The sequence below is a fragment of the Diplotaxodon limnothrissa genome, linkage group LG23 (assembly GCF_057381915.1).
Source record: "Diplotaxodon limnothrissa isolate DT_005_m linkage group LG23, D_limnothrissa_male_GT1.1, whole genome shotgun sequence".
NCBI lineage: Eukaryota > Metazoa > Chordata > Actinopteri > Cichliformes > Cichlidae > Diplotaxodon > Diplotaxodon limnothrissa.
The window spans coordinates 18,058,268-18,202,446 of record NC_140617.1 but is presented as its reverse complement, the minus strand read 5'-3'; the positions used below and the strand labels follow the sequence as shown (position 1 = coordinate 18,202,446).

The window sequence follows — 144,179 nt, the reverse complement described above, 5'->3', positions numbered from 1 at the left end:
CACATCAAGATGCTGATCTGACATCATGAGTAGTGCACAGCTGTACCTCAGACTGCCCACAACAAAAGGCCACCCTGGAATGTGCAGTTTTTTGCGCTATTGGGGGTCTGGGGACCCAGAACCGGTCAGTATCTGGTGTGACCACCATTTGCCTCATGCAGTGCAACACATCGTCGCATGGAGTCTATCAGATTGTCAATTGTGGCCTGTGGAATGTTGGTCCACTCCACTTCAATGGCTGTGCGAGGTTGTTGGATATTCGTGGGAACTGGTACACGCTGTCGTATACGCCAGTCAAGCACATCCCGAACATGCTCAATGGGTGACATGTCCGGTGAGTATGCTGGCCATGCAAAAACTGGGACATTCTCAGCTGCCATCTGCCCTGAACAATGTGAACCATGATTCATCCGTGAAGCACACACCTCTCCAACGTGCCAGACGCCATCGAATGTGAGCATTTGCCCACACAAGTCTGTTACGGCGACGAGCTGGAGTCAGGTCAAGACCCCGATGAGGACGACGGGCATGCAGTTGAGCGTCCCTGAGACGGTTTCTGACAGTTTGTGCAGAAATTGTTTGGTTGTGCAAACCAATTGTTCCAGCAGCTGTCTGGGTGGCTGGTCTCAGACGATCTTGGAGGTGAACCTGCTGGATGTGGAGGTCCTGGGCTGGTGTGGTTACACGAGGTCTGCGGTTGTGAGGCCGGTTGGATGTGCTGCCATATTCTCTGAAACGCCTGTGGAGACGGCTTATGGTTGAGAAATGAACATTCAATGCACGGGCGACAGATCTGGTTGACATTCCTGCTGTCAGCATGCCAATTGCACGCTCCCTCATTGCTTGTGGCATCTGTGGCATTTTGCTGTGAGACAAAACTGCACATTCCAGGGTGGCCTTTTGTTGTGGGCAGTCTGAGGTACACCTGTGCACTACTCATGATGTCAGATCAGCATCCTGATGTGGCACACCTGTGAGGTGGGATGGATTATCTCAATATAGCAGATGTGCCCACTACCACACATTTGGACTGATTTGTGACCACTGTTTGGGAGGGATGGTTATATTGTGTATCTGCAATGAATTTTAGGTCTCTACGTCCATCCCATGGGGAATGGGAGCAGTAACAAAGGTGTTGCGTTTATATTTTTGTTGAGTGTAAAAACAAAGAATTTCCATATATACAGTGGGGCAAAAAAGTATTTAGTCAGCCACCGATTGTGCAAGTTCCCCCACTTAAAATGATGACAGAGGTCAGTAATTTGCACCAGAGGTACACTTCAACTGTGAGAGACAGAATGTGAAAAAAAAATCCATGAATTCACATGGTAGGATTTGTAAAGAATTTATTCGTAAATTAGGGTGGAAAATAAGTATTTGGTCACCTCAAACAAGGAAAATCTCTGGCTCTCACAGACCTGTAACGTCTTCTGTAAGAAGCTTTTCTGTCCCCCACTCGTTACCTGTATGAATGGCACCTGTTTGAACTCATCATCTGTATAAAAGACACCTGTCCACAGCCTCAAACAGTCAGACTCCAAACTCCGCCATGGCCAAGACCAAAGAGCTTTCGAAGGACACCAGGAAAAGTATTGTAGACCTGCACCAGACTGGGAAGAGTGAATCTACAATAGGCAAGCAGCTTGGTGTGAAAAAATCAACTGTGGGAGCAATCATCAGAAAATGGAAGACATACAAGACCACTGATAATCTCCCTGGATCTGGGGCTCCACGCAAGATCTCATCCCGTGGGGTCAAAATGATCATGAGAACGGTGAGCAAAGATCCCAGAACCACACGGGGGGACCTGGTGAATGACCTGCAGAGAGCTGGGACCAAAGTAACAAAGGTCACCATCAGTAACACACTACAACGGCAGGGAATCAAATCCCGCAGTGCCAGACGTGTTCCGCTGCTGAAGCCAGTGCATGTCCAGGCCCGTCTGAAGTTTGCCAGAGAGCACATGGATGATACAGCAGAGGATTGGGAGAATGTCATGTGGTCAGATGAAACCAAAGTAGAACTTTTTGGTATAAACTCAACTCGTCGTGTTTGGAGGAAGAAGAATACTGAGTTGCATCCCAAGAACACCATACCTACTGTGAAGCATGGGGGTGGAAACATCATGCTATGGGGCTGTTTTTCTGCCAAGGGGACAGGACGACTGATCCGTGTTAAGGACAGAATGAATGGGGCCATGTATCGTGAGATTTTGAGCCAAAACCTCCTTCCATCAGTGAGAACTTTGAAGATGAAACGAGGCTGGGTCTTCCAACATGACAATGATCCAAAACACACCGCCCGGGCAACAAAGGAGTGGCTCCGTAAGATGCATTTGAAAGTCCTGGAGTGGCCTAGCCAGTCTCCAGACCTCAACCCCATAGAAAATCTGTGGCGGGAGTTGAAAGTCCGTGTTGCTCTGCGACAGCCCCAAAACATCACTGCTCTCGAGAAGATCTGCATGGAGGAATGGGCCAAAATACCAGCTACTGTGTGTGCAAACCTGGTAAAGACCTATAGTAAATGTTTGACCTCTGTTATTGCCAACAAAGGTTATGTCTGTGAAGGTTCTCAGTCATCCAGGTCATCGTAGTCAAAGGAGCTTGCAAAGAAAAGCGTCTGGACTTCTTTAAGTTGCTTGAAGACGTTTCACCTCTCATCCGAGAAGCTTCTTCAGTTCTAGTTTTCTCCAAGCATGACATCCCGGTGTATTTCAGACCCAGCAACACGCTCAGACAGAAACTGGTTCACCCGAAAGACAAAACGCCAAAACACAAACTTAACAATGTGGTGTATGCTGTACAGTGCAGCGAGGAATGCTCAGACCTCTACATTGGAGAGACCAAACAGCCACTTCACAAGCGCATGGCACAACACAGAAGAGCCACCTCCACAGGACAAGACTCAGCAGTCCATCTGCATCTTAAGGATAAAGGACACTCTTTCGAGGATGCCAATGTTCACATTTTGGACAGAGAGGACAGATGGTTTGAAAGAGGAGTGAAAGAAGCCATCTATGTCCACTGTGAGCGACCATCTTTGAACAGAGGCGGGGGTTTACAACACCAACTCTCTGCCATCTATAATCCAGTTTTGAGATCCCTTCCCAGACGCCTTAACGCCCACTCACATCCTGGGCCATCTGACCTCAGGAATTCGCATGATAAGGTGGGGCCAGGTTTCACAATGAACACACCCGAAACTCTGGCTGATTGGGACCCACGCCCAGTTTCACACCTTGGCTCAGGCGATTAGAGGATCATCAGGGGGTCCTTTTGTCCCTCTGTGGGGGGTTACTCCCACTAGGTTTATATCTGGGACTCTCCACCATTTGACCTTAGAACTGAAAAATATCAAATTATATCCAAATTATATCAATCACGGTAGCCAAGTTTATATAGGTTCTCCTCGTGTATCGTGTGGAGTATGTGATTATGGGAATTAGGTGAATTATGTGGGATCAATAAGATGTTGAGCAGGGGTAGGAATTAATAAGTATGTTCATACTTCTTCCTACTCCTTTTCAGACCAAACATTGTTACATTATGTCAGACGATTTTGTTTTATTTCATTATATATTTTTTGTTTATCTGAACACATACGTGTGGGTGTGTGTATATCTACATATATATTCGTATCTGTAAATGAAAATATATGTAGTGTGTATATATTGTTTTTTGTTTTATATGTCTGAAACAAATAAAGATACAATACAATACAATACAATACAATACAATACAACTGAAGAAGCTTCTCGGATGAGAGGTGAAACGTCTTCAAGCAACTTAAAGAAGTCCAGACGCTTTTCTTTGCAAACAACAAAGGTTATGTTACAAAGTATTGAGTTGTATTTTTATTATTGACCAAATACTTATTTTCCACCCTGATTTACGAATAAATTCTTTACAAATCCTACCATGTGGATTCATGGATTTTTTTTTTCACATTCTGTCTCTCACAGTTGAAGTGTACCTCTTGTGCAAATTACTGACCTCTGTCATCATTTTAAGTGGGGGAACTTGCACAATCGGTGGCTGACTAAATACTTTTTTCCCCCACTGTATATATGGAAATTCTTTGTTTTTTACACTCAACAATATATATATATATATATATATATATATATATATATATATATATATATATATATTCCGATAGAACAGTGGCAGTATAATGTCCTTGTAAGGGGATATCAGGGGATATTTTGTGCTTTGGTCTAGACAACTGAAAATGTGATGTCCACATATGTGGACGCCAGGTCCTAGGAGGTTAAGATTTAAAAATGTAGTGGTATGGCGAGTAACCTTCAATATCAGTAATAAATCACACAACAATAGTACATTCATGTAGTTGTATAAAGCATGATAATATATTAAGTATTCCAAAGTATTCAGAATACGTTACTCTCATTGAGTAACGTAACAGAATATGTTACAAAATATATATTTGGGGCATGTATTCTGTAATCTGTAGTGGAATACATTTTAAAAGTAACCTTCCCAACACTAATGATGACATACTAAGATCAGGTATAATGAAAACCATACGTGCTAAGTATCAGCATTCATAGCGCTTTTAATGAACTAACTGATCATTGCCCTTCTTAGGTGTTTCTCACAGCTGTTCCTTTACCCTCCTTCACAGCTGGAGCAGGGTTAACTACACCAACAGACATCCCTGATACTGCTACTACTGCACTACTTCCTACTGATGTTCCTGATGATTCTACTACTGCACAAAATATAACTACTGAACAAAGCATTACTACTGTAACTCCAGGGGATATCACTACTATAACAACAGTTCCTAACAATACCACTTCATCTAATACTTCTAATTTGAGCACCACAACACAAGATACAGTTCTAACCACTGACCTGGAAACACCAGATTATCCAGAAACTCCTCCTACTAGTGCCAGTCCTGTTCTTACAACTACAGATTTTACCAGGCCTGATACGACTGATACTGCTACTACTGCACTACTTCCTACTGATGTTCCTGATGATTCTACTACTGCACAAAATATAACTACTGAACAAAGCATTACTACTGTAACTCCAGGGGATATCACTACTATAACAACAGTTCCTAACAATACCACTTCATCTAATACTTCTAATTTGAGTACCACAACACAAGATACAGTTCCAACCACTGACCTGGAAACACCAGAGTATCCAGAAACTCCTCCTACTAGTGCCAGTCCTGTTCTTACAACTACAGATTTTACCAGGCCTGATACGACTGATACTGCTACTACCGCACTACTTCCTACTGATGTTCCTGATGATTCTACTACTGCACAAAATATAACTACTGAACAAAGCATTGCTACTGTAACTCCAGGGGATATCACTACTATAACAACAGTTCCTAACAATACCACTTCATCTAATACTTCTAATTTGAGTACCACAACACAAGATACAGTTCCAACCACTGACCTGGAAACACCAGATTATCCAGAAACTCCTCCTACTAGTGCCAGTCCTGTTCTTACAACTACAGATTTTACCAGGCCTGATACGACTGTTAGTCAGATAGCTGATACTACCTCCAACCCCATGACTGATCAAATGAGTACTACTCACTATTCTCCCATGACTACTATTACAAGTGATACTAATACAACTACTCCTTACACAAACACCACTGCTACTTTCTACCCAACCAGTGATGCAAATATTGCTACTTACAGTACTCCTACTACAATTGGTACGAATGCTATGAGCCCATACACTGACAGTACTTTACCTCCTAATCCTACAACAATTCCTTCAGCAAACACCACTCATTATGATTCAACTACTATACCTATTGCTACTGCTAATACTACTACGACCACTATATCCCCAACTACGTTTACCCCTCCTACCACCACTGTCCTGAAATGTGATAATGGAGGGAAACCAGAGAACGGTGTCTGCATCTGTCCTGATGAATGGACTGGAGTAACATGCTCAGAAGGTAAGAAGTTTTACCGACTAGAGTCTGATGGGTCAAAAACATTCAGATGAGAACGAAAGAGAGAATGCCAGAGATCAAAAACTATAATTTGCTCAAAATGTCTAATGTACCAGCTGTAAGGATTTCTACAACCTGAAATCAAGTTTAGCATGCATTATTTAAAAGTCCTTTTTTTTCTTTTGTGATTAAAAACAAATAAAATTCCTAGTATTCTAAAAAAACAAACGGAAAAAATATTTAATTTTTTAACAAACTTTTCGTAGAAAACTTCTGCAAAGAGCAGCAGTTAGGAGGCTTCAGGTTCCCTCGTACACCCATCGGCTGGTTTGCGTATTCTGAGGAAAAATGTGAAGTAGGAACGAGTGGTAGTAAGTCATCCACATCTTCCCCTCAGTCCAACATCACTCCATCACGTAGACTCTAGTGTATTGATGTTTATCTTTCTATCACCATTTCCATTCAGCTGGTAAATCTAAATCTTCAGCCAGATGTTTGTCCATGAATGGATCACCAGGTTTCAGCCCTCCACAGATCTTCCAGTGTGACCTGACGCTCAGCGACATACAAAAAAATGTAAGAACAGCAGTTTTTTTTTCTTCTGAAGAAAGATTGAAAGTGTCATATGGCTGAAGTTTGAGTATTTCTCTGTGAGGTAATCCTGTAGAAATGCAGCTCTGAGGTAACATGCAGATGATTCCAGATTCAGTAAAGAACCAGATGAGTAAAATCATGTCTTTCTTACCTCAGCTTACAAGTCCAGCTGATTTAGAGACACTGGCGACCAGCACTCAGATTCTGACATCAAAAGCAGAAGAGCTGACGGCTGAAAATGTTACAGCTGCGGCTGAGATTGTCAACACACTGCTGCTGTCTGCAAACGCCACAGAGGTACAAACATTCAGCAAATCGTAAGGGGCAAAAAAAGAAAGTAAGATGTTAATCTCAGTTCATATTTGTGTCTGTGCAGAGTGTCAGAGTGTCAGCAGTAGCAACAGTCAGTCAGCTGCTGAACGCCACTATACCAGATGATACCAAGGAAAACAACGCAACTCTGGGGTAAACTAAATATGTAAATAAACAAATAAATAAGCTCATCAGCAGTGAAGCTAAGACTGTTAAAAACTGCTGTAAAGGTGGCACTATGGGAAAGATCATTAAAATATTCATCATGAAACTACAGCCATGCTAGCAGTGCTGAGGTTAAACTGAAATACAAAGGAGCTTTGACCAAAGTGCTAACATCAGCTGTATTTATTTCCCTAAAGTTCTGTCAACCAGATTTAACTCATATTCAGTGATAATTCACTTTTTTCTATATTAGATGAACAACCAGTCTAAGCAGCTACATTATAAAGAAATATTTCACTGTGACACTGGCAAAAAGCTGATTTTAAGCAATGTTTGCCATGTTCACCATCCTAGTTTGATTGGCTATTTTGTAATTCCTCTGAAGTGTGATGCATTTTAGCATATAAACAGGAACTGGCAGTTGTCAAAGTTGTTCTGTTTTAGAGACAAAATATCCAACTCACAGATGAATAATAATTGATTCAGGAATTTAAGAGCAGTTTTAAGAGTGTCAGCAGTCTTAGTCTTTCCTGTTCCAATTCAAACTGTAAAGACCTCCAATTGTAAATATTCTCATTAGACCTTAAATATCTGTACTATTCAGGTGAGTTTCCTTTTGAGATGAAAGTAATAAAGGTAAAGTTGAAGCTCTAAACTGACACTTATAGTTCAGGGGGAGTGCCAAAAATGGACTGGTACAACTGAATATTAGAAACTACAAATCTGATTAAGACAAACAATGTTTTGTGTTTCTGCGTTTGTTTGTGTTATTATTATTTGTTGTTGGGTTGTTTTTTGTTTTGTTTTTTTTTGGGGGGGGGGGGGGGGGGGGGTTTAATGTCCAGGCTTACGGTGACTCTGGACCAGCTCTCAGTGAACCTCAGCCTCAGTCAAAATACATCTCAATCTCAAGTGGTTCAGCCGAACTTGGTGGTCCAGTCGGCACAGATCCCTGCTGCAGACACTCACGGAGTCCAGTTCACCTCTCTCAGAGGTCAGTAAGAAACTGTGTCGAACAGCAGTGATCATCCCGTGGACTGGTTTTTATTAAATTATAAAGCATTCTAAAGCAAATACCTGCAGGTTTAATCAAATATTGTAACTGACAGATCTAAAAGCAAAGATTTGAACACCGGAGAGAACAGATTGGCTTCTACTTTGTAGTTTATTAACCAGGTTATGATTTCTACTTCACTTGAGCTTTCAGCAGTTGAACTCTTGAGTGAACTCTCAAGGTTGACATGTTTGCCCAGTTGATGGTTCTAAAGTCCAGCTGTGGTGATTTCTTATCTTCTGTATAAAGCAACTTTATTTGTGTCCTTTGATGGTTTTACCATTGAAACTGGCTGCTGTTGTTGTGCTCTGTGTCCTGTTCACTATTTAGTCTTTTTACTGCTGTATTTTCAACACGTGTGATGGACTCATGTTTACCGTGACTGAAAACACAAAATAGTTTTGAGACCTCAAAGCTTGTGGGAGGATTATAAACCTGAACTCAACTTAATGATGTGAATAACTTGGCCTCACTCTCTAAATTTGCATGTAATAATGTATTTTTTCAGACTCAAAACACAGAAAACAACAATAAAAGAAAACTGATAAAGTCCTCAGAAACTTAAGTTAAGAATCTACCCGAGATTCTGTCTGCTTTTGTCAAATAGTATCACTTTGATCCAGTAAATTTGCCATTGAATAAATATGATCTGAACTCTTCTGTGGGACAGCTCCCAAGAATATTTTTATGGCTGAAGTCCTTGGCTGGTGGTTCTTTATTGCTCTGCTGAAAAATAAAAAAAGCAATAAAATTGTCAAATACATCAAGATTTAAAAAGTAGTGCTCAGTTCAATTCTTCGAGACTATTTCAAAGTTACAAAGAGATACTAGAAGCAAGTTACTTTCTCCAGTCAGATAAAATAAAATGAAATGATCTTGTTTTCAAAAAATGGTGTTGTAAAGAAATTATCTTAAATTTGTTCTTAACTTTCATTTTAATCTGAACTTTAACTTTAAAATTGAAGAACCGACAGTAAATTTGTACATTTTTAATGTGTTCACTGACATGCAGTCATCTTGTCACTACAGGGATTTCTGGGAATTTTTTGCCCAACAGAATTCATCTGAACACAAACGCAACACAGGTCGTGATGGAAAACAGTTTCATAGCTGATGCCCTCATTTACATACGATTCCTGCCAGGTGAGTCTGTCTTTTTAAAGCTGAAAAATCCTCTAATTTTAACAAGTTCTTACTAATAGCAGTGGATTCTTTTCTCTCATGTTAGGCGAAGATGTCAGAAGTCGTCAGACAGACTTGAACGTCTCTCTGGGTTTTGTTCTCTATCAGAATGATCGTTTCTTTCGTTCAAAACTCTACATGAAGCGACGGGCCACCATAAGGGTCCTGTCAGCCAGCGTCAGAGGGCAGGAACCCAACATGGTGCCACAACATGTGGAGATGTTGTTCAGACCAAGAGTAAGAAATCCAGTATCTTCATTCATATATAAATCTAATGACTGATGTCTGCTGGTTATAATTTAATATCTTCAGCACAGCTGCAGTTCTTCCTGCTGCTAATGGGGTAAAATTGGTCACAAAAGCTAACTTGTCCAGTCACACTATTGTTCTGTATATTTTTGAGAACGGGTTTTGTTTTCTTGTTTTCGTGTGAGGAATGGATTTAAATGCTTTAAGTTGTAGGTACTGCAGAAAAAGTTTGCATGTTATGCATGTTAGTTCTGTATGGAGTGGAAGGATTTTTGCCAGGATATTATTATAAAAAATATGTTGTAGATGTGTTACCTTTAACAATCTGTATGTTAAAATACAATGATGTCATGTTAATATCAAATATACAATATCAGAATTGATTCAAAGCAAACACAAATACTGTAAGAAAAATATCAATGGTGTTAACAAAACAAAAGAAAAGCAAACAAACTGCATTAAAAATATGCGTTAAGTCTAAGTTATCTAAATTAAAGGGCTGTCTGTGCGCTGCTGTTTCAGAACATCAGTGGAACGTCTCTGTACGACTTCTCCTGCGTTTTCTGGAACTACAGTCAGAAGGACTGGAGCACCAGTGGCTGCTCTAAAGGAAACACTTCAGATGGACTAATTAAATGTTTCTGTAACCACACCACCAACTTTGCTGCTCTCTGGGTGAGTATCACAAATCTGCAGACTGAAAGATGAAGCCACAGTTTGTTGATTCTTCATCAACCATTGCAACAATACAGATATTTAGTGAGACTTTTGATCATATCTGTGTTTCAGTCATTCAGAGAGAACTACGAGTATGCAGAAGCTCTGGGTGCAATCTCCATCGTGGGACTCTCTCTTTCTTTTCTGGGTTTGATTGTGACGATCATTTATAACGTTAAAGAAATGTAAGACTAGACCACCCCACCTCCGTTTTTATGTGTCATTTGACAAAAAAGTGTAGTTATCTAACAGGTTAAAATGTATTTGACTGCAACTAACATGCAGCAAACATGTTAGAAACAGAAGTGTTAGCTACAGAGTCAAAATTGGTCAAAAAAATTGGTATGACAAAAACTGAGCCATAAATCTAGATATTTCAATGACTTCCCTACTCTTCTCTCAGTGCTTTGTTTACTTTATTTAATTTTATTGTAATTGAGAAAATTTTAATTACCCTCTTGCTTTTATCCAGAAAAGGAATCCTTTAGTTCTTAAAAATTTTAAATTATTTTTAAATTATTTCTAGAACTTTTCTCCACATTTTTACAATGTAATATTTTAATAGTTTTAAGATCCTTCTACTACTACCCTAATGGTCGTGTGGGCATCTTCCAATCATACCTTCTCAAAGTAGATAAATTAGATTTCTGGTCTGGATGCTGAAGTTAAACAGAAGGACAAATTGCTCCTGGGTTCTCCTTGATGTGAAACCAACACAGTTTGTTGTCCTGTGAAAAATAATTGGAAAATAACACCATCATTCAATCACCACTAGGTTCCAGAGGATACCCAAGGTCTGACCAAATGTCCTTGGATTATATCTCCTCTTTAACTTAAATCAAAGAAGGAAAAAAAACAAAACAGAGTGAGTTTGAAAGTATTTGCAAAGAAGAATTTCAGAAAATCTCTCAATTGGGTGAGCAAAGCCTGTGGATTCATAATTACACAAACAAACTAAAGACTGTAACTTCCGCCAAAAGTGCGAACAAACAAAACGAAGGAGGTCTGAATTATATATAAAATAAAAACAAATTTTAAAAAAACATAATATTTTGGAATGAAAGAAAACAGAGAAAAGGTCATAATAATAATAATAATAATAATAATAATAATAATAATAATAATAATAATAATAATAATAATAACATTTAAAGAAATAACATGAATGCAATTTATTGTTTTGAGAAAAGTCAAAATTTTTAAGGAGATTTTTGCTTTGTATGACAAAAATAGCAATTAATTTTTGCAACATCACAATCTTGTTTTCAGCCTTTTATTAATTGATTATTTTTTATGTCATATTTAAAATTACATTCACGTGTATTTCTATTTTTTTTTTACAGTTTTCCTGTAAGACTTCATATTATCATTTGTCACTTTTTCATTTTCATCTGTAGTTTTCAGAATGAACAGAAGAAAAGCCTGATATCTCGGCTGTGCATCTACTTCAGCCTGCTGGCCTTTATCATCACCTTTGTCTCTGGAGTCCAAAACTCCAGCAGACAAATTGACATTGAGGTGCAGACTGACGATCGGACCAATGAAATCCTTGACTCGGATGAACGCATAGAACCAGACCGCGGTTCGTGTACGGCTGTAGCGGCTCTGCTGCACTTCCTCCTGATGGCCACCTTCATGTGGAACAGCGTGAACGGTACTCAGATCCTGATTCAGAAAATACGCCGCAGTCTACCACCTCACTGGACTCTGCTGGGCATGGCTCTGGGATGGGGTAAGACATTTATAAAGTCGGGACTTAAATCTGACAAGCTGTTTATTCTTGAAGACCCTTCAATCTGTCCCAATTAATTAATTATTGTGTTAGGAGTGCCAGCCTTGTTCATGGGCATCACACTGGGGGTGACCTACAGAGTGGACAATCCTCTGAGATACAGACAGGAGGAATTGTGAGTAATCACACAAACCACATTTATCTACTTTAGACTGACCTGTACTTCAATATGAACAAAAGTCACATTTTTACCAATATTACAGTGTTGTTGTTGCTGTTGTTGTATGATGCTACTCACAGAGATTCAGTTTGATACAACCATTCTTTTCGATGCGCCTATACAGCTTTTGTAATTTATTTTTTTTATCTTTACAAACTTTATTATAATTCCTCTTAGTTTTGATTAAAGTTTAGACAAAGTTATTTATTCATATTATTTGTATAATTCCTTTTCATGTCACTGAAGTTGCTGGCTGGCAGCGCTGGATAAGAACAAACACTTCAGCTTTGAGAAACCTTTGTTTTGGGGTTTCCTCCTTCCAGTCGGCCTGATCTTGATCTACAACATCGTCCTGCTGGTTTATGTGTCCATTAAAGCAACCAGGAAGTCCTGCTTCAGGAAGAGTTTCCTTGAATGCTTCACTCTGGCTGTGTTACTGGGTGTGTCCTGGGTTTTTGGGTATCTGGTCCTCGTCACTTCAGGAACAATGAACCTGGTCTTCAGCATTTTGTTCTGCCTCTGCACAACCACACAGGTAAGACTCTACCTTCTGATTTTATAACTTCAACTGAGAGATTAAATCAAAAGGTTCTTCAGCGGTTATACAATCAGCGTATCGTATTATTTTATTATTGTTATTTATCACAAAAGTTTTTGAGTGATTTATTTTTAACAACACAAAAGCACGGCATTTTTACAGGGGTGTGTACACTTTTTATGTCCACTGAAAGTCTTTGTGTTTTGCTTCAAGGAAAATTTTTGATTTTTGATTTTAATAATCTTCTCAGCAGCATATTAAACATATCAGGTCCCCATAAGGAGAATCATGTGCTAACGGCTGTCTAAATGACTGCTGTCTGCTTCCACTTGTCTTTGCACTAGGATGATGTCGGTGTAAATGTGCAGACATATTCGTTCTGTTCCCACTAGTGCTGTCAGCGTTAATCTTGTTAAAATGACATTAACGCCATAACGTGGCAAATCTCCGTTAACGAGTTACCGCGGATCGGCCCGTGCGTGGGGCTGGACAGCGTCAACACGTTAACGAGCTAACCAAGCTAACGCACTAGTTCCCACCAATGTAATTGAGCATTGCGTGGCACATCCGACATACTGTTTTACTTTTGTCCATGACGCGCTTACCATCAGGGTCATACTTCACATGAAAACCAAAATAGTTCCAAACGCCAGATCTGAATGAGGGTGGGGGAGGTTCAATTTCGGCTAGTGATGAGGCAGTTGCCATGTTGCAACGAGCTTAACTTCTGTCTGGCTAGCCTGCGCTGCGCTCAGTGGATCTGCGCTCGACAGTGCAACCTAGGCGGAGTAGTAGTAGCGGAGCGCTCAACACAGACAGCATCGTCAGAAGAAAAGTTGATAAAATAAATTAAAAATATATATGTATGTATATATATATATATATATATATATATATATATATATATATATGTATGTATATATATTTTCCCTCTCTATGTTTTCAGGGCCTTCAGATTTTTATCATCACAGCCACAACGCCGACCTTCAGAGCCACCATGTCCCGATCAGTGCAGTACCTTTCCTCAGCCAGCATCTCGTTTAACAATGTGAAGTACCGTCTATGGAAGAACTGGCACAAGAACCACTCGGAGAAATACAGGGGAAAATGAGGTCATAACAAGCAGCTGACCCATGACTTGGGGATGATTTTAAAAGCATCTGTATTCAATTATTTTTAATGTGAACATAAACTAAATAACTGCATCACAGTCAATCAAAAATCAGAGTCATGATCACATCAACAATAAACCTCCAGAAATCTCCTCAAACTCATTCAAATCTGTGGAATAAGCAGAATTAGACTATTTTGTTTGTTTTGTTCATGAACAAGTTTTCCCTGAAATTTTTCTGGGTAGGGACAAAAAGCAGATCTGCTGAAGGAGCTCAATTTCCCAGGATGCACAGAGGATGCTCCAGGATGTTTGGGCTACTTTGCTGCAGGCAGACTTTCTTTGACCAGACAGAAACCAAACACTAGCACAGTCACGTGTTCAGGAACAGACTGCAGGTATGAAGACTGGTTTTTATTGTTATTTTAAGCATCAGCATTGCTCTCCAAGTAGCATCGTGTATCAGTCTGAAGTGATTCATGTTGGTAACAGTGTCTACACTAGCCTTGTAAAAAACTAAAGTGACCCAGGTGGAAAAAAGCAGTGACTATTCCTATCTGGTCTGAACTGGTCTTTTAAAGGCAAAAACGGGTTTTAAATGGTCAGTAATATCAGATTGCTTAATGGAGTAATTCACTCTTAGTAAATGATGATTATTTACAAAAAACACAAATTTTATCATCTGTGTCTGGAATAATTGTTAATTATCTGACAATTTGTTGTTTTTAATCTTTTGTCGGCTGCTTTGATTGATGTCATCTTACAGATGGTGGATTTAGTGCATTAAATGAGGTCTTACACAGTGTAATCTAAGAAAGCTAATGCAAAAATGCAACTTTTGTTTATATGAGTGTCAACTGAGGAAGTTTCAATGTGATATTAATTCATTAAATTCAATACCTGTTTTCATTGAAAATGTGGACATTATGCATTTTTAAGGTTGTATTTTTTTTTCTTAGAACAGGCTTTTGTTGTGCTCTACGTTACCTTCCTCAGACACAGCCGAAATAATGTCTGGCTCAAAACAGCCTTTATCCAAACACAACGATTTGCTTAGATTAAAAACCATCTCAAACAAAGGATCACAAAAGTCCCATCACAGGCCTTCAGGGTAGCTTTTATCAACACATACTGTCACATGAAGACAGAAACTCTCACCGATAATAAAAATATCCAAGACCATGAAACCAGAAACACAGGATGGAAAACCTGAAAGCCATCATTAGAAGAACCATCAACAGCAATCGCAAAAGCTAAAGAAAACAAATCAAAACAAGAATCCAAAAATTCAACAAAACAGAAATCAGAAGATTACAAAAATAAAAACAAGAAATCAAAGAAAAATCATTTCAACCAAAACCTGAAGATTAAATTGATCCAAAAAACTGGAAAAAAAAAAAGAATATCTTCAACTTTCATACCCGTAATATCAGCTCTATGTTGAAACCTCTGCTGCCACACCTCTACTGAGCATGTGCAGAGAATGTTTCAGCACTCAGCTTGTTTGTGATTGAAGGAAGTGAGAGCTTCCTGTGACCGTCAGGCTGCGGGCTGGGCCTTTGTTGTAATCAGGGCTGATTCCGTTTGAGGCCTTTGGGGGGAAAATGTTATTTTAATAAATTTTTAACTGATCAAAACATATAAAATATGTTCCTTTTTTAATGGATTTTGCAGCAGTTTGAAAATTTCAGTGATGATCTGAGAGGTTTATTTTTTATTTGTTGGTCTCTTTCTGTGTTTTTGGATCCCACGCGCATTAAATGGACTGTGGTCACATGATATTATTCCTGGGGGGGGGGGCATTTTTTTTGCCCTTTGTCCATGGAGTGAAAAATGATGATTTTATTCATGATGCTTGATGATTTTTTTTTTTTTTAATATGATGCTATACTGAGTAACTGTATTGAATTTGAGTATAACTATCCTATAATTTCTGAGGAATGTTACAGCACGTAAAGTAGGTGGAAGAGAGGAAGAATGTGTTGAAAGTTTCACATCAACTATCAGGATGTTTTTTAATGATATTTTAAATATAATGTGATTATATTGCATTGACTGTATTGAATTTGAGCATAACTGACCTTAAACTTGTCAGGAATTTTGCTGCGGATTGAGATGAATGAAGATTCACATTGCTAACCAAACTGAAAAGAATAATGAATTAACACTAGGAAAAACAGTTGTCCTTGAGCTTCATTTTTCCTGCAGAAAAGACCTCCAAATCGTTTGTGCGTGCGTGCGTGCGTGCGTGCGTGCGTGCGTGCGTGCATGCATGTGTGCCTGCGTGCTTGCATGTGTGTGAGATGTCCGTGGACGCATGGGTGTGCTCGTGCATTTTTTTTGTGATCAACAACAAAGAAGAAGTGCTACCGTAAAGCTTAGTGCAGAAATGTGTGGAAAATTTATGTGGCGGAAATAAGGCGGCTTGCTTTATCGTGGCTCACAAATGACAGCTCACTTCACGGCGGTAACATATCAAGGCTTGCTTTGCGTTAGCGGGCTGAAGAAATCCTAAAACTGCAGTGAGTTGCAAATTGTTTGTGGGTCTCTGCCTTCAGTGACTAAAAGTAGGTTGTACTGTGTTAAGAACTGACATTTGAAGGATATCCCATTTCTTTGCAATGGAAATACACTGGTGTATGGGAGGGAAATGTAGACTTTTTCTAATACAATTTCTGTATTTATAGTGATGTTTCATATACTGATAGAGATGATATTCTTTTTCCTTTTTTTTAAACAGAAAAACACATTTTTGAAGAAATGTCTCGATGCATTTGGCATACCTGAACACTCTAAAGCGGAAACAGATACTCAGAATAAGGAAGAAAAACCCAACTCAGACTTTTCCGTTTTAACAGTGTTTACTCAGCACTGACCAAAGATTAATCCTGTCACTGTTCCCTGGGGTACAGTGACAGGCAAAACAGAAACTGTTAAACTGCTTGAGAGAGTTGACCACCAAAAGTGATTTGCCAATCTCAAGGTGAGGCGACATTAAAATAAAAGAAAAAAGTCTGCAGAGCCATAGTAGTATCTGCAGTAAAGATCTTTTCATACATTGTATACATTGTACCATAGGCAAAGTTGCCTCCATTTTTATAATTATTTTTATCAATATTTTGTACATTTCAAGGACTCTATTTTTGGAGTGTATTTTTATGTATCTATTGTATTATACATACATATTAAAAGTGAATCTCTGTCCAAAAAATGCACTCAGTTTACTTCTTACTCACTATGATCATCATTCATTATTCTCCCCCAGTAATTAAGGTTAGGATATGTATTTTTTCTATTCCAATCCATTCTTCTTTTGCAGCATTTAAATAACCTTTATCAAATTTGATGGTTTTGTTACAGACTTTAAAAAAAAGTGTTTTGCTTTTCTTTCACAAATATGGGGACTGTGTTAAAATGTACAAAACAATGATGTCATGTTTTGTGACGAGGACCCAGGTAGAGAGAGACTTGATGAATTTAAGAATCTTATGATTTAATAAAGAAATTTGCAGACTTGCACAGAGATGGTAAAATTCTAATGACTGATAACGGAAACGAAGACAACAGACGATGAGGACAGGGAGGAACAGGGGTTTAAATGCACCAAGGAGACAGTCAGACGGAACTCGGGACAACTGGAGACATTTAAGGATGCAGGGACTCACAGAGACAGGGAAGAAGTCTCGTCGTGACGAGTAAAGTTTATCTTGCCTGGCTGGGCAGCTCTCTGGGTGCTCAGCACCCCCAAAGCTCTGATCTTAGAATCGCCCCTGATTTCAGTTCAGTGGAGCTAAAAGGAGTTCTGGCAAAGTTTGGAGGAACATAAAGAGCATCCACGGTATGTGTTGGATCATGTTGTACAATACAGCAGACCAAAATTAACACAGATGAAAAAGCAGAACAGCAGAGTAAACCTTTTTTGGTCTGAGATTAAATTTTCTTTCTTTTTTTTACACTCAGCTCTCTACACTCTAGCGAAGCTCTCAATTTACCGGTCGATCTACGTCCCTACCCTCATCTATGGTCACGAGCTGTGGCTAGTGACCGAAAGAACAAGATTGCGCATGCAAGCAGTGGAAAATGGGCTTCCTCCGAAGGGTGGCTGGCGTCTCCCTTAGAGATAGGGTGAGAAGTTCGGCCATTCGGGAGGGGCTCAGAATAGAGCCGCTGCTCCTCCACATCAAAAGGAGCCAGTTGAGGTGGTTCGGGCATCTGACAAGGATGCTTCCTGGGGGCCTCCTGGGTGAGGTTTTCCGGGCATGTCCCACCGGGAGGAGGCCCCAGGGCAGACCCAGGACACTCTCGGCAAGCCTGGGAACGCCTTGGTGTTCCCCTGGACAAGCTGGAAGAGGTGGCTGGGGAGAGGGAGGTCTGGGCTTCTCTGCTTGGGCTGCTGCCCCCGCGACCCCGCCCTGGATAAGCGGAAAAAAATGGATGGATGGATGGATTAAATATTATTGGATAATTTTCGTATTGGTATATCATTACTCTATAATATTATAACTCTGTAATATCGAGCATGCTCAATAATCCAGGTAAGGAAATTCCAAAAGGTTGATTCTGCTCATCTGGACGTGGTGTTTTCAGTGCAAGAAACGTTTTGTCACTCATCCAAGTGACTTCTTCAGTCTCAGCTGACTGCAGGTTTCCATAATCTTATAAACAGTACATTTGCACAATGACTGAAACTAGCACAGCTGACGAAAAATGGGCTATGAGGTCAGTTGCTTAATTATTAATATGCAAACTGTCATGACCATTGATCAATGGCCATTAATCAGTGGCTATGAGTACCATTCACAGAGAGTTGGGGAATGGCTGCAATCACAGCATTGTAAGATGGTGAAAGATGTAACGTTGGGCCCCCTCCTTGATTCAGAGATGGTTTTTCCCTTTTCACGTAAATGATCTCCTTGACTCCGCGCTCAAACCAGCGTTCCTCCCTGTCCAGGATGTGTACATCCTCATCATTGAAACAGTGTCCACTGGCCTGTAGGTGTAAATAGACTGTGGAGCCCTGGCCTGATGAGTTAGCACAACACAGAAGAGTTAACTCATCAGGCCAGCACTCTGCGGTCTATTTACACCTGCTAGCCAGACGCTAAAGGGGGACTTAAAAAATTCCAGAACTGTTCAGCCTCCTCTCTACACCACTATGAATGTGATAGTTATAGCCTCCTCTTTCCCTTTCTTTGTGTACATGTGAGTTTAAATGGCAGTCAAACTTCCTAGTGGGTTAGCCTGGAGGTATGTCTTCCTCGCGTGTGCCAAGTGGCAGGTGGACACATCTGTTTCACATCCACTCATCACCTCCTGGAGCACAAGAGCCAGTTCTCCACTCACCTGTTGCCAAACTGTTACAACTGATACTGTGGTAACAAGTCTAGTTCAGTTGATTACTCTTTGTGAAATAATTTCATACCTGCTTTGTATTTTTTGTTTGTTTGTTTTTCCATCTGCTTACATTCATCCATTACTACAGCTTGCTGATCCTAGTTTCTGGAAGAAGTCCTTCCTGTGGAAAACCTAAATGTTACTTAGGCTGCCACTGCCCTGTCAATCACAGACTCTCAGATTCTGACTCTCTGTCTACTTTAACTATGTATGAAAGCTCTCAGCACAGAGAACAGTGCCACATGATTCACATACCAGTAGTACCAGCTTATTCTTGCCTGTTCCAGAAAGGAGTAATAGTGTCCACACTCTTAAGTGCTTGAGCTCGTAGCTAAACATGTGCAACATTTTGATCCAGATAGCTGAGATCAAGGCCCTGAAGATTACTTCTGTGAACTACCACAATTTAGTGGAGTTGCCACATGCATCCAAAGAATGAAAGTTAAAGTTGGTCATAAAACCTGTTTGAATGCACTTTACAACTGTAAGTATCAGACCTGACAAGTGTCGGCTCCACCAGGCACTAAAAGAAAAATCCTATTGTCCTGCTGATAAGACCACATCAGTGGTTGCAGCACTCAGTTAAAACTCTGCATTCTTCTGCTGAAGTAAATCATTAATAAATAGACAATGCAACCAACAGGAAATATAAAATAAAATAAATATCAGATAAAAAAAAAAAGAAACCATAAACTTTGGCATTGGAAAGATGCCCGCAGCAGTTAAATGAACCTCTGAACGGCTTTGATGTTCATTATTATTTTATCGGTGGCTCCTGTTGAAGCACTGGAACTGGGTGTTTTCACACAGACTCCCAAAGCAACAGGATCTTTAAAACCTTTAACAAACTGGACTGTGACGACTCAGGAAACCTGATCTGCAGCTGCTCATCATCATGGACAGCTGGGTTTGGTGTGTTTTCACTCTGGGTAACAAAAACTGAGCTTCTCAATTTCTGACATTTATTATAACTATCAATATTTCGTAATAGTTGTTATGACTGATGGGGTAAGATAAGATAAGATAAGATAAGATAGAACTTTATTAATCCCTCGGGTGGGTTCCTCTGGGAAATTCGATTTCCAAAAAAGCACAGCACCGACAGAAGTTACAGAGTTACAGAATATTATATATATATATATATACACACACACACACACACACACACACACACACACACACACACACACACACACACATATATAAATACAGAGACAATATAAATAAAATATACGAAGGGGATAAATAGAATAAATAGGAATAAAAAATAAAAATACAAGTGAATTGCACATTTCAAGTATTGAGGTCTATTGCACTGTTGACTATTTACAAAAGTATTGCACAAAAGGTATTGCACAGTGAGGTGAAGAGGCACTACAGCTTAGTTGTTCCCCCCTCCTTTGTCCTCCTGTTTCCCCTCCCTCTCCCCTCCAGAGAGGAGTTAAACAGTCTGATGGCGTGTGGGACAAAGGAGTTTTTAAGTCTGTTAGTTCTTGTCTTGGGGAGAAGCAACCTGTCACTGAACAGACTCTTCTGGTTGTTAATGGCCGTGTGCAGAGGATGCCTGGCATTGTCCATAATGTCCATCAGTTTCTTTAATGTCCTTTTCTCTGCCACTGTCACCAGAGTGTCCAGCTTCATGCCGACCACAGAGCTAGCCCTCCTGATCAGTTTCTCCAGCCTGGATGAGTCCTTCTTTGCTGTGCTGCTCCCCCAGCACACAACAGCATAGAAAAGTACTCCAGCAACCACTGACTGGTAAAACATCCTCAGGAGCTTCCTGCAGATGTTAAAAGACCTCAGCCTCCTGAGGAAGTACAGTCGGCTTTGTGCGTTTTTATACAGGTGCTCTGTGTTGCATGACCAGTCCAGTTTATTGTCCACCCACAGCCCGAGGTACTTGTATTGTCATCATCCCACTGGGTTGGCCGGCAGGCAAGTTTGTGAACATTACAACTTGAGAAATATGTCACCTAGGATTTTCAAATTGATACAATAGGTGGATCTGGTGGCTGCCACACCTCTACTGAGCATGTGCAGAGAAAGTTTCAGGACTCAGCTTGTTTGTGATTGGAGGAAGTGAGAGCTTCCTGTGACCGTCAGGCTGTGGGCTGGGCCTTCGTTGTAATCAAAGGTGATTCTGAGGCCTTTGGGGGAAAATGTCATTTTAATAACTTTTCACTGATCCAAACATATAAAATATCTTCCTTTGTATTTAATTTTGCAACAGTTAGAAGATTTCAGTGATGATATGAGAGGTTTCATTTGTATTTGTTGGCTTTTATTTTCACTTTTTAATAAAGAAATCTTTATTGAAATTATTTTTGTCGACAGTGTTGCTACCTCGAGCCGTGTCACCAGAAAGTATGAAAACATTTTCATGAAATCATCTTCAGGTCATTTCAATCCATCATCACTGTCACGCTGCTCATTGTTCTGTTGATTTTCAGGTTGTGTGTTTGTTTTTCTCCTGCTCTGCTCCGTGTGCGTTTTTCTTTGTTTGTTGCGAATTACCATCAATGAAAACTGAGTTTGGACCCGCCATACAGCCTAGCCTCGACAATCTCAGCCTTGGTCTTAAATCACACTGAAATCATGTCAGCAGAGTTTCTGTTGGGCTCAAATTTAAACATTTTTGAATGGTGAGCCTCACCAGCACATAAAACAGCAAATGCCACTGAAAAACAGTCTAAAGGTTTCGAGAATTTGCCCTTTAAAACTGATCCTCAACATCATCTAAATGTCTTTGTTTTCTTCTTCTTCTTCTTCTTCTTCTTCTTCTTATTATTATTATTATTATTATCATTGCTATTGTTGTTATTATTGTTATTATTATTATTAAATGTGTGGTTGACTTGTATCTATTAATCCTTTACATGTGTATTTATTTAGTATTTATTATGAATATAAAGGTACAACGGTTGAAATTATATGAGCTGGGTTTTCTGATAAATTGGCTCCTTATAGTGGACATAAGTGGGAACTACAATCTACAGTCGTAGTTAAAAATGGCAAAAACACAAAAAAATTTCTAGCTCTTTAAAACTCAATATTGTCACTATAACTTATTCTATTGTTCTTTTACTGCTCTTATTTTTCACTTTTCCTTATTTTACATTGACCACGTTTGTGTTATTGTTTTGATAGTTGCGTCAGCGTTGAGTCAGAGGTTGTGTACGTCATCACACCGCGCTGCAGGCACGCTTTGCCGGTGCGGATCTGGTGTTGTTCTGTGTGGACTTTGCGTGTGTTTAGGGGAAAATGTCGGTGTTTCACGACGAAGTGGAGATCGAGGACTTTGAATACGACGAGGATACGGAGACGTATTACTTCCCGTGTCCCTGCGGAGACCGCTTCGCCATCACCAAAGTAAGTTCAGCTCACGGCTAACAGCTACAAACCAAACTTCAGTTTGAAATCTCCTGTTTTTACATCTTCATATAGTGGGTGATTTACACGGAGGACATAACAGAGTTTCCCACTCCCTTCATCATCGATACAGTCTTCTTCTGGATTCGGCAGGGATTTATTGATGGCACGTTGATATATGTCCGTTTTTTTTTAAAGAAGTATTTCAACCTTCCTTTCGGATTTGCCACAGAGGTGGGACGTAAAATCTCTCATTATTTGACTGAAGTTTGGTTTGGTGTTAAGATAAACTTTTATTAGTCCCACACGTGGGAAATGTGTTTGGTCACGACAAAAAAGTGGACAGTACAAAGTTAAGAGCAGCAAAAATTAAGAAAAACACAAGAATAGAAAATAATAAACCAGCACCATACTTTATTCTCAGCAGTGAAACTACGTCAGTGAACGGAACCAAACTCCATTTAAAAGTCTTCAAATTTAAGAGAGTAAAAACGTTCAAACAAATCAAAGCCTACTGAGTAATTATCAGTCATTTCTTGTGACATCATGAAACTTTGTTTTACATGGTTTAAGGTAGAAAAGACGGTATTTTAAGTAGTTTTTTTTTCTGAAATAGTAGAAACTTGTAGCTGAAGTGAACTTTAGCTCTCTTAAATTCAGGAACAAGATGACAGTTCACCATATCAAGACTTCCTTCATGTTAGCAGGCTGAAGAAATCCTAAAACTGCAGTGAGTTGCAGCTTATTTGTGGGTCTCTGCCTTCAGTGACTAAGAGTTGGCTCTTCTGTGTTGAGATCTGACATTTGAAGGATATTTAATTTCTTTGCAGGTAGAATACACGGGTGTACAGGAGGGAAATTTAGACTTTTTCTAATGGAGTTTGGGTGTTTTTAGTGATATGTCATATACTGATGGAGATGATCTTCTTTTTCTTTTCTTTTTGAAACATTAAAACAAAGAAACATAGTTTGGAAGAAATGCATGTATGGATGCATCTGGCATACCTGAACACTCTAAAACTGAAACAGATACTCAGAATAAGCAAGAAGAAACTCAGACTTTATCAGTTTTGATAGTGTTTGCCTGCTCAGCACCATCCAAAGGTTCATCCAGGAAAGTCCGACTTCATGACGAGTTCTTTCTTTGTAATTCACGAAGCATCCCAAACTTGCGACTAGGGCTGCCACGATTTGTCGACTAGTCACGATTACGTCGACTATCAAAATCGTCGACGACTGATTTAATAGTCGACGTGTCGTTTGAAGCTTTGTAAGATCGCAAAAGACGCAGGAATAATAGCAGGATTTAAGAGTGTAATAACGGACTGAAACAGAAGATGGCAGCACAGCATGTACAAGGATGCCAGCTGCCGTTAAACCCCGAAGAAGAAGAAGCAGCTGTGTCCCAGAATTCATAGCGCGGCCCAGCTTAGTTTCCAACAATGGCGGTAGCTAGTTAGTTTTAATATTACTCTTATTATTCTTTCTGGGTCACAAAATAAACGTTTAACATATTTTCAGGCGAGAATGTAGCTGTGTAAACCTCAAATATCGGCTCAGTTTATCAGGACACCACATATTTTCAAAAGCGCTCCGACGTTTTCGGAGACGTCTGTTACCCACTAGCTCGATAGCTAGCCGGGGGCTAGGTCACTAGCGCCGTGAGAACACCGGACTCCCGGCAAATTGTTTTCAAACCCACCGCCGTCTTTCGCGACTCAGGTTAAATATATATGAGTCACTTAGATAAATTAAAAATGTTGTTGTTTGGCTTTTTTTTTTTTTTTTTTTTGTATTTTATTTGTTCCTGAGTAAATCGGTTTGGCTGAGATTAAAGTTATAGTTTTTACACAGCTGAATAAACGTCAAGCAGACAGCTGATTATCAGAAGTGTGAGATGCTGGAGAATATACTCCGGTGTCCTGTTATATTTTAGATAGCAAGGAGTTTATTAAACTTTACCGAAACAATCTGCAAATTTCATTAAAATTGAATAAACTATCATCTTGTCTTTATTTTTAGTTAGCACCTTAAAAGCTTAAAGCTGTAAGCTAATGATAGTTATATAAGAGCAGATGCTGCTGGTCAGAATCAGAATCAGAATCAGAATACTTTATTGATCCCTGGGGGAAATTATTTTTTGTTACAGTGCTCCATTTTAAACCAACATTAAGACAAGACAGACAATACGCTAACTAAGAATAGTACAATATATACATATATATACATACATACATACATAAGTCACTTATAAATAAATATTTGGAAAAGAAACATGTGTAGTTGTAGCAGCAAACAGTGTGTTAAGTGGATGCGTTGTACAGGGAGATGGCCACAGGCAGGAATGATTTCCTGTGTCGTTCAGTGGTGCTTTTCGGTAATCTCAGTCTCTCACTGAACGAGCTCCTGTGACTGACCAACATGTCATGGAGTGGGTGGGAGGTGTTATCCAACATTGTCTTTATCTTGGACAGCATCCGCCTCTCCGACACCACCTTGAGGGAGTCCAGCTCCATCCCCACAACATTGCTGGCCTTACGGATCAGTTTATTAAGTCTGTTGGCATCTGCGACCCTGGTGCAATAAGCTGTAGTTTTACGTCCAGTGGATGATGATCTGATTAGTCGACTAATCGCATAAATAATCGGTGACTAGTCGACTATCAAAATAATTGTTTGTGGCAGCCCTACTTGCGACTGCAGTCAGGTCTTGCAGTTTTTACACTGTCCCTACACTTTGTCTCTCTGAACTCTGTTCAATTCCTCAGACCTTGCGGCTTTGCTGCGGTGCTCTCAGGGGAGAGTTTATTCTTACAGGCAGCATTTGTGTTGGGTGGCCTGTGGTACTTTTAATCCTGCAATTGTTTGATCAGGTAATGCGTTTTCTCCAAAGGGTGGCTGGCCTTTCCCTCAGAGATGGGGTGAGAAGGCCAGTCAGTTTGAGGGTGTCAGGTAAAGATGTTACTCCTGCACATTAAAAGGAGGCAGCTGAGGTGTTAAGATCACGACCTACTGGGAGAACCCAGAACTACTGGAGATAGCTGAGAGAGGCCTGCTGCCCCCAAGACCCAGCCCCAGAAAAGCGACAGAAAACGAATGGCAACATGTCGTAGATGGAGAAGAGTGACCGTACAATCTTGATGATTTCTTTTATGTGACAGGTGCACAGATTTCAGATCAGCCTGGCTACAGTGCTGAAGAGAAACCTAGGGTTGTTCTTATTTTCTTCAATCAGTGATGAATAGTAAGATGTTCTGGCTTTGCGGAGGGCTTTCTTATAAAGCAACAGGCTTTATAAAGGCTAAATGATGATCTTTTAAAATTGTGACATGCCATTTCCTCTCCAGCCTATGAGTTATCTGCTTTAGGCTACGTGTTTGAGTTATACCACAGAGTCAAGTACTTCGGGTTTGAGGCCTTATGTTTCACAGTAGCTACAGTATCCGGAGTCGTACATAGTGAGGAGGTAAAATTATTAACAATGGCCTGTATTTGTATAGCACTTTTCTAGTCCCTAAGGACCCCAAAGCACTTTACACAACCTGTCATCCACCCATTCACACACACATTCACACACTGGTGATGGTAAGCTACATTGTAGCCACAGCCACCCTGGGGTGCACTGACAGAGGCGAGGCTGCCGGATACTGGCGCCACCGGGCCCTCTGACCACCACCAGTAGGCAACGGGTGAAATGTCTTGCCACTTCAAGCTCTGTTGGAGTAGCATTCAGATAGCTGCTCTGCTCTGTGCTGGTACAGGGCATTGAAGATGATAACAGTGGGTGGATTATATTCTTAAACTTAGTTACAGCGCTTTCAGAAAGACATCTACTGTGATAAAGTCTACTCTCCACTGCTGTTTAATCAATTATTGTAAATGTAATCAGGAAATGATCAGACAGGAGAGGGTTTTCAGGAAACACTGTTAAATGTTCAGTTTCTATGCCATATGTTAAAACAAGGTCTAGAGTGTGATTAAAGTGGTGGGTGGGTTCTTTTACATTTTGAGAGAAACCAATTGAGTCTAATAACAGATTAAATGCCATGTTGAGGCTGTCATTCTTAGCATCTACATGGATGTTAAAATCACCCACAATAATTATTTTATCTGAGCTGAGAACTAAATCAGATAAAAAGTCTGAGAAATCAGACAGAAACTCTGTGTAAGGCCCAGGTGGACGATATATGATAACAAGTAAGACTGGTTTCTGAGTTTCACAGCTGGGGTGGACAATGTTAAGCATCAGGCTTTCAAATGAATTAAGTCTGTCTTGGTCTTTCGTTGATTAATAGGCTGGTGTGAAAAATTGCTGCCACACCGCCCCCTCGGCCTGTGCTTCGAGATTTCTGGTAGTTAGAATGACTCGGGGGTGTTGATTCATTTAAACTAACATAATCATCCTGCTGCAACCAGGTTTCTGTAAGGCAGAGTAAATCGATTTGTTGATCAATTATTAAGTCATGTACTAACAGAGACTTGGAGGAGAGAGACCTAATATTTAATAATCCACATTTCACTGTTTTACTCTTTGGTTCAGATGTGGATACTGTACTGTTCCTTCTTTCTGATTTTTTTTTTATGTTTAAGGTGTTTGTTGCTGGTTTCTTGTTTGTTTTTCATTTGTTTGGGAGCTGACACAGTCTCTATTGAGATGGGGTTTTTTGGAGGTAACAGGAGGAGAGAAGCTGCAGACTGCAACTTTTTATTAATACATTAATACATTTGGCCAGAATTCTCAAAATGACAGCTTCTCCATCCAAAGTGGGATGGATGTCATCTCTCCTAACAAGACCAGGTTTCCTTCAGAGAGTTTCCCAGTTATCTATGAAGCCCACATTGTTTTTTGGACACCACTCCGATAGCAATTTAAGGACAACATGCGGCTAAACATGTCACTCGTGGACTGATTGGGGAAGAGAGAGGAATAAACCACAAAAACATTCAAACCTTGACAGAAACCTGAAGATTTTATTTGTTTTTATTTTGAAGGAGGACCTGGAGAACGGGGAGGAGGTGGCGACATGTCCAAGCTGCTCGCTCATCGTTAAAGTCATCTACGATAAGGTATCTGTGACTTCCTCTTATCAGTTCATCCATAAAGGGCTCAACGATCAGTTATTTAAAAAGTTTCTTGTAAAGTGACGAAAAGCAGCAAATTCTCACTTTAGAGAAGCTGGAAATCACTTTGTTTTATTATTTAAAGTACCTTCAGTGTTTATTTGATCTAAAATGTTTCCTGTGATAACACCAGAATTTCTCATTATTTGATCAGGACAGTTTTATATCGATCAGTTAAAACTTTCAAATAAAAAAACATGATAGAAAAGAAAAGATGCAACGCAGCATCACAAAAACCTCTGAAAAGTACTTTTACATTACTTTTTTGTGTTGGGGACATTAAACCATCATGCTTTTATTCTGCAAATCATTGGTGAATTGTTCATGTAAATTATTGATTTTTTTTTAAAAAGTACAACTTTAAATTTAAGACAGATGGATAGTACGGGGCGTCACTACCTGTCAATGAATGACAGGCTTTTTTGTATGTGTGTGTTTCAGGATCTTTTCCAGGTTGGAGAAATCATTGAAGCGCCGTCACACGCCAAACTGGAGGTCGTTCAATCCTGAACCCTCTCACCTTTGACCTCACAGAGACCCCAGTTTAACCATTTCCCGTCTCGACGCTGTGTCCAGGTGGTGCTGGGAAACGCCAGACTTTCACTGCCTCCTGTATTTCCTCCAGATGTATCTTGAATGAAATCACACTTGATCCAGATGAAATTTTTTTGAAGACGCAAGGTTGCGGCGTTCATGTGTTTGATGGACTTCCTGCGGATTATGTGGGAGGATGAGCGTGGAGCCGAGCCATTTGCTGTGAACAGATGAAGGTTGCGCTTTAAAAAAAACAAAGCGTTGGTTCCTGCCTCAACCTCGCCACTCTTAATGCACATTCAGTCTTTCACTTTAAAGCTCAGGAGAACGAAGGAAGCTTCATTTTAGGACTGGCAGGTTTCTTTAGAGCTTTTATTTTGTAGTTTTGAGATATTTTAATATATATTTATATAAAACCTCCACATACAGAGAACCCAGACACCCTCTATAGGACAAACTGTGTGATGACACAATTACTGAATCAGTAATGTTTCAATCGATCAGCTGACGTGTGCTGATTGGCTCCATGGCATCTCCGTGGGATTAATAAAGTTTTTACTTAAACTTTTTGTTTGTTTGTGGATAATATGACCTTTGAACACAGAATTAAAAAGTCTTTGTTAGCACAATAAAAGTTTCACTCTGCAGTCGATATCTCTGAAAACTTTCAGAGAAAAAGCATGTGTGCGTCTTCCATAAAGCCCCTCCCCCCTCCGTTAGGTGAGAGTTTGATTCAAAGCAACATTCAAATTTTCAAACTCCAGATTTTTTAATGATCATGAAAATTCTTTTCTTATTACATCTGTGATAGGATGGTCTGACTTTTTTTTTTTTAAAAGACAATATAAAAGTAAATTAATATTAATTATATTGATATTTCAGTTATTGATTTCATCAATTTAATTTGATTTCAGTAAGCTTGGTGATTGTCGGTTAATGATTGAGGTGACTGGTTAGTAAAGATCGTGGTGGAAAGTGTGACTGCATGATCAGAGAGTCAAACATCTTCTCGTCTGGAGACTGAATTGCTCTTTTCATAGCAGGAAGCTGTTTCAGCATCAGTAGACACCGTTTTTACTCTTCACACCCTTTACAATCAAAATGCTTTTAGATAGTTGAATACAATACACAATCCAGCAGAGGGCAGCAACACCTAAGCGCTCTCTCTCCCTAACATGAGCAGAGGATAGAATAGAATAGAATTAGAATTCAACTTTATTGTCATTGCACATGCACAGGTACAGGGCAACGAAATGCAGTTTGCATCCATCCAGAAGTGCTTTAGTGATATAGATATATTACAATATATATTAGCAATAATATAGATATGTGAGTATATTACAGAAATGGGTCTATTATGGTATGTTATAATGTACACGGTATGAAGTATGTTGTGAATATTCTATAACTATAAGTATGTACAGGCTGTAGTGAGTACAAGCTATGTACAGGATATGAACAGGATATAAATATGAAAAACTATACAGAATATGAAATAAATAACTTTACAGAATCTGGGATATACAGCTATACAGAAATGGGAACTATGCAAGTTGTAAACAGTTGTAGGATTAAAGATTATCGAATGTACAGAATGATTATTTACACAGAGCTATACAGTAGTGCAGTTAAGATAAGTGAGGGTGTAGATAGTTTCTACAGAGGCTATATAAAGTGCTAGTGGTTGTGAGTGGTGGTTCAGTCCATGTTATTATTGTGTTTGAGGGTACAGTTGTCCATTGTGGGTGTGTGTATGTTCAGTCCATGAGTTTAACGTGGGTCAGATGTCAGGAGGCAGAGTTCAGGAGTCTGACAGCTGTGGGGAAGAAGCTGTTCCGGTACCTGGTGGTCTTAGTCCGGAGGCTCCTGTGGCGCCTCCCAGAGGGCAGGAGGGTGAAGAGTCCATGTGATGGGTGACTGGGGTCTTTGATGATTTTCCCAGCCCTTTTCAGACACCGCTTCCTGTAGATGTCTTTTATGGCAGGAAGTGGTGCTCCGGCGATGCGCTGGGCAGTTTTTACGACCCTCTGCAACGCCTTCCGGTCCGAGGCAGAGCAGTTCCCGTACCAGACTGTTATACAGTTGGTCAGGATGCTCTCGATGGTGCAGCGATAGAAGTTCACCAGGATGTCTGAGGACAGGTGGTTCTTCCTCAGAGTCCTCAAGAAGAAGAGGCGCTGGTGAGCCTTCTTGACCAGCTTGGAGCAGTTGGTCGTCCAGGTGAGATCCTCGGAGATGTGGACTCCCAGGAACTTGAAGCTGCTCACACGCTCCACAGCCGTCCCCTTAATGTGGATGGGTGGATGTGGGTCAGCATTCCTCCTGTAGTCCACGATGAGCTCCTTGGTCTTCTCGGTGTTAAGCAGCAGGTTGTTTCTGTCGCACCACTCAGCCAGACGATCCACCTCCTCCCTGTAGGCGGCCTCATCGTTGTCACTGATGAGGCCAATCACCGTGGTGTCATCTGCAAACTTAATGATGGTGTTGGAACCATCAGCAGGTCTGCAGTCGTGGGTGAAGAGGGAGTAGAGGAAAGGGCTCATCACACAGCCTTGTGGTACACCGGTGTTCATTGTGATGGTAGATGAGCAGCGGTTATCCAGCCGGACATGTTGGGGGCGGTTGGTCAGGAAGTCCAGTAACCATTTGCAGATGAGGGAACTGATACCCAGGTCTGTCAGTTTCCTGATGAGTTGTGAGGGGTGGATTGTATTGAATGCTGAACTGAAGTCTATAAACAGCATTCTGGCGTAGGTGTTGTTGTTGTCCAGGTGTGAGAGGACAGAGTGCATTGCGATGGAGACTGCATCCTCTGTGCTTCTGTTCCGGCGGTATGCGAATTGGTGGGGGTCCAGGGTGGGGGGGAGACAGGATTTGAAGTGTGCTAGGACCAGTCGCTCTAAGCACTTAGTGATGATGGGGGTGAGTGCTACTGGGCGGTAATCATTGAGGCAAGATGGGTTGGAGTTTTTGGGTATCGGGACGATGGAGGTGGATTTGAAGCAGGCCGGTACCACAGCGTGGGCCAAGGACAGATTGAATATGTCTGTGAGCACTCCTGCAAGCTCCCCAGAACACGCTCTGAGAACACGCCCGGGGATGCCATCAGGGCCTGCAGCCTTGTGGACATTGTGGACATTGTGGATCCCTAACAACCAGCTGCTCCTAATACATCTAAGTGCTCTGTTTTATTTACATAACCCAGCATTCAGTGAAGTTCTCTGAAGGTTGTGATGCTCAAAACGAGTGTGTGAGACACTCAAACGTTTGTGTTGGAATTGCATCGAGGTTTCTGAGATAATCTCACAGCTATCTCCATCGGCACTCTAATCTGTAGTGAGAGTTGTTAACAAATAGGTCACCTGTAAAAATGGATGCAGGTTATTTCACATTTTTATTCTTGTCTCCAAAGTTTTCTTGGAAGTTTCTGGCTACATGAAATGCCAATACCAGCTCACACAGGTTAGAGTGAGCATGAAATCATTTAATACAGCAAATAATATTTTCTGTTGAAAGTAACAAAAAGAAATAAGGGACAGGATTTAGAGCTGAACTTTTCTGCCCATTTTATTTTTTATTGACGTGTTTTTACAGCACAAGGCTATACTCTGTCTGCTGATATGAGTCAGCGTAGCTCACCCAGCAGCCTGTTTCTCTCTTGTCTAAAATCATAAAAGAGTAGGCCAACATTTGTTTAAGTGCACTTTGAATCTCCATGTTTAAATGGATAGCCTATACTGGTCTTCACAATCCACAGCAACGATAACAGCGAGACACTGGGTATTTTCTTTTATACATGTTCTGTCCTTGCTTCTAAGAAATAGAAGCGATAGTATTAAAAAAAATGAAATCAGTAATTTAAGGCCCAGTCTGAATTACTGTGGTCTGTCCGGCATGGGAATCCTGACGCCATATCTGCTGAGGAGTATGGGATGTCAAACGCTAGCAATTATTTTTGGAGTTACTGTATTAAACGCAAGAGGCTCAGACAGTTTGATGTATTTACTTTTTCTAACAGGAAACATGCCTACATTGTTCTGATATTTTATTTTTTGCAAATAAAGTTTTTTCTCTGACAGAATGCATAGTTTATTTTAACTATTATAAGTCAACCTACTTTTTTGCTTTTGAGAGTGTGATCGTCCTAAAAAAATTTCCAGTACTGGTTTATGTACCTTTTCACGGTAAAGAAAGGGGCTGGTTGACGGTGGATGACTTTTAGAAACCTTTATTTATATCTTTAAAATGATAATGTGTCACAGTTGGATCTTGGAGATGATGTAAATAATTGAGTGAAGATGAGGCTAAATGACTTTTAAGACTCTAAATAAGAAACCAGACATAATCTGTATTCAGGAAACTTGGCTAAAACCGACTTTAGATTTTGTAATCAGAGGATATAGTGGTGAACACAGAGGCAGAAGTGAGGTTCATGGAGGAGGTTGTGAAACTTTTTTTTTTATATAGCAAAAGGAAAACAGAATATATAGTTGTTGAAGTTTGGAATAAGAACAGCATCAAAATTGTACATTTTTAAAACCCATGCAAAAGGCTTTCACCTGAATGAATGGAGAACCTTGATATCCATTTAAATAGAAAAGCATGTTGGTGTGGCGGTTTTAATGCACACAGTTCGTTATGGGGTACTAATAATGACCACAATGAAACAGTAATTCAAAAATTAATGGACAATGGAAATTTTATTTGTTTAAATGTTGGAAGGGATACAAGAGTTAACATGAAAACAGGTATGAAATCAGTAACTGATCACACAATCTGGCAGGTAGTTAAAGATAAAACACTAGGAATTGACCACTATCATATAATAACTGAAAAAATGTGGGTATTGAAAAGTCTGACGCAGGTGGTTTTCAGAAATGGTGTTTCGGTAGTGAAGATTGGGAAGCATTTAGGCTTCTTACAAACCAGGAATTGGATGAAATTAATTGGAATACGGAAGTTGATCATTTAAATTTCACTATGTTGTGATATTTTACAGGACAAGTATGGACAATGATAAGAAGAATGGGTGGGATTAAAACAGAATATGGGTATCCAGTCTTAGGTGATGGTGAAGTTACAGCAGTAAAAGATGAAGAAAAAGCAGATGTGACGGCTAAAACTTTCGTTAAAAGACATAGTTCAGATAATATTTATGTAGAATGAAAAAGAAAGGATAGTGTCAGAGAATAGAGAGTTATTAGAACATGAAGAGGATGTAAATCAGCGGTCCCCAACCCCCGGGCCTCGGACCGGTACCGGTCCGTGAGTCGTTTGGTACCGGGCCGCGAGAGTTGAGGCTCAGGTGTAAAATGTATAGTTTTCAGGGTTTTTTATCGGTTTTCAGCGTTATTTTGTTATCGTTTTTATCGGTTTTCCTTGGTCTTTTCACTTGTGTTATGAATAAATTTTCTTTTTTTCGGTACCGGTACTAGTTTTATTTTGTTGTATTTATCCGCGACACCTTAAAGGCCGGTCCATGAAAATATTGTCGGGCATAAACCGGTCCGTGGCACAAAAAAGGTTGGGGACCACTGATGTACAGTAAATGATTTACTAAATGCACCTTTTTCAAAATCAGAGTTAAATCGAGACTTCAGAAATCAACACCAGGGAAAGATGACATCGGTTATATAATTATGAGTGATCTTAGTGAGTCATTTAAAGTCATATTATTGGAGCTTTACAATAAAGTTTGGGAAGATAGGAAATTACCACAAAGCTTGAAAGAAGCAATAATACTACCGATATGGAAGCCAGGCAAAGATGATACAAAACCAGAACATTATAGACCAATTGGTCTAACTTCCAATGTATGCAAAATAATGGAGAAAATAATTAATGAAAGACTGATGTACTATATAGAAAAAGGGTGTAATGAAAAAGGCAATGGTTTTATAAAATCCAAAGGAAAACTGGAGAAATGAGAAGGAGACAGGAGGAAGAAAAGAGAAGAAACAATCATTTTATGGCTCAGATTTGGGCACACTGGTCTAAACAGCACACAGTTCATTTTAAGGGAAATACTGTAATGAGAAATGTGAGCACTGTGGGGATGATGAGACAGTAGAGCATGTTATATTACACTGTCAGTATTAGAAAGAAAGAAGACAACTAATTCAAAACCTAAACCTCATCCTAAATTATGATCAAATCTGAATCGTAGGGGCTAAAGACTTTTTAAATGTGATAGACTCTTTCAGTCTCACCCAGCATGTATTGGATCCAACACATGTACAGGGCCATACGTTGGACCTTGTCTTCTGGATTACCAATTTCTAATTTGGAAATATGTGATGCGATTTTCTCTGACCATTGTGCTTAACATACTTTTATCCCACTGCCATTTTAAATCAATCCCAAACACGCTGTTATAGTGTTTTTAAACTATCGGCTATAGAACAGTTCTCCATTGCCTTTCAAAAATGGTCGGGTTCTTCCCTTGGCGACGACACCGAGCAGATCGAATCTAACTTTATTAGTAAATGCAAGGCTAGTCTTGATGAGATTGCCCCGTTTAAACTAGCGTGACCAACAACTAAATCTGACCCGCAGATAAACGAGACAACCCGATCAGCTAGATGACAGTGCAGGAAGGCTGAACGAAAAGGGGAAAAAGACAGGTTACGTTTAAGGTTATGTTTATTTTCTACTGCTGAGAGAGAGTCTATATAGATATCAGGACATTGTGAAAGCTGAAAAATCTAACTCGCAAACACTATTGAGAACAACTCTAATAAGCCCCGAACTCTCTTTTCAATTATTGATTTGGCCCTGAAAACCTCTCCCGCCTCTCATATGTATAGCTCTGCTGAAACTTGCAAGAGATTCTTGCAGTTCTTTATTAATAGGATAGAAATACTTCGACCCGTGCCTATTCTGTCCCTGTACGATGTCTTAACAACATATACCTGCTCTACTGCTTTTGACCCGTTTGAGCCTGTATGTTTTAACCAAGTGGAAGATCTTTGTAATAGTATAAAGATATCATCCTGCCCCACAGATGGAGTCCCAACACATTTTCTAAAAAAGATTATTAAGGTTGTCGACTCCGAAATGGTAACTATTTTTAATAGTAGTCTTAGCTCTGGAGTGGTACCAACTGGTTTCAAACATGCTGTAGTACAGCCAGTAAACTTTAAAAACCTAACCTTGACTCCTCTGTTCGTGCTCATTTCAGACCTATTTCCAAGCTTCCGTTTCTGTCAAAAGTTTTGGAAAGAATTGTATTTGAGCAGTTACAATCCTTTCTAAATAGTCATAATATTCTAGAGAAATTCCAGTGGGGCTTCAAATCCTACCACAGTACAGAAACTGCTAAAAATTCTTAATGATATTTTATTAATCACCGATTCAGGTGAGTCAGCTGTGCTTCTGCTTTTAGACTTAAGTGCAGCCTTTGATACCATCGACCACAGCATTATGATCAGACTATTGGAGCAATGTGGTATCAAAGGTATTGTCATGGTCGGCTGTGTGGCAGGCAGGCAGGAGTGGTGGACCCAAAATGCAGGATTCTCAGGACACGAGGTTTAAACAGAAAATGCAGCTTTATTGCTGGAGCAGAACATCAAGATAAAATAAAACTCACAAAAGCAAACAAAACTCTAAACAGAGATGCAGGAGGACTGGAAATCCTAAACACGCAGCAAGTGAGGGTGAACAGACGTTAACGACACGACGCTGACACAAAGACACACTGGGCTTAAATACACTGAGGGAGTCATCAAGGAATTAGAGACAGAAGGGGGACACAGCTGGGAGAAATAAGACCTAACGAGACAGGGGAGAGGTAAAACTGAACACACTGACATGAGACATGAACTTTCAGAATAAAACAGGAAACTTAACAGACACAGAGAACCAGACAGGACACTGAACTTGACAGGCAGACTCATGAGCAGACACAATAACACCATGGACAGACAGAGGGAACACAGAGAAGTGGGAGCAGGCAGGCAAGGAACAGAAACCTAACAAATGGCAAAAATCACAACAGAATACACATTTGGAATGAACAAAAGCATAAGGAAACACAAAACACTGAGTCCTCAGACTCAGGACCATGACAGGTATCCCTTTTGGAATGGCTTAGGTCCTACCTCTCCGAGAGGACTTTTTCTGTGAGCCTTGATGATTTTACTTCCTCCACAGCTCCATTTACCTGTGGTGTCCCGTAGGGTTCCGTATTAGGCCCAATTCTCTTTTCAATCTATATGCTACCCTTAGGCCTAATTTTTAAGAAGCATAACATCTGTTTTCACTCTTATGCTGACGACACCCAGATCTATTTTCGGCTTAATAGAAACACCTCAAAATTCAAATTCAAATTTTATTTGTCACGTACACAGTCATACACAGTACGATATGCAGTGAAATGCTTAGACAACTGCTCGTAACCTAAAGGGAAAAAAAAGAAGAAAAAAAAAGGAAAAGGCTATGAATAAGATAGGAAATAAATATGAAAAATTAAAAAGGGTAAATTTAACTAGGAAGGAATAAAATATAAATTAAGGTTAAAAATGAAATAACTGTACAACACAAATTAGAATGAAGGGTAAATTTAACTGGGAAAGAATAAGATAAAATATATAAATTAAAGTTGGAAAATAAAATAACTGTACAACAAAATACACAATACACAGTATAGAACTATATAAGAATGTATGAAGAAATATAAATAAATAAATATATACACAATAACAGCAGCTGTACAAGTATTAACTGGAAACGAAGAATATAGTGACCAGTGTTGTGCAATCCACATTATGTCTTGTGCAGTGCAAATATGCTTAAAGTGATTTAAGTGATGAAGTGAAAACAATGTCCAGAATGTCCAGTGTGTGTGTAAGAACTATATGTGTGGGTCAGTACTGTGTGGTGGTGTGATTGAGAGACCGTATCGCCTGCGGGAAGAAACTCCTCCTCAGTCTCTCTGTGTTGGTCTTCAGGGAGCGGAATCGCTTTCCTGACCTCAACAGAGAGAACAGTCTGTTGTTGGGATGGCTGAGGTCCTTCACGATCTTCCATACCTCCACTCCCATGGAATCATTATTCAAATGCCTCGACGAAGTTAAAACCTGGATGGTCTCAAATTTTCTTACCTTTAATGAGGACAACACTAAAATAATTATTTCTGGACCAAGCTATAACTCTAATGCCCCAGATTTAGATTTATGTAACTTAGCATCTGTTGTTAAAACACATGTAAAAAACCTGGGGGTTTTCTTGAATAACAAACTCACATTTAAGAAACAAGTTAGTTTAATTGTTCAGCAGTCTGTTTTTAAACTAAGGCTCCTATCTAAGGTGATTGTTTTTATCCCTTAAAAACTTGGAACGAGCAATCCATGTGTTCATCCTTTCGCAACTGGACTACTGTAATTGGCTATATGTTGGTGTCAGTCAGTCCAGTCTGGCACGGCTCCAACTTGTACAAAACACTGCAGCCCACCTTTTGACCCGTGTGAAGAGACACCGACATCTTACCCCGGTGCTTGCCTCTCTTCATTGGCTTCCAGTGCGTTTTAGAATTAATATTAAAATCTTACTTTTGACTTACAAAGTGCTAAATGGCCAGCACCAGACTATTTGTTTGACCTTTTGCAGCTTTATACGCCCTCTAGAGCTCTTCGATCAAGTGATCATTTGCGCCTTACCTTACACAAGTCTAGAATGGTTCATAGATGGGGATCGGGCATTTGCGGTTGTGGCACTGAAAATGTGGAACGATTTACCTCTCATATTAGAAAGCCCCCAACTGTCACTCTTTTTAAATCCCATCTTAAAACATGTTTTTTCTCTTTGGCTTTCTATACTGCATGAGAGTTACCTTTTTTTTTTTTCTCGAATTTTCTTATTTGCTTATTGATGTTAATTTTATTGTTTATTTATTATGTTGTAAAGCACTTTGGTCAACTCTTGTTATTAAATGTGCTTTATAAATAAATGAATAAATACATTAAATAGAATTAATGTATTTATTACCACGATAAGGTATTGAATCGCTACCTTATCGTGGTGGAGGGGTTTGTGTGTCACAGGGATCCCAGGGGCTATGTTGTCTGGGGGCTTTTGCCCCCTGGTAGGGTCTCCCATGGCAAATTGGCCCTGGGTGAGGGACCAGACAAAGAGCGATTCATAAGACCCTTATGAAAAGGAAACCGAGGGAACAGTTTACCCTGCCCGGGATAGGGTTACCGGGGCCTCGCCCTGGAGCCAGGCCCGGGGAGGGTGCCCGAGGGCGAGCGTCTGGTGGCCGGGCCTTAGTCCATGGGGCCCGGCCGGGCACAGCCCGAAGAGGAGACATGGGCCCATCCTCCCGCAGGCCCACCACCCGCAGGAGGCGCCATAGGGGTCGGGTGCATTGTGTGCCGGGTGGCGGCCAGGAGCGGAGGCCCTGGCGGACTGACCCCCGGCTGCCAAGACTGGCAATAGGGACATGGAATGTCACCTCTCTGGTGGGGAAGGAGCCTGAGTTAGTGCGTGAGGTTGAGAGGTACCGGCTAGATATAGTCGGGCTCACCTCTACACATGGCTTGGGCTCTGGAACCAGTCTCCTGGAGAGGGGCTGGACTCTGTCTCAGTCTGGAGTTGCCCTTGGTGAGAGGCGGCGGGCTGGGGTGGGTATCCTAATATCCCCTCGGCTTGCTGCCGGTACGTTGGGGTTTTTCCTGGTGGACGAGAGGGTTTGTTCCCTGCGCCTTAGGGTCGGGGAACGGGTCCTGACTGTCATCTGCGCTTATGCGCCGAGTGGCAGTTCAGAGTACCCAGCCTTCTTAGAGTCCCTGGGGGGGGGGGGGGGGGGGGGGGGGGGGGGGGGGTGCTGGAGGGTGCTCCACCTGGAGACTCTGTTGTCCTGCTGGGAGACTTCAATGCTCACGTGGGTAACGACAGCGAGACCTGGAGGGGCGTGATTGGGAGGAACGGCCTCCCTGATCTGAACCCGAGCGGTGCTCTGTTATTGGACTTCTGTGCTAATCACAGTTTGGCCATAACGAACACCCTGTTCGAACATAAGAGTGTCCATAAGTGCACGTGGCACCAGGACGCTCTAGGCCGTAGGTCGATGATCGATTTTGTAATCGTATCAGCAGACCTGTGACCATATGTTCTGGACACTCGGGTAAAGAGAGGGGCTGAGCTGTCAACTGATCACCACCTGGTGGTGAGTTGGATCAGGTGGCGGGGGAAGACGCTGGACAGACCTGGTGCACCTAAACGCGTAGTGAGGGTGTGCTGGGAACGTCTAGCAGAGGCCCCAGTCCGCGAGATCTTCAACGCACACCTCCGGCAGAGCTTCAACAGCATTCCGAGGGAGACTGGGGACATTGAGTCCGAATGGACCATGTTCAGCGTCTCCATTGCCGAAGCTGCTGCATTGAGCTGCGGCCGCAAGGTGGTTGGTGCCTGCCGTGGTGGTAATCCCCGAACCAAATGGTGGACACCAGAGGTGAAGGGAGCCACTAGGCTGAAGAAGGAGTCCTATCGGGCTTGGTTAGCCTGTGGGACTCCGGAGGCAGCCGACAGGTATCGACAGGCCAAGCGGAATGCGGCTCGGGCAGTGGCTGAAGCAAAAACTCGGGTGTGGGAGGAGTTCGGAGAGGCCATGGAAAAAGACTTTCGGACTGCCTCGAAGAGATTCTGGCAAACCGTCAGACGTCTCAGGAGGGGAAAGCGGTGCTCTACCTGCACTGTGTATAGTGCTGGCGGAGCGCTGCTGACGTCGACTGAGAAAATTGTCAGGCGGTGGAAGGAATACTTCGAGGACCTCCTTAATCCCACTGACACGTCTTCCGAGGAGGAAGCAGAGTCTGGGGATGAGGGGAATGACCCGCCAATTTCCGGGGGCGAGGTCACTGAGGCAGTTAAACAACTCCTTGGTGGCAGAGCCCCTGGTGTTGATGAGATCCGCCCCGAGTTCCTGAAGGCTCTGTACGTTGTAGGGCTGTCCTGGTTGACACGCCTCTGCAATGTTGCGTGGAGATCAGGGGCAGTACCTGTGGACTGGCAGACCGGGGTGGTGGTCCCCATCTTTAAGAAAGGGGACCGGAGGGTGTGTTCCAACTACAGGGGGATCACACTCCTCAGCCTCCCTGGGAAAGTCTATGCCAGGGTGCTGGAAAGGAGAGTTCGTCCGTTAGTCGAACCTCGGATACAGGAGGAACAATGCGGTTTTACGTCCTGGTCGCGGAACACTGGACCAGCTCTTTATCCTCTCCAGGATACTTGAGGGTGCATGGGAGTTTGCCCAACCAGTCTACATGTGTTTTGTGGACTTGGAGAAGGCATTCGACCGTGTCCCTCGGGGTGTCCTGTGGGAGGTGTTGCGGGAATATGGGGTGTCTGGCCCATTGCTACGGGCCATTCGATCCCTATACAACCGTTGCAAGAGCTTGGTTCGCATTGCCGGCAATAAGTCGGACTCGTTCCCGGTGGGTGATGGGCTCCGCCAGGGCTGCCCTTTGTCTCCGGTTCTGTTCATAATTTTTATGGACAGGATTTCTAGGCGCAGCCAAGTGGCGGAGGGCTTTCGCTTTGGTGGCCTCAGAATCTCATCTCTGATTTTTGCAGATGATGTGGTTCTGTTGGCTTCATCGGGTGAGGGCCTCCAGCTCGCACTGGAACGGTTCGCAGCCGAGTGTGAAGCAGCGGGAATGAGGATCAGCACCTCCAAATCTGAGGCCATGGTTCTCAGCCGGAAAAGGGTGGAGTGCCCACTCCGGGTCGGGGATGAGTTCCCACCCCAAGTGGAGGAGTTCAAGTATCTCGGGGTCTTGTGATGGGAGAAGGGAGCCGGAGATCGACAGACGGATTGGGGCTGCAGCTGCAGTAATGCGGACGCTGCACCGGTCCGTCGTGGTGAAGAGGGAGCTGAGTGTAAAAGCGAAGCTCTCAATTTACCGGTCGATCTACGTCCCTACCCTCACCTTGGTATTCCCCCGGATAAGCTGGAGGAGGTGGCTGGGGAGAGGGAGGTCTGGGCCTCTTTGCTTAGGCTGCTGCCCCCGCGACCCGGCCCCGGACAAAGCGGATGAGGATGGATGGATGGATGGATGGATGGAGTAAACTTTTAAGGAGTAAAAGTTATCAGGCACTATTTAGTTTTCTTAGGCAAACATATTTTTATGATAGACGGAAGTGTTATTTTCCGTGGAGATGGCACAGAGTGCAGTTGTTTGGCTGTGGTAAGTATTTGCCTTTGTTTTGTTAAACACTGGTGAACAGGGATTTTATGTGGTTACATATAGAGATTGACAGACCACGTGACTTTCGTGCATTGCATGCCGGGAACTAGTGGCAAAACAATCCAAGTACTGCATCAAATGCAAGCATTTGCAGCACCGCAAAACGTTCATTCTTCGGTTCCAATAAATTCTTGCTTTTTCTTTGCCCCCCAAAAAGGAATGTACAAAACGAAGGAGAACAATGCCGATCCGTACAAAGACAGACTTGATGAAAAGTCAAAGAAAAGATACGAGGAAAAAAATCAAACCAGTTAAAGGGTTAGACCTTTACGAGCACACAGAGGGACAAAATACGTTAGTGCTGCCCAATTTTCACCACGCTCATATTTATAATTATACGCTTCTTGGAGTGAGTGCATACACTCGTGAAGTTTAGTAACTTCAGGTCACTGCAACAAGCCCCAGTTTACCGACGGATGGGTACAGGACCTTGAAATGCACCGTGTAGAACGAAAGACCATCGTACATATCATACGTTTACCAGTCTCACAAATCGTCTTCATAAATACACATTCGTTAAACGTTTATTAATAGGACCTTTGAGCTCAACGGTAATTAATTAGTAGTGGAAATAATTTCTGGTATGCATTACAGAAATGTAGCAGTGACAATAATATTGTCTGCTGTAATCGTACTGGGCAATTGGTGATACAAAAAAACTGTTTTACCCTGTGAATAAAAGTATATGTTTTTGTAAATGTACCATGGTAATAACAGACGCGAAACACAATATTGTGTCAGGACAATTTACTATTTATGCACAATAAACAAAGGAGCATAGCGCGACAATTTCTGTTCAGCGCCAGACTTGCTTGTACCCTATATCACCAATTATGTTATGAAAAATGACGTATTAACTACAACAAAAGACTGACCTTTGTGGAAATGCTTGGAGCAGACTAACCTGTGAGCTGGAGTGTCCTGAGACGTTATATTTTGTCTTCGAATGGCTGCAATCCAGGCCACCCGTCGCCTCTTTGTTACTTCGGAAACATGGCTCGAACAATTTCTCTTCAACGACGTAATCCAATAACAACCGATCTGTTTACCCGTCGGCTTTCCGTGGCTGTCATGCGACCGGCTATTGCAGTTAATAATACAACAGCTTCTTGCCATTTTTTGTGTTTCTTTTTATCGCTGTATAACTGATTTCAATTGAAAGCCTGCGTGCGCTAGTACCTCTTGCCACGAGTTCCCAGAATACTTTGTAGTTTTACCCCTGAATGACGTCACATTTTCAATCTCTATAGGGCTTTGGAGTGCATTGTGGGATCGCGGCGCCATGTCAGAAGGCCACAAATCAAAACAAACACACTTTGTTAGAAGCGGGACTGCCAGAACCTTGCTTAAAATCAACGCAAAAGACAAAGGGCTGTATCGCGACCGATTGCGCCCAGACGCCAAGAGATGGTACTTGGAAAAAAATAGCGTGCATCGGTAATGTGGACCCGTATGAAATAAGGCAGTGGAGTGGAAACCCAGACAGCCTACCACCGTTGTCCTATCCCGATATCTTCGCTTACCCTGTCTGTGGAGTCAGCGCATACACGGCGAATCATTTTCGGAATTATAAATTCCTGGAGACACATCTAGTTCACAAACGGTTGGGTACAAGATTTGGCCGTTTTTAAGCCTCCACGTTGTGAGTACGTTGACCATATGACCAAGATACAGCCAGGTTGCCAGCTGTGCGTTGCCATGTAAATAGTTTGCATTTCATGTCTATGTACTTGCTAAGTACAGGTGAACAGATCTTGAATAAAAAAAATAAACATACTTTTCTGTTTCATATTTCATATGCTGGTTTGCCTGCAATAATGCCAAATAATAAGCTACTCCGTCAACATGACGTGATTCGATAGCATCACACATTACGATGTTTTATCTAATTATCTATGACCTCAGCGCATTCTAAATACACTAAAAGCCTATTAAGAGAGATATGAATTTATTTAGAACTCACCGGAACGAAAATGCTGCGAGCAAACCAACAAAAAATTGGGGATGGCAGAGAACTCGATATCCGCTCATCTGACCGCTGCAATCCAAGCCTGACATCTTTGTTTAGTAATATCGGATACATGAAATCCCTCCCGTTGCCTCCAGGAGGGGAAACGATTAAAAGTGAGCCCATTTTAGAGCTTCTTGCCTTCCCTATCGTGTGATCTAACGTTGCAACTGACAACACAGCACGTACGAACCATAGTTGACGCTTCCATGTACTTTCTTTGGCCTACTGTCACGATCACACTCCCCAAGCGTACTCTACGAACCGGGTCTAGGTACCCTTGCCCCTGGAGGGGGGAACTGTACCCAGACCCAGGTGGTGTTACCCTTTTCCCTGCGGTGGGGAGAGGCAGACCGCCCCGACTCCGTAGCAGCAGGGAGGCCCCGCACTCCAGACTGCAGTCGGACGGCCAACTCCTCCTAGCCCCCCCGCTCCAGCAGGCCGCAGAGAATGGGGGTGAGAGAAGACTCCAAACCTCCCTCCACCCGCTCATTGTAGTGTTGATGCATGTGTGTTCTAAGGTGCAATTAAAACCCAGGAGGGCATGGAGCTACCTGCCAGAGAGCAGCAGGTAAGCGCATAGTCCCTCCTGCTAGCCCTCAATGTCTACGTGTATTTAAAATTGAGAGGTGGGTAACGACGCCAGGGGTGAGGTGTACACCCTGATGGTAATCAGAATCAGAAAGGGTTTTATTGCCAAATGTTGAGCAGGTTTACAACATTAGGAAATTGCTGCGGTGCTTCAGTGCAAACATACTGTCATAAATTGCACTTAAATAGACATGAAAAAATAAAAGTAAGAATAAGAATTAAAAGTGCTACGTAGAAAGATATATGCATGAGATATACATGAGATATATACATGAGAATAAGAATTAAAAGTGCTACGTAGTAAGATATATACATGAGTGCAGGTGGTGATCAGTGCCAAAACATGGAATGATGCAGTGAACACAGCGTAGGGTCATGTGTTAGTGGTGGGAACAGTCATACGGTTATTGTTCATGTGTCCAACAGCAGAGGGGAAGAAACTGTTCTTATGGCGAGAGGTTCTGGTGCGAATGGACAGGAGCCTCCTGCCTGAGGGGAGCAGGTCAAACAGACTGTGTCCAGGGTGAGAAGGGTCAGCTGTGATCCGAGCTGCACGCCGCAGTGTCCTGGAGGTGTACAGGTCCTGCAGAGATGGGAGTCTACAGCCAATCACCTTCTCAGCAGAGCGCACAACACACTGTAGTCTCTGTTTGTCCCTGATAGTGGCTCCAGCGTACCACTCGATGATTGCGGTGTAGAATTGCATCATCGTCCGTGTTGGCAGGTTGAATTTCTTCAGCTGCCTCAGGAAGTACATCCTCTGCTGGGCTTTCTTGATGACGGAGGTGATGGTGGGCTCCCACTTCAGGTCCTGAGTGATGGTGGTACCCAGGAAGCGGAATGAGTCCACAGAGGTGATGGGGGTGTCAGTCAGGATGATGGGGGGGAGTGGGGCTGTGTGCTTCCTGAAGTCCACAATAATCTCCACTGTCTTCTGGGCATTCAGCACCAGGTTGTTGTGGCTGCACCAAGACACCAGACGTTCAACCTCCCTCCTGTAGGCAGACTCATCCCCGTCCAAGATGAGCCCAATAACGGTGGTGTCATCTGCAAACTTGATTAGCTTGACAGACTGGTGGGTGGAGGTGCAGCAGTTGGTGTACAGGGAGAAGAGCAGAGGAGAAAGAACACAGCCCTGAGGGGAGCCGGTGCTGATGGTCCGAGAGTCCGAGACATTCTTTCCCAGCCTCACATGCTGCTTCCTGTCCGTCAGGAAGTCAGTGATCCACCGGCAGATGGGATCAGGCACATTCATCTGGGAAAGCTTGCCTCGGAGATGGTCTGGAAGGATGGTGTTGAAGGCAGAGCTGAAGTCCACAAACAGGATCCTGGCGTAGGTTCCTGGGGAGTCCAGATGCTGCAGGATGAAGTGTAGGGCCATGTTGATGGCGTCATCTACAGACCTGTTGGCTCTGTATGCAAACTGCAGGAGGTCCAGGAAGGGGGCCGTGAGGGTCTTGAGATGGGAGAGAACTAGGCGCTCAAATGACTTCATGACCACAGATGTCAGAGCCACGGGTCTGTAGTCATCTAGTCCAGTGATCCTAGGTTTCTTGAGGACAGGGATTATGGTAGAGGACTTGAAGCAGGCAGGCACATGACATGCCTGCAGTGAGGAGTTGAAAATGCCAGAAAACACTGGGGCCAGCTCGTTTGCACAGTGTCTGAGGGTGGCAGGAGACACACCGTCTGGGCCGGGAGCTTTTCGAGCATTCAGACTCTTAAACTGCTTCCTCACATCTGCTTCATGAATATAAAGAGTTGTGGTGGGAGGAGGTGGTGTGAAATCCTCTTTTGTGTGGGGTGAGGAGGGGGGTGTTGTAGGTGAACAGTTTGAAGGTGGTGATGGCTTAATTTGGAATGGTAATTTGGTAGTAATTTGGTGGTAATTTGGACTCCGTGTATCGTGCCCACCCCCAAGATCCTATATGTATGTGTAATGAGAGTGTGAGTAATGTGAATGTCTAAGTTGTGGGATAAAATTGAGGCAGAGGCAGCCAGAAGGGGACAGAGCAGCCTCCTCTGCACCCTGGTGACATACCCCTACTCCAAGGCCCTGCATGTGTGGGTGGTTGTGGTGGAGCGTGAAGAGGGAGGCAGCTGGAGATGGGGAGGGAAGGAAGGGAGGGGCAGGTGACCCCTCCCTGGGGCCAGCTCCCCCGCTGACCCCAGTAGGCACTCCCATACTCCGCGACCCGTCAGGGAAAGGGGGGCCAGGCCCATCCAGACCGGGGCCCAGTGCAGCAGCACCACCCGGCCCCACAGAGCCCGGGACAGTCCACCCAACCCCACCACAGAGAAAACTGCACCCACCCCACCATCCACTCATCTTCCAGACTACATGAGACAATAGACGCCCAGGCTGAGATCTTCCTCCACCTCTCCTGTATCTCCCCCTCCTGCAGAGAGTTCCTGAGGAGAGGAAAGCTCCTGCAAGGTGTGACATCTCCCCCACCAGTTGACGAGCCCCCCAGGTGGCTCGACGCACCGGTGGCACCCTGCACCAGGGATGGGCCCCCATGCACCCACCCGCCCACAACCCCGGCAACACACCAACCAGGACCCAAGGCCCTGAGGCCCGGCCAGGGCCCCAGCCCAGAGACGGAGCGCCCCCAGAACCTCGCGCCCATCCCGGACCCACCCAGGGGCAGCCAGGCTACCAGGTCAGTAACCCACGTCCGTCAGCACAGACCCTCCCCTAGCCCCGCTGCATGCAGCCACGAGTAAACAGTCACCCGAGAGCCAAAAGAGCCCCCAACCGGACATGACCGCTACCCCGGGTTGAGCCCCCCAAGGAAGATGCCTCCGGGGAACCCCCCGACGCCCTAAGCCTGTCCCTACCCCCACACCAATCACAACAGTGAAGACGGGACCAAACTATGACCCCCCACCCCCACTAGGTGATGGAGCTGATCAAAGGAGCCCAGAGCAATTGATCTGATGTGGTGGCAGAGGCTGTATCAAGACTAATGTAATCTAATAGATAATTTCTATATTGGTTAGAATTAAGATTGTTTTTATTTTTCCAGTTCATGAGGACTGTTTTCTTGGCTATGCATAGGGCAGTGAAAACCATATCTGAAGTGACATTATCTAAGCTGCCCAACAAACACACTAAGGGGGAAGTTGGAATGTTACATTTCAGACACTTTGATAAGTCTTCACATATCTTGCGCCAAAACTTCTGCACTGGTGGACAGAACCAAAGAGCGTGAATGTAATTGTCTGGTGTATTGCCTTGACAGTGTGAGCAGTTGTTGGAAGATGTAAAGCCCATCTTGAACATTGCACAGCATGCTTGACGTGAGTGATGTGAACAAAGGACAGACAAAAAAAAAATGCAACAAATTATCCAGCGTTATCAAAGTTTTATTATTAAAAGTAACAATAACAAAAAAGGGTGTCTATGCTTCGCTAATGTTCTCAGAAAACATGACTTGATTATTATTAATGTAGGATTTTTTGCTGTTTCCACTGTTAAACTTAGTTTACTGTTTGTTTTAGTTTTTTTAATCTGAAGGCTTTGTGCCAGTGTGGTGCAGTCACACTCACAAAAAAAAGTAATGAGCTGTTATTTTCACTGCTGTGAGCAAAATGTGAAAAATTATTTTATCCTATTGTATTTTATTCATGTGTCAGTGAATCAATAAAGGTTTGAAATATTAATTGAAAGTTCATTCTAATGATTCAAATTTCATTTTGTAGGTGAGGGAGAATTAGAATGGCAACAGACAAATTGTTTGACAGCGCGTAAGAACCAGTCTCCCCACTCCTCTTTCAAACCATCTGGAGTGAGAGGAGTGAAAGAAGCCATCTATGTCCACTGTGAGCGACCATCTTTGAACAGAGGCGGGGGTTTACGACACCAACTCTCTGCCATCTATAATCCAGTTTTGAGATCCCTTCCCAGACGCCTTAACGCCCACTCACATCCTGGGCCATCTGACCTCAGGAATTCGCATGATAAGGTGGGGCCAGGTTTCACAATGAACACACCCGAAACTCTGGCTGATTGGGACCCACGCCCAGTTTCACACCTTGGCTCAGGCGATTAGAGGATCATCAGGGGGTCCTTTTGTCCCTCTGTGGGGGGTCACTCCCACTAGGTTTATATCTGGGACTCTCCACCATTTGACCTTAGAACTGAAGAAGCTTCTCGGATGAGAGGTGAAACGTCTTCAAGCAACTTAAAGAAGTCCAGACGCTTTTCTTTGCAAGCTCCTTTGACTACGATGACCTGGATGACTGAGAACCTTCACAGACAAGCTCAAAGCTGTTGAACACAAACACCAAATTACTGTCGTGCCATGACTTCAAGAGGACAGACATGAAATGTCATTACTTTGGCATTAAGCTCTGTATAGTGAGGCTCACAGACTGACTGAGGACTGTGGTAAAGGGAAGGCTGTTGTCATAAACTCTGTTAAAATCATTATCTTTTCTGTCTTAGTTTGGGACAGTCTAATGTGTCTCATTTCCCTCCACCCAAAAGAAGGAAAGGTATGCTACAATCATGTTAGTTTCATTAAAAACAAGTCATAATGCATTTTTCGTCTTTCAAACACCTTTCAAATGTCTGCCTTGTTTTGCAGATGAGGACTCCCTGGGAGATGTTTCACATTTTGAATCTGCAAATAAAGCCAAGCATCTCCCCTTAAAGAAGCCAGCTGGTGCAATTTTGAGGCTTGAGGACACCGTTTACAAAGATGCTGATGTGAATGGCTGGGATAACTTCTACCTTCCAAAGACTGTAAACATGCAAGTTGTTGTCATGGTGGAGGGCATCTCATGTCCATGTGACCAGCTCATTCTGATGACCTTTGAGGACCAACAGGTGTACGCCTATGATGAAGAGGAGCTTCATCTGGTGGCTTCAAGCTTCAAGCAGCTATTCGATGAGGGAATGGAGTATCCAGCATCCAAAACCTACTACAAGGGGGAGGCTTTTAAAAATATGGTGAGAAATTATATTTGTTTGCTGGCAATAAACAAGCTTTCATGGTTGATTATCCGCATTACTCTTTAAACTTTCTTGTCTTTGGTTTCTTGTCTGTGTTTAGACCAAGAAGGACTGGGAACAAGTGTGGAAGAGCCCTGCGGGGAGGAAGTTGGATGAAGAGCATAAAAACTTGTGGCAACAAGAAAGCCCAGATTACTGGACCTCATGAAACGCAATCAGATACTTAAAGGCTGTTGATTTTGTTTTATTTAACCCTGTCATGATTAGGGGTTCCTACAGAGAACAGCAACTCAGCTTTAGATTGTGATGCCCTTCAGGACAGTGGAGCATTTACAATCTGAGTCATGTGAGTCAGTGCTGATGAAGGACTGCCAAAAACCCGTATACGTTCCAAAATGGAGAAGAAAAACTAAACCAGAAAACAGAAGAACTTAAAATTTTCCTGGGATATGGTCATGTCACATGTCAGACATCCATGATCAAGAATGTGCTGGTCATCACAGGCAGGACTTTATCCTAGAAAGTCCACAGGTCACAGGTCAGGAGCTGGTTCATTTCTCCGAAGAGTATTAGAATAAGTTCAAATGTGAGAAAACAGATTTACAGCATCAAAACTTTTTTTTTTTTATTTTGCACTTTCCACGCAATATGTAACTTTCTGTTATTTTCTTTTGGACTCAAATTCATGGAGTCCAACTGAGTGGACATGTTTGCAATTCCATGAAAAATAAGTTCATAAACAATATTGCAGTTGCATTGTTTTTTCCATGCCAGAAGATGAATAAAAACTTTCAGGAAAACAAAATCTTGACTGAGGTTCTTATATTTCATTCATGAAAATGTGCTCTGCTGTACACTGCTGGCTAGTAAGACAAAAATGTAATGTATTATGGGATACACCCAGTCAAACTGTTATTATTATTATTATTATTATTTTAAAACTAAAGTAGACCCTCTTTCAGTTCTAGTTTTACCTATCAGGACTTGATAATAAATATTCTGGCCCTTAGTAGTTCTTCAAATTAGTAAATCCAACATGAATTACTACGCATTACGTTTTACATCTGTCATTAATTATTCAACAAAAAATAAGCCAAAGCAGTGTGTGAAAAACTAAGCACACCTAAGAGTGTAAATCATATGCACCTTATTCAATGATCATCAGTAATGGTGACTCCCTCTATAAAAGCAGGTATGGAGCATTCTAGTTAACAGAATCCCTGAAAATTCACTAGAAAAAGGTCAGACTGTGCAAACCTCAGAAACTGCAAAACACTGAAGAGCTACATCTCAGCATGTTAAAAGTTAAAGTTCATGAAACTGGCATTGGACAAACGATTGAAAACAAGTATGAAAATATTACAAAGGGTTGTTATGGCCCCTGACCTTGGAAGAAGTGAGCCAGCCTTCTTTCAAGCAGATTCGAGTGTGGCAACCCACACAGACAACTGGCTGTTTGAACCTATGGTTACCTCCAGTGAAAGTCTATTGGACCAGCGACTGATTGGGCACACCTGCATCTTTAAAAGGCTGAAGAACATTTATTCAGGGGCTGCTGTTTTGGACTGACTGTGCAGATTGCCCTGTATGCTTCTGTCTGTGAGCTTTTTGCGAAACCTTGTCTAAACTGATATTCTCAAGAAATATTAGTTGTGCTACAGCCCGTGAGGCTAATTTTGATTTGTTTTAAGTTGTTTTTGTCTATTAGTCATTTGTAGTAAATGCCACTGTTATTTTTCAGTTCTCTGAGTTTGCAAGACGCGGGCTAGAACAGATGGGTTAAATTATCTTCAATCAGCATCGTCTACAGTACACCCTCCACCCCTAGTTTACTCAATGCTGCAATAGGAGAACACATACCATTCAGTTCTAGTGCAGGCCACTAGTGGTACAACTTTAGCATGTTTATATGGCAGACACGCAACTTGCGTCTACGATTAGGGGTACAGATTACATAATCATTTTCTCTTATTTTATCACGGACCTCAAAAGGCCCATCATACTTTGCAGACAAGGCTGACCCTGAAACAGGTAAGAGAGCAAGCACTTGGTCATCTACTTGAAAATCTCTCTTAACAGAAGTTTTATCATAATTGTATTTCATATTCCGCTGTGGAGTTGCGAGTTGTTTTTTACCCAGAGTGTTGGCCTGACTTAAATTTTCACGAAAGCTTTGCACATACTTTGTCACATTTGTTTTGGTGCTCTCTTCAGGAATCAAAAATTTCTCTTTCTGAACTTTGAGTGGCCCCCCCGAGGTGTGTGGCCAAATACTAGTTCAGCTGGACTAAAAGAGTGACTCCTGAACAGCTTCACGAACAGCAAACCGCACAACTCCTTTCATCTTCTAGGCAGTACTTGCGTAACATTGCCTTTGGGGCCTGATGCCATTGTTCCAATGCACCTTGGGACGCTCGATGGTAAGGTAGAGGACAACAAAGAAGCCAGTTAGAGTGCTTTGACTAAAGAGGAGGGCCTTTCCTGTCTATTTAAAAAATGGTGAGTAGCATCATTTGAGCAGTTTCCCTTTTCATTTTGTTTTTAAATGTATATCTTCATATTGAATTTCGACATTACGGTTTCTGTTGTCACTGAGATGTGTAATTTTCTAAGGTGTCGTTTTATTTGTAATTTCTTCAGGCAGATGAAGTGAAGAAAAGAAATATACATATTTACAGAGACATAAACACAGAACTAAACACTCAGAAATCCATGAAAAACAAAAACTTTTCCATCATTTAATAATTTATTGCTTAATTACTTTGCGTAGTATAAATAGCCATAAGGGAGCTTTTTATCAGTAGCTCCCTTATGGCTACTGATAAAAAGTAGCCATAAGGGAGCTGTAAAACTTATGAAATACAGTTAAAAGTCCAACATTTATGGAGCGATAACATCCAAAGCAGGTTCCTGTCCCTTGAATATATATTTAAAAAAAAAAAGTTTTGGGGAAAAATGTATCTACTCAACAGTAATGGTTTGTGAGAATGACATTTATGACTCAGTAAATATTTGGATTCGTGGGGATAATAACAGCTTAAGCTTTTCTTGCCTGTAGATTGTTCATCTAACTGGACATGAGGATGAAGAGGGCAAAAAATCCACATTACAACAACTCATCTTGTACGTGAGGGATGATGCCAAATCCTACCAAATGTTTCTCCTCCGCAATCTGCATCTCTCAGGCAGGTCAGGGCTCAGTCAAGCACTATGGAGTCTCCATGTCCACTTCCAATAAGGATACTAGGAGAATCATGGTTGTTGTCTCATGCTGTCATGAATGGGATGAATATGTAGCTGGCGCAGAGATGACATATTTTCCCAAGAAAAAGAAAAGCAATGTCAAAACTGATGGAACCATTAGACTACCAGAGAATGTGAAGTGTCGAGCATTTACAGTAGCCTCATGGATGGATGGATAAGAAATGCCTCCTTCTAAGTCATGTGCCACTTTGTTTTCTTTGGAAATAACTGAAAATGAGGGATGGCCCTACGGCAACTGTGCTGAAGCTGAAAGTTTGAGAAACTTGCTCAAAAAGGAGGCACGTGTTAGCTGTCCATGACTCAGGTGTTTGTCTCTGAGAACAAGGAGGTAGCAAAAAATTGACTATCCTGAAAAATTTACTGAAAAAAGGTGATTTTAAATGGGATACGGTTTTCTGCACACCACAAATAGTGGAGAGAAAGTGAATGTTTACATTTAAGTGACTCCTCTCCTTTGTTATAGTTCTAAAGATGGTCATTACTGCAACTTTGCAGACCTTGAATATTCCTGTTGTTATGTGGTTACAAAATTTATGAGATCAGAGCTTGAATATATTTGGCTTTATTGTTGTAGCTATTAGGGGTTATTTGCCGCAGTGAGAACAGAGATAAGAATGCATTGATAGAAAAACTTAGAAATATAAACTTAGATCATACTATGCTATGATTTTTTTTATTTTTCTTTTAGCCTCATATAAAGAAGGGAGTCTTCACTTAAGTGTATCCCAGATATATTTGGAGGGCCTAAGTTTTATTTCTAATGTACATGTATATATGAATAGTTCTTTGTTCATTTTTGTATTTCCATATTAATGGAAATTAAGTTTGTTGTTAAGGTGCTTTTATTTTGGAGTAAGAGGTCAAGAGGAAGAAGAGAGAGGGGGCCGCAAGGAGAGAGAGAGAGAGAGAGAGGGGGCCGCAAGGAGAGAAAGAGAGAAGGAAGAGTGGAGCCATGAGGGACCCGAGTGAGATGGAAGAGCGTGTGGCTTGATGCGGCTAGCATCAACTAGGACACTTGTGAGGGATGGTGAGGATTACACATCAAGCGTATACGGTCAAGGAACATTGCAAGGAAGAATGTGAGTTAGTGCAGCTCGGACTACCCTTGTAGTTCTTCCCAGAAAACGATCCATCCATCTTCTTAAAGTAGTGAAGCATATCATAAAGTACTTTAGGACTTTAGCTTACTAAATTTTGATACTGCAAGTGACAGTTGGATTTAATGATTTCATTTGGGATTTTTTCACGCCACTCAGTAAACATTTTTGGTTCAACTTGAAGAGCTTGTTGCATTGCAGTGTTTCCTATTTCCAGCTAATAAATAGTTATTTGCGTGGTAATCGTTGGAAAAGGTGGGACGCTGAAGTTACCAGTGAAGAGTTAAACTACAAGGAATTTTCTGAATACTAGGGGAACAGGAACTGTTAACAAGCAGGTAAAAAAGCAAAATGAACTTGGGGAGTACCTGGCTATTTCAAAGGGTTGAAGACGGGGTCGCTACATAAATGGAGCCACTGCTGAGATTACCAGTCTGTTGGCAAAAATGGAAAGACCCTGCAGTGAAGGCAGTAGTTATCGTAAACTTAGAATGTTTTCAGGCACAGTACCAAGTCTGGTTGGAAAAGATACATTTGAATAGTGGGTTGAACCAGCACATCTAATGGTGGAGGAGAGTTACAGTTCAGCTAAAGAAAAGAGGCGCAGAATCACAGAGTCTTAAGGGTCCAGCCTTAGCTGTGGTGAAAGCCGTGAGGACAGCTGACCCTGATGTTAGCCCAGAACAATGTCTAGAAGCTGTTGAAAAAGCTTTTGGCAGTGCTGAGATGGCTGGGGATTTGTATTTTGCTTTTCGGTTACTACAACAGCAACTGCAGGAAAGTGTCCAACTCTCTGAAGCAATTAGAGCAATCACTGAGCAATGTAGTGAGTTATGGCGGTATTGAAGCCCGCCGTGCTGATAGAGCCAGAGTAGAGCAGCTCATTAGGGGTGCAGTGTACTCCGACATGATGTTAGTGCAACTCAAGTTAAGAGATAGGAAAGAAACAGCTCTACAAAACGGGGTGGGTTAAGTGGGGAGGAGCATGAAGCATCTCGAGCTAAATTGCATCTGGTAACACATAAAGCCCAAGCACAAAAAGAACAGGATAACAAGAGATCAAGATTCAGAATCTGAAAACTGAGATTAGAGAACTGAAGTCTATGGTTTCATCTGTGGTAAGCAAGCCATGCCAAGCAGTAAGAGAAGTCAGAGCCTGTCCCCAAAAATTAAAGCTGTGTAGAAAGTTCAGCAGATGGCGAAGTTGCAGCACTAAGAAAGATAAGATAAGAAGAAACAATTTGCAATCTGCATCTCTCAAGCAGGTCAGGGCTCAGTCAAGCACTATGGAGTCTCCATGTCCACTTCTAATAAGGATGCTAGGAGAATCATGGTTGCTTTCTCATGCTGTTGTGAATGGGATCAATACTGGTGCAGTAATGACACATTTACCAAACATAAAGATAAAAGCCATGACAAGAGAAAAAAATGTCATGGAACCATTGGACTACCAGAGAATGTAAAGTGTCGAGCATTTAGCCTCCTTGTAAGTCATGTACCACTTTGTTTTCTTTGGAAACAACAGAAAATCAGGAATGGCCCTATGGCAACTGTGCTGAAGCTGAAGGTTTGAGAAACTTGCTCAAAAAGGAGGCCCAAGTTAAAGACAGAATGGAACTACAAACGCCTGAGTCATGGACAGCTTCTTTGTTATGGCTAGCATGTTGGCAGGCATGTCAAGCTCCTGCATATAACTGATATCTTCTATAGTGTTACAACAACCTCTGAGAAAGTGTCTAGGTTTGAAGAGCTTTCGTGTCCTCTGCTTTTATTGAAGATCAATAAAGAGCTTTGTTCATGTATGCCATGGCAAGTTTATGTTCGTTGCTAAAATGCTGCTGTAATAAAGACTTTGCCTTTCTGAATCTTGCTTCTGAAGTCATGTGTAGGCAACTCCTCACAAGTTCTGTTGGTTGTCCTTTTGTGTATCATTTCAAATAATAAGGCCAATCTCCATGGTTTTTATTTCTGCTTTCAATGTTGTGTTCAAATGATTTAACAAAAGTCTGATACTGGAGTGGATCTCCAAAAACTGGGATCTCCTTTAGGTAATGAAGAACGACCGTGCTGTTGGATTAATAAAGAAGTGAATTCATTTTGCTTACTCATGACAGATAAGATGTTACATTCTTCATGACTAGAAACTTGAGAAGGCACATTTATTTCCATGTCAATTCCTCTAATACTCTCCCTTCCTATGTTTGAAACGCTGTCACCTGGTTGTATTTTGTCTTGTTAATTCAAACTACTTTGGGGATTTTGAGATGTTATGTTGAGCGTTTCTGAAAGTAACCATCTCCGTTGATGAAACAGTCTTAGCAGAAACAGGCACATCTGAAGTAGCAGCAGTAGGCATATTCTCAGCTTCATTGCCTTTTTCCATAAAAGGTCTTCCAGTTTCAAGAAGCCACTTTTTTACATCTTCAACAAATTCATCATTACATTTTGTTATGCATCCAAACCAGTCAATATTAGTGTCTTATGCATCTTTAGGAATAAATAAAACGAATACATAATTAACTACGTTTTTCCAAGTTCAGCTGCACAGCTTTTGCATTGCCATAGTTTTACTCAAATTCTTTAATATCACGTGTTAACGAGATATTTTCGCTCTTTCTGTAAAGTTTCCATTTTATGAGCAAGTGCTTTAAGCCCTCAGTCTTGCAGATCTTTTTTTCTTCCAGTTCATGATCGGCTTCTTTTATTTCACTCATTGTCACTTTCTCACATGCATCAAACACAGCATTACATGTCACACAGCCTGAAATACGGATCACAGGTGATGCTTTTCTTCCGTGCAAACCAATGCGCAGGATCCACAGCCTCACAAGCTGTCAAAATCAGAGCAGCTTCCTCCAGCTTGTCAAGTCAAGCGCACGTACGCAATGCAAACCAAATCAATGTTCCTAATGGACAAGGGGTGACAGAAGCTGTGTTGGAAACATTCAATAATACACAGAGTGAATCCGCGTGTCCTACCGCTCCTGATGTGTGCGTTGCGTTCCTCCGTGCTACTGTGGCGGGGCAGCTTCTAATAACTCCTTTGAGAACAACGTCCGACCATGTGAAAGCTTCGTCACTCCAAAGCGTGTATCCACAAATCCTCTTCATTGTTCTGATGCATGCGAAAAAACGACTTTTCTGTTGACTAAATGTTGCGACTTCCATCCACAAATAAAGCCGTGGCCGGCTGAGTTGGGGTTTGTACTATGACGCACCTCCAATGAACCATACTGAGTCCCACTGTGTTTTGCATATTTATTTTGAAATAAAAAGTTAAAAAAACTTTCGCTTTCAATTTTTTATTTTTCAAATAAAAAAAATAGCGCATTTATCGTTTGATAGTACTGAACAACACGTTCTAACTCCCAACTCGTCAAACGTGTGACACATGGTCAGGCTCCCTCTGATTCACTTATGGACGCGCAGGGTACCCCTCTCGCGTCGGGAATTGACGTGAAGGGTCCTCCGATTGAAGAGATTGCCGCGGAAGTGCCTGTTGTCGGTATATTTAGACATTTTCTAAATCACATTGTAGTGACGTATACTGAACACAATAAATTGTATAATGTAAACAACTACCTAAAAAACAGGTAGAACGATACTTTTGTATCGTTTATTGCATTTACGGAGGGAGTGATGTATGCTGGGTAATGGCACAGCTAGCTATTGGGTGACTTTATTCACCCGCTTCGGCTGTTATCAGTCCATACAATGGGCGTTATTAGCACAAATCAGTCCCATGGATATGGGCCATCTCCTGCTAGATTGTTCAGAAGGTTGTTCTCATCCATCCAGATGGAGGATCACTAACAGGAGCGTGGAAGACTCCAGAATCCACTCTGGCTGGAATCCGGTGGATATGCAGTGTGTACAGGTAAGACCATTTAAACGGACAGCATTTATAGAATGACTATTAAAAGTCAGCGAGTGTCAGTAATATTAATGTATTATTAACTAAGTAATATTAACTTAGTAATACACAGAGTGCTAATATAACAGCTTTAAGATGCATTTGTAGATATTATTACGTGTTTTACCGTCTTTATGGTGCTATCTTAAAGTTACTGTGTAAAGCTGTTACTGTTTAAACGATGTTAGCACAGAAATATTAGCTTCTGTCATGACTGATGAAGTTACTAGTTAATAAAGTTTTCAGTAAAGTTTTTAATCGCAGCCACAGATTGACAGCAAATATCTCGATTAGCTTCAGTGCATCTATAATAAATATGTGCAAGTTTCAGTGCTTCGTTTAAACTGTATGATACTTATACTGACCCAGGGTCTACGGTGGCCCCTAGAGACAAAGCACGTACAAACTCCAAAACACATGCAAATTCCAAAACACATGCAAACTCCAAAACACTTGCAAACTAAAGAACACATGCAAACTCCAAAACACATACAAAATCCAAAACACTTGCAAAACCCAAAACACTTGCAAACTAAAAAACACATGCAAATTCCAAAACACGTACAAATTCCAAAACACTTGCAAAACCCAAAACACTTGCAAACTAAAAAACACATGCAAATTCCAAAACACGTACAAATTCCAAAACACTTGCAAACTAAAAAACACATGCAAATTCCAAAACACGTACAAACTCCAAAACACTTGCAAACTAAAAAACACATGCAAATTCCAAAACACTTGCAAAATCCAAAACACTTGCAAACTAAAAAACACATGCAAATTCCAAAACACGTACAAAATCCAAAACACTTGCAAACTAAAAAACACATGCAAATTCCAAAACACGTACAAACTCCAAAACACTTGCAAAATCCAAAACACTTGCAAACTAAAAAACACATGCAAATTCCAAAACACGTACAAATTCCAAAACACGTACAAATTCCAAAACACTTGCAAACTCAAAAACACATGCAAATTCCAAAACACAACGGAAGTGCTCCAGGACGCTAGGGGCAGTGTTGAGCTCGATTTGCAAAATAAACGACAAGTTTGTCTGTATGGGACGGTCTAGTCTCCGTCGCGCTTCCCAGGTTGCCTAGCAACCGCGATACTAACCGCTGGAAACGTGTCATACAACTTGGTTTGACAGAAATGAGGGAGAACATATTTTGCTCATTTGTTTGTTTGTTTCTACATGGGCGCCCCTGGGCGCCTCCTGGGTGAGGTGTTCCAGGCATGTGCCACCGGGAGGAGGCCCCGGGGCAGACCCAGGACACGCTGGAGAGATTATATCTCTCGGCTGGCCTGGGAACGCCTTGGTATTCCCCCGGATAAGCTGGAGGAGGTGGCTGGGGAGAGGGAGGTCTGGGCCTCTTTGCTTAGGCTGCTGCCCCCGCGACCCGGCCCCGGACAAAGCGGATGAAGATGGATGGATGGATGGATGGATGGATGTTTCTACATGAGCTTTGTGTGATTTGATAAGTATCTGAGGCTGAGACCACAGGACAGCAAAACATGATTTTTGGGCTTCATTTCTGTACTGAACAGTCATTTCAAGATTAATTAGTAAATAAGAATTAGCTAACGTTGTTCATGAGACTAAAGTCATCTCACTTTGGTAATGTAAATATAATATGGCCAATATTAAAGTTATTATTACATTAATCATTATTAGTTATTACAGCAGTGAACTCGAGCTTCAGTAAAGATTCAAGTTGCAGTTATTTATATTACCTATCACCTTAAATTTTCAGTCAAAGACAAGTATCTTTGACAGTGTATATATAGATGTATTATATATAAGAGACAAATATTGGTCTTTTATTATGTTGGCATTACTAAATTTGGCTCAATGCTTACATATGTGTAAAAAAAAAAAAAAAAGTTTCTGATAGAATGAAGAGTAGAGTTGGAGGTCTCGAGACCGGTCTTGGTCTCGAGACCGGTCTCGAGACCACTTTTACGTGGTCTTGGTCTTATCTTGGTCTCGATGGACTTTTGTCTTGGTCTCGGTCTTGGTCTCGCTGTTTCGGTCTTGCGTTCTCAAATCGACATAGTGTTCGGGAGATTTGGAGTCAACCATCAGCAGAGCGGGGGGGTGCTTACTGGGCTTAATCCCGGGTCATTTTTTCAGAAGCATGGGGTCTTTTGGAGTGTAATTTGTTAGTTAGATGCCTGACTGACAACTGTATAAAACAAAAACAACGCACGAAGCACAGAGCGCACCGTCGTAAATTCTCCCTAATTTTGGTATGATCTGAACTCGGGCACTAGGCGACTGAGCACAGCACCCATGTGAGCGAGGGGGGAGAAGCTGCTGCCTGCGAGTTTGCTGCAGACAGAGGAGAGCTTAAGTTTGACCAGGTACCAAAAGCAAATCATTCGTACTGAACTAATAATGTAAATATGACTGTGTATCACAAAAGATTGATATCAAACTGATCACTTGGTTGCATTACTTGCTCTTCGAGTGAATCAACAAATGGATAAATAAAAAGCCAAACAGCAATGCTGATTTTTTTAGAGAGTCTTAGCTTACATTTCATATTTTCAGTTGTTACCCTCCACGGCTAAACAAACTCTCTAAATCGGTTTCAATTGTGTACTGATGAACACAACAATGGACATAAGGAGCTTCTTTCAAAGAAAAAACTCAGATGTTATTTTATATATTATGCTTTGGATGTTGTTCAGTATATCTATGCAAAACAAGAGGAATTTCAATACACAGCAGTATATTCACAGTTGAAACCAGATATTTACATACACTTTAGGGAGAAAAACATAATACAATTTTTTACTGTTAAACATCAATTTAGAGTAAACTTTTGTTTTAGATACATAAATGTTGAAATATCTTTTGAATTAGTTAAATGTCAGAATAAAAAGAGGGAGCTGTCTATTTTAATCACTTTCATCAAATTTAGGAGTACATATACACTAAGTTTATTGTTAATTAATAAGAAAACTCCAGACGATTCCATTCTGAGCTGAAGAAGCTTCTGATAGGTTAGTAGAGTCCATGTGAGTAAATTGGTGGCACACCTGTGGATGCATATAAGGCAAAACACAGAGCCTGTTTCTTTGAAATGGGAAAATCAAGAGATGTCAACCAAAACACCAGGAAAAGAATTGTGGAGCTCCATAAGTGTGGCTCAATTTTGAATACAATTTGGTGCCATTTGCAATTAAGAAATACAGACAATTTCTCTCTTTACTCTTAAAGTTAATAAATATGTTTTTTTATATTTATCAATCTAAAAAAATAAACATTTAGTCTGATTTGATGTTACAATTAAAAAAAGTGTTTGTGTTTTTATCTGAAGAGTACATCAATATCTGGTTTCAACTGTATATTTGATGATGTTGGTGTTTGGCTTGATGAGAGGCAGAGAGAGGGAGGGAGAGGCAGAGAGAGGGAGGGAGAGGCAGAGAGAGAATGACGACAGAACTCATCAGAACATGTATCTCGTACCTAGTGTTTCTTTTTAGATACCATTTGTTACTTTTCAAATTCTATATTTATTAAGTTATGCAGACTTGTTTGCACAACAAGGCTAAATAATTATATAAACTTTTCTCAATCTAAATATTGTACTTTGGTAGAATTAAAAAATAAGTGTAGTGCAGGTCTATGATGATTTTTAGTGCTACTATAATCTAGTTCTGATTCTGGTTCTGTCTTGGTTACTGTTGTAGTCCTGTTTTAATTCCGGATCAGTTCTGGGCCTGGTTGAATTGGGGTTTAGTCCCTGTGTCTTGATACAGGCCCGACTTTGTTCTGCCTTGCTGCTTAATTAAAAAACTAGTTTAAGGTGTGTGTGCGTGTGTGTGCGTGCGTGTGTGTGTGTGTGTGTGTGTGTGTGTGTGTGTGTGTGTGTATGAAGTCATTCTTTTTTTTTTTTTTTTTTTTTATTGAACAAAACTCAGACCATAATAATCTTTCAGTCATTTCTACCCTCACTTAATTTCCTTTCGCTGCTCAGCTCTCACAAAGTGGCTCAGTTATGCTCCAATCACTCCATATTGTGGCCAATCACATGCGAGGATATAGGATAATATCATTATGTGAAAAACAGAGAGGGTGAGAGACGCGACAGTCAAGTGGAGCATCCGTCTGTCCTCTCAGTAAGTGAGTGAGAGTAGACAGCGGTGAGGAGGGCTGTGCGAAAGCAAAAACTCATAAATATGCCTGACACCCGTAAACGAAGCAGCATCTGGCTGCAGTTTAAAGACTTTTTTTGTCTCGGTCTCAGTCTTGCTCTTGGTCTCGTCTTGGTCTCGTCTCGACTTGGTCTTGTCTTGGTCTCGATACCCTCTGGTCTTGGTCTTGTCTTGATCTCGGATTAGGCGGTCTTGACTACAAGTCTAATGAAGAGTAGACCGATACATGAAATATTCCTTTATTGGGTGAAAAAAATCATACCATTTCATAACTGCTTTAACACTAGATTCACTAAACCTGCGCAAATTTGCATAACTTCCCTCAACTCACCACCTACTAGAATTACTGGGGCAGATTCTGATGGAGGAGAGGTTTCATTTGTCCAGCAGGCCACTGATACCTCCTCAGAAGAATCTGTAAAGGAGACGGAACAAGAACCCAACATGCCTCCACGGAAGAGGCCCTGTGGTACTGGGAAGCCCAGCCAGAGCCACACGGCAAAAGACGGCACTGTGTGGGTAGAGGAGGACATTGGAATGCCCAGTGCAGTAGCAAATCGCTCGTGCTTCACTGTGCAAGCTGGACCCACAGAGTCTGCTAAGGTTTGTCACTGCCATATTACATATGATATTTATATAAACCCATTTAGAATGAGGTTCATGTAAATTGACCATTCTCTATTTGTTTATCTTCTGACAGCGTAAGATTACAAGTGTGCTCCAAAGCTTCCTTTGCCTGTTAGACGTGGGAATGCTGCAGACCACGTCCACGTGTACAGTCCACAGAACAAAGCCGGACTGGAATTTGTCAGTTCATGAACTAATGGCATTCATTTCAATCCTGTTTGTAAGAGCAATCATGTGTCCTGTTGGTGCCATTGTGGACTGCTGGTCAGAAAGATTTCTGATGCTAGTAATCAAATAGACAATGCCCTGAGATTCATTTCAATTATGCAACACCTTCGATTTGATGACAAGGACACGCGGGCAGAACGAGTGAAAACAGATAAATTTGCGGCCATCTCCGACATCTGGACACGCTTCAACAAGAACTGTGCTAAGAGTTTCACTCCAGGAGAACACATGACCATAAATGAACAGCTGTTCCCTACCAAGGTTCGTTGTCCATTCACGCAGTATATTGCAACCAAGCCAGACAAATTTGGGACCAAGTTCTGGATGGCCACGGATTTGGACGCCAAATATGTCTGCAGTGCATCTCCTTACTTGGGAAAAGACCCCAGTTGTCAGAAGGGAGAGAGGCTGGCAGAGAACGTGGTCATGAAACTGAGGGAGCCGTTTTTGGATAATGGGAGAAACGTCACAACAGACAATTTCTTTACTTCACTGTCACTGTCGCACCGACTGCTGCAGTGCAAAACGACGTTACGGGGCACGGTGAATAAAGTCCGGCGTGAACTAAGAGCAGCAACACGCAGGTGGCCAGTAGCGGTTTTCTACAATATGCTGGACCTGGCAACGGTGAATGCCTACATTTTGTACAAGGCATGTACAGGGTGGACAGGCAAAAGAAGATGGTTTCTGAGTCTTCTAGCTCAGGGGTCCGTTCTTTGTACCTCGCTAAGTAAGTTAGCTGGATTTGATTGTTGACGATTTCGCGTGATCTTGGATCGTTCGGTTCTCCGAAGCTCATCCGGGACTTGCTGTCATAGCAACAGATCCGTAAGCATAAACCTGCTTGGGAGCAGGCTTACTTTATGTAAACAGGATTAGATTGCGGGAACTCAGGTATGTCCGCTTCATTTATACGAAAGCAACAGCAATATTTTACCACTGTCCATCCATCCATCTTCATCCGCTTTATCCGAGACCGGGTCGCAGGGGCAGCAGCCTAAGCAAAGAGGCCCAGACCTCCCTCTCCCCAGCCACCTCCTCCAGCTTATCCGGGGGAACACCAAGGCGTTCCCAGGCCAGCCGAGAGATATAATCTCTCCAGCGTGTCCTGGGTCTGCCCCGGGGCCTCCTCCCGGTGGGACATGCCTGGAACACCTCACCCAGGAGGCGCCCAGGGGGCATCCTTGTCAGATGCCCGAACCACCTCAGCTGGCTCCTTTCGATGTGGAGCAGCAGCTGCTCTACTCTGAGCCCCTCCTGGATGGCCGAACTTCTCACCCTATCTCTAAGGGAGAGGCCAGCCACCCTTCGGAGGAAGCTCATTTCTGCCGCTTGTATCCGCGATCTCGTTCTTTCGGTCACTACCCACAGCTCGTGGCCATAGGTGAGGGTAGGGACGTAGATCGACCGGTAAATTGAGAGCTTCGCTTTTACACTCAGCTCCCTCTTCACCACGACGGACCGGTGCAGCGTCTGCATTACTGCAGCTGCAGCCCCAATCCGTCTGTCGATCTCCGGCTCCCTTCTCCCATCACTCGCGAACAAGACCCCGAGATACTTGAACTCCTCCACTTGGGGTGGGAACTCATCCCCGACCCGGAGTGGGCACTCCACCCTTTTCCGGCTGAGAACCATGGCCTCAGATTTGGAGGTGCTGATCCTCATTCCCGCTGCTTCACACTCGGCTGCGAACCGTTCCAGTGCGAGCTGGAGGCCCTCACCCGATGAAGCCAACAGAACCACATCATCCGCAAAAATCAGAGATGAGATTCTAAAGCCACCAAAGCGAAAGCCCTCCGCCACTTGGCTGCGCCTAGAAATCCTGTCCATAAAAATTATGAACAGAACCGGAGACAAAGGGCAGCCCTGGCGGAGCCCATCACCCACCGGGAACGAGTCCGACTTATTGCCGGCAATGCGAACCAAGCTCTTGCAACGGTTGTATAGGGATCGAATAGCCCGTAGCAATGGGCCAGACACCCCATACTCCCGCAACACCTCCCACAGGACACCCCGAGGGACACGGTCGAATGCCTTCTCCAAGTCCACAAAACACATGTAGACTGGTTGGGCAAACTCCCATGCACCCTCAAGCATCCTGGAGAGGATAAAGAGCTGGTCCAGTGTTCCGCGACCAGGACGAAAACCACATTGTTCCTCCTGTATCCGAGGTTCGACTAGCGGACGAACTCTCCTTTCCAGCACCCTGGCATAGACTTTCCCAGGGAGGCTGAAGAGTGTGATCCCCCTGTAGTTGGAACACACCCTCTTAAAGATGGGGACCACCACCCCGGTCTGCCAGTCCAGGGTGGTGGACTGTTTTTCCATAAATAAATATTATCAATGTAACTAAAGATAATGCAGTACTTGATTCTTTTATTGATTTCATACAGATACTGTACATACAGGTCATTTCCTAAAAAAAGGGAAATGTACTATTAATCATTCTATTTCATGTATTTGATTATTTCAGATGTAATTCATATTTTAGAGTAGTAATAGTAAATTACTTCATGTAATCAAGATGAGAGACCACGGCTATAAAAGCGAAGGTGGATCTGGGAAGTCTGTCGCAGCCATGTCCTGTCCGTATACGCGAGCCACCCATTGCGGAAGGTGCAAGATTGATAAGGAGAGTTTTCAGAATTCAGCGTATATTGCGGGATAGACAGGATCCTTTAGCTCAGCGCGACAGTGTGCTCATGGAGAGATATCGATTTTCCCGTGAGGGTATTATTTACTTAACCAACTTGTTGACGAGGGGGTGCAGGACCACCACCTGTCTTTTTCTGCTCTGCCCTTTTCTTGATTGCTGTTATAAACAAACAAACAGATTATTTCAGGGTCTCTTTTCAAGAGACTAAAAGCAATATAAGTGATAAATATTACCATTCTGTAGAATATTCTTATATTTCACTTTTACTTGTTCCCATGTTCTAGTGGGTCCTGTTGTGGCTCTAATGTGAAAGAGGATATAATGTGATATAATATAATATGATATAATAAATTTACTCTACCGCCTACTGGTGTTGGCCAGAGGGGCCGATGGCGCGATATGGCAGCCTCGCTTCTGTCAGTCTGCCCCAGGGCAGCTGTGGCTACAACCGTAGCTGCTTCCACCAGTGTGTGAATGTGAGAGTGAATGAATAGTGGCATTGTAAAGCACTTTGGGTGCCTTGAAAAGCGCTATATAAATCCAATCCATTATTATTATTATTATTATTATTATTATTAAATTACTTATGAGTTTAATTTGTCAGCAACTTTCTGCCAGCCCTCTCTCCTTGCTTTTGCAGCCTTTGCAGTGTTCCTTGCGTTTTAATTAAACTCTGAAACTCCTGAAATCCCTCAATCAAGAGTTCTTGCTCTGCTGCCGAAAAATACTGAGCGCGCTCCTTCGACATTTTCGCCGACCAATCAAAGGGTTGCCGATCAATGTTTCTACTATCGATGCGTAGCCCCTGTTAAGCCACCCAGTGATCTCACATTACTTCGTCCAGCTATACTAATCGTCAACAACAGGTGTGTTCGGAGAACTGGAATAGCGAGCTCAAAGTTGGCGCGATGATTTGATCTTGGATGTGTCATTTGATCTTGGATGTAGTAAGCGAGGTATGAAGAACGGACCCCTGGAGCTTCGTTGCCGATTCATGTAGCACAAGGAAATATTAGCACAGAGGCAGGCTGCTGCAGCTGCTGTGCCAGGGACTGTAAAGACAACGCAGTGCCAGTGGAATTTGCGCAGGGCTAGTAAATCTAGTAGTAGGGACTTGCACCAGGGGAGAAAAGGCTCAGTAATTCTAGTGTTAAGTCATACAGAATAGATATCAGGGCCTTAAACAGGCTGACTTCTGCTAAATGGGTCAAACTGGGCAGAAAGTATACAAACACATAACATCCTTATAGAATATGATGTAACAGTATAGATCAACTTACCTCAAAATACATAAAACATATAAACAATTACAGCAATATGATGCAACAAACACAGCAGTACTACTAATCCAAAATACTCAAAGCTTCATAGAACTGAAACAAACATTTATTTTTAGGTCCATTCTGCTGCTGATACATACTTTGCCTTTCATAGTGTGTAACTTGAAGACCCTGAGTACTTTCTCCCACATTGAAAATACTTGAACGATAACATTATTTTAACTATTCCTAATAAGACTGATTCAGGACAGACAATTAGTTATGTTAAACTTTCCTAGCAGTCCTTCACAAACGGGGAACAGTCTGTCTATTCTCTCCATCTGTCAGCTGCTGCTGGCTCTTCCTCCTCCTCTTCCTCACACACTGCTGAGTTTGTCCTGGTGGATCATCAGGGGTGCAAAGCCTCACAGATGATGTGCAGCAGTGGGTCCCTCAGTCTGTCCTCACTCTGGACACTTGCAGTTGTCACATTTGGAAATCAAATGTGTGATAAGCTGCAGGATTCAAACAGTGTAACTTATAAATACATGTTCATACTTTTATTACACAATCAGAGAGAAAGAAAAGGAGAGAGAGTGCAGGTCAGACAGACAGGTGATAGTCTCAGGTGTATACACTGCTACAAAACAGCACAAGAGAAGGAGGATTTACCCAATGTATATACCAGTCACCCAATGTATATACCAGTCACCCAATGTATATACCAGTCACTGTGCGTGTGTGTGTGTGTGTGTGTGTGTATATGACAGAGATATATAGATATCTTCTTCCTCTACCCCCCCCCACACACACACACACAATTTTTGCACATGTCAAGGAGCGTGTCAGGCTACATTTCACTGTGTGTTATACTTGTATAACTATGCACGTGACAAATAAAGAACCTTGAATTTAGTGTTTGTGTTATTACGAGTGCTAAACAAGAAGAGGTCCCAGATGGCACAGTGGACACATGTGTGACTGCTGTGATTAAAGCATCTTTCTTTCAGCTTAATGAGTGAACCGTCAGCTCGTTCATACACACGTTAAAGTCCGTTTGGCTCAACACCACCGAACAGAGGCAGCAATATAACATAGCTAACATTAACAGTGCTTTGAATCCTGCTTTTGCCGTGATATTCAGGACTGCCAACCGAGCAGAATCACTGACTTTCAGCTTGTTGTGTTTGTGGATATATGACTGACTTTACTTATCCATAAAATTATCACATTCTCTGTAGGATTAAGGTCGACTATTGAACGGCGTATATTTTAAAGTAAAGGCTTTAAAACAAGGTTACCGCTGAAAGTACAAACATCACTAATGTCACATAACTCTGCCGACATGTGGCCAACAGTAATGTTTTAATGTTCTTCATTATTAAACATTCGCACATAAATAAGTGACATAATATTCAGTACTTACTTTTAAATGTTTACTCTTCGGCTGCCCTGCTTCAGCCATCCGCCGTTTTTTTTTTTTCTTTTTTGAAAAAAATATCCACACCCACCGCCGCACTATGAATTCTGGGATATGTTGGGCCACGAATGATATAGCTGACCCATCCTTAAAATTCGGGGAAATGAAGGACGGTTTTTCGGCCGCATTTGGAGCAGCCTTTGAATTTGGACAGCCTTCGTCATGTTGCTGTGACGTATTCGGCCTTCAAATGCGGCTTTGAAGGATGCAGACCCTGAATTTGGACACGCCATATATCAGGGGTGTCAAACTCCAGCCCTGGAGGGCTGGTGTCCTGAAACTTTAACTTTTACCCTGCCGCAACACACCTGAATAAAATTAGTAGGTCATTAGCAAGAGTACAGAACTTGACTGCATGCTGAGGTGACAACCCCCAACTCTACTCAAGCAAATTTAAGTAAATGAAAGTGTTTGGAAAAATATACTCTTAAAAGTATTTTATTCTATGATGTTCATTAAATCATGAGCTGCTGTAACACAAATCAAATGGCTGAATTGCCACCTCAGCGTGCACTCAAGTCTTGCTAATGACCTACTAATTGTATTCAGGTGTGCTGCAACAGGGACCCATTTAAAAGTTTCAGGACACCGGCCCTCCAGGATAGGAGGTTGCACACCTTTATATAGAGCAGGGGTGCCATTCTTTTTATGCAGCGTCTCTTCCTCAGGCAAAATGGGACAAAAAAAGAGATTTAAAGGACTCTGAAAAGTCAAAAATTGTAAAAAGTCTTTCAGAGGGATGCAGCACTCTTGAAATTGCTAAGATATTTGGGTGTGACCACAAAACCATCAAACGTTTTGTTGCAAATAGTGAACAGGGTCACAAGAAACGTATTGAGAAAAAAAGACGCAAATTAACTGAGAAGAATCAAATGTGAAGCTACCAGGAACCGATTATCCTCCAGTGCTGCCATATTCCAGAACTGCAACCTACTCGGAGTGTCCAGAAGTACAAGGTTTTCAGTGCTTAGAGACATGGCCAAGGTAAGGTAGGCTGAAACCCGGCCACCTCTGAACAAAACGCACAAGTTGAATTGTCAAGACTGGGACAAGAAATATCTGAAGACAGATTTTTCAAAGGTTTTATGGACTGATGAGATGAGAGTGACTCTTGATGGACCAGATGGATGGGCCTGTGGCTGTATCAGTAACGGACATAGAGCTCCACTTGGACTCAGACGCCAGCAAGGTAGAGGTGGAGTACTGGTATGGGCTTGTGTTAGTAAAGATGAACTAGTTGGACCTTTTGGGGTTGAAGATGGCCACAAAATCAACTCTGAAACCTGCTGCCAGTTTTTAGAAGACACTTTCTTCAAGCAGTGGTACAGGAAAATCTTTCAAGAAGAAGAAGAACATTCAAGATCATGATTTTTATGCAGGATAATGCTCCATCACATGCATCAAAGTACTCCACTGCATGGCTAGCCAGTAAAGGCCTTAAGGATGAAAAAAAAATAACGACATGGCCCCCTTCCTCACCTGATCTAAATCCTATTGAGAACCTGTGGACCCTGCTTAAATGGGATATTTACAGTGAAGGAAAACGGTACACCACTCTGAACAGTGTTTGGGAGGCTGTGTTTGCTGCTGCACAAAAAGTTGATCATCAACAGATCAAGACACTGACAGATGAATGGAAGGCTTGTGACAGTTATTGAAAAGAAGGGTGGCTATATTGGTCACTGATTTTTTTTTTTTTTTTTTTTTTTTTTTTTGACATGCCAGAAATGTTTATGACTTTCTTAAACATTCAGGTTTAGGTTCATTAACATTTTGGATTGACTGAGAGCACTGTAGTTGTTCAATAATAAAATTAATCCTCAAAAATACAACTTGCCTAATAATTGTGCACACAGTGTACAGCTGAGGATGGAGGACTTCCCCAGAGCGAACACTCACTCAAACCAATGGCACAGAGACAATAATAACCACCATTGATGCTATCAGCAAAGTGCCAGTCCAATTTATTTTGAGAGGTATATGTCTATCTTCTCATGTTTTCATATTTTTTTTAATATTTCAATCTTTTACAATATCAACCATATGCTCTGAATTTAAATTATAGTTTATATTCGGGGTGATCTTCACAGTGAGTGAAAATATTGTCTGTCCAAAGTTGCATCACTAGTTTGAACTGTGTCATGGCTCACCTCCAACATAGACACTGAAAAAAGGAATTCAAGCCTCAACAGATTTATTAAAAACACAAAGCTGGGAGTTGACGGTAAGGGGATGGTTTAGGTTACCTGATATGGCAAGCTGGTGAATGTTTCTGTACTGCCTCTGCTATGATTGGGCAGTCAGCTAAAATCTGCCTACAGTTTAGCCTCCATGAAGACTCTGATGGCAGGATTTTTGGTTCACAGGTTTAATGACCCTGGGAAAGGTGAAACTGCAACATACAGTACAAGGAATAATCACTTCTACTGGTTCACCATGTATAGTTATAACAATTGAAAAACCTACATTAATTCCCTTTCTAACTCAAATATAAATATGAAATTTTGATTCTAACATCTCTTGCTGTGATGAATTGCTTGCACATTTAATATGTGTGACTCAGTGATTGAGTGCTAGCATAAATCATAGGATATTGTTTTTATCATTAATTTTGCAGAAAATCTTTCTTCAAAATAAATGATCCATATGCACAAAAAAATAAAACAAATCTGTACAAAATCACAGTGCTAACTAGCTTAGATCACCATTGCACAAGCCTTGTCCTCAATTCTTTAACTGACTTCCTGTTTACTGATGACATCTTTCCTGTTACATACTACACTGATTTTAAGGTGGTTGTGAGTTAAAAATAACATATTTAACATCTAAGAAATCTAAAACAACATTCTACCTTAAACTGATGTTACTTTTGATATCAGAAAACTCCCCGCCTGGCATGATTACAGCCACCACACTTACAGTTCAACACCTGACATCTGGAGGGAGAACAAGAACTATTCCTGTAAGAGGTTTCACAAACATTGTTTCTCCTCTGGGCTTGAAGTTTCTTCGTTGTGGTCGCGTTGGAACATTGGGCAATATGTTTCAGGATCCAGGGTCCTTCACTCATATCCACGGTGGAGATCCTGGATGTAGAGCTGTGTTGTGTCTCTCACTTTTGCACTCAGAACGCTGCCCTTGACCTTGAAATTCTTCTTCTAAGTGTGTTGATGCTAAACAGATTTTATTAATAATAATAATAATAATGAATTGGATTTATATAGCACTTTTCAAGGCACCCAAAGCGCTTTACAATGCCACTATTCATTCACTCTCACATTCACAAACTGGTGGAGGCAAGCTACAGTTGTAGCCACAGCTGCCCTAGGGCAGACTGACAGAAGCGAGGCTGCCATATCGCGCCATCGGCCCCTCTGGCCAACACCAGTAGGCGGTAGGGTAAAATGTCTTGCCCAAGGACACAACGACCAGGACAGAGAGCCCAGGAATCGAACCTTCCGGTTACAGATGCGCTTCCCAACCCCCTGAGCCACGGTCGCCCATTTTAGTTAATTATTCATTTGTTTAGGGGGTTTTTTGTTTTGTTTTTCTGGCACAAAATATCTTCAACAGAAACAGATGTTAGACTTTGACTGTTAGACACTGAAATTTTAGAATATTTTCAGTCTATTCATGGATTTAAAAAAAAGTTATTTTAGCCTAAAAAAAAAAACAAAACAAAAGAAAAAAGTTGGAAGTTAGAAGTTATGGAAGCTTGTTTCAGGAACTGAAGACTTTTTTTTCTTCTTTTATTGTCCATAAGTCAGTTTTGGGTATCTCAAAATTTGGACTGAGAAAAAAATGGAAATTTCTAAATAGTTTGTAAGTTAAAATAATGATATAACTTGAAATTCCAACTTGGTTTTCCTTGACAATTTTTCTTTAAATTCTTATTATAAATTTTAAAGGTGGAAATGAGCTTTCCTTCAACAACAGTGCTGTATGTAAGAAATATGTATGTAATCTGGAGGAAGAGCAACAGAGGTAGAGGGTGAAGGAGACTTGATTGTCTGCAGGGAAACTTTTCACACCAGAGAGGAATAAAAATGTCCTGCTGACAAACAGCTGATGTCCAGCTGATTATTAATAAAACAGCAGCTGACCTCCATACACGACCCCTTTTTCAGGACATGCAGTGGTTTTACAAACTCAGTCTGTTTTTAGTTGTCTGTACTGAAGATCCGAGGAAAAATATTACATTTGTAAAAGCAGTTAAAAAACAGCATTCATTAAAAAAAATAAAGTCAATAAATGATACCAAATAAAAACATGAATGGAAATAATGTATAAGCAGCACAACTTAAACATCAAAAAAGAGAAATGCCTTTAATTTTGCGAAAAACATAAAATGAAATTAAAAAAGCCTGACCAATTTATTTTCATACAATAAATTAGAAAACTATTAATACAATATACCTGAAATGTTTATTTATAGAATACAAATAAAACATATTAAAAAATAAATTAATAATATTCAAATTGGTTAAAGGATTTTGCTAAATGTGCTTTAGAAACAACCCAATAATGTTTTTTAATGCTCTGTAAATATTTGAATATTAATATTAAATATATAATATTCTTTAAATTTTTTTTTGAAGTGCTATGAAACTGATGTAAAAAAATAATTTTAAAAAAAGTTGTGAAAATATTGATAAGTCATCCAAATTATTTTAGAATAAACAAAATAAATTCTTGACAATTGTTAAAAAAATTCTTAATAAAATATATTTAAAATAATCTGTTAAACAAATGTTGATTTAAGTCAAAGTTCTAAATAATAAAATGTATTCTATGGGTATCACTAAAATCTAAAATATGAAATAACTGTCAGAGAATATGTGAAATACAACTCTATACAAACGTAATGTAAAAAATAAGAAGCTCTCTGTGTTGTTTAAATATTTGGTCATGTTTCTTCTGCAGCAGAATTTTCTTATTTTTTCAAACTGAAGAAACAAAGTCGAGTGAAAGTCGACACGTCTGCAGCCCGCAGGAACATCATGCCGCTGTGGACGTTTTCACACTTCCTGTTTGGGAGTGACGGTGACGAGCAGTGCCTCAGCTGCCGGACAAACAAAACATCTGTATTTAGATCCACAGCTGCTGCTGCTGCTGCTGATGATGATGATGATGAAGCCCTTGCGGAAGCTGCTGTCCTCCTGACCTTCACACCAACTCTTACTGCGACTCTTATTGTGTAAAGCAGACAAAAATAATTTATCTGTTTATAATTCAGACTTATTCATTTATTCATTTGTGCCTTTTCTGTACCTTTTTAATTAGATCAGAGTGTTTTCATGGCTGAACGTCATCCTCCTCTGAGACACTGAGTTTTAATGAAGAGTTAGATTTATTATTTACATCTTTAATTTTAAATGGGTCACCAAAATAAATCGGTATCACAGGTATTCTTCTGAGAACATGCCAACATCAGCCACCAATATTATTCATCAGTTACAAGCATTACTGCTGAAATAGGCTATTTCATTAGGGCATGTTATGTTCACTAACAGATGGTTCATCTGAACCTGATGGAAAAACCTAATAACTCTGATGAGAACATGTTTACCTTGACCTGAGTAGCATCGAAAGGAGATGACAGAACACACATCTGTGAATTTATCACTAGTCCTACCCGACCCAGCTCTTTAGAACAATACTATTAAGTAAATGATCAATTTGTGTTTGAGAAAACAGTAAATAAGCACATTTCACATGCTAAGAAAAAGAACAACCACCAGTCTTCACTAAAACTCCAAAACCATGCACTTCCTCTAATGTCCACTTGAGCCTCCCAAAATGAGTCAGTCCCCATAGTCTCACATGTTAAAACCACTAGTTTCCCCCTCATCTTAACAACAGAAGGGGGAGTGAGTTTCTAGCACATCAGGCTGAAGAACCAATCAGCTTATACGACGATGAGGTGTCCGCCATTTGGGAGTCCTGATATTGCTGTGATTATTATTTCTTATATTGAGACGATGAATGTTATTCTCTCACTGACAACTTAAAAAAACTTAGCCTGAAATCCACAGGAGGAATCAGTGGTGCTGAACAGACCAATCAGAGAAGTTGCGGGCTATTTTACAATCAGGACATGTCTTTGATTTCAATTCCATTTTATGTATATAGTGCTAAATCAAAACAACAGTTGCCTCAAGGTGATTTATATTCTAAGGTAAAGACACTACAGTAATACAAAGAAAACAGAAAACCCCATCATATGACCCTTTATGCGCAAGCACTCTGGCGACATTGGGAAGGAAAAACTCCCTTTTTAACAGGAAGAAACCTCCAGCAGAACCAGGCTCAGGGAGGGGTGACTGGTTAGGGGCTTCAAACACATCAAGCAGTACAGTAAACTTAACAAGCATTAAAATGCACACTAACACCAAAGTAATAACAATAATCAAGTCATCCTGATAATTTTAGAAACTTTTTTGTGGATAACAAGGTTAAAATAGATGTTGTATTGTTCTTAATTTCTCAGAGTCATGCAGCTGAGAATCTTTTACACCCTCTGATTTGAGGGACTGTACAGCGCAACACTCCCAAGTGTTTATTTAAGCCTGACAGTTGTGGATCGGTTATTGACTGAATCCTAGGAAGATTTTAAGAAAACAGCCTTGAGCCTGGAAAATAATTCTGCAACGTTAGAAACCTACTTTATTATCCAAACATTTTACGAGGTCAGGATTAGAAACTTCTGCATGGCTGCTCTCTGTGACTCTTTGCTTCTTAAATGTCATTAACAGTAGCCCTGCAGCGCTCTAGTGGCTCTGGATGTCTGAATCTCCCAAGGCACAAACATTTGTGTCCTTTCCAACATCTGGATCAAATCACAGCTGCAAACGTTATGTTCTCAGTTTGTCTTCAGGGAAAAAAGATGAAAAATTAAGAATTCAGCTGACAGCTTCCTGAAGGAAATGCCGCTGTGGATCACATGACCCTGTGGTTTGACCTTCAGGAGGCGATATCAAAGGAAAGCTGATCTTCAGGATGTTTTTCTGTCATTGTGATATCACAGAGAGATTCAGTAGCCTCCTGAAACCCAACACTCTGCTATTATCATGCAGGAAGAAGAATACTCCCACTCAAGAAGGACATTTGTGTTGGAAGGACAATTCTCCATAACCCTTAGCACTAAAACTAAAGAGCATCTCTTTAAAACAAGCAGGTGGACACGTTGGATCCACAGGTCCATATCAGACCTTTAAAGTGATTTTGACTGTTAAAACAGTGTTAACAATTGTAGAGTTCAGGGTGAAACCAGCCCCACCAGATCCAGTCTTTTTGCAGCCTTGCCTAGTGGACTCTGTAAAGTCTTTCCAATTCCTGGTAATCATCATCTCCAGAGACCTAAAGCAGCAACTAAACATGAGCTCCTTCATGAAGAAGCAACTACAGAGCATGTACTTTCTGCAGCAGCTGAAGAAATTCAACCCGCTGAAGTCAATGATGCTGCACTTCTACACTTCTACTCGTTCATCACAGAATCTCTACCCACCTCCTTCATCACCATCTCGGATATTTAGATTACTTAGCCTATACATCTCTGTGCACCACCAGAGACTGAGTCTAACATTCCTCAACTTGACTTCAGGATTTTAATGTTCCCTGCAAACATGAAAATGGGTTCAATATGTGCCCACTGGTTTGGTTCTGCTTTGGACTTGGCCTGCTACCAGTACTTGTGTCCTGCTTTTCGTGTTTCATAAAGGATCAGAACAATGGTCTTCTCAGGGTAAGTCCACCTCAGTGGAAACATGGAACTGTTTAAACTGTGTTGATTGGCAGGTTGAATCGATTTCTTCTCTCTTCATATTGATCAGAAAACCTTACATTTCACCCAGCTACTTCATAGTTAATATCAGCATTTAGAGATGGAAAAAGACTTCAAGCTTCTTTACAGTTGGTCAGTTTGCAGGAGGATCTGGTTCAAAAATCTAATTCTTCCTCAGCCTCTGGTCAATTTTTAAAAGAACCAAATAAAAAGTCAGTAGTAGTAAATGAGGGGTTGTAGGAGTTGTGTTTGCACACATGAAAAAGACATTTGATGCAGTCAGCCTGACTGCAAAGAAAATACTGTTCAAGACTTAAAGGAGAACCATTAATTCTTGAGAGTTCAAGTGGTGTCCCGCAAGGTTCAATATAAGGCCGTTTTTTTTTAAAGCTCTTTTGTTTTTAATTATTGATGGTGTTTTCATGTTGTTTGATACTGCTTGTTGCTTCACCGGACATTTTCTCATGTCGCCATCAGACAGCTTCATCAGGAGCCACACAGAAGAAGCAGCAGCAGCTCGATTTCAGGTGAGAATGAAGACAAACGAGAGTTCCTGTCCTTTTTCCTCCAGCTGATCTGACTTGCAGGCACAACATAAAAATAACCTGATTAGTCGAGTTGGTGTGAAAATAAATGTCAGTGTTTGATGGCTGGCAGCTGTGGACTCTTCCCTTCCCGCCTCGTCTTTCTCCTTCTCTACTTGTTTGAATCATGATTTAGGAGAGATGAATATAATGGAGTCTACAGTGACCGTCATCTATTTCTGCTCTTTCACTCTCTGCGTGATTCAGCTAAGAGTTTGATGCCTTGCTCTGCAGCTCCTCAGCGGACCGCCTCTTTCTATCAGCGTTTCCAATCCGAATGTCTTCCAGCTATCAGCCTTCATCAGGTTAGAAGATTGGATGCTGGAGGTGCTGACAGCTGTGCTCCCCAGATGGAACTGCTTGGGGAGCTCGGCCATGTTGTTTTCTCCTTCATTGAATTCTCAGAAACGGGATGGATACTTCAGGGAAATGAGGCTCAGTTGGGCATTTGAGTTACTTCTCTGCAGTTCTGGATTCCTCAGACCTGACAAAAACATCCTCTGCCAAGGCCAACATCCTTGGTTATATTTTTAAAGAAAATGATGGGTATTTGGACTTCCTGCTTTTGTGATCCACCTCATCTGAGTAAAATTAGACTGACAGTCACTAAAAACCAAGTTCAATGCATTACAGTGTTTAAAGACTGAGTCAGTCTGGAGGTGGTTTTTTTAAGCTTTTTTTTGGGGGGGGGGGCAACTGCATGTTTATCTCAAGCTTCACAAGTTTATCTCAGTTTATATCTTTTGAAATGCTTATTAAAAGACAAGCAGTTTTTTTTAACACGATTTTACAGTTTGTGTTGTTATTTTACTTTTATTGTGAAAGATTCCAATGTCATAGTTTTTACACAGTCAGTTGTATTTCTAAATAAGCAGCTTTTACATAGTGACTCATGTCTGCCAATCTTTAAAAATGAACAAGAGTTCAGTTTTGCTTTTGGATACAGAGGTCAGGCACACACTGACGTCAGGTCTGCTCCTGCCCATGTTATGTGACCAATATAGGTTACCATGGTGATTTATCCAGGTAAAAAGAGAGCCAGTTTGGTGACACAGAAACTTAACTTTAAGCCTGACATGGCTCGCTACTCCACGAACCTGGCTTCATAGTACACTCCTCTGGACCCTCTATCAATTTTCAGGTGAGTTAAACATCGGCTCATACCTACGCATCACACAAAGTGGACGAGTTCTGATTTCAGAAATCTGAACTGAACCATTTTAAAAACATGGAAAATAAGATTTTAGGATAAAACCTGAAGAAGGAGATTTCCCCTTCATCATCAGCTTGTCTTCTTCAGAGACCACGTGAGTTCTGAGGGACCTGACACGCTTTCCTTTTCATCCTGGGTGATGGCAGAGGACAGAAGAATGTCATCAATCACATGTTTCTCCAGTTTATTGCAATACCAAAACTAGCACATACACCCTTAGTATTATTATTTATTTATTTTTATAAAGCCACATAAGACATTTGAAAATTCAAAATGGCTGTTTATTCTGAAGAAAAGAAAGACGTCCTGAAAACCAACCAGAAGATTCCTTTTTAAATGACTGAAGCGTCAACTTTTATACCTGACAGTAGAGAAGTTGATTGAAAAGGGTTTTCACATGATTTATTTTTTAACTGCAAGTCTGCATGTCAAAGAGCACAAGAACCTCAAAGGGAACTGCCGCTGATGCACCTGTCAGAGTGTGAGAGTTAAAAAGTGTTTAATGTACAGCAAGTTTAACTGTTGTTCTATGAAAACTAACACATTTTACAAGAGAAGTGTTTTAGAGACAGCACACTGCTGAACTCCAGAGCGAGAGAGGAGAGATCTGTTTACAGTCTTAACTTTTATTTCTCAGGACAAAAAAGGAGGGATTTACAGCTAAATAAAAACTGACACGTAACACCAAAAAACAAACTTTAGTTTTAATTTAAGCTGAAAGAAGTTGGGAAGCCAAACCTTCCGAACATCAGGGTGAATACTAATGTCAAACTGGTTACTTACAAACATCAAAGTCATTTAAATCATGCAGCAGATTATGAAATGCTGCTGTCTTCGCTAGTCGGACCATAAAATCTTCATCAGTAAAACTAAGTATTGTTTTTATTTTCATGTATGACACTGGGACTGGGACTCAGTCTGACACTCTCAGTGAGCTTTGGCCCTGCCATACTTGCAGGCAAACACTGCTGCATCTTTATACCTGCGAACACTTTATAGTTTATTTTAGTCAATTTTTAATTCTGTGCTTTAATATTTTTTTCCTTTTGTCAATTTTGTGTTCTGGTTGATATTTTTAGACCCTGTAACACGGCACATACACCGAGCATAAAGTTTTATTTGGTATTCATTACTGCACTGTCATGACATCCTTACATGTTTGACCTGGTAGTTGAACTGTGCGGTGAATCTAAAAAATTAAAGTCATTCAAACCTATTTTGTACCTACATTATAATCAGTCCAGTCCTTTTTGGTTACTTAAATGATCCTGTTAGAGCTGTGATGTCACATGTGTTTCCTGTTGGTCAGCTCTCTCTTGATAAAGACATTTTTACTTTTCTTACATTTTGTTTTTGTTGCTTTTTCCTTTTTATCCTTCATAAATGAAGGATATTCAACAGTCACTCTGCCAAAAACAGATCGCAGTTTCTACCCTGACATGTCCTCTCTCAAAATGAGCTGATATCACTCATGAGAGAAATGTTTGACATGTGTTTAATAGATTATAGACCAACGAGTCATTTACAATGTTTAAATAAGGGCAAAAATGAATTTTTGGCACAACGCCTGCTCTGAGGCAGCTGTTCTCAGGTGTTCTGCCTCCTGTCATTTGAAACACAGTTTCCTCACTCTCTCTCTGTGTGTCGTCACTCCTCTCTCTCCCCTCTGTATTTAAAGTGTGTTTCGCTGTGCTCGGAGCTGTGAGGAGTATTTCTGCTCTTCCTCAGCGGGTCCTCGGACTCCTCCCTGCCCGGGGATTATCAAACAGCCTGATCCGAGCGGGGGTCTTCAGCAGGAGGATGGCGCAGAGCGCAGCGCGGAGGCGCCATGAGAAGCTGAGCTGACTTGGATCCACTCAGAGGAGAGCAGGAGGAGCACAAGGACATGTTCTCGGAGCTGAGCGGCTTCAACCTGACCTCTAACCTCAGCGAGCCTTCCACCGCTCCGGGTCAGGAAGGGGACGAGGAGTGGAGAGACGCACCGCTGGAGCGGCTGTCGCGCGGAGGTCACGTGGTGGTGTCGGTGTGCCTCGGCTCCATCATGGTGTTCGGCTTCCTCAACAACCTGCTGGTGCTGGTGCTGTTCTGCCGCTTCAAGAGCCTGCGGACGCCCGTCAACATGATGCTGCTCAACATCAGCGTCAGCGACATGCTGGTGTGCGCGTGCGGCACCACCCTCAGCTTCGCCTCCAGCCTGCAGCGCCGCTGGCTGTACGGCCGCCGCGGCTGCATGTGGTACGGCTTCGTCAACTCGTGCTTCGGTAAGTGTATGTACCCCTGGAGCCTCAGAGCCCGAGAGGCTCTGTCAGGTTACCGGTCTGAGCTGACCAATCACTGGCTTCATTTAAGAGCAACTTAAGAAAAAGTTTTTCTGTTGAAACAAACAGTTAAACTTAATTTTAAACTTTATTTATAAACAGCAAAAGTGAAAAGATTATGTCAACGTTTCTGCGCTTTATTTTGAAAAGTCTCCAACCAGACTCCCTGCAGCTTTCAGAGGTTTAAGAAGCGGTCCTCTATTTTTTCATGCTGCCGATTTTATTCAGTGTTTACTTACTTTACAGCTTTATTTATTCCATATTTTCTGTGGATCCAGCTGCACTTTATTCGCTTTACATTTGAGCAGTGCACAGGTTTGATCCTGATGTTTTCTTCTCCCACCTGTTGAGTTCTCAGGGGTCACGTGGGCCATGTTTCGTGAAGTGGGTGGAGATGCAGATAAAGTGCAGCTGCCTGCTGCAGATAACAAACCTCTGTCCGAACACGGGACCTCAGGGGACCCACACATGAGCTCTGGTAATGTGATCAGAATCAGCTCTGGGTGGTTTTATTAAATGTAGCACACAACAGAAAATAATCAGACCACAGGAAGTGGACTGTTACCTGCTCTGTTCTCACCTGGGCTCAGTTTGAGCTACATGGAGCTGCAGCTTCAAGACTTGTATAGGCTCAGTTTCACAGACATGGATCAAGGCCAGTCTGGCTGGTTAGTAACTAGGGCTGGGCAAGGCTGGACTGGGACAAAAAATCGGCCCGGGCATTTTGACTAGAGACCGGCCCACCAGGATAAAGATTGAAAATGTGACGTCATTCAGGGGTAAAACCGCAAAGGATTCTGGGAACTTGTGGCAAGAGGTACTAGCGCACGCAGGCTTTCAATTGAACTCAGTTACACAGCGATAAAAAGAAACCCAAAAAATGTCAAGAAGCTGTTGTATTATTAACTGCAATAGCCAGTCGCATGACAGCCACGGAAAGCCGACGGGTAAACAGATCTTTTTTTTTTTTATCGGATTACGTCGTTGAAGAGAAATTTTTTAAGCCATGTTTCCGAAGTAAGAGCCGACGGATGGTCTGGATATACCAAATATAACGTCTCAGAACACTCCAGCTCACATGTTAGTCTGCTCCAAGCATTCCCACAAAGGTCAGAGTTTTGTAGTAGTTAATACGTCGTTTTTCTTAACATAATTGGTGATATAGGTTACAAGCAAGTCTGGCGCTGAACAGAAATTGTCGCGCTATGCTCCTTTATTTATTGTGCATTAATAGTGAATTGTCCTGACACAATATTGCGTTTCGCTTCTGTTATCACCATGGTACATTGACAAAAAACATATACTTTTATTCACAGGGTAAAACAGTTGTTTTGTATCACTAATTGTCCATTGCGATTACAACATACAATATTATTGTCACTGCTACATTTCTGTAATGCTACCAGAAATTATTTCCACTACTAATTAATTACCGTTGAGCTCAAAGGTTATATTAATAAACGGTTAACGAATGTGTATTTATGACGACGATTTGTGAGACTGGTAAACTTACCTTTGTTCGTACGATGGTCTTTCGTTCTACACGGTGCGTTTCAAGGTCCTGCACCCATCCGTCCGTAAACTGTACCTGGGCTTGTTGCAGTGACCTGAAGTTACTAAAAACTTCATGAGTGTATGCACTCACTCCCAGAACCGTATAATTATAAATCTGAGCGTGGTGAAAGTTGGGCAGCACGCTGACGTCTTTTGTCCACTCTGTGTGCTCGTAAAGGTCTGACCCTTTCACTCCGTTGATTTTTTCCTCGTATCTTTTCTTTGTCTTTTCATCGAGTCTGTCTTTGTACGGACCGGCATTGTCCTCCTTTTGTTTTGTACATTCCTTTTTTGTGCGGCAAAGAAAAAACAAGAAGGTATTGGAACCGGAGATTGAACGTTTTGCGGTGCTGCAAATGCTTGCATTTGATGCGGTACTTTGATTGTTTTGCCACTAGTTCCCGGCATGCAATGCGCGAAAATCACGTGATTGCTAAACAAGGGGGCGGGTGCATCCGGCCTCCTCGGCTGTAATTGGTCCAGCCCAGAGTCGATCATGACAAACTGGCCAATCCAACACCTTTCATTATATATACCCTTCCTAAAAAAAAAAAAAAAAAAAAAAAAAATCCATCGGCCCATAAAAACAAAAAATCACCAGCGGCCCACCGGGCAAATGCCCGGTATGCCCGATGGCCAGTCCAGCTATGGGGCTGGGTATCGTCACTGATTTCTAGAATCGATTCGATTCCGATTCACAAGGTCCGATTTGATCCACGATTCGATTCGATTTAAATCTGAGAAATTTTGCCTCAGACAGTCAGAAATATTATAATTCAGATCAGTACATTTACATATTTTTGTATCTATAAAAAGGAAGCTGACACTCGCAAGACTCTATCAAAAGTGTGAGCATCACAGTAGATGCCTTTGTGTCAAAGTAGCTGAAGATAAAACACAGAAAAACATGAAGGTGATTTTCCTGGCCTGGGATTTTATAAAAATATTCTGCAGTACATCAAAAACGAAAGAAAACCATTAATCAACATATGAACATTACCTCTGAAGTTACAGCGGTTTTATTACAGACACAGCTAAGCGTTTTGCATTTTGTATAATTTTAAAAAGTTTACATTTGTTCAGAAGCCTATTGAACAGCAGAAATGAGTCTTTCTTTTCAGAAGTAAGTAAAAGGGAAAAAAAAACAGCGGCCGACAGCGCTGTAAACAACAGTAGACTTGTGCGTAACAAGCAAGTGAATAATGCAGAAAACAGATTTTTAGACGGGAAACTGTTCTTGAAGTATATAGAGAAAGCGAGAGAGAGCGAGAGAGAGCTGTGAATGAAGTGTGATTTTATCATGGTGCAAGCAAAACAGCAAAAGTCAGAGGGAATTCATGACGATGTTTATGTGAAGTGTAGTTTGGATCTTCTTTTGCTGCTGGTTCGGTCAATAATGTTTGGAGAGAGATAAAACCAACAGCTTTAGAATCAGTGTAAAAAGGGCGTAAACACAAAGCGCGGACCCGCCGAAACATTGGAATCAGCGAGCTGTTGGCTTTCAACCCCGACCGTGTCCGTGCCGTCGGGTGAGAAAGGCGACATCTCACTGATTCTGATCCGTCGGCGGGTCCGAGCTTTGCGTTTACATCTTTGTGCAGAATCTGTGTACCTGCTCTCATTTACTGTTTTAGCTTTTCGGTGGTTCTTGAAATTTTGTGAGGTTTAACCTGAGATTCTGGCGTTTCGGGCATTTTAAAAAAATCAATTCAGGATTTTAATGAATCGATATCACGTTATCCAAGCCAGAATCGATTTTAATCGATAAATCGATTATCAAAACCCACCCCTATTAGTAACCTTGGTTGTTGTTAACAAGTACAACAAATTTAGATTGGCATCAGAAAAAAAGAAATAGTTAAAAACAGCAAACAGACAATAACAACAATAATAAATACACACCTGAGGGAATGATTGTGCAGAGTGCAATGACAGTCCTGAAAGTTGTTATCAGTGCAATGCGGGAAGTGGGGGGGGGGGTCAGTTTAAGCAGTACTGGATTTGTCTGTGCCTTTTGCCTGATGGCAATTTTGCAGCTCAATCCAATTCATTTTTTTTATATGGCACCAAATCACAACAGCAGCCACTTTTTCTTTTAAATAAATTATTAATTACTGATAAACTGTTGAGGTATTAAAGACTTCTTGGGTATAGTGAGAAAAAGATTATGATTATTTCCAACTTTTCTTTTGATGAAGCGCCAATTTACCTGTCGCCATGGTGACATCCCCTCTAAAGAGCCTGGACAATATAGCAGCTGGAGGCTCAGTTTATACTTCCAGTTGATCGATATAGTTTCAAATGATGCTGAGGGTTACAGTAAAAAAAAAAGTGACAGGTTGTTTACCAAACAGCAGATCAGGTGCATCAAGTCAAGTAAGGACATAAAACGTGGATGGAGAGGACCCTAACCTACAAGCAGCCACAGAAAAGCTTCATTCAGACAGATATGAAGAAAACCATTTCAAAACAGATCCTGATCCACCCACCCAGCTTCTTAGGTTTTTGTGCATAATGTGATGTGATAGGTTTGTAGCATAAACCCTATTCGCTGGAACGTTGAAGACAATATAATTACACTGCAAAGCAAGACACAAGGTTCTGGTTTACTCATGCATGAGGGAGGTGTCTGGCTGGAGCCAAGTGTCGTCCCACCACTTGACCTCCGTCAGAGACTCTCAGCCAGGCTCCCCATAGCACTCCTTTTATTGTGGTTACATGAATATGCATAGGTTCATTAACATATGACGTCTTACATAGGTATACATGTGAACAAAGAATACTGTGTGTGTGTGTGTGTGTGTGTGTGTGTGTGTGTGTGTGTGTGTGTGTGTGTGTATGTAGGTGTGTGTGTGTGTATGTAGGTCAAGATGTGACCCTGTGAAGCCTCCCTAAAGCTAGTGCCAGGATGTCTGAGTCCATCTAACAAAAGGCTCTTATACTTAAACAGATATACATGTGCTTGCTATACCATAAATCAACAAGAAAAGATAAACTCTCCTAGGGAGTATGTGATTTATACCAAGGACACTCTAGAAGAACGGATGCACTCCCTAACACACAGAGCTGTTACTTTAGGATGAAACATCCTTTCAATCCACCAATGATTATATACACTTCTAAGCATATATGAGTAAATATTTCTAAGCATAAATGACAATCAACAATACAAATCTAACATTTCCCCCCTTTTTGACCTTTATGCTTGAAAAGTTCCCAGTTATGAATACCTCATGTCTGACAGTTTCAATGCAAACATTGTTATATTCAGCATATGTCAAATCACCCTAAATTACTGAAAAAATACACAGTTTAACAAATGTATTAGCAGTTATCTCATTCCTCATTGATCTCATCTCATGGCAAACTGCATCCTACAAGCAAACAAAGAAATTGTTAATTTAATAGTGAAAATAAGAAAGTAACATTTTCAAAAACATCTCAGCTTGGTGATGCTTCCTCCGGGTGTGCAAATCACATGTCTCTCTGCAGGGTGGTTTGAGCTCTGCAGGGCGTCATGAATGTCTCTTCCAGATGTTTCCATCATTGTCCATAGGACCAGAGTCCAAACGTATGTAGAATAAACATTCAAACATACCAGTTGGTTTTGTTGTTTGTCAACATGGGTCTCAGCTATTTCCAAAGCTGCAGACCTCTCAGCACTCTAGTTTTATGGCCTCTCATTACCCCATTCAAGCCTTCGTCCTGCGAGGGGGATATTTATGACTCCTTAATTGTCCACGCTCTGCAGAGAAACACCTCTGTGGAAAGGGTGCAGGGTTGTCTTACTGCTGTTATGATCCCAGCAGCCTTCAGAGTGTCATCGTATGCACAGTACAGTGGCACATTAGGTGATGTTCATAGTAAACTGCTGTCATCACCACCATAGTTTCTGGTTCCTGTGCTTTCACAGAATCATGATGTCATCCTCGAACTCCTTCTGCGCTGTCGGTGGAGCTTGGCACGCTCCTCATCCCTCGAGTTTTCGTGTTCCAACGCTGCTGAAGGTTTAAGGCAGAGCACGTCGTACACCTTAGTTGTCTTCCTCAGCGTCAATATTGAATCTTTCATTTTATTTAAAATCTTGCTGTGGGAAGTCTCCTCTTGATCTCCTGGAAGCTTAGTAGCACAGCTCTCTGTGTCCTGTCTGCTGTGCTGAAGATGATCTCTGATCCTCCTGAAGTCTCTCTCCCATCTTGTGGACGATCCTCTCCTCTATTTTGCAGGCAGTTTCATGGTCCTTGCTGTGGCTCCAAGGTCTGATTTCATGATGGGCCCCAACCAGCTTGATCTTTGACCTCAACCACTGCCTGGGCTGTCCGCTATGCCTGGAATGTTTCTCCTCACTGCTGCACCACTATATTTCAAAAAAACTTCTATTTGGAGAGCATGTCAACAATCATCAAACCACATTCTTTAGTTCAGTGAACTTCACTTATAGGCCATCGAAGCCTCATCTGAACATGGATGCACCACTTGCATAGATTTAATACTTGTAAATAAACAGCTAATCACACAAATCACTGCAACAATAATAGTAAACATTGTTTAATATTAATTCTGGACCCCACCTCTTGACGCATGGACACGCTCATGCGTCAACTCACCAAACCTGGATCCCTGTCTTAAAAACTGGCTCCACCAGGAGCCTGCATACACAAGATCTGGAAATAAAATCAACCTTCACACGTATAAACAATTATATCAAAAGAGTAGTAAGCATTCAGCACGGGCAAGACAAGTGTCATGTGCATGTTTTCTCAAATCATTAAATCACTATCATTACCATAATTCGCCCCAAACATGGATCATCCCATGTGCTCAGTTAACATTAACGTAATCGGTGACTTCTCTTAAGCAAAGTCACTCCACTCACATATTATTATTATGGGCTCAAAGTGGCCAGCAAAGAGCCCATAATAAACTATTCCATAAATACCGCAATCTCTTATTTGTTTTACTCATGTCACTTGTCCGTTTCAGCTGAATCCTCCACAGCATTCTCAAAGAAACAAACATTAGCAATACACATTGACTGTGGGCAGACGGAGGTCAGACACAGGTCAACAGGTTCCAGAGGTGCCATAAAAAAAAGACCATAAAATCAACCCTAGCTGTGGAAAGAATGTCAGTCACATGTAAACCCAGAAATCCTATAGTAGAAAAACATCAACCAGTTGTCCTGGTATAAATCATGTGATCAAACCACATGAAAAACTGTAATGCTGTAGAAAAAAAAAAATGCAATGTTAGCGCTGCGCAGATGTATACAATTTCTCACAGTTTCTTTTACCAATCAGTCAGCTTCCCTTTTTATTTCCATTCATTCATGCTTTCTTTGCTGATAGTGGAATCGATTGTCGCATTTAGTTTCCACTCTCAGCAAAATGACGTCATTTCAAAAAGAAAAAGAACTTTTGATAGGATTACATCGCTGAATCCGGTTTTGGACAGGGACTTTCATTTAATAATTGTCCCAAATGAGTGGCTTTCTCGATCGGTCGCATAGCACTTTCAATTCCCGACGTGCAGATCTGCTTTAAAGAAAAGAAATAAACAAACAAAATCAGTGCCTGTTCAAAAGATAAAAATGAAAAATAACAAATTATCAAACCAAACTTTCAGTGCACTGTAAAAGTATCAAAATAAAAAGGCCTTGTTAAGTCATGACACAAACTCCTCACCTCAGGTAAATCATACCATTAGCATGGTTCATGGCATCATACCATCATACTAATCGGCAGGCTCGACTTCACAACAGAAGAAAAATCATCAGCTAGATTCACTCCAAATCAATCATCAGCTGCACAAAACACAACATAACCCTAATGTCATATTAGCTATGAGTTTAATCACCAAGTCTGTGCTCGTCACTCATTTAGGCCACAGATCTATTCTATTCAATTTTCCTTTTTCCTTCATCATAAAACATGTAACATGTTGTCATGCACTTCACAAAAAACGTTTGTTCTGACGTATTCAGAGTTGTATATCTAGATACAGAATTCACTCGCACATCAAACAGGAAACTCAGTGTTATAGGGTCTCCACTCAACACAACAAACTCCAACACATCTCATTCACTCGTGCTAAAATTCAGTCACCTTTCATTAATCTAAGAACCGATCAACTAAATTGCATATCAGTTATTAACCCACTAAGTTGACAGGACGACAGAAATGCATGTTCAAAATATTATCACAAAAGACAATTTCCCTCATACAGTAAATTACTTGCTGCATCAATCAAGCAGGAAGCTTCTCCCAATTTACCATTTTAACACTAAATTTATTGTCTGATCGCTGGTTAGTCAAACCAGGATTGTTTTCCACAAAAGTTAAATTGTTGTCCTGCAACTTGGACAGTCAATTTTTTTTAGGATAAATTCAGTATTTGATAACAAGTGTCTGCTAAATTGACACTATTTTACACTGATGAAAGATAACAAGCTAATTTTCATTGCATGTGTGTGGAGCTGTATATCCAGCAGAGCATGCAATGTGCTATGAGTTTCACTGGTCTTTACATCACACGAGGTGACTTGGACAAGATAATAAACAGACTCACACACTTAAAATGTTGTCTAATCTTCATAAGCTATTTTGTGTTTGGAATTGTTAGTAGGGTTAATATATGTTCTGTTTTTATGTATCTTCTGAAACAGGTTACCATCGGCAACCACACTGTGTGTTGTTAACCCCTTCTACAAATACCCTCTTTTAATGTGTAACACTTTGTGTATGGTCTTGTGTTATCTCTGGTGGATATTAGCTGCATGTGTGGTGTCACCTTTCCATTTTCTAACAGCACACTTGCATACCTCAGTGCTTGTCCCCTTCCCCCTTTTGTGGTGGTCTGGACACTGTGTCAATCCTCCACTTCCAGGCAGTCGCTTGTCTCCCCGAATTCCTTAACCTAATTTGATTGGCCACACTAAAACAGCAGCCTCAGTCCTCCTCTCCTCCTCTCCTTCTCTCCCACTTTTCAGTCCAATGGCAGTCAGCTTTTTTTCCAGCTTTGTCCCGTGTCTCTCTTTGTCCCACTGTCTCTTTCATTGCCATCTCACTCCAAACATGGCAAATGTCAAACTCAGACAGTCTTCTCAAAAGTCCTTCACACACAGTGAGGTTGCAGCTGGCTGGAAACGCATCTCCATCCATCCAATCTAGATGATGGTTCTTCTCTTTCTGATGCCGTTTGCCCACAGCGCTGCTGGACCTCTCTGCTCAGATTGTCTCTTGGACTCCTGTCCACTGTTAAATGTTCATGCTCGTGCTTCTGAAACTGCACTCGGTGTCTTCAGGGAGAGATTTGTTTCCTTGGATCTTGCTTGTTCAGGATGAGGACGGGAAGCTGCAAAACAATTCAGCCAAAAATTCTGGCTGAGTGTTTCTAATTTTTCTAATGATTTCAACCTATAATTTTCTTACGACTGCTGCCCGTGTAGGATTGATCCAGGTCCGTTCCCCACCTGTAAACGACAGACTGAGAGACTTTCATTATTATCATCACTGCTTAATCATCACACATCTCTCTGTCTGTGTTTGTGTGAACAATCCTTTCTTAAAAGCAGAAAATGACATTGTAGTTGTTTTTCGGCTGATCAACACAAAACCTTTTTCCTATGATTATTTTTCTTCGTCTACAATGTAATTTGTCTCTTTTTCACTCTTTTTTTTTTCCCTTCACAATAGCTTGTGATCTGCAAAATCACTGCTCTCACTCACAATCAAAGGCAATTACTTTTGCACAGTGCACAAAAACACTGTGATGTCAGACACATTCACACTCACTTTTTCATCTACATAAATAAACCATATGGCTGGAGATATGCGCCATGGTGATCCATAGGCATGATCACCAGTTTATTTAATTATTTTTAATCCAACAAAACAAATAAACAAAAACTGATGCTACACACACACGAGTCAAGGTGCAGAAAAACTGCTCATGGAAACGCTGCACACTCTCTGTTTCCCTCTCTTTGAGCAGCTCTCAGACAGCTCTTGATCTGATAATGTGTAGCTTGCTCATCAGCTCAAAAAACAAAAACAAAACTGCAACGCGACATCACACAGTAGTTGCAGCATATTAGTTGTTTTCACAGGCGTGCTGTATATCTCAACAATGGCTCATAATAAGACGACAGTCTTTCACACAGGTCAAGTGCCTCTATGCACTTCATTAGTTTAAATATTTACCTATATCACTTCACCTCACATGTCATTGTACTGAATTTAAGCAACCACAAGCTTAATGTAGATTACTTTTAACAACTATCCACCTCAATTACGTCCATGGTCTGGCACACAGGCTGTTAACATTTTGTGTCAGGAAGGGGTGGGGGGAAAGCCACCCACCAGAGCACAGCTGCTGATGTGGGCTGGCCTTTTCCACACACTCTTCAAGGCTGGTGTGTTTTCTGAAAACTTCTAACATTTGAATCTCTTCCATTTATAAGCCTGCGATTAACCGCACGGCTCAGGTCCGCGTGAAACCCGCGCGACCGCATTCGCGTGCACCCACGCAGCTGTGGAGCCTTCGCTCTCTCTCTTTTATACATAAATACTTTGTGCTGCCAGGAGCAAAGTCCAGCACAAACGTCTTTCTCCCTCTAACTCACTCTTGGTTGCTTAGAAACCATAATAACAACAACAACTGCTGACGTCACACACCACGCGTTCTGCTCCGCACACACTCACACACAACAACAACAACGAGACGACGACAAAAATGACAATAACACAAAATAGGCCTACTCCGGACTCACACCGGACCGCTCGGGACCCTGACCCAGCTGTGGGACGCTCACCCACTCGCGCGACAAAACCCAATGAAGGGACGCTCGGGACACACACCCAGGGCGATTTCAAAACCGGACACACACCGGACGCTTGGGACCCTTGGGCGATTTAACCAAAACTTCTTTTTCGGGACACTAACCCAGTTATCGCTCCACAAAGCAGCGAACTTCTCAACGCCTCACAAAATGGCAGAGACTGCACAACGACACGGTTATAGAGTCGGCCTCTTTAAACTTACTTGGCGTTGCTTAGCGTGTAATATCAGCCTGAATCCTGCCGATCGCCATTTATCGAGGAGAAGGACAGACAGCGAATCCACAGGAACTTCCTGGCTGACGTCAGTCTTTCAGCGTGCCTCTCCCCCCCCCTCGGTGAATGCGATCCCAGGGAGCCGGCATCGAAGGACCAATTAATGATAGGTTTGTAGCATAAACCCTATTCGCTGGAACGTTGAAGACAATATAATTACACTGCAAAGCAAGACACAAGGTTCTGGTTTACTCATGCATGAGGGAGGTGTCTGGCTGGAGCCAAGTGTCGTCCCACCACTTGACCTCCGTCAGAGACTCTCAGCCAGGCTCCCCATAGCACTCCTTTTATTGTGGTTACATGAATATGCATAGGTTCATTAACATATGACGTCTTACATAGGTATACATGTGAACAAAGAATACTGTGTGTGTGTGTGTGTGTGTGTGTGTGTGTGTGTGTGTATGTAGGTGTGTGTGTGTGTATGTAGGTCAAGATGTGACCCTGTGAAGCCTCCCTAAAGCTAGTGCCAGGATGTCTGAGTCCATCTAACAAAAGGCTCTTATACTTAAACAGATATACATGTGCTTGCTATACCATAAATCAACAAGAAAAGATAAACTCTCCTAGGGAGTATGTGATTTATACCAAGGACACTCTAGAAGAACGGATGCACTCCCTAACACACAGAGCTGTTACTTTAGGATGAAACATCCTTTCAATCCACCAATGATTATATACACTTCTAAGCATATATGAGTAAATATTTCTAAGCATAAATGACAATCAACAATACAAATCTAACATGATGTCAACAGTATAACAGGCAGAGGTCACGTCCAAAATCAACAGACCAGAACATTCTCATGCATCGCAGCACACTCTATGAAAACATGTTGCAGTGGAATGAGCTCTTCAACAGCTGGATTGAAAACTATCCAGAATGCTGTATTTGTCCAGAACAGCTGTAAGCTGCTCAGCCTGAACCTTTTCCAAAATCTTAGCAGTAAACAGTAATTTAGAGAAGAGTATGTAGCTGCTAAGAAAAGAAGGGTCAGCTTATTTTTTAAGTGGGTGGATAAGAACATTCTTAAAATAAACAGGAACTTGACCAAAGACCAGTGACGTGTTGATTTTAGTGACCACAGTGGCTGTTAGGCTGAAAGACATTTTTTGAACAAGTATGCTGGTATAATGTTAAGAGAGCAGGAGCCTACTTTCACTGAGACAACTAATTTTACCAGCTCAGGTAAAGGAGGTAAAAAATAACAGGCTGACCTGGGGTAGGAACAGGCACCAAACAGGAAGATGCCAAATATTATGTCTCACATTACAGATTTTTACTACAAAGAAAGAAAGAAAAATAAATATCAAATTTTATGACTGTTTTTTTTAACATTGACCATTGTTCACTGTAAATAGTCTCAGCAGAATTAAGGCAAATCTATTCAAATTACAATTTTTGATGCTAAACATGATTTAGTTACTGCACAGAGCTCAAATGGAGTCAGTACTGAAGATGTGAAAGCTGAAGTAGTGGTGACCCCTCCACACTATCATGATTTGCACTTATCTGCCCCTCTAGACTGAGCGGCAGGTACAGTAAGTGGACTTCCAGGGTAATTCCTTTATTTATGTTGCCTTTAAATTTCTGTCAAGAGTCGGTCATTCCCAGTTCCAAGGCAACATACCAATCTGCTTACTGCTGAAGATCACAGTTTTTATGCAGTATATGTTTTTGAAATGCTGCTCTCTGTGGAATTATCATTCTTATTCTTTGTTTTTACTAAGGTTACTGTAGCCCTGTAGTTATTCTGTTTTTTAATCTGCTCATGGCTGCTGGATTAAACTTGAGCTGGAGTCCATTCATTTTTCTGCATGTTAACGGATGTATTTTCTTTATTTCCAAATTGTAGATGAGTCCTTTTTTTAAGTTAACCTGATCACATCCTGTCTTTGTTCTTAGGCATCGTCTCCCTGATCTCTTTGTCCATCCTGTCCTACGACCGCTACAGCACTCTGATGGTGTACAACAAGCGGTCGGCGGACTACAGAAAACCCCTGCTGGCAGTGGGGGGGTCGTGGCTGTATTCGGTGATATGGACAGTGCCCCCCTTATTGGGCTGGAGTAGTTATGGCCTGGAGGGGGCGGGGATGAGCTGCTCGGTGTCGTGGACTGAGGAGTCATCTCGCTCACATTCATACATTATCTGTCTGTTTGTGTTCTGCCTTGGGCTCCCCGTCCTGATCATGGTGTATTGCTACAGCCGCCTGTTCTATGCCGTCAAACAGGTGGTTCACGTTCACAGATGCTGAACATCTGGCAACTTAATTTATAATTTATATTTTCAATACAATAACGTCAACTAAAAGAGTTTTTAGTAGACATGTGTGTATATATTATATATTTTATATATGTTACATATATTTTTTTCCTTTAATTAAATTTGCATATTTATTTACATTATTCAGTTTATTAATTTATAATTTGCTATTTTAGGTATTTACACTTTTAAAGATATTTTTACTACCTAAATATTACAATATTTGTGCTTTGTTGCTTCTGACAGGGGTTTTTCTGTCTTTATCTTTTATTATTTCTGTATACTTATTTATGTTCTATTTTCGTGTCATGAGATTTTGATGGGACAATTTTGAAAATGTTTTAATGATAAAGTCCCTTCGTCTTGTCTGTCAGGTGGGTCGTATCAGGCGGACAGCAGCTCGTCGGCGAGAGTTTCACATTCTGTTCATGGTCATCACCACGGTGGTGTGTTACCTGATCTGCTGGATGCCATACGGCATTGTTGCCATGATGGCCACCTTTGGCCAGCCAGGACTCATCAGCCCCGTTGCCAGCGTCATCCCTTCAATCCTTGCCAAGACCAGCACCGTCATCAACCCTGTGATCTACATCCTCATGAACAAACAGGTGAGTGCTGGACTGAGCTGTTATCAGGTAGAAACAGGGCTTAAAATACGATTTGTCAGTACGGTAGGTAGGAGCACTGACACACTGATGAGGAAGAAAATAAAAATGCTAATAAATTAAAACATGCACCAAAAAAGTAAGATGAATAAATAATATTTTCTAATTTTTAATGTAGATTTTGTGATTTTTTTTCCAACTTTCATTATATACATATTAAAAAAATGTGTAGGAAAAACTAAACATATATATAAATATAATGAGTAAATGAACATTTTTATGTTCATGTTTTTTTTCTTTTTGAATATTTAATTTAAGTGAGACAGAGAGGTGTGGCAGGATTGTTTTTTAATTTAATCTCAGTGCAAACTACATCAGTATGATGCCTACACACAGACAGAAACACACATGATGTCATTAACAAAGTACATCACAATGTTTTCTTTTTTTTTTCAAAATCGTATATTTATTTAAAACTGTATTTAAAAAATGAACTTTAAATAGCAAATAAATATTCCATACTTTGAACAACCTAGCTCTCTAAAGCAGGGGTGTCAAACTCCAGCCCTGGAGGGCCGGTGTCCTGAAACTTTTACATGTGTCTCTGCTGCAACACACCTGAATAAAATTAGTAGGTCTTTAGCCAGACTATAGAACTTGGCTGCATGCTGAAGTGGCAACCCCTAACTCTACTCTACTCAACTCTACTGAATCAAATGGCTGAATTGCCACCTCAGCATGCAGTCAAGTTCTATAGAATCTTGCTAATGACCTACTATTTGTATTCAGGTGTGTTGCAGGTGGGACACATGGAAAAATTTCCTCGAGGACTGGAGTTTGGCATCCCTGCTCTAAAGGAATAAGAAGGAAAAATAGAAAATAAATTCTTAACATATCTAAAAAACTGAAAAAAAATATATTGGTTGTAAATATTTTAAATATTTTAATTGATTCTACATGTACAAAGATATACAGTTACACCTTAAAGTTTTAATGGAAGATCAAAAAGTAAGACAATTGAAATAAAAAAAAAAACGATGTTGCTTTTTTTGCTTGTTTTTTAATTAAGAACATCTATTCAACTCTTTGTTAACATAAGTATCAGCGAGTCACATGGCAGCAACTCAGTGCATTAAGGCATGTAAACATGGTGAAGACGGCCTGCTGAAATTTAAACTAAGCATTAGAATGAAGGAGAAAGACATTGTGGGAGCCAGATCCAGATACTGCTGCGACTTTCCCACATAATCATCTCTACAGTTTACAGAGAGTAGTCTTTAAAAAAATTTTTTAAAAATCCAGTGAGTGGCAGTTCTCTGGGAGAAAATCCCTTGTTGATGCCAGAGTTCAGAGGAGAATGTCCAGACTGCTTAGAGCAATTAGAAAGGAAACGAGCTCAAATTACCGCTTGTTACTACTAAGGTATGCAGAAGAGCATCTTTGAATGCATTCAGCCATGTCTCAGCGGTTGAGGCTGGTGATGGTGCTACAAGTTGTTTTAGAAAACAAATTAAATTTAATTACACTGATAAGCAAAGAAACATTTGGTTTATTTTGTGAATAGCATGTTTGCTCAGTAAGAGACTATCTGCCTGGAGATAACATCAACATCTGTCTGTTAATGAAGCAGGTATTATCATACAGAGCGAGTTTGGACTGGAGAGCTCACAAACTCCCATTTACATCGTAAAAAATATACTTTCATGGCATATCATTTGGCTAATCAACAAACTTCAGATGAGGTTATTGGGTAAGTGAGGATGGAGCTTAAGACAGAATAGCTGCCAACACTGGCATTGACATATATTATATTAAAACCACTAACAAAAACAAAAACAAATCTCTTTGTCAGTTCTACCGCTGCTTCCTGATCCTGTTCCACTGTAAACACCCACTGACGGAGGATGTACAGTCCTCCATGCCCTCCAAGACCACCATGGTCCAGCTGAACCGGCGCGTGTTGGATGGCAGCCCCGCCGGGCCATCTGGTACCAAACCCATTGTGCAGGAGGTGGAAGGAATCAGCGCTGCAGAATCTGACAAAACCGACCCCGTAGAGCTGCCGCTGCCACCCCTGCCACTGCCTGAAATCTCCTCCTCCTGACAGCCCTAAGCACTGACTGTTCACTGAAAAGTGGGGCCAGCAAATGTCTGTTTTTTGAACCCTTCAACCACCAACATCTCAGCTCATACTCACACCCATACTCATCACTTCTCAGTTTGTATGTGTTTCATTTTTTTTGGGAAACGATGAGGTCATACCCTAGATGCCAACCGTATTCAGCTGCTGTAATTATTGATTTAATAATGTGAGCTAAACTAATCTAACAGAAGAGTTAAATCCTGTTGTCGGATTCAACCGTTGAAATCAGAGGCTCGGTAGAAATCAGATTTTGCTTGTTTGTTTGCAGCCCTCAGACTTTAATGACTAATTTGTGGGTATTTTTCTATGGTCTGTGTCCTGTTGGTGTGTTGGGAATAAAGTGCTGTGCTCTGCTTTGACTCTCTGACTTTAATTTTAGTAGGCTCAATATGAGCGATGATTAGTAGTTCTGATGCATGCATGTCCTTTGATTTATTTATTTATTTTTTGGAAAACTACACAATTTCACTGTCCATAAAGAAGGCCACTAATACAAGATACGAGCTATTGCAAAGAAATGGAAGTTAAGGCCACTGTACAGGCCTGATTTTACAAACTTATGCTTGGTCTTAATGGCCAGGTCTCTTTTTTGCTGCTGCAAGTGCAACTAAAACAAGTTGTTGGGTCTGTGTTTCCACAAGCCCCGCTGGTTTAGAGACATATTCATCATGAAGAAAACAAGACAGTCAGCGATCGATCGATTTACTTGCAAGGGAGGCCTCGTCGGTGTCTACCACGACATCGGGGTCATTTACCACGAAATGACCCCGACGGCCTCCGCTTGCTGCCTTTTATTGGGAAAACAGTTCACACAATACACAGTAGTTTACATGTACCTCCCCTCGTAACCCCCCTTGGCACTGTATGTAGATGTGTGTGGGTGTGTAAGAATGTGTGTGTATGACCTCCTGCTGACCAAGGGTCATAAAAGCAGGAAGCAACATCACAAGAAACAGATCTTCCAGATAGGATGTGCCTGTGATAAAACACTACAGCCCCTACCCAGAACCTCGAGAATCTGGGGAGATGGACAAAGAATTCCTTTCATCACAGAGTTAAAACAATGTAGAGATGGTAAGCATAAAAATGACAACATTTAACAATTCACTTTAACAAAGTCACATTAGAAAATTCATCACTTACATTAAATGATTTTGACTCAGTCAGATTAGTAATTGAGCGCTGGTTAATAGAGCTACGTTGTACCTGCGGAGTGTTACTGAGCGGACCTAAAGCATCTTGAGCTGGAGCGGGGCACAGATTAAGTACACTATTCAGAAGTCATTCGTCATGTCAAATGACAGGCGGATAAACTCTCAGGTTGGTAATAAATGTATTACCTGTATAAGAAAAAGCATCATGTAAACAAATGAGAGCCTAACAGTAACTGTTATGCTGGTAGCTAAAAATGCTAATTTAGCTTAGTTTGCCCTGGGTTCATCTTTGACAAACAAATATGATTGAATGTTTCCAGTAGAATTCCACAGTTGCCATCTTGTACCCTCTCAGAGCCCCGTATGCTTGCAGAGACCCCTACAGTAGGGAAATGTGTAAAAAGACTGTAGAAACCATTGTATTTTAGGTTTATTTATGTCTTACACAGCATCCCAGCTCTTTAGCTAACTTAATAACTTTAGCTAAAGTGAATAGTTAGTCTAATTAATTAGTGCAGCATTACTGGATCGCCCCTGTTTGACATGATATGATATATGACTCACACTGTGTTTAACTACCATAATAATTATTAATAATTCTTGGGTTACTGAGTGTATGATTAATTAAAGTTTTTTTTAAGACATACATACATTGTTATGTTTGACATGCAGATGTTTTCAGATCACCAAAACACCTCCTAGATCTACTCTACAATCAACTTTTACAGGTTTTTATGTGCCAGAAATTGGAATGTCCACTGAAGACTGAAGATGGTGAATTTCTGAATCTCTACGCCTTGCCATTGATCTCCTTGTGCCTTCATCTAGTTTTGGAAGAGACATTTACTTAACCACACTCTCACATGCTCTGTACCTACATCACCATCCCTGACAGTCATAGCTTGGCCCATCAGAATGTGAAATTATAAGCGTGCAAAACGTGTTATTTTGCAAAGTACTCTCTAGGGTTCTTAAATCACATATGACATTGAGATCATTTCTTTTGAATTCTTTTAAATAATCCCTTCTTCTGAAAAATAAGAACCTCTCCTGGTTTTAATGGTACTTTGGAGTTCCTTACTTTCTGTTGCACTCCCAATCCCAAATAGATGCTGACAAGCTGGCACAGTAACATGGAGGAGAGAAAGAAGTTGGCAAGGACTACTAAAACTCTTTTAAGGATTTCAATGGCAATGAACCTAATGCCTAACAATGAAAAATGTAAAATAATAATAAAGATAACGCATGTCTTCTTTAGTTTTTTGTTTATTCTATATAATCATCCAGATGTCTGGCTGGCTGATCATCAGTGTTGGGTAAGTTACTTTAAAATAAAAACAAGAATCACTCAGAAGTGTTCGTCTATACTCTCGTGTCAGGCGCTTCAGTAGATTACTCCTGCTATTAACAGCAGCCGATAGTTTTTTCTCCCCAGGACATAGCTTACATATTACTGTAGTATTCTTGTCTGCTTGTTTCAGAAAAGTGAAAAGACGGGAATATGTCCATTTCAAAAAACAGCCACACGCTTCAGCATAGTCCGACATCTTCCGCTTTAGAATACGACTATGCAGCAAACTGGCGCGAAATGACGTGCACCTGCACTACGATGTTAAAGCGGCAGAGTTTACTTCTACGTTTAGAAGATAAATTATTGAAATGAAATAATGATATTCAGCGAGTTTAATTATTTTACAATGTAAAGCAAGTAAATTGTAAGTAACTGTAATTAAAATACCTAAAAATAAACAGTAATTAGTCAATTAGTGGAAAAGTAATTTAATTACAGTAACACATTACTTAGGGGGATCACGCTTTTCAAACCCTGGCTCCAATACTGTGGAATGGTTTACCCTCCTCACTACGCACCATCAACACGGTGGCCTCTTTTTAAAAACAGCTTAAAACTCATCTGTTTAGACAGGCATTTGGGTAATGTTAATGCGTAATATGTTGTTTTATTTTATATTTATATTGTACTATTGCTTGTTTGATATGCTTTTATATTTCCTCTATGTTGCTATATTGTTTGTTTGACATGTCTTCATGTGAAGCACTTTGTAACAGTGTTTTTGTCTTAAAAAGTGCTATATAAATAAATTTTACTTTTTTACTTACTAGTAACGCATTACACCCAACACTGCTGATCATGCTTCTAAACATGATCAGCCAGCCAGACTTGTGATGACAAAAACCACAATTGAAGGCCTTTATCATCACATGCTTGAACTCATCATATGTTTTTTGCATATGCTGAACAGGCAGTTGGACATGCTGTAACTGCTGGGTAGAAAACTGCATGAACACTATATGGACTATGACAGGTGTGGTTGAACTGCATGAAGACTCTCTTCTGGCAGGACAGGAATGTAGCCTTGTCCTGTGAGCCACTGTAAGGATGTACTTAGAGTAGAACTGGACCATCACTGGCCTCAGGCTCTTCACCTTTTCGAAGACAAAGCAGTCATTTAGATAAAATATTGGATGTTATTTACCTGTAACTGCACAAAGAGAATTTAGAAATATAATTATTGACAAGAGTAAACAAGCACTGATAGTGTAATATACAGCTACAGATTTGTGTGTGTGTAAAAAAGATTTGTATGTGTAAAAAGAATTTGTATGTGCGTAAAAAAGATTTGTGTGTGGACTTAGCCAAAAAAAACCCTGCAAGTTACAAGTACGAATTTTGACCCTATTTTTCTTCCTTTCATCTGATTGGTCAATGTCATGTCAATCACAAATCTAACAATCCAATCAGAGAACAGATGGGTTTGGCTGTCGGAGGGGCACTTTTTTGAACTGCAGGTTCTTAAAGGACCGTGTGTCTATGTGAGTGCGCGTGAGTGACTGTGTGCCTGTGTGTAAGTGCATCTGTATATATGTGTTTGTACCTCTGCGTACGTGACTTCCTGGGGGGTCATAAAAGTCCATCCCCGTTCCAGACCACAGTTATCCAGTTACAAATGTTGAGACCCCCACCCAGGTATGCCCTGGGGAATTTCCACTCAGCATTAACTTCTCTTTGTCTTACTTTCACAGCTCAAGTGGGGGAAGGTCTCTTAGAAATCTACTCCTAAGTTTATGACACTCAGGCCTTTAATACATCGAGGGCAGTGTCAGTGTCTCTACAATAATTCTACATTTCTGAACTCTAAAATAGGCTAAACATATCTTCAAGACTTATTTCGGTAAAAGAAATCAAACATTTTCAATCCCAACAACACCCAACATCCCAACATCACTCCAAAAGCATAAATATTGAAAAATATTAAAAAATAAAAATGGAATCTCAAAGGATATCATCCTAAAAATGGCATTCAGGGTTTTGTTTTGTTTTTTTTACAATAAAATAAAAAAGCAGCCAAGTTTTCATTGAAAATGTTGAATTTTAGTAAAAACAATGCTCTGTAGCTTGATATTGTTGTTACAGACAAAGTGGATGTTTAAAGCCTTTGGATGTGCATTTAAAAGTCTTGCATTGCTGTAAGTCTCCTTATCAGCTGAAAATATTCAAGCCATGAAATTACTTTTTTGAGCAGCTAAAAAAACATTAAACAACAGCAATGTTCATCCTGTTTCAAATTTTGAAAAAGCAGCTAAAATACACTGAGATTGCTCCACGGTTTTAGTGAGTTAACTCTGGATGTCTGTGGGTTTTGTCAAACTTGGAGTGAACAAAAGCAGAAAAACAGTAAAAGATGCAGACAGTGAAATTCTGGTTTATTTCATGAATACAATGAAACATTTTACAGTCCACAGAGCAAAGTAGCATACAGTACATGGTAAATAGATACACATAAAACGAACAGTGAGAAGTAAAAACCATCGTCTTACCAGATGTTTTATTCTGTAAACTTAAAATAAACCCCTGAAATTAGAGTTTAGTGTTTTAAGTCATCTATTAAAAATATGAGTCAACACTTCTTTCTCTCAGCAGCATTACTGAAGTGACACTTTAACAATCCTTCATATCACAGACTTTATGATGATAAAACATGTTCTCCCATTAGTAGATGTCTGCGCTGTCAGTTGTCATGAAAATGTCCAGAGCCAGGGTTCAAGCTTCCGCTTCAATCACCATTGATCATTAACCCTTTAAAACCGGTCAGAGCGGGCATGCTCCATTTTGCGTAACTATTTTTAAATCCCGGTAGCTCTGCAACCACGTGAGCTAGCGCAAAAATTTTTTTTGCATATGAAACCGGAGGAGTTGTACTTACATCTTATGCCATCAGCTTGTCCTAGGTCACAGTTTCCTTCCACATATAGCTTTGCAAAAACTGCATAAAAAGCACTTGCAGCAACAAAAACATACTATTCCAGAAACTCGCTTTGCCGATCCGATCAGCTGTTCATAACACTTCCTACGTCCATCAGCGTGAACTATCACATGTCCGCCATGACCTGCCCGAAACCGGAAGTGACGTCATTTTCGCGGAAATGTAGTTTTTTACCATCGTGGCCTTATGAGCCTATACTGGTGTTTTTAAAAGTTATGTTTGACTTTATGACTTTCTGTGTCGTTTCTGGGATGCTGAGGACTCATATTGCACTGCTGGAAATAGTTTATTTTGATGCATATGCTGCTTTTTTGAAAATTTGCACTATAATATTTATTTTCCTGCAGTATATAAAAATTGGTGTATTTCAAAAATAAAACTATGAAGACACTCAAAATAAATTTCCTGTGGTGGGAAACTAGTTTGTGCAACTTTTTTGTATTTACAGTTTTGCGGGATAAGCCTCTTAAATTTCTCTAACTAGAAATATATGTTAAAAAACAAAAAAGATTTAAAAATTTTTGTAGTTTATTGCACTTTTTTGTAATTTATGTAATTACTATGCACTTAATGCATGCATATTATTAAAATTTAGGCTGTAATGGTTGTATTGATATATAGCAACTTGAAATGCTCCCAAAAATGGCACTACAGCATGTAAAAATATAATATAAGCTCTGGCGGACTTGGTTCTATGGTAGGTCTTAAAGGGTTAATAGGACCCACAAAAGATTTGTCACATTATCCCCGTAAACAACATGTTTTTATAGAAATCATTGTGACACAAATATTGAGATTCTTGTTTCACAATGTGCATGAACGCAAAACCTTTAGTTTCATATTTGTAAAGTATCGGAAAGAATACATTTATTCCACTGTATGAACTACACTTGTTGTAAAAAAGCTGATTGGAAATGCATTTAAAAAAAAAGCTCCTGCCATGACCTTCCTTCTGCGAGCACACATGCACAAACACACGCTCACATAGTAGCACACGCAGCATTGCACACACACACACACACGTGCGCGCACACACACACACAGAAAAAAGAGAGATGAGTGTTTATAAACCCAATTTCTGCTCCTCTGCATTAAGCAAAACACAAAATGAATGGATATAGTATCAGATGTTAACAGGGCCAGGATTAATGAGAAGAAAAATATTGGAGCTAAAAAAGAGCAACACAGGCAAAGCAACATAAAATGCTTAAGCAATGACAAAGGTCAGATGTGAGTTTGAATTTCAGGTTATGAATAACATAGAGTTGATCAAATTCCTGAGAGAGAGGGAGAGACAGAGAGACAGATAGAGAAAGGTACTCTTGGTGGATTATTTTGACACCAACTTCAGAGTATCAACAACATTAACTTAAATCGTAAGGCAGCTGTTAACATCTTGAAGTCACAGGCTGCAGGTGTGGTGTGATCACTCAGGTGTGTCTGCCTTGCTGCAGCTGTGAAACCAACCACACCCCGCCACATGGAAAAAAGCTGAACAAGAATCAAGATCACATAGTCTGTTAAGAAATTGAGAGCAACCTCACCGCCTGTGCTACCCTTTGGTACACCTGCTGCACAGCTGTGAGAGGAACAACATGCAATGCATGTTAAATGTGACTCAGTGGATTACTAGGTCAGCAATAATTTTAACCTCCTAGGACCTTGCGTCCATATATGTGGACATCACATTTTGGGTTATTTAGACCAAAATACAAAATTTTGCTCTACAAGGGCCTGATATCCACTTACGAGGACATTATACTGCCACTGTTCTATCAGAATTTTAAACGAATATCCTCGTAAGTGGCTCTCATTTTTCTTAGAAACAAAAATCAGGTTAAAAAAAACCCCGGTAATTCTTTGTTTTTACATTCATTGGGTCCCAATCAGCCTAAATAACAAAGAGAAATTAAAAATGCATGCCATGGCAGAGTTCGGTTCTTAGGAGGTGGATCATCATCAAAACTCACAGAAACAGTCTGAGAAACAGCTTTTTCTGCCATGTTCCCATGCCATGTTTTTTCAAGGTCCCATTAATACACTCATTTCACCAACCATAAACAGATATGCACATGTGACATGGTCTTCGTATCACTGACCACATTTCCTGTTAAACAGTGTTAAGAGTTTAAACAATATTTTTTAACTTATATATTTAAAAAAGACTTCTTAGTCATCTATAATTCTTATTTGAGTGTGTGATCATAACTCTTATTCACTTGGTACTTTTTGAATTTTCAAGTATATTTGGGAATAATAAGTGTCAGTGATTATTGACGTTTTCTTTATTGTTCGTGTTGTGACATGTTGTGACATAGCAGTATGCTTCGTCAATATGCTAGCGGAAGAGATTATCCCCACTGCGGAGAAGATTATCCCCACTGCGAGAGTCACCACATTCCCAAACCAGAAACCGTGGATGGACAGATCGATCCGCACTGCAGTAAACGCCAGGACCGCCTCCTACAACGCGGGTCTCGCCACTGGCGATATGAGCGCCTACAAAGCGGCCTCATACGGCGTGCGGCGCACAGTGAGAGATGCCAAACGCCGGTATCGGGAACGTGTGGAGTCCCACTTCCACCAGGGCGACACACGGAGTATGTGGCACGGACTACGCACCATTACGGACTACAAAGCCAGGGACACTGCGCTGATCAACGCTGACTCTGCATTCACCAACGAGCTGAATCAGTTCTACGCCCGTTTCGAGGTTAGCCAGGCAGCTAATGCTATCTACCGCCTGACTACCGAGGACAGTGACGTCATCAGCGAGAGACCGGTGACCAGCATCGCGGAGCATGACGTCCGAGCGGCACTGAGGAGAGTGAACACAAGGAAAGCGGCGGGGCCAGACGGCATCACCGGCCGTCTGCTGCGCTGCTGTGCTGACCAGCTAGCAGGTGTGTTCACTTACATCTTCAACGAGTCCCTGGCGAAGTCTGTGGTCCCCACATGCTTCAAAAGATCCACCATCATCCCTGTGCCCAAGAACAGCAAACCCTCATCCCTGAATGATTACCGGCCAGTTGCACTGACCTCGGTAGTAATGAAGGTGTTTGAGAGGCTGCTGAAGAACATCATCTCCTCCTCCATCCCAGACACCACAGATCCGCTGCAGTTCGCCTACAGATCCAACAGATCCACAGAGGATGCCATCGCCCACGTCCTAAACACCACTCTCAGCCACGTGGACAAGAAACAGGGTAACTATGTGTGAATGCTGTTTGTTGATTACAGTTCAGCTTTTAACACAATAGTGCCCTGCAGACTGTTCACAAAGCTGAGGGATCTGGGACTTAACAGCCGTCTGTGTGCATGGGTGTTGGACTTCCTCACTGGCAGAACTCAGGTGGTGAGGGTGGGCAGGTGCTTCTCCAACAGCATCACCATCAACACAGGAGCACCTCAGGGATGTGTCCTCTCGCCACTGCTCTACTCCCTCTACACTTCAGACTGTGTGGCCACCCATGGCTCCAACACCATTGTGAAGTTTTCTGACGACACAGTGGTGTTGGGTGCCATCTCCAACAACGATGAGACGGCCTACATGGATGAAGTGAAGAATCTGGCATCGTGGTGCCAGGACAACCACCTCCAGCTGAACGTCAGCAAGACCAAGGAGCTGGTGGTGGACTTCAGAAGGGGTCAGCACAGAGACTACAAGCCCATTATCATCAATGGAGCTCCAGTGGAGAGGGTGCAGTCCTTCAAGTATCTTGGTGTCCACATCTCCTCAGACCTGACATGGGCTGCCCACATTCAGGTCCAGACCAAAAAGGCTAGGCAGCGCCTGTATCACCTACGACAACTGAGGAAGTTCAGGGTCTCTCCAAAGATCCTCAGGATTTTCTATACAGGCGCTGTGGAGAGCATCCTCACACAGAACATGACATCGTGGTTTGGGAACAGCTGTGTGAAGGACCAAAAAGCTCTCCAGAGAGTGATCCGTACAGCAGAACGCTGCTGCAGGATTGCTCTCCCCCCGCTTCAGGACACCTACACCAGGAGATGCCGGACTAGAGCAGCGCAGATACTGAAGGACCCATCCCATCCTGGCAACAAACTGTTCCAACTTCTGCAATCTGGTAGAAGGTTCCGCATCTTCCGGGCAAGGACAGAGAGACTCAAGAAGAGCTTCTATCCCCAAGCCATCCGTGCCCTAAACACACACACCCGCCCTCTCACATCATCTATAATTGATTGAGTCAGGACTCTTCCAGACACTAAACCAAGGCACAATGTACATTTCAATTCCTTTAATTTTAAATATGTTTATATTGTCTATCCTGTAAAACAGTCAGATGTCTATTCATATTAATGTACAGAATTCACCTGCTTGCTGCTACTACTGCACATTCACCCAGTGTATATACTACATATATATATATATATATATATATATATATATATATATATATATATATATATATATATATATATATATATAATGTTCTTCCTCTACACCCCCCCCCCCCCCCCCCCCCCAATTTTTTTGCACATGTCGAGGAGCGTGTCAGGCTACATTTCACTGTGTGTTATACTTCTATAACTATGCATGTGACAAATAAAGAACCTTGAACTTGAACCTTGAACTTGAACTTGAACTTGAACATCTTGTGGAGAAAGACAGGATGCTTTCTTGGTTAGAATCAGATCATTCACATCTAAATAAGTAGACCAAATAACAGTGAGAACATTTCTCTCTATATATCTGCTTAATTTAGGAGAAGAAACAGTTTCATCAAACTAGTGCACTTCCTGTTGTCACAGTCACATGTCTATTAGTGGTTCAGTGTTTGTCCCATATATGTGGTGAAAACAGGAAAGGTGGTTGCTAAGCTGTTGCTATGTGCTCTGATGTCACACAGACTATTGAGAAGTAGGGTATAAAACAAGTGGTCACAGAGATAACTTGAGTTTCTTCTGAGCTCCTGAAAATACAGAGTCTCTTCATCCTTTCATATCTTGATATTATTTTGGCCATGACACATCTTAAGAGAAAAGGTAAGTGACCTCTTTCTAACATGCCCTTAAGTGTTACCAGTAAGGTAACTACGTCCCCCAGGAGGGAACATAGCTCATATTACTGATTATTATTACTGAGATGTAATCGAAAATGCTATCCACTTAGCCTTTATTTTTTAGTATAACAAATAAATTCAATTCAGTTTTCAAAAGTGTTATATTTCCTAATGCCACTTTAGTATAAATGACAAAATTTGCAAGACAGATTTTTTTTTTACTTGTGACATAGCAAATAGATAACAAATAGGAAATGAGCTAAAACTGCACCATAGTTCCCCAGCTTCACTGCTCACTTAATGCAGGATAAGTGAATCTATTATTATATATTTGTTAACTTATAGGTTATCCTTATTACTGCAAAGGCCAGTCATTCTGCAGCCAGCTTTTTGACTAATCCATAACAAATATCTCATTCTATAGATTTGAAACTACATAGGCATTCTAGTAATTACATTATTATAGTTATGATTTATTAACAATAGGTTTGGAATACCTCCAGTTTAAAATCTTAAATTAAAATGATGCTCAGTATATTAATAATCTACCTAATATTTGCCCACTTAATGCAACTTGAGAGATATTTTTTTGGTTTGACAGTGTATATTGAAATCTATCTAGAAAAAAAAGTATTAACTAACTTAATTAAGGTGTCGCAGATGAATACAACAAAATAAAAGCAGTACCGATACCAAAAAAAAAAGATTTAATCATAACACACCCAGACCCAGGGAGACCGAGTTAACGATAAAAACAATCAAAAAAATAACGAGAAAAAATGAGAAAAACCATGAAAACCATGAATTTCACACCCTTGTGGTCCGGTACCAAACGACTCATGGACCGGTACCGGTCCATGGTTGGGGACCACTGATGTAACAGAACTAGAATGATTTTTGGAACTGTGTACATAAATATCTTATGCTTAGCCTGTCCCACTCTTGTCTCACTTCACAGATTTATCCATGTGACTGTACAGCTGTTGTCCAGCTTTGATTGCCGTGTAATCAGCAGTGGTGACACAGGGTAACCCTTCTTTAGGTGCAGGGATAGCTCAGTAGGTAGAGTGGTCGCCCCATGATTGGAAGTTCGGGGGTTCGAATCCACTGAACGGCTACCCTGCGGTAACTCTAAGCAAGGTACCGTCCCTGCAAACTGCTCCACACATGTTGTAAGGTTTCACTGAATTTACAAGTTATTTGAGTAATAATTGCAAAATACTTCTTGCAATGTCTCTGTCAGTTAACAGCTAACAATTTCCTTTAACATTTTTTTATACAAATCGTTTAGAAGACCAACTGTTCCTTTCCTAAAATTCATGCTATCACTTGCATTTCTAGTTTATTACTTGGTAATTTTTTTTTCCACATATTTGATTTTCATCTGAAAAAGATGGTGTACTTAACTCAAGAATGGATATATTAAATGAAAGTTCTCTAATGGCTACGTTAAATTCAACAGGTTTTTCAAGATTGGTCTTATTGGGGGCGATTGTGGCTCAAGAGTTAGCAGTTCGTCTTGTAATTGGAAGGTTACAAGACGAACTGTCGTTGTGTCCTTGGGCAAGACACGTTGTGTCCTTGGGCAAGACACTTCCCCCGGTGCCTACTGGTGGTGGTCAGAGGGCCCGGTGGCGCCAATGTCCGGCAGCCTCGCCTCTGTCAGTGCGCCCCAGGGCGGCTGTGGCTACAATGTAGCTTGCCATCACCAGTGTGTGAATGTGTGTGTGAATGGGTGGATGACTGAATGTGTAAAGCGCTTTGGAGTCCTTAGGGACTAGTAAAGCACTATACAAATGCAGGCCATTTATGATTAATGTAACTGACCATACATCATATTTAAGTCAAAAGACACTTGCAGCTGCTTTGTAATATCAACAATTCTGTGTATTTCTCTTTTTGTATTCTTATATCTCAAAGATGGAAATACCTGTTAAGGAGCAGCTACTGCACATTCTGGAGAATCTGGGAGAGGTGGAGCTAAAGCATTTCCACTGGTACCTTCAGAATGCAACAAAAGGTGATTTTCCATCCATCAAAAAGTGCCATCTGGAGAACGCAGACAGACTGAAAACTGTAGATTTAATGGTGCAGACATATACTACTGACCATGTCATTGAAGTAGCAAGGACAACTTTAAAGAACATGAATAAAGGTAAGTTTAAAAAGAGATGTGAAAACTCCTTAGTTCACACTGTTAGTGTGACTTTATATCTTTCCTCTGCAAATTATGTTTGAGGAAAAATAACCTGTTTATATTGTCTTAAAGTATAGATTTCCTCTCAATGTATACTATCCTCCAACAGGAAATTCCTCAGCCCAGGCATATTTATCACTTTCATCACAAGGTAAGCATTCAGTGGTTTGTGTAAGGGATCAGTGGTAAGCGAGGGGACGTTGTAGCCTCAGTGTGCATTAATTTAGAAGGTCAACATCAGCTATAGTTAAGCTGCGCCTACAACTCCAAAACATCATCAAAGGTTAGATACACCTTCTCGTTCAATGTTTGTCTTTTTTTTTTTTTTTACTATTTTCTACATTGTACATACATACTGAAGACATCAAATACATGAAACAAGATATCTGGAATTATATAGAAAAGAAAAAATTGATAAAGAATTCTATGTCTTATGTTTTAGATTCCTCAAAGTAGCCACCCCTTGCTTTGTTGACAGCGCTACAAACTCTTGGCCTCAGTTTTATGATGTAGTCAGTATTTCTTGCCTTCTTAATGGGGTTGGGACTGTCAATTGTGGTGTTGCAGAGGTCAGGTTGGTACACAGCTGACAACTGTTAGAATTCATACTTTGGCAAGAACCAATCAGCTAAGTGAAGAGAAATGACAGTCCATCATTACATTAAGAAGTGAAGGTCAGTCAGTTCAGAGAATTGATATAACATTGAATGTGTCCTGAGTACAGTCGCAAAAACTGTCAAGGGCTACGACAAGACTGGCTCAAATGAGGACCGCTCCAGGAAAGGGAGACCAAGAGTCACCTGTGCTGCTGAGGATAAATTCATCTGAGTCACCAGCCTCAGAAATAGATCCCACACAGAGTTTCAGTAGCAGACACAACTCTAAATCTGTGCTTTTGATCTGATGGGTCCAAGTTTCAGATCGTTGGTTGAAGGTCAGGACTTCAACTAGGCCACTTCAAAGTCTTCATTTTGTTTTTCTTAAGCCATTCAGAGGTAGACTTGGTGGTATGTTTTGGACCATTGTCCTGCTGCAGAACCCAAGTGTGCATCAACTTGAGGTCAAGAACAGATGAAAATCATTCATGGTTCCATTTATGACAGCAAACCTTCCAGTTCCTGAGCCAGCAAAACTGCTCCAGAGAGTCACACTATCACCACCATATTTTACTGTTGGTATGATGTTCCTTTTCTGATATTCTGTGTTACTTTTATACCAGATTTTGATGACATTCCTTCCAAAAATTAAACTTTTGTCTTGTCAGTCCCCCAGAGTATTTACCCAAAAGTCTTCTGGAAAAAATGAGAAAAAACAAAGTTTTTTCATCTTGCCATGCAGGCCATTTTTTAATGTTAAGAGAGGCTTGCATTCTTTGGATATTGTGTGACCTGTTGGATGAGTTATTGCTGCGCTCTTTGGGTTATTTTGGTCAGCCGGCCATTTGTGGATAATAGCTGTCACTGTCATTTGCTGGGGTCCTACAGCTGTAGAAATGATTTTATAACCATTTCTAGAATGAGAGATCTTAAGTACTTTGTTTCTTATTTGTTTCTGAATTTCCTTGGATGATGGCATAAAAAATTACAACAACATGATAATTAAACATAGACAAACTACAGTTGTGGTCAAAACTTTACGTGCGCTGATCATTGGTAATGGATAGCATGGAAATGTTGAGCTTTCAAATGAGTTATTTGAGGTGTTCTTTTCCAGGGTGGAATAATTGCATACTATACAATTTAATTAATTTATAAAACAAGAATTGAGTGGACAAGTTTGAATTTAATTTGGATTGCCTCTGATCCACACAAGCTGAAAGTATACATACAGGATCAAAATATCCAATAATTCCCACTGATATTTGGTTAAATATCCATAAGCATGTTGTACCTTAACCAGACACTTGTGGTTGGTATCAACACGCTTTTGGCTAGGTAAAGTTTAAATAAATTATTTGGTTTCCTGATACTGGCCTGACCATAACAGATTTTCAATTGTGTTAAGGCCAGGGTTTTGGAAAGATATTCCTCTGCAACACAAGTTGATCAGTTTCATGGTTTTCTGAGGAGAGGAGGAAACTCCTTATGTCATTTTTGTGGGATATTTGTTATAACCAAATGATATTGCTTACAAAAGTGTTAAGCCCCTTACCAAAACAAACAAACAAACAGGAAAAAAAGGAAAAAGTGATTCACTGAATTTTGTTATGAAACTACTGAGGCAAAAATTAGGCTGAGGATACAAACTATTTCTAAATCTCAGAATGTTTCAGCTACTCATCTGCAAATAACTGGCCAGTAATAATTCAGAAACAAGATGAAACCAGGAGCACTCACAGTCAGCAATCCAACTGACAATGTGTCCAGAAACTTATAGTGTCATAGTCTGGGGGGTTTTGTGTTGTTTTGAATTGTTGAATTATTTATGTAAAGTGCTCCATAACAGACAGTGTTGTTATCTGCTGTTTATTCATTTAGAAGTTCTTCAAAAATGTCAGCCCAAACTGAAGGCTAGGCTAAAGGAGAAATTCCAGTCTGTATTTGAGGGGATCGCTAAAGCAGGAAACCCAACCCTTCTGAGTCAGATCTACACAGAGCTCTACATCATAGAGGGAGGGACTGCAGAAGTCAATGATGAACATGAGGTCAGACAGATTGAAACGGCATCCAGGAAACCAGACAGACCAGAAACAACAATCAGACAAGAAAACATATTTAAAGCATCACCTGGAAGAGATAAACCAATCAGAACAGTGCTGACAATGGGAGTGTCTGGCATTGGAAAAACTGTTTTAACACAGAAATTCACTCTAGACTGGGCTGAAGACAAAGTCAACCAAGATATCCACTTCATGTTTCCTTTCACATTCAGAGAGCTGAATTTGCTGAAAAAGAAAAAGTTCAGCTTGGTGGAACTTGTTCATCACTTCTTTACTGAAACCAAAGAAGCAGGAATCTTTGATGACTTCCAGGTTGTGTTCATCTTTGATGGGCTGGATGAGTGTCGACTTCCTCTGAACTTTCAAAAAACTGAGACTGTGACTGATGTCACACAGTCCACCTCAGTGGATGTGCTCCTGACAAACCTCATCAGAGGGATCCTGCTTCCCTCTGCTCATGTCTGGATAACCACAAGACCTGCAGCAGCCTATCAGATCCCTTCTAATTGTGTTGAAAGGGTGACAGAGGTCCGAGGGTTCACTGACACACAGAAGGAGGAGTACTTCAGGAAGAGATTCACTGATGAGGAGCAGACCAGCAGGATCATTTCCCACATCAAGACATCACGAAGTCTCTACATCATGTGCCACATCCCAGTGTTCTGCTGGATCACTGCTACAGTTCTGGAGGACATGCTGAAAACCAGGGAGGGAGGACAGATTCCTGTGACCCTGACTGAGATGTACATCCACTTCCTGGTGGTCCAAGCAAAAGTGAAGAATGTCAAATATGATGGAGGAGCTGAGATGGATCCACACTGGAGTCCAGAGAGCAGGACGATGGTTGAGTTACTGGGAAAACTGGCTTTTGAGCAGCTACAGAAAAGTGACCTGATCTTCTATGAGTCAGACCTGGCAGAATGTGACACTGATATCAGAGCAGCCTCAGTGTGCTCAGGAGTGTTCACACAGATCTTTAAAGAGGAAAGAGGACTGTACCAGGACAAGGTGTTCTGCTTTGTCCATCTGAGCATTCAGGAGTTTCTGGCTGCTCTTCATGTCCATCTAACCTTTATCAGCTCTTGTGTCAACCTGCTGGAAGAACAAAAAGCAACCTCAAAATGGTCTAGATTGTCACTAGGGAAAAAGAATTTAAAATATCTCCACCAGAGTGCTGTGAACAAGGCCTTACAGAGTCCAAATGGACACCTGGACTTGTTCCTCCGTTTCCTCTTGGGTCTTTCACTGCAGACTAATCAGCGTCTGCTACAAGGCCTGTGGACACAGAAACGAAGTAGCTCACAGACCAATCAGGAAACAGTACAGTATATCAAGAAGAAAATTAGAAAGGATCTGTCTGCTGAGAAAAGCATCAATCTGTTCCACTGTCTGAATGAACTGAATGATTGTTCTCTAGTGGAGGAGATCCAACAGTCCCTGAGTTCAGGAAGTCTCTCTACAGATAAACTTTCTCCTGCTCAGTGGTCAGCTCTGGTCTTCATCTTACTGTCATCAGAAGAAGATGTGGATGTGTTTGACCTAAAGAAATATTCTGCTTCAGAAGAGGCTCTTTTGAGACTGCTGCCAGTGGTCAAAACCTCCAAAAAAGCTTTGTAAGTAAATATGTGATCAGCCCTCTGAAATAGATGGTAGAATTGCCCATCTTTCACTATTTTTGAATTTCTCCTTTAAAAACTGTTTACCTTGACTTATTTGGTATTCTTATTTTCGGCACAACCTCACATATCTTTTGTTGACTTACTGTATTAACACACAAAAACCCCCATAAAATGGCAGTAGAAGAAAAATTTCCTGTCTAGCAGAAGACAGAGGGGGAATGTACACAAGAGGTATATCACTCCTCGTGTTTTCAGCTGGAGACAGCATTTGCATTTAAATCTGCCTTTTGCGGCTTTTGGCAGCAACTGTGACATTCAGTAGTCCCCTTATTGTTTTGTCAAACAAAACAAAGGAAAGAACATGACTATAACACTTACCAACTACACTACAAACTAACTATGCACTCAAAATATGCTAAACGTGATCTCTCACATCCCAAAACTCACTGTTGTCACTCCCACAACTTTCCTCTCTTCCTAAGTAACCAAATGCCCAGGGTTGCCATATAAGGTTTTGTTTGGTCTATGTGATTTGTTTTTACACCAACAGGAAAGTGGTTATCATGGGTATTTTTGTTTGTTTGTTTTGTTTCTTGCTTGCAAGAACTGTCAGCTAGTGCGTACTATGCTTTTACTTGTTTTTTTTTATTTCCAGACTGAGTGGCTGTAACCTCTCAGAGAGAAGCTGTGAAGCTCTGTCCTCAGTTTTCAGTTCAAAGTCCTCCAATCTGAGAGAGTTGGATCTGAGTAACAATGACCTACAGGATTCAGGAGTAAAGCTTCTATCTGCTGGAGTGAATAGTCCAAACTTGAAACTGGAAACTCTCAGGTCACATTCTCGTTTTTTGTTTTTTTGTTTGTTTATTTTTTGTGTCTGTGTTTTTTAATCAGTTGACAAAGATAACCAGTAAGTTTTTCCTGTGTTTAAATTTTTTCAGACTAAGTGGATGTAACATCTCAGAAAGAAGCTGTGAAGCTGTGTCCTCATTTCTCAGTTCACAGCTGTCTAGTCTGAGAGAGATTGACTTGAGTAATAACAGCCTGCAAGATTCAGGAATGAAAATTCTGTGTGCTGAAAGTCAGTACTGGAAACTGGAAACTCTCAGGTCATATCAAGTGATAGTCTCTTATTCACCAGCTGACATAAATAATGAATTGAGTTAATTTCATCTATGTGTCATTTTAGCTTTGCATTTGTAGTATTTCAATCTAAATCATAGTGTGCTAACACATTTTTGTGTTGTTAACACAAATCAATAAGAATGCCAGTGTAAAATATTGTTAAATCTGTTAAATCTTACTGCAACATGAATACACTTGAACACCAATATTACTTTTTTTTCATCTTGTTTTCATCTTCATAATTTTTCAGACTAAGGGTCTGTAACATATCAGAAGGAAGCTGTGAAGTTCTGTCCTCAGTTCTCAGCTCGCAGTCCTCTAATCTGAGAGAGTTGGACGTGAGTTATAACAGCCTGCAAGATTCAGGAATGAGGGTGCTGTCTGTTGGAATGATTTCCCCACATTGTAAAGTGGTAACTCTCAGGTCAGAAAGACAATATTTTGATATTTAATAATAATAATAGTAATGGATTGGATTTATATAGCGCTTTTCAAGGCACCCAAAGCGCTTCACAATACTACTATTCATTCACTCTCACATTCATACACTGGTGGAGGCAAGCTACAGTTGTAGCCACAGCTGCCCTGGGGCAGACTGACAGAAGCGAGGCTGCCATATCGCGCCATCGGCCCCTCTGGCCAACACCAGTAGGCAAGTAGAGTAAAGTGTCTTGCCCAGGGACACAACGACCAGGACAGAGAGCCCAGAGATCAAACCGGCGACCTTCCGGTTACAGATGCGATTCCAGTTTATAAGTTTACAGAAATAATCAATAATCTGCTGTAAAATTAATAAAGTTTTGACTTTCTGTTCATATATTCCTTATTATGATTTTTTCCACAGACTAAGCGGCTGTAACCTTACAGAGAGAAGCTGTGAAACTGTGTCCTCAATTCTCAGCTCAGTACATTCTAGTCTGAGAGAGCTAGACCTGAGTAACAACAACTTGCAGGATTCAGGTGTAAAGCTTCTCTCTATTGGAATGAAATGCCCACAGTGTAAAGTGGAAACTTTCAGGTCAGATCAATCAACATTCTCATTTCCTTAACTGATAAATGTAATCAATAAGAACTGAAAAAAAAAATTAAGTCAGCGTCATTTTCATGTTTTTGCATCTTTGTAGTTTCAGTATTTCACCTTAAGTCACAATAGTCTGCTACAACTTTAACTTTAACTTCTTGAACAGCATGTAAATACTGCCTAATGTTGTCTTTTATAAATGCAGCATGTATCTTTTTTTTTTAGTCTGAGTGGCTGTAACCTCTCACTGAGGTGCTGTGAAGCTCTGTCTGAAGTTCTCAGCTCACAGTCCTCTAGTCTGACAGAGCTGGACCTGAGTAATAACAATCTGCGGGACTCCGGAGTAACGCTTATGTGTGCTGAAGTTGAGAGTCCACACTGGAAACTGGAAACTTTGAGGTCATAATAAGTAATAAGTAGCATTAGCATAGGTAACATGGAGAGTACATAACTCTGTGACAATATGTCCATGTGTTGTTTTATCTTTTCGTTATAGTCTAAATGATAGTGAACTGCCTTGCTTCTACATAAATTGCATAAATACTGCTAATTTGCTGATCACTTCACTGCACCATGTATGCCTTTTTAAAGCAGTGTGCTTTTGTACATTTTTTTCTAGACTGAGCATCTGCAACCTGTCAGAGAAAAGCTGTGAAGCTCTGTCTTCACTTCTCAGCTCAGAGGCCCCTCGCCTGAGAGAGCTTGACTTGAGTAACAATAACCTGCAGGATTCAGGAGTAAAGCTATTGTCTGTTGGATTGCAGAGTCCACATTGTACACTGGAAATTATTAGGCTAGTATTTAGAATTTTCTAACTTTATCTTCAGGTTTTTCCTGACACTAGAAAACAGAATAAATAGAAACAACAGAATTTCCATTTAAAGAGATTTTAGATTAGCCAGAAGTACAACCACTGCTGGGCCTTCTTCTTGAAAGAGTCTATAGATGAATGGCATTCTTTCAGGAAAAAAACAAACAAACAAAAGAAAACTACTAAATATATATATGTGTGTGTGTTTGTGTGTGTGTGTGTTTGTCTGCAGTCTGTCAGGTTGTTTGATCACAGGGGAAGGCGGTAATTCTCTGGTTTCAGCTCTCAGCTCCAACTCCTCCACTCTGAGAGAAGTGGATGTGAGCCACAATCATCCAGGTGACTTGGGAATTCTTTCAGATGGACAAAAAGATCTGGACACTCTCAGGTATGGTGAGAATATCTGATAAAGAAGGAAGTGCTTAAAACTCTTTTTAGACAGACCTCTGTATGTATCTCCCTCTGACCCTAACTAATATTAGATTAATCTCTCTATAGAAGAGGACCTTTAATATATTATTCTAGATTAGCACAAAGTCTTGAGGCAGGTGAAATGATTTAAGAAGAAAAAGATCATTCTTCGTATCATAAAATCTGACTTGCTATAGCTAATGGATGATTATACAAATTTAGTGTCATCGTCCAGGTGAGTGCTGGGTTTTCCTGCGTGCCAGTAAATCCATCACTGGGCAGAGTCACCACACCCCTAGTTTATGGCACCTGTGTGTAATTAGCTGGCAGGCTCTTAAGACCAGCGTTCTCAAACATTCTTTGCCGGAATGTCAGCTAACCCACCTTCTCAGAGGATTGGATCTTGTTGTCAGCAAACTCTCTTCTTCCCGTCGCTGGCTTGTTTTCTATTCTCGGCGCTACTCACCTGCCTGCCTCCCTGCCCAACACTTCACAGTGAGAGTAGACGAACTGGTTTAGCCTCACCCGGACCTCTATACCCCTCCAAGCCTCACCTTCTACCCAGACAATGACTCAGAGAGAAACGCTGTAATCCTGTACCTTGTGTGCCTGCTCCGGAAAATACCCAAGTATTGTGCCCAGGCTGTTTTTTTCCCAGCCAGCTAAAGAGACTATTGCCTTTGGACTTTGCTGCGGCACACGCGGTGTGATTCTTGTTTTCTTGTTTCGACAATTATTGTGGAGATTGTTCTAGCCAAGCCTCGTGTTTCATAGCTTTGTTTAAATTCACAGCATCCCTAGTAATAGTTTGTCTTCTAGTTCTTGCCAGTCACAGTGTGTATTTCGTTATAGATTCTTAGTACCTTAACATGAAGCTTTGCATTAGTTTAGTAGGTAGTTTATATTCAGAGGTCACGTGTTTTCCCTCTCGCCCTTAGTTCACGTGTAGTGTTTTGTTTCATTCACCTCTTTCATTGTGTGCCAGTTTTGAGTGCCAAATAAATTGTTCGTTTGCACTATACCTCCGAGCCGCCGTGTGGTGTCTGCATTTTGGTCCACTTACCTGTGCTTGGCTGCCCAGTCATGACATTTAGTTCATTTTTAAACTTCTTTAAAATTAATTAATTTATTATTAATAGTCTCCCTATAGGAGATTTTTTTTAAAAAAATTAACTGTTTAATAAAAACCATTTATGATGCATTCTGAACCCTACAACGCATTTTTACAGCATACCTCCTAGCATGGCTGACCAAAAATACAAAGTGGCAGCTTTACATGTGGCATACCTGCTGCTTCTATACAGGTTGGGCCATTTATATGGATACACCTTAATAAAATGGGAATGGTTGGTGATATTAAAATCCTGTTTGTGGCACGTTAGTATATGTGAGTGGGCAAACTCCTCAAGATGGGTGGTGGCCATGGTGGCCAATCAGAAGTCAGCCATCTTGGATACTACTTTTGTTTTTTCAATAGGAAGAGGGCCATGTGACACATCAAACGTATTGGTAATATCACAAGAAAAACAATGGTGTGCTCGGTTCAACGTAACTTTATTCTTTCATGAGTTATTTACAAGTTTCTGACCACGTATAAAATGTGTTCAATGTGCTGCCCATTGTGTTGGATTGTCAATGCAACCCTCTTCTCCCACTCTTCAAACACTGATAGCAACACCGCAGGAGAAATGGCAGTACAGGCATCCAGTATCCATAGTTTCAGGTGCTGCACATCTCGTATCGTCACACCATAGACAATTGCCTTCGGATGACCCCAAAGATAAAACTGGCCCACGACGACCAATCCACTTTCCAGGAAACTGTTCATCTAGGAATGCTCGGACCTGGCACCCATAATGTGGTGGTGCACCATCTTGCTGGAAAAACTCAGGGAATGTGCCACCTTCAGTGCATAAAGATCATCATCATGTAGCAATTTCAAATATCCAGTGGCCTTGAGGTTTCCATTGATGAAGAATGGACCCACTATCGTTGTACCCCATATACCACACCAAACCATCACTTTTGTTGTTCCAACAGTCTTGGAGGGATCCATCCAATGTGGGTTAGTGTCAGAGTAATAGCGGTGGTTTTGTTTGTTAACTTCACCATTCACATAAAAGTTTGCCTCATCACTGAACAAAATTTTCTGTGTGAACTGTTCCAAATTTTGTTTTGCCCATTCTGCAAATTCGGTGGGCCGATCTGGGTCATTCTTGTTGAGATGCTGCAGTAGCTGGAGTTTGTAAGGGTGCCATTTGTGAGTAGCTAATATCCGCCAAAGGGATGTTCGACTAATGCCACCCTCCAGTGACATGCAGTGAGTGCTACGCTGTGGGCTCTTGCTGAATGAAGCTAGGACAGCCACTGATGTTTTTTCATTAGTGACAGTTTTCTTGCGTTCGCATTTTGGCAAATCCAACACTGAACCAGTTTCACAAAACTTAGCAAGCAGTTTGCTAACTGTAGCATGGGAGATGGGTGGTCTCGTAGGGTGTCTTGCACTGAAATCTGCTGCAATGACCCGGTTACTGCGTTCACCAGATATCAACACAATTTCGATCCGCTCCTCACGTGTTAACCTCTTTAACACGTCAATGGCTTAGAACAAAGAGAAACTTGTAAGTAACTCACGAAAGAATAAAGTTTCATTGAAACCAAACACACCATTGTTTTTCCTTTGACATTAACACTAAGTTTGATGTGTCACATAACCCTCTTCCTATTGAAAAAACAAAAGTTGTATCCAAGATGGCCGACTTCTAAATGGCCACCATGGTCACCACCCATCTTGAGGAGTTTGCCCCCTCACATATACTAATGTGCCACAAACAGGATTTTAATGTCACCAACCATTCCCATTTCATTACGGTGTATCCATATAAATGGCCCACCCTGTACATTCCACAGTGCCAGGATTCCCAGAACATATGGCCATAGAAGTACAACAACAAAACAACAAACTGGTTCAGATCCAAGAGGCTGTTCCTCCCACTCCAGGTCTCACTGTCATTGCCCACATGCGCATCGAAGTCTCCCAGAAGAGCAACAGGTGGAGCACCCTCAAGTACCCCGCCAAGGGACTCCAAGAAGGCTGGGTACTCTGAACCGTCATTGGGTGCATAAACTTAGATGACAGTCAGGACCCGTTCTCCCACCCGAAGTTGCAGGACACAAACCCTTTCATCCAATGCGAGAAATCTCAACATACAGGCAACAAGCTGACGGGATACTAAGATACCCACTCCAACACACTGCCTCTCACCAAGGGCATCTCCAGACCAGTCCAGCCCCTCTCTAGGAAACTTATTCCAGAGCCCAAGCCATGCCTTGAGGTGAGCCCAACTATATTTAGCCAGTACCTCTCAACCTCATGCACTAACTCAGGCTCCTTTCCAAACAGAGAAGTGAAATTCCATGACCCAATTGCTAGTCTTGGTAGCCAGGGATTGGTCTGTCAGGGCCTCCGTTCCTGGCTGCCGCCTGACACACATTGCACCTGACTAATACATGTGGCTGGTGAATGGCATGTCTGGATTATTCCCTCAAAATTGATGCAGCACTTCTCTAAATTTTATGAGTCAGGAGACCTAAAGGATCATGATGATCATACAATATCCTTCCCACTTGAAATGTTCTTATTATAAATGCATTGTTCATTAAAATGGTGGAGCCGTGCATTAAATTATATATAATAATAATAATAATAATAATAATAATAAACAATTCTCCTCTCGCCCCTGCGGGCAGTCTATCCTTCAAGTTTGGGTCCTCTACCAGAGCTCTGGGAGCTTCAGGGTCCTGTGCAGTATCTTAGCTGTTCCTAGGACTCCGCTCTTCTGGACAGAGATCTCAGATCTTATTCCTGGGATCTGCTGGAGCCACTCGCCTAGCTTGGGAGTCACTGCACCTAGCACTCCGATTACCACTGGGACCACTGTATTCATGTAACTCCCTCTGCTGGGGTTACTTGTGTAGTAGTATTCCAACAGTGCCCTGTTTTCATCTGTTGCCCACCAATGCTGTCTTGTTCAAGTAGCCACCTTCACCAGGGGGTACTGGTTCCCCAACACCTGATGCAGACCTTGTTAATCCGGGCGATGCCCGAGCCGGTATGACTTCATATCTCTCATGTCTGCAGTAGGCTTGATTTAGCAATGGGGGGGGGGGGGGGGGTCTAGCCTAGGCATGCAGTCTTCCTACTATGCTATCCAGCTGCTATATATATATATATATATATATATATATATATATATATATATATATATATATATATTTAGAATCTTGTGTGACGACAATCCCACAATGGAACAGAAAAGGTAGAAATGGCCAAAGGGTACACTTTGACCCTATAGATTGAAGTGTATTGGTGAAAATGTTGGACTGTTCCTTTATCAGTGCCTAACAGTATGTGTATGAGAGCGATATAATGTCCATGTGTGCATGCTGATAGAGAGTCTCCTGATCTGACCCCTCTGTTCCTTTCAGGGTGGAGCCTGCTGGAGTCCGTTGGTTGACACCAGGTCTGAAGAAGTGTAAGTGTGTTTTTAATGTGATTTATGAAAACAAAGCAGCACACATTCAACGATCTTCACATCACTTATTCACATCTGGGATGTCAGGTGTCATCATCAAAGTGTCAATCAATGAACAGATGATGGATCAATAACTGCAGCTGGATTGTGTTTGTTCTCTCCATCAGATTCCTGTCAACTCACAATCGACACGAACACCGTAAACAGAAAACTCCAACTGTCTGACAACAACAGGAAGGTGACACATGTCGAGGAGGTTCAGTCATATCCTGATCATCCAGACAGATTTGATGGTTGGCCTCAGCTGCTGTGCAAAGATGGTCTCACTGGTTGCTGTTACTGGGAAGTCGAGTGGAGAGGAAATGTTGAGATATCAGTGAGTTACAGAGGCATCAGGGGGAGAAGAGGTGGGATTGTCTCTGTTTTTGGATTTAATTATCAGTCATGGAGTCTGAGCTGCTCTGAGGATGGTTGTCAGTTTGTCAGGCACAACAAGATTAAAACACTCATCTCCTCCTCCTCTGTCTCTAACAGAGTAGCAGTATATGTGGACTGTCCTGTTGGCACTCTGTCCTTCTACAGAGTCTCCTCTGATACTCTGATCCACCTCCACACCTTCAAAACCACATTCACTGAAACTCTTTATCCTGGGTTTACAGTCTTTCCTGGTTCCTCAGTGAGTCTATGCCAAGTTTAGTTAGAACAACACTGTTGAACAGATAGTTCAGTCTTTACATGTCTGTCTCTTCCACTCAACATGTTTTCAGATTCATGCTGATTGATTCTTGTTGATCAACCAGATGATATTTTACATCATTAAAAATGGATGATACGTTTGTTACAGAATCAATGTGTTGTTTTGCTGTCATTTCCCACATAAAGTTTCATAGTGAATATCAGTATGTTGTGTAGCTCAAGCTCAGCTCACTACGGCAAGCAAAAGAATTCGAAAGATACCAGCCTTTTAGGAAATCTGCTCCAACGAGACAGACTCTCACGCTGTCTATTAAATATCACGGGCTGTTCAAGTGTACCACACATATTAGTAGAGTAGCGCGTACTGTTGAATTGGTTATCATGCAGAGGTCAACTCTGTAATTCATGAGTTTGGTTACCTATTTAGTATACAATGAATTGATAACTTTTTTTAAAAAATTGATTTTTATTAATTCTTTAAATGTTATTATGAGCAATATTCTTAGCATGATGTTTTCCTCTTTAGGCACAAGGGATCCAGTCAAGCGTAAAAATATAGCTTAGCACATTTTCATTTGGCTTTCTGTGCCATTAAACATCAACAAAGTTACATTTTTGGAAATCAGACTTTCAAGTTTAATTGTTAATAAATGCATAAAAAAGTATAATTGTCTGCAATATGTTGGATCACAGTTGGATATATATGTTGGAATGTAGTCAGTGTAAAAATATTAAAGACATTCAGCATCTATCACGCTTCTGTCGTTGATGATGAACTCATTGATGGTGATTTATCGCCCTCGGCTGGTCAGAAGTTGAACTGCATGATGTCAGTTTAATGAACACCGATGGCTTAAGTGTTTTTAAATCTGCTTTTTATTGTTTGGGGTTCTGCTCCACAAGTCTGAGTTTCACAATGAAATCAGTTGATGTGAGTTGGAGAAATGAGTCATTTGAATCAGTTTAACCACTCTGTCATCATCATAGACAGAATCAAGTTTGATATCAAATATATCATTTTGATCTTGAAGGAAATCAGTGTTCTTCTTTGGTGCTCTATAGATTCTAAAAAAAAAGGATACTTGGTTTTGTTTGTAAATCAGCAGCTAAGTATTTCTAACTGGGGCACCATCTTCTGTGAGAAAGGTTTACACAAGGAACATTCAATTTGATTCATTTTCACTCATTAGATTATTATTATTTTTTTGTTTTGTTTTTTGCCTGTCCCGTTTGGCTCTTTTGCCATCAGAATTATTGTCTAAAGGCAAGGAAAGATGGCCAATGGATTTACTTTACCAAATTGACCATCCCAGCCTTGCCGTAATGGTCCATTTGATTCACCTTTTATTGTTTATTTTATTTTCACTTGCTGAATACGGGACAGACTTGACTGGGGGAAAGAAGAGGAGAAAGAAAGAGGGAAAGAAAAACAGCTGAGAAGAGGGACGGGGGAGAAGGGCAAAAAACAAAAACAAACAGAATGAGCAGAAAAAAGAAAAAAAATGCATATATCGATCACCAGGATCACCTGTTGCAGGCACGTGCAGAGGGGGGGGGCTAGAGGGGCTTGAGCACCCGCCCCTTTCCTGATGGGTGCCCAAAGTGCCCTTTTGTTGAGGCAACTTTTTAAAAAAATATATTCTTTTTTTTTTTATGTGTGTGTGCGTGCGGAGTCCTGTCTGTGCCCCTCAACAATAATATTTAACTATTAATCACAGTTTTGCTAAATAAAAGGATCTGGCTTGCATCACTCACATGATCACATTTAACCAATGATCGCCCTTGACGGCAGAACGCGCTGGTTACGAGCCGGGAACGAGCTCACAAAGAGCACGCGCATTTTTAGCGGTCCGGAGCTGTAGGAGAAACACAAGTTAACTCAGAGACACAGACTGATGCGACAAAACCAGTAAGTAGGTGTACAGCGTAAACTGTAGTGTATAGCACCCAGGAGTATCAGCTTATTACGTACACGTTGGTAAGTTGTCTTGTGGCAACTGACAAACTGAAACAAACGAGTGTGCTGTGTGTGCAGCAGCGCGACAAACATTACCTGTCCTTTTATTAACTGCACAAGTAGTGCTGGTCATAGCTGCTGGCTACCTGTGTAAGGCTGTCATGGGTCTGTAGCTCTGTCACCGTTTTAGGGAACATATTTAGTTTTAAAGTATTTAGAAACATATTTAGTTTTAAAGTAAGTTTCCGGGCTTTTCCTGCCTTTCTGGAGGGATTATATTTCACTAAAAAACGATCTAATATGCATGTCCACATAATAATTATTATAATTATAATATATTAAAAAACACAAGCTGTATTTTAAAGGACATACATTAAGAAGCAGATTATATTAGATTTATATTTTAAATAAGACAAAATTTGGATTTTACAGCAGTAAAATTATTGTATCTCTACAGTCAAAAAATGTAATAAGCTTTGCCCCTGCACAGAGTGGATAGTGAAACAAATGGAATCATCATAAATACATTATTTCATATTTATTACTTCCCCCTCCTCATTGCTTTATTATTGTAGCTCTAGTAATAAATAATAATGTAAGGATTCTGGATCAGCACCATGATGCCCATAGTATATACAGTATTCTGAAGAAGGTCTAAAATGTCACTGTGTGTGCGTGCATGTGTGTGTTTTATTTAGATGGATTTTTAAAAAAAATATTACTCATGATATAACATTGTCCAGAAATGCCTGGTAAGGACATGAGGAGGAAACAGCAGGAGCTGTGTGAGGCTACTAAAGGCAGGGCTATAACATTTTTCTGTCATCATTTTATTATAGATTAAGTGCAAGAGTTGTTAGGTGTGGATAATTAGATTATAGTTTATTGCAATAGAAAGTTGTACCTTGTTCTCACATAGCAAGTGGAGAGTGACATATGAAATGATGGGATGGAAGGAAGAAGAGAAGCAAAGAGTGATTCACAGGCAGAGCCTAAATTATTTCTCACAGTTTTTTGTTGCCTTATGGTTCCAAGCGCTGTCACCAATCTTTGCATTTTGTTATTATCTCATGACACTTGTTTAATCAGCTACCATCTCTCCTATGGACTTTTTAATGTCTACAGTCTCAGATCAACACAGCCCTGCCCTTCCCATATTAGATTCTTGATGAATGTGTGTTGTTGTTATTCAGCCTGGTTCAATGTGCCCCTTTTTAACTTTGAGCACCCGCCCCTTTAAACCTCTCTGCACGGCCCTGACCTGTTGAGAAAGAAAAAAAAAAAACAAGCAGAGGAAAACAAGAGTAATAGAATAAACAACATCACAATGATATATGGGAATATGACAGTAAATACTAAATATTAAACATTATTGTGCAGCACATAAGATCAACAGAACACAGTGGGCTTTGAGGTAGGAGCCAAAAAAGGTGTAGTTTGTGGGTGTGATCACCCGTGTGTACACCTGTGAGCATGGACGCGCTTGTTTTTTTTAAACGGTTCCTTCATGTAATGATCTGCTAGAGGGTGTGGGGAGCCACTGCCCCGTCCTCCAGGGCATGAAGCAGGTATGGAGGAGATCAAAACTCCAGACCAAGACAAGAGACCAAGGAAGACCAACAGAGGGGCAGCCGCGCCACTGTCCCAGAAAGAGCTGAGGAGAGTCCCAGATGAGGGGTCACTCAGCAGCCGCGGAGCAGAAACCAGGGGGGGTTGCAGTGATGCGCCCGTGAGCTCCGCCGGCTGCCAGCTGTGCCTGAGTGACCGAGCCCCAGGCCAAGAGGCCGGGGGCACCCCACCTCCGAAGTGGCCCGAGCGAGCCCCAGGCTCCAGGCTCCGATAAGTGGCCGCCAAGGAGTGAGCCGGTGTGTACCTGGACGCCCATCACCAGACACAAAGAACCACCAACGCACCGATGTCTGAGGGAGTCCGCCACCGGCAGGGGAAGTGGTGGTGGGGGGAGATAGGCCTCCAAACCTTGGAGGGCCTGAGATGTCCCCAGAGAGGTGGCATCTGATACCCAACCTGACATATAGACACAGACATACAGGCACACACAGATACAAACATCCATTCCCACCCTCATGCTCTCATATGCACTTACTCCACACTCAACCAACGTGGAGACAAACATAAAGAGATGCTGTACACACGATCACACTCCCCAAACGTACTCTACGAACCGGGTCTAGGTACCCTTGCCCCTGGAGGGGGGAACTGCACCCAGACCCAGGTGGGTTGGGTGCCTCGCCCCACCGCTGCCTCTCCCCACCGCACCCACTGCGGTGGGGAGAGGCAGACCGCCTACTGGGGCCAGCTCCCCCGCTCGCCCCAGTAGGCACCCCCATACTCCGCGACCCGCCAGGGAAAGGGGGCCCGGGCCCATCCAGACAGGGGCCCAGTGCAGCAGCACCGCCCGGCCCCACAGAGCCCGGGACAGTCCACCCAACCCCACCACAGAGAAAACTGCACCCACCCCATCATTCACTCATCTTCCAGACTACATAAGACAATAGATGCCCAGGCTGAGATCTTCCTCCACCTCTCCTGTATCTCCCCCTCCTGCAGAGAGAGTTCCTGAAGAGAGGAAAGCTCCTGCAAGATGTGGCAATCTCCCCCACCAGTTGAAGAGCCCCCCAGGTGGCTCGATGCACCGGCGGCACCCTGCGCCATGGCTGCCCCCCCATGCACGCACCCGCCAACAACCCCGGCAACACACCAACCAGGACCCAAGCCCCCGAAGCCAGGCCAGGGCCCCAGCCCAGAGACGGAGCGCCCCCAGAACCTCACGCCCATCCCGGACCCACCCAGGGGCAGCCAGGCTACCAGGTCAGTAACCCACGTCCGTCAGCCAGCACAGACCCTCTCCTAGCCCCGCTGCACGCAGCCACGAGGAAACCGTCACCTAAGAGCCAACAGAGCCCCTAATTGGCCATGATCCCAGGTTGAGCCCCCCAAGGAAGATGCCTCCGAGGAACCCCCCGACGCCCTAAGCCTGTCCCTACCCCCACACCAATCACAACAGTGAAGGCGGGAGCAAACTATGAGCCCCCACCCCCACTAGGTGAGGGAGCTGATCAAAGGAGCCCAGAGCAATTGATCTGATGTGGTGGGAAGTGATATTTATTCATCTGTTTTAGAAAGGATTCTGTATATTTTGGATAGTAATTTGGGGGGTTTTAAGAGTAAGAAATTGAACCACACTTGGTGGTGTTTGTAGTTCAACTTGACCCCGTTTAAATTTATTTTTTTACTATGGATTTAATTTGTTGATATTCTAAAAATCTTTTCTTGTTGATCCCATATTGTGTAACTAGTCCGTCAAATGAAATAAATTCTGTTCCTTCTAGTATATGTTCTAAATATTTGATTCCTTTACCACTCCAATCTGAAAAGTTTATCATATTATTGTTTTGTAATATGTCAGGGTTGTTCCAGATAGGTGTACGTTTGCATGGGATTAATGAAGACGCCATCAATTTTAGAAACTCCCACCATGCTGTCAGAGAAGAGCTGGGCCCTGTGCTTCGTACGTCGCTTACTACATCCAAGATCAAATGAAACATCCAAGTATTTTCACGACCATAAGACGCACTGTGCTAAAAGGCGCAGTCTCAGTTATGTGTGCCATTACTGTATTTAACACACACATAAGGCGCACTGGATCATAGGGCGCATACAAGTACCATATGCGTATTTAAAAATAAAGCGGGAGCAAACCTGAGTTCGGTACCTTACTCACATTTTTATTACCAGTAATCGTCATCATCAACAACACACAAGCATACAAGTGTGCGTATTTAAAAATAAAGCAGGAGCAAAACAAAGTTTGGTACTCACATTTTTATCATCAATCAAACCCATCGAAGTCCTCATCCTCTGTGTCTGAATTGAACAGCTGCGCTAAATCTTCATCAAACATGCCAGGTTCACTTTCTTCACTGTCAGAGTCACTTTCCGTGCCGTGCGGCTCCTCGGAAATGATGCCGGCTTTTGCGAAAGCTCGAACAACAGTGCCAGCAGACATGTTAGCCCAAGCATCTACAATCCATTGGCAAATTGTGGCGTAACTCGCCCGGCGCTGGTTTCCACTCTTGGTTAAACTGTGGTCTCCATCGGTCATCCATCGCTGGATGTGTTTGTCGCCGATGTGTTTGCTGCAGTAGGAGCGGAAGATGGCCAGCTTTTCCTTATAATCCGCTGGAAGTTGCTGCGCTACCGTAGTCCTGGTCCGGAGGGAAAAATGGCACCGTTTCATAAAAAGTGAAAGTGAAACTGCTTTTAGCCGAATGGTGACCGTCGAAACGCTTCTCCCGCTCGTTCTTTGCTCGATGATCGCCTTATGTCCGCGGAAACTCAGCTGCGTTTTCTTGACCTGCCGGAGCTTGTTTTCCAGCTTCCTCCACTTGCGAACCATCGATTCATTAATCTTAAATTCTCTCGCCGCTGCTCGATTTCCATGTTCCTCCGCTTAGCTGATGGCCTTCAGTTTAAACTGTGCTTCGTAAGCGTGTCTCTTTGCCATTTTCAGGGTTGTTAAAACAACGATGTCCTGCATAACGCACATACCTATTCTTTTATACAGGTATGTGCAATAAAGTCAACGCACACACTTCACCCTTTAGCGTTCTCATGGTGTTCTCTACTACGTCCTCCTTACAACACACAGGGCGCACTGCGCTATAGGGCGCGCCGCACTTTTTGAAGAAAATCTAAGACTTTTAAGTGCGCCTTATGGTTGTGAAAATACGGTACTTCAGAAATGTGCAAAATTAAAAAATGGTCAGACACAGAATCTGAGCAGTGATAAGAATAAATTTACAGTGATGTAAATACAGTGCGCATGCGCCAACCAGCGTGCAGCCTGTTACAGTCGCTCCTGCTTTTCTCTTGGTTTAGCTCTTTTTTGTTACGTATTCTTTTTTTTCTGACTTGTATTTACATCCGTTTATTATCTCTTACTCAATCATGTGGATTGAGAGAGTTTTTGTTCTTCTGGTGGCCGTGGAACTGTTACTTTTATCAAGGAATGGGACCGCGGCACATCTCCTACACGCACGGACTGTTTACTCCAGAGATCAGCTGATCGCCCTGATGCCGGCCGGCTCGCTGGCCAGGCCCGCAGAAGTACCAGCTGAAATTTGGAGAAAAACACATGGGGGATGCAGAGGTCAAGGACAGAAGAGAAGAAAAAAGGAGATGGTGAGACAGCGGAGGCTCGAAGCGAGGAGGAGGTATAAACCGTGTCTGCCATCTATCGTGATGGGAAATGTGCGATCATTGGCAAATAAAATCGATGAGCTCTCAGCACTGGTACGGAGTCAGAGGGAATACCGAGAGTGTACCCTGATGTGTTTCACCGAATCATGGATGCACCAGGACATTCCCGATGAGAATGCTTCCGTGGAAGGTTTCCACACTGTTCGGGCGGACAAGGACAGCATCGCTAGCGGTAAGCGGAAAGGAGGTGGGCTTGCTGTTTTAGTTAACAAGCGGTGGTGTAACCCTGCCAACATAACAATCAAAGAAAGGATTTGTTGCCCAGACATTGAACTGTGTGCTGTTGGACTCAGGCCGTATTATTTACCCAGGGAATTCTCTCACGTCATCTTGGTGGCTGTTTATGTTCCTCCCTCTGCTAACCCCACAGCTGCATGTGACACTATCCACTCTGCCATAGCTCGGTTACAGACTCAGCACCCGAGTGCCTTTATTGTGATCTCGGGTGACTTCAACCATGTATCACTGGACAATACACTAACAACATTCAAACAATATGTGGACTGTTCCACCAGGGGAGAGAAAATTTTAGACTTACTTTTAGACTTTATGCTAACGTCAAGGATGCATACAGCTCCTCCTCCCTCCCCCCACTTGGTAGGTCAGATCATAACCTGATTCACCTCACCCCCCGCTATGTGCCAATTGTGAGGAGGGAACCTGTGACCACCAGGACTGTTAGGAGGTGGTCAGAGGAGGCAATAGCGGAAATACAAGGCTGTTTCGAGGTGACCAACTGGGAAACACTCTGTGAGCCTCACACCGAGGACATCAATGGGCTTACTGAGTGTATCACAGACTACATAACTTTCTGCACCGACTCCATTGTTCCAGCTCAGACTGTTCATTGTTACCCAAATAACAAGCCCTGGGTGACTAAGGACATCAAAGCCCTCCTCAACAACAAGAAGAGGGCTTTCAGAGGGGGCAACAAAGAGGAGGTGAGGAAGGTCCAGGTGTTACTAAAGGACAAGATCAGAGAGGCTAAGGACAATTACAAGAGGAAGCTGGAGTGGAAACTCCAGCAGAACAGCATGAGAGAGGTGTGGAGGGGCATGAAGACCATCACTGGATTCAGGCCAACCAACAGCAGGGGAGCTGAGGGAGGTGAGAATAGAGCCAACAAGTTGAATCTGTTTTTCAATAGATTCGACACCGCAGTGTCTGCTCCCACCCCCACAACCTCACCTGTAGTCAGCCTGGAATCCAGAGCCACACCACTTTGCCAGCCTCTCTCTTCACATGGCGCTGTTGCCTCCTGTGAGATTCCTGACACCCCTCCCCCACCTTCACTCAATACCAGGTTGAGATGCAAATGAGGAGACTTCACTCACGCAAGTCTGCTGGACCAGATGGAGTGAGTCCCCTCGTCCTCAAGACCTGTGCCCCCCAGCTGTGTGGAGTCTTTCATAAACTATTTATGCTGAGTCTGAGTCTGCAGAGGGTCCCAGTGATGTGGAAGACATCATGCCTTGTCCCTGTACCGAAGACGCCACGTCCCAGTGGCCCCCAGGATTACAGGCCCGTGGCACTGACCTCCCACATCATGAAGACCCTGAAAAGGCTCATCCTGGACCAGCTGCGACCCATAGTAAGACCACATCTGGATCCCCTTCAGTTCGCTTATCAGCCTCGTCTCGGAACTGAGGATGCCATCATCTACCTGCTCAATCGTGTCTACACCCATCTGGACCAGCCGGCGAGCACTGTGAGGGTCATGTTTTTTGACTTTTCTAGTGCTTTCAGTACCATCAGGCCGACCCTCCTGGGTGATAAGTTAGCAGCGATGCAGGTGGATGCTTCTCTGGTGTCCTGGATTGTTGATTACCTGACAGGAAGACCACAATATGTACGTCTCCCACAGTGTGTGTCTGACAAGGTAATCAGCAACACAGGGGCACCACAGGGGACTGTCCTCTCCCCCTTCCTCTTCACCCTCTACACCACAGACTTCAGCCACTGCACAGGGACCTGCCATCTTCAGAAGTTTTCTGATGACTCTGCGGTGGTTGGATGCATCAGCAGGAATGATGAGACAGAGTACCGGGCTGTGATCGACTCCTTTGTCACGTGGTGTGAGCAGAATCATCTGCAGCTCAACGTGGCAAAGACCAAGGAACTGATCGTGGACTTCAGGAAGTCTTGTCTTAATGTTGGTTTATAATGGAGCACTGTAACAAAAAATAATTTCCTCCAGGGATCAATAAAGTATTCTGATTCTGATTCTGATGCCTCAAATGGCTGTCAATAGCAGCAGAAATGTTCAGCTCAAACGACTCTGGTTATTATGTCAGTGTCAAGGCCTCTTTGAACCCTTTTCCATGACCAAGCTGAGAATGGATGGTGTACAATTCATAACTGTTGTGATATTTTAGCACTACGGTTAGCATTTACAGGATATTGTTTTATAGTGATATTATACAGGAAAACTGTTACTCAATAAGGCCCATTTACTAGTTGTTTTTCTCTTTCTCTGTAACCTAAGAATTAATGTGTAAGAATCACAGGTTGGTACCTCAAGGTCGAAAATACCACAGAGACCACTTCCTTACTCCCATCCTCCCTTCCTTATCTCTTAGAAAGAAGCTTGTTAAAGGCCAGGTGGTTCGTTTCAGAATTCACTAATGAAAGAACTCTGTATTCTATGTCTAGGAGTGTATTTTGCTGGGATGATCATAAATTGTAGCTGAACTGATAAACTACACAAAGGATACTTCTTTGCTCACAAGGCAGGAAGACGTTCCCTTATTTGGTCTGTACCGGTTTGAACTGAGAATCTGTTGACACACGAACCTTTTTCCTCTATATATACTGTTGTAAGATGAATAAACCTTTGAGTTGATTTTGGGAAAGCAACCCGTATAGTTTCTGTGTCGTTTTGTTCTCCCAGCTGCTCCCGACGTCGTAACTAACACGCTGAATGGCATATTTGACTGTTACTTGAGAATATTTCTTTGAGTTCTATAGGTTATGGACAATCTCTGCTGATAGGTGCTCACGCCTCGAAGGAAACCCGATCCACAGACGGAGATTTCTTTCAATTTGGTGTCAGAAGTGGGATTTGCTGACGAAGGTAAATATGTGTCTTTTTTTATTTATAAGACTGTATTATACCTTTCTCAGTGATTCATAGAGAAACGGGATATACTGACGAAGTTTTCCTTAGTGGCCCAGATAAATGGGACACTGACGAGTCTTCCTTAGCCCCGAATAAAGAAACGGGATATACTGACGAAGCTTTCCTTAGTGGCCCAGATAAATGGGGTACACTGACGACTTCCTTAGCCCCGATTAAAGTAAATTAAAAGCAGAGAGATACAGGAGGTTGCCTGTTGTTTTGAAAACGAAAATTGCTAGCAATAAAATCGAAAGTAACCTCAACTTTGCCTCAGCAAAAATACTAACATAAATCCTTCAAGCGTGTAAACCCCTCTGGAAATCACTGAACATGGGTCAGAATAATTAAAAGACCTCAGACAGGTCCAAAAAAAATCGAAATTAACTGCAAAACAAAATAAAATAAAATATAAAGTCACAAATAACGGCTCAGTACGACTCCCACTTCCGGTCACGTGTAATCCACGTCCGCGAATCGGTGAAGACTTTCATGATTACGTATCCAGAACATGTGGAAGTGCTTACATGACTGACTTTGTCTACAACTTAAGAACTGTAAGTTCAATGCATTCTAATTTATTTCCGGAGCCCTATCCCGAACGATTATCGCCAGAAAACAGGTCAGTAGAAATGTTGAATATCATTTGCGATAAGAAAAGTAGTCTGCTTAAAAAATCCTGTAGAAAATATATGATAGAATGTCGTGACGTGATACATCGAATATTATCACTATGGAAAAAGGGACCGGAACCAGGTATAGATGCTTTAACATCAAATAAAACTAGTGCAGGCTCTAGCATAGAAAATAAATCTACCACAGGAAAAGCTAGTCTTGCATGTCCAGCCGTTCTGCCTACGGCCCCACCCCCTTACGAAGATGAGACCGAATTAATAGTCGCTGTAGCAGCTGCACGCACACAACGTCAACATTCTGATCTAACCAGCTTAAAAGAAAGTGACAAAAAACCTGAATCAGATGCAATGAATCTTAGCCATCTCCTTGAACAAGACCAGGAAAATCAATATATACGCCGCGAGGAAGAATTAGCAGAACATAGAAAAAGAGAAAAACTTTTGAAAGAAGAATGTGAGGAACTTATGAAAAGCAATTTAGACGACTGTGAAGAAAAACTTTTGCATCAGGCAGTGTCCATAATAGACACCCACATGAAACGCCACGATATCGTGGCTAGAGGTTTAGAGGTAGCTAAAGAAATGCCTATTACCAGAACTTTAATAAAGACTTATCTAAAAGGAAAAAAGGAAAAACAAAGCCAGAATGACAAAGGTCCTTACACCAACACTCGCAAACAATCAGAATTAAAATCTAGTGACGTCAATGACACTTACCCCTTTATGATAATAGGAGATCAGTGTTGTATTCAGCCCCCTAAAATCTCAGAATTAGTGGTAACTATTAAAGAGCTTCCTGATCCTCTTAAAAATCCTACAGCCTTTGTCTTTGCATTACAGAGAAGTACCAGGTATCACCACTTGGGTGGTCCGGATTACAGGTACATATTGTGTCAATGCATTCCTGGAATAACCGAGTCACAACTCATAGGAGAGATAGGTGAATTAGATCCAAAGCATGATAAAGCATCCACAACTGCAGAGTTCTTGTGGGTAGATGATGACAAAATCACCGGTTTCTTCAGGAATCTAAAGAGATTCCTGTTAACAATGTCCAGAGACAAAATTGACTTAAATGCAGTAACAATGTGTAAACAGAAGCCTGATGAATCTATCCTAGTATTCATAAAACGCTTTATGCACTGTTGGGCTAATGAGGCATGCATGCCAGAGGATGGAAATGATCAGATTTTCATTACTACCTTTTTGAACAATATCCACCCTGAATGCTCTCAGTTGCTAAAAGTGACAGCTACTGATAATCTCTACGAACTGAGTAAAGATGCTTTCTTAAAGCTTGTAAAACTGAAGGCCAGTGCAGATCTTTTCCCTACTACCACGAAAGCTAAAACTGTTAAAATGATGTTGAATTTTGATGTTATAGATCCAGAAGAAAGTGAGAAACTAATGTATGCAGGATCACCCGCTCCAGCACAGCAGGGAAGTTTCAGAGGACAGAAAGATAAGAGTAGAGATGTGTGTTTTTGCTGTGGAAGGATAGGGCATTGGTCTGTGGAGTGTCAATTTGCAGCTTCCAATAGAGCACGCGCGTCTCAACCACAGAATGCAGGACAAGCTCCTGCCACTAGGCCTCAGCAGAGCTCTTCCAGTCAAGGTAACTGGCAACTAAAGGGAGCACGCAATAATGGCCCCACATCTAGGCAACCTTACAATCCGCATTATAACCCACAAGGTAGACAAGCTAGAGGTGCAAATTTAGCTCAGTTTTCCAGCAGCCGCAGACACCCAGAGCATGAATCAGAATGGGAAAGGGTGCGTTACAATTCTCACCATGATCTTTTCCCATCATCTGATAATCCCCGGCTGGACCGCCAGTAAGGAGGCCCAGGTGAGGATAAGGGACAGCAGTGTGAAGCACTACACACGATGTTGCATTTGCAACTGTCCCATAACACAGAGCACTTGCCCATATTAGAAGTAGAAATAGATGGTAAGAAATACCCATTTTTAGTGGATAGTGGAGCCACTAAAAGTTCACTGTCTGGAAAATTCTATAATGGGCCTGTTTCCTCTGTGTGTATCAACACTATGGGAATTAATGGAACTATAGTGCAATGCCCTAAAACTCATTCTCTAAAGACACGTTGGGGCCCAAAACCAGATGAAATCACATATCATCCATTTGTAATTATTCCAAACTCGCCTGTGAATTTATTAGGCAGAGATTTAATGGCAAAAATGAATTTGTGTATTTCATTTAACACAAAGGGTGAAATGTTTGCTGATACTGATAACAGTTATGTGTTCTCTGCCTTATGCACCGACATCATGGAGAAGGAACAGCCTCTGTGTCAGCTGGACGCCTCAGCAGAGAATGAAATCAACATCTTTTTGTCCGGTACTCCACGTCACACACTGTGTCAAACACGTGTACAGACGCCACTACCAGGTAATCCCATGACTGGGAGCCACACTTTTGTCTCTCTCAAACTGTTCAACAACATGATAACTGCTCACACCAGTGAAGGTCAAACAGTGGTTTTGTCACATAACTCAGACATAGGTTATGACATAACTACACCATGTCAACACATTGATCTAACCTACCCTATCCACTGTACTATTTCTGCAGTTACGTTGCCAGCTGAATACCAGAATATGACATTATGGTCAAAGGGTTAGAATGATGTAGGATTTATTGACTGTACACCTTATCACGCACAGCTGAAAAACAACAAGCCAGTATATGTCAAGCAATATCCCATTTCCGCCGAAAAAGCCTCAGCCCTTGATGTCATCATAGGAGATTTATTGATTACAGGAGTAATAAAGCCCACAGTATCTCCATATAACACTCCTGTCAATCCTGTGCCAAAGCCTAACAAACCTGGCGTATGGCGTTTCATACAAGACTTAAGGCAAATTAATGCAGTCATTATGCCTCTGCCACCTCTCAGACGTTCCCAGCATATTGACATCCATTCCATCCACAGCTACACATTTTACCGTGGTGGACCTGTGTTCCGCTTTTTTTCTCAGTGCCTGTGCATGAAGACACACAGCCGATATTTGCATTCACACATAGACATAAGCAGTACACTTGGACTCGCCTGCCCCAAGGCATGGTAGACAGCCCTGCTGCTTTCTCAATGGTGGTCCGTGCTACCCTGGACAGCTTCACTCCTCCGGAGGGCTGTACTGGATGACCTCCTCCTCTGTGCTCCGAGTGAGGAACTATGTCAAACTGCTACACACATGCTTCTCCAGCACCTCCAACAGACTGGCCACAAAGCATCAGCAAAGAAAATGCAGTACTGTCAGACTTCTGTTCAATATTTGGGATTTACACTGTCTCACGGAAAACGTTTCATGACTGCAGACAGGGTCAAAGCTGTGACCTCCGTCCCTAAGCCCACTACACAGAAGGAAATGCTGTCTTTCCTAGGCATGGTGAACTATTGCAGACAGTGGATACCAGACTGTTCTTTTCATGACCACATTCTGTGTGACTGTTGTAAAAAAGACAAGCCTCCTCGAATACTGTGGTCCACAGAAATGACTGCCTCTTTCAATGCATTAAAGGGAGCGCTGACTTCCGCTCCTTGTTTGGGTCTGCCTGACTACCACTTACCATTCCATCTGTACGTCACAGAGAACGGCACAACCTGCACAGGTGTACTGGCCCAAGAGCATGGCAGTGGCTACCGCCCAGTAGCCTTCTATTCAAAGGTGCTGCCTGTGGTTGTTCAGGGGATGCCGGCCTGCCTGAGGGCAGTAGCAGCTTGCTCTATCATGATAAGGGACTGCGAGAAGTTCACACTCTCACATGACACTATTCTACACACCAATCACCAGGTCACGACCATTCTAGCAAACATAACTACACAACATATGACCGCACAACGTCGCTCAGGTTATGAAGCTACACTGACTTCAACAGCAAATCTCACTATAAAAGCAAACAGCACACCCAATTCGCCAGCACATTTATTGATCCGTATGCTGTGTTCTTCTGACCGACAGGATGGCTCAGACGGGCTTGACGTTCATGACTGCATGACACGCATACAGGAATCCACAGCACCACGTCCAGATCTAGAGCAAACACCTATCCCAGACTCAGCCACGGTTTATGTGGACGGGTCCTGTTCAAGGCCGAATGACAACTCATTTCTTTGTGGCTATTCAGTGGTGACCTTGCCTGACATCATACTAGAGGCTCACTCATTACCATTTCACTCAGCACAAAAAGCAGAGCTCATGGCTTTAATACGCGCCTGTGAGCTACATGTGGATAAGCGTGTGACAATTTACACGGACAGCCGCTATGCGTTTGGCGTCGTACACGACTTTGGCACATTGTGGAGACAAAGAGGATTTAGATCGGCTGACGGAAAACCGATCGCTAATTCTGATCTTGTGCAAAGACTTTTGCAGGCTATACAGCTACCATCGGCCGTTGCAGTTGTGAAAACGAGAGGACACAGTACAGCTGACACAGACGAAGCAACAGGTAATGCCCTGGCAGACGTGACTGCCAAGGCTGCAGCTGCGTCACAGCTCCCACCTCCACAGGAAGTATTATCTGTGCCCCTACAGCTGCCACTTGTTACACTCCCAGACTATTTAGACACAAATGTTGATTTAAAATTCATACAAGAGCAAGCCTCTGCATCTGATTACACCTATTGGGAGAATAATGACTGTACCTTAGATGACAGAGATGGCTTATACAAAAATCTTGAAGGTTTGATTGCCCTCCCATCTTCCCTGCTGCCAGTCCTTGTCCGACATTTTCACGGTGTGAGTCATGTCGGACAAAGAGGGGTAATAGATGCAATAAAATCAAGATTTGTAATTGAAAAAACATTGCATGCAGTAAAAAGCATATTAGCAACCTGTTTAACATGTGCACGAACTAATGTAGGGAGACCAAAAGCAAAACATCAGCATTTACCACAACCAGATTTTCCATTTCATACATTACAAATTGATTTTACACACATGCCAGCACAAGGAAGCATCAAGTACTTACTGGTAATAGTGGATCAATTTAGTAAATGGGTAGAAGCTTATCCAACATCAAAAGAAACTGCAGAAGTAGTCTGTCAAAAGTTGAGCAATGAAATAATACCCAGATTCGGGATACCTCACCAAATTAACAGTGATAGAGGACCTTCATTCACATCAGAAGTAATTCAAAAGTGTGCTAAAACTCTAGGAATAGACTGGAAATATCATGTGCCATACCACCCTCAGAGTTCAGGAGTTGTAGAAAGAATGAATAGGACCATAAAAAAATCGCCTGACTAAAGCAATGATAGAAACAGGAATGACCTGGGTCAAATTACTTCCTCAAGTCCTCTGTGAAATTAGAATGACTCCATCCGCAGCAACCAAATTATCTCCATTTGAAATAATCATGGGAAGACCATTTCCAACACCATGGTCAGCTTCCAGAGGGGCACCGCTATTGGAAGGGGACATAGACACTGCATTGTCCGACTATGTTCACAATCTGGTAGAAACACTGAATAATAACTATCAGAAAGTTTGTCTCTCCCAGCCTCTCCCCTCCACAGCTCCAACTCATCAGTGGAGACCAGGAGACGCGGTGTTGGTGAAGTCGCTAAAACCAAGGACACTCGGGGAGGCCGCGTTTTCCAGCCCCCAGACTGTACTGGCAGTGACGAGAACCAGCATCCTCACAGACGGACAACCTCAGTGGATTCATGCCAGCAGGGTTAAGACCAGCCCAACCAGACCATCTCAGGTGCCGGATCAAGCAGACGATCAAGTATTAGATCCAGCCAGCGCCTGGATCTAATACACCTACACACACGCAATCACTGATTAACACACAACGCCTGAAAGAGCCACAACAAGGTACTCGAACATCCAGCAGGAACAGAAAGCCGAGAGTACCACATGATGTCTAATCTGATAAAGCTAGACTCATTCCATCCTGATAATGGAGAAAATGAAATGCCCATTGTCATCATACGACGCTTATTCAATGTCTCTCGAACCTGGGACCAGGCCAGGAGACGACTGAAGAACTGTGTTTTTCCTTATATATTTTTTTATATATTTAGGTTATTTCACATTTATGATTTGTCTTTATATTATGTTATCATTTCATGATAAAAGGAGGGAACTGTTGTGATATTTTAGCACTACGGTTAGCATTTACAGGATATTGTTTTATAGTGATATTATACAGGAAAACTGTTACTCAATAAGGCCCATTTACTAGTTGTTTTTCTCTTTCTCTGTAACCTAAGAATTAATGTGTAAGAATCACAGGTTGGTACCTCAAGGTCGAAAATACCACAGAGACCACTTCCTTACTCCCATCCTCCCTTCCTTATCTCTTAGAAAGGAGCTTGTTAAAGGCCAGGTGGTTCGTTTCAGAATTCACTAATGAAAGAACTCTGTATTCTATGTCTAGGAGTGTATTTTGCTGGGATGATCATAAATTGTAGCTGAACTGATAAACTACACAAAGGATACTTCTTTGCTCACAAGGCAGGAAGACGTTCCCTTATTTGGTCTGTACCGGTTTGAACTGAGAATCTGTTGACACACGAACCTTTTTCCTCTATATATACTGTTGTAAGATGAATAAACCTTTGAGTTGATTTTGGGAAAGCAACCCGTACAGTTTCTGTGTCGTTTTGTTCTCCCAGCTGCTCCCGACGTCGTAACTAACACGCTGAATGGCATATTTGACTGTTACTTGAGAATATTTCTTTGAGTTCTATAGGTTATGGACAATCTCTGCTGATAGGTGCTCACGCCTCGAAGGAAACCCGATCCACAGACGGAGATTTCTTTCAATAACTTTATTGTACAATGCTCAGATTTCAAAACACAGGGAATTGGCACTGTGAGACTTCCAGAAGCAGTCTCACAGTGCAGCAGTCTCTTCCAGAAGCAGTCTGCTATTTGCTGCAGAAATGGCCGTTTGTGAGAGTGGAAACTGAGCCCCAGGAGGGTGGTCCACTGAGAGAGAGAAAACATGAGTGAAACTGATTGTTGTGTTTCAGTTGTATCTCGGGCTTACTTGCCGTTGGAAGGTTATCTTGTCCATGTCAAGGTTCGAGTTTTTGAGGAGGAAACAAACGACTGCATGGTCCTCAGTAGATGTCAAAATAGTGGTTTTTATTATACACATATATATGTGGGGAAGATGAGCATCATAAACCTTTCAGAGCTGATCTCCCCCGAAAACCCATGTCACAAGGCTTTTATTGCAATGATGCCGTCAAGTCACATGATAAGTATCAGTCAGTTCTCAGAACTCAGGAAGTTCCCCTTATATGGCCTCCAGATGTTTCCACTCAGTCCAGCACTTAGAGAAAACCAGTGTGTGTGGTGTGTATATCTATTCGTGTCTATTGTGAGTGTGTGTATGTCAAACAGAGAGCATGTCCTGAGACGCCCTCACAGTTCTCCATAAGTGTATGCGTGTTCTACATGACTATGTAGGTGCGTGTAGTGTGGACTTGAATGTGTGTACTCTGTGTAAGTGTATTCAATTGTTGTCCAAAACCAAATATGGGGTTGTCTTTAGTCGGCCTCAGCTTTGACAGCATTACAGTGGAATGTGTGGGGAGTGTGTAGTGCATGTATCTGCAGACCTCTTATTATTGCTCAGTTTAACATGAATATGATTAAGCCTGGAATGCAGGATTCTTCTGTAACCATAAATGATAAATGATAAACCATAAGTGATGCAAAAGCAATAATACTGAGTGTGAATAGTAACACAGAGACAGTAGAATAATATTCCACCTGATATCCAGAAGAGGTAAACTGGTTTGCTTCCTGCACATCATAGGAGGGAGACCAGGCAGTTGGTGGAGCGGAAGCAGTTTTGGGGGAAGATTTCCGAGAATGAACCAGCTTTGACAATAATAATGACAGTGATTTGTAACTGGGCAACAGACTGGAAGAAGAGGAGAAACAGCGTTTGGCACACAAGAAAACTCTACACTAGATAACTTGTGGAGAGATCTTTGCTAAGCAGAGATCTGACAAAGAATGCACTCCTGAGTTGGCTCTTAATTACTGGCAGGGTAAGTCAGAAGAATTAGCCACAGGTATGTAGGCCAATGGAGAAACGGTGAAGGTTTTTCCCAAAAGCAGAGCCCAGTTTTTACTTACCCAACCTAGACCTGTGAGAGGAACAAAACTGATGCTGAAAACACAATTATCCTGTGTCTACTGTGACAACGAGAATATCAATAACTATGACCAGCACATATTTTGGATAAATCCCTATAAAACAGGGAGAGAAAAATGTTAAATTTGAGCTTTATTCAGTGGTTTAGTAACAAGCTGCACATATCAAACGTATTGCCCCAGCAGAGAATTGCTAATCGATATCACACTGAAAACATCCTGGAAATCAAAGAATCAGTAAAAAGGTGGCACTTCAAGCTGATTTAAAACTGAAACTCTGAACATAACTTGCTCCTGATAGTTTGACTTTTTATTCTCTCAGCTGCAGACTCACTGCTGTTTAAGGATTTGAGAGTAAAGATCAAATATAAAAGCAGATTTCAAACATATAACAGATTTGATGTGTGGCCTGCAGTGATGGGAATAACAGCATTACAAGTAACAGCGTTACTAACAGCATTAGTAACGCCAGGTCTCTCTTGGAAATGAGCTTTTTTTACCTGGATAAATAAAGGATTAATAAAAAATTACTAATGGCGTTACTTTTTCAGTAACGAGTAATCTAACTAATTACTATTCCTATCGTTACAACGCCGTTACAGTTACTAACAAGAAAAAGCGGTCCATTACTCTTTTTCAACAAACAGATGCATGCATCTTATATCAGTTGCATGGAAGTAGCTGACTACGTAAGTAATCTGGACGCTACAGCTTTAAGCAGCTGCGTGCGCTCCCGCGGACGGTAATCACGATCACTGTCGAGCACAACACCTGGAGCTAAGGGGGCAAAACAATCGCATGAGTGCTGCTGTTTGACTGAGGAACAATAAAGTAGTCGTGGTAAGCCAGTCACATGACCACTTCAAGACAAAGCAGCAAGGTGATATATACCAGTTTATAAATTGTGTTGATAGGCCACGTAAAACCAGAATCATGATAAACAATATATACGTGGCGTTTTTTCCTCAATAGTTTCCTTATGTTTACTGTCTAAGGACAGTGCTAGCAAGCACTCTCTGCTTATGAGCAACCCCCCCCCCCCCCCCAAAAAAAAACAAAACAAAACAGAGGACGTTTTAGGAGTGACGGCGAGAGAGAGAGAGAGAGAGAGAGAGAGAGAGAGAGAGAGAGAGAGAAAGAAACACAGCAGAAAAAGAGAGAGAGCGAGTTTTGAGATGTGATAGATTTGTGACATTTAGCGTGTTTGGAGTGTGTAGTTAATGTTTTGTCTTGTGTAGTTAGTGTGTAGTGTTGTGGATAGTTTTGTGTTGTGTGTCAGAACAATGAGGCGTCTGCTGTCTCCAAGTAGAAAAAGGTAGAAAAAGGAGTGATACACCTGCTGCTGTCAGACCTGCAGGTATCAGGCTGTGATGCTCTCCTTTATAGTGGACAGAGATAATTTTTTTGGAGTGGCACAAATAATTTGTGTGGCATCTTATTGAATGCAGAACAGCTGATTGTTCTGTAAATAGTTTGAAATGGTTATTTAAAAAATCAAGATAAAAGGTAAATGAATGCAAATAACTTTGTTGTTTGCAAAACTTGTGCATAGGATTTTAAAATTGACAATTTATATTTGCATTTAAAGTTATGAAATATGTTTCATTAAACATGTTTGTGGTTGTTACAGTAAAAAAATATAACTTTTTCTACTCTGATTTTATGTTTTTTGTCTGATTTTAGATCAATTGTGTTAATACAGTATGTCAAAATGAAAACATAACTGTAAATTCAGACACGTGAGGTTGTGCTGAAAAGGATGATACCAAACAAGCAAAGTAAATAGTTTTTAAAGGTAAAATGTGGAGGGAAAATCAAAAGTAGTCTGCTTTGGGCCCCGGTCTGGATGGGCCTGGGCCCCCTGGTCCTGGAGGGTTCCAGAGTGTGGGGGATGTACTCCAACCCACCTCTGGCGCTGGTGCCCTACCCTCAATTTTAAATGCATTTAGACACTAAGGGTTTTCGGGAGGAGCCGTGCTGCTCTCTGAGAGGAAGCAAGTACCATGCTCTCCTGAGTTTTAAATGCACTTTAGAACAGCACACAGCAACACTACATATGAGCGGGCGTAGGGAGGTTTGAGGTCTTCACTCAACCTGGTTCTGTTAGCCGTCAGGGCTGGGGGGCTGGGAGGAGGTGCTCGCCGTCAGACTGGGGTCTGGGATGCGGGGCCTCCCTGCTACTGCAGATAAGGAGGTGGTCCGCTTGCCTCCACCCCAGAGAGAAGGGTTACATCTCCTGGGTCTAGGTGCAGCTTGCCCCTCTGAGGGCAGGGGTACCTGGACCTGGGATATAGAGTATGGTTGGGGAGTATAACTGTCTGTGCAGTGTCTATTTGTGTCTGTCTACACGTTGGGTGAGTGCCGAGTATTTGGTTGTGCATATGGGCTGGGAATGCACGTTTGTGTCCGCGTGTGCCTGTTCGTCTGTGTCTATATGTCAGGTTGGGTCTTAGACTCAACCTCTCTGGGTACACCTCAGGCCCTCTAAAGTACGGAGGCCTATCTCCCCTCACCACACTCCCTGCCGGTGGTTGATGCCCTCAGACGTTGGTGTGTTGGTGGTCCTTGTCGTCTGGGGCTGGGCGCTCATGTATGTACCGGCTCACCCCTGGTGGCCGATTGGCGGGGCCAGGCGCCTGTAGCCCGGCTGGGCTCCTTCCAGGGGGTGGGATGCCCTCAGGCCTCTGGCCTCTGGGCCTGAAGCTCGGTCCTCTCTGGCACAACTGGCTGCCGGCAGAGCCCGCGGGCACGCCACTGCAACCCCCTCTGGTCTCTGCTCCGTAGCTGCAGGGTGACCTCTCCTTTGGGGCTCTACTCAGCTCTTCCCAGGAGGGTGGCACGGTTCCCCCCCCTTTGGTGGTCTTCCTCGGGTCCATGTACTCTGGGGCCTCTGGATATCTGGGGCCTGGATCTCCTCCATACCTGCTTCATGCCCTGGGGGACGAGGCTATGGCTCCCCACACTCCCTAGCAGATCGTTACATGGAGAAACCTTTGGAATACAAGCATGCTGATCCACACAGGTATGCACAAAGGCGTACACAGAGGTGTTCACAGACGCGGACTACACCTTTCTTGGCTGCTGGCTCAAAGCACATTGTGCGCTGTCTATCTTGCGTGCTGCACAATAGCATTTAATATTTAGTATCTACTGTTATCTACTGCTAGCTAGTTTATTGTGATGGTGCTGTTTTTTTTTATTATGTTGCTCATACCTTTCTCTTCTGTTTTTTTTCTCCAAACAGGTGGTCCAAGTGTTTTGTTTGTTTGTTTGTTTGTTTTTCTTCCCCCCTTTCTCACCGTCTCTTCTCCCCTTTGGTTTTCTTTCTCTCCCTCTCTTTCTTTCATTCTTTCTCCCTGTCCTATCCCCCAGTCATGTCTGTCCCGTTTGTAGCAACCGAAAATAAAATAAATTCATAATTATAATAAAGGTCAATCAAATGGACCAATATGGCAAGGCCATGATGATCCACTTGGTAAAATAAATCCGCTTGGCATCTTTCTTGGCCTTAAGACAACAATTCTGATGGCTAAAGATCCAAACGGGACACAAAATAAATAAATAAATAAATTTTTAAAAAAGGCCAATTATACCCTGGACCCCAGAGGGTTAAACATTTTTTTAAAGTAACGCAATAGTTACTTTTCAAGTAATTAGTTACTTTTAGAATATTGTAATTCAGTTACTAACTCAGTTACTTTTTTGAAGAAGTAACTAGTAACTCTAATTAATTACTTTTTCAAAGTAACTTGCCCAACACTGGTGGCCTAGGATTAAATAAGCTTATGCTTCTTCCTTCCTTTTTTCAACTGAATAACTTGCTGCTCAAACAAATCCTTTTCAGCTCTTGGTGCATCTTCTCCCTCCTTGTGACCTGCTGCCATTATATAACATGAAATTCTCAAATATTATCAGAGACGCACCTGAAGACAGGATAAACACTAATATTGTGTTACTAGTTGATAACAGTCTGAATGGAGTTTTAATACTATTCTAATGATTGTATTAAGACATCACAATGTATGTGATTTATCTAATAAATACAAGAGGCTGCATTAAAAAAATTAACTAGTCTTGTGTTTTTCACAGAGAGATATGGTATGGTCGTTGTGTCCTTGGGCAAGACACTTCACCTACCGCCTACTGGTGATGGCCAGAGGGGCCGATGGTGATATGG

The 144,179-nt window shown here is 41.7% G+C and overlaps 4 protein-coding genes across 6 annotated transcripts; all 4 read left to right on the top strand.

Moving 5' to 3' along the window:
- The first annotated feature begins 6,241 nt into the window (after window positions 1–6,241).
- On the top strand, window positions 6,242–13,841 carry LOC146607795 (adhesion G protein-coupled receptor G7-like). Its single transcript, XM_085347978.1, has 13 exons — window positions 6,242–6,338; window positions 6,434–6,543; window positions 6,718–6,858; window positions 6,938–7,026; window positions 7,884–8,032; window positions 9,122–9,235; window positions 9,321–9,511; window positions 10,046–10,198; window positions 10,313–10,425; window positions 11,638–11,972; window positions 12,066–12,147; window positions 12,439–12,727; window positions 13,677–13,841. The coding sequence occupies exons 2-13, from the start codon at window positions 6,469–6,471 to the stop codon at window positions 13,839–13,841; spliced, it is 1,896 nt and encodes a 631-aa protein (XP_085204104.1). The 5' UTR covers window positions 6,242–6,338; window positions 6,434–6,468.
- Window positions 13,842–22,440: 8,599 nt separating this feature from the next.
- On the top strand, window positions 22,441–29,038 carry dph3 (diphthamide biosynthesis 3). Its single transcript, XM_085347385.1, has 3 exons — window positions 22,441–22,604; window positions 27,596–27,670; window positions 28,166–29,038. The coding sequence occupies exons 1-3, from the start codon at window positions 22,497–22,499 to the stop codon at window positions 28,232–28,234; spliced, it is 252 nt and encodes an 83-aa protein (XP_085203511.1). The 5' UTR covers window positions 22,441–22,496; the 3' UTR covers window positions 28,235–29,038.
- A 50,185-nt stretch (window positions 29,039–79,223) lies between these two features.
- Window positions 79,224–95,500, top strand: LOC146607793 (pinopsin-like). The gene is made up of 4 exons (XM_085347377.1): window positions 79,224–79,599; window positions 92,230–92,555; window positions 92,962–93,195; window positions 95,045–95,500. Exons 1-4 carry the CDS (start codon window positions 79,224–79,226, stop codon window positions 95,294–95,296), a joined length of 1,188 nt encoding a protein of 395 aa, XP_085203503.1. The 3' UTR covers window positions 95,297–95,500.
- Window positions 95,501–107,716: 12,216 nt separating this feature from the next.
- On the top strand, window positions 107,717–120,868 carry LOC146607792 (NLR family CARD domain-containing protein 3-like). Of its 3 annotated transcripts, XM_085347347.1 has the most exons (12): window positions 107,717–107,951; window positions 108,103–108,144; window positions 110,471–112,265; window positions 112,927–113,100; window positions 113,210–113,377; window positions 113,644–113,817; window positions 114,238–114,411; window positions 114,640–114,813; window positions 115,034–115,207; window positions 115,458–115,613; window positions 120,125–120,171; window positions 120,339–120,868. In XM_085347347.1, the coding sequence occupies exons 1-12, from the start codon at window positions 107,717–107,719 to the stop codon at window positions 120,866–120,868; spliced, it is 3,843 nt and encodes a 1,280-aa protein (XP_085203473.1). The 3 variants fall into 3 exon arrangements, with proteins under 3 accessions (XP_085203473.1, XP_085203474.1, XP_085203475.1); XM_085347348.1 differs by lacking the exons at window positions 108,103–108,144; window positions 113,210–113,377; window positions 114,640–114,813; window positions 115,034–115,207; XM_085347349.1 differs by lacking the exons at window positions 108,103–108,144; window positions 113,644–113,817; window positions 114,238–114,411; window positions 114,640–114,813; window positions 115,458–115,613 and having other exon boundaries at window positions 107,717–107,996; window positions 113,210–113,265; window positions 115,096–115,207.
- The last annotated feature ends 23,311 nt before the right edge of the window (window positions 120,869–144,179 follow it).

Coding starts and splice junctions, on each gene's coding strand:
- LOC146607792 (XM_085347347.1), top strand. CDS start 107,717: ATGGAAATACCTGTTAAGGAGCAGCTACTGCACATTCTGGAGAATCTG. Junction 108,145..110,470: donor TTTATCACTTTCATCACAAG/GTAAGCATTCAG, acceptor TTATTCATTTAG/AAGTTCTTCAAAAATGTCAG. Junction 113,378..113,643: donor TGGAAACTGGAAACTCTCAG/GTCATATCAAGT, acceptor ATAATTTTTCAG/ACTAAGGGTCTGTAACATAT.
- LOC146607793 (XM_085347377.1), top strand. CDS start 79,224: ATGTTCTCGGAGCTGAGCGGCTTCAACCTGACCTCTAACCTCAGCGAG. Junction 92,556..92,961: donor TGTTCTATGCCGTCAAACAG/GTGGTTCACGTT, acceptor CTTGTCTGTCAG/GTGGGTCGTATCAGGCGGAC. Junction 93,196..95,044: donor ACATCCTCATGAACAAACAG/GTGAGTGCTGGA, acceptor TCTCTTTGTCAG/TTCTACCGCTGCTTCCTGAT.
- LOC146607795 (XM_085347978.1), top strand. CDS start 6,469: ATGAATGGATCACCAGGTTTCAGCCCTCCACAGATCTTCCAGTGTGAC. Junction 6,544..6,717: donor TCAGCGACATACAAAAAAAT/GTAAGAACAGCA, acceptor TTCTTACCTCAG/CTTACAAGTCCAGCTGATTT. Junction 9,236..9,320: donor TTACATACGATTCCTGCCAG/GTGAGTCTGTCT, acceptor CTCTCATGTTAG/GCGAAGATGTCAGAAGTCGT.
- dph3 (XM_085347385.1), top strand. CDS start 22,497: ATGTCGGTGTTTCACGACGAAGTGGAGATCGAGGACTTTGAATACGAC. Junction 22,605..27,595: donor ACCGCTTCGCCATCACCAAA/GTAAGTTCAGCT, acceptor TTTATTTTGAAG/GAGGACCTGGAGAACGGGGA. Junction 27,671..28,165: donor TTAAAGTCATCTACGATAAG/GTATCTGTGACT, acceptor TGTGTGTTTCAG/GATCTTTTCCAGGTTGGAGA.